This window comes from Cynocephalus volans, chromosome 8 (assembly GCF_027409185.1).
Source record: "Cynocephalus volans isolate mCynVol1 chromosome 8, mCynVol1.pri, whole genome shotgun sequence".
Taxonomy (NCBI): Eukaryota; Metazoa; Chordata; class Mammalia; order Dermoptera; family Cynocephalidae; genus Cynocephalus; species Cynocephalus volans.
Window position 1 is genome coordinate 60,462,076 of NC_084467.1, and position 112,125 is coordinate 60,574,200.

General features: G+C 34.1%; 2 protein-coding genes across 6 annotated transcripts; one reads left to right on the top strand and one right to left on the bottom strand.

Annotated features, from left to right (window-relative positions):
* Positions 1-8,128: 8,128 nt before the first annotated feature.
* Positions 8,129-64,837, bottom strand: LRRC40 (leucine rich repeat containing 40). 3 transcript variants are annotated; one of them, XM_063104877.1, is made up of 16 exons: positions 64,660-64,837; positions 56,979-57,160; positions 56,085-56,158; positions 54,013-54,142; positions 50,423-50,546; positions 46,884-47,026; positions 44,665-44,837; positions 41,048-41,135; positions 40,884-40,929; positions 29,031-29,139; positions 26,079-26,186; positions 24,231-24,341; positions 21,929-22,006; positions 19,708-19,893; positions 17,336-17,441; positions 8,129-8,454 (listed from the first exon to the last, which is right to left on the bottom strand). In XM_063104877.1, exons 1-15 carry the CDS (start codon positions 64,808-64,810, stop codon positions 17,336-17,338), a joined length of 1,809 nt encoding a protein of 602 aa, XP_062960947.1. In that variant the 5' UTR covers positions 64,811-64,837; the 3' UTR covers positions 8,129-8,454. The 3 variants fall into 3 exon arrangements, with proteins under 3 accessions (XP_062960947.1, XP_062960948.1, XP_062960949.1); XM_063104878.1 differs by lacking the exon at positions 8,129-8,454 and having other exon boundaries at positions 16,223-17,441; positions 19,708-19,833; XM_063104879.1 differs by lacking the exons at positions 8,129-8,454; positions 24,231-24,341; positions 26,079-26,186 and having other exon boundaries at positions 16,223-17,441.
* A 121-nt stretch (positions 64,838-64,958) lies between these two features.
* Positions 64,959-106,061, top strand: SRSF11 (serine and arginine rich splicing factor 11). 3 transcript variants are annotated; one of them, XM_063105239.1, is made up of 13 exons: positions 64,959-65,048; positions 75,435-75,656; positions 82,305-82,438; positions 86,179-86,288; positions 88,449-88,541; positions 89,244-89,293; positions 90,978-91,105; positions 92,956-93,037; positions 98,723-98,854; positions 101,185-101,274; positions 103,911-104,006; positions 104,426-104,564; positions 104,670-106,061. In XM_063105239.1, exons 2-13 carry the CDS (start codon positions 75,457-75,459, stop codon positions 104,865-104,867), a joined length of 1,452 nt encoding a protein of 483 aa, XP_062961309.1. In that variant the 5' UTR covers positions 64,959-65,048; positions 75,435-75,456; the 3' UTR covers positions 104,868-106,061. The 3 variants fall into 3 exon arrangements, with proteins under 3 accessions (XP_062961309.1, XP_062961312.1, XP_062961311.1); XM_063105242.1 differs by having other exon boundaries at positions 104,673-106,061; XM_063105241.1 differs by having other exon boundaries at positions 64,999-65,048; positions 75,432-75,656.
* The last annotated feature ends 6,064 nt before the right edge of the window (positions 106,062-112,125 follow it).

Genomic DNA, 112,125 nt, shown 5'->3' on the forward strand with positions numbered 1-112,125 from the left:
GCTTCCTTTTAGCTCTATTTTGATCTAAACTTTACAGAGGCTGTATTTTCTGAGACACCCCACTGTACAAAATCAAGGTAGATGCAATCAAGTGTTCCAATTCTATCCAAAGCCTTCTGGGGACATTTGTTTCTAGCATGTAAAACTGACTTCTCTTCATTGCTACTGTCACTGCTATAGATCTGTCCTTACAGTTCCCCATGCTGTCCCAAAGGCAGTGGATGTCCTTCTATCCTGCCAAGACAAGGATAAGAGGCCCCCTTAGAGTTCTAGCTGTATGGAGACCCTTGAATATCAACTGATGGTTCCATCTTCCAGTTTGGGAAAAACTTTCTTAGGTGATCAAGGAACCTGGGGCAGTAGCATTAACCAAGGCCCAAAGATGGAGTGCTAATTGTATTACTAACAACAGCAGGCAAAGCTTGTGTGCAAGGGTGAGGGTGGCAATGCGTTAATAGAACTGTGTTTTCCTTTTTTTTGAGATTTTGAATTTTGCCATGTTAAGAGACTTACTCTGAGCCTTCCAGCTAATTGTTATTGGGACAGGTTCCAATATTCTTTGCCTCTAATACTGTCTGCAAGAGAATGATTTAGAAACACTCTCCTGTGAGGGTCTAAATTGCACAGCTTCTACTCTGGAGAATTCAGAGACTTTTGAAAAACTGAGGGGAAAATACACTCTAAAACATATTTTAAAACACACAGTGAAAATACAGAAATATTGAATCCCCTGGATTTTTAACTATGTGATTATCTTAATCTTCCCTGAGAGCAGTTCTATGGGAAGTAAAGAGAGAAAACCTGAGAGAGGGGAAATAATTTACTGGTTCCAACTTTAGAGGTATTTCTTAAGCTGGTAGGGTTTCCCCAGTTGGATTCTGTGTAGGATGGTCAGCTCATGCTCTTTGTAACAGCACTTTGAGCACTGAACAAGGTAAGAAATAGGCCTGGATTAAGGCATGCACAGATGAGAAAGAAGGCTGTCTCTGCAGCTGTCAATACCTCCCCAAGTTGTCTACAAAACGTGTGTGTGTGTGTGTGTGTGTGTGTGTGTTGTGTGTGTGTGTGTGTGTGTATATACACACTCACTTTTTTTTTTTTTTTGCCTAATTTTTTTAATGGCAGCACTTCAAAGAGTGGAAGGTTGTAAAATTCAGGTAGTATTTATTTAGAAAGTACTGAAATCCTGGTGTTGGAACCAGTATAGGCCTTACCTAAAGAAAAAGTCATGGGTCACATTTCCACAGGTAAGATTTTCAAACCTAGCAAAATTTTCTTTTCTTCTTTAAAAAAATGGCTGTTTTTTTCATTCCTTAAGCTAGAATAATTTTCAATGGATGTGGGAATTGGCGTTGAGAACAAAAGTCAAATGAACCATCTAATCTTTCTCCGGGTTTTAAAAGTATATTTTTTTCATCACTGTTACACAGGTATATTATTTTTGTTGATTTTTTCCTTCTTTTTCTTATTCCTTTTTTCGGATCAGTAAGCAGCCTAATAAGCAGCCAGGCATCTCTACACCTAGAGTAAAATATCTTAGTACAGGGACTTTTACTTTCATCAGCAAACTCCTGTATTTCCTCTACAGGAAACATTTACTGTAGCTGAATCTCAGATGCCTAAGGTATGCCATTCATAAATTCAAAACACTTGGAGACATTTCATTGAAAAACATAACAAAAACATTAAATGCAATAATAAATGTTAAAATAAATATTTGTTGAGCATAAACTACATATCAGGCTCTGCAAGGGATAAAATGTAGTCTCCTGTGCACAGAATCTCACAATCAAGTGGAAAGATGAGAGAAGTTCCAGATCAAAGACAGTATGAGGCAATGTGGTGAGTCCCCCTGTCCCTGCCCTCACTCCCTACTGCAAAAGGAAATAGCATCTTTATCTAGACAAATCTGTTTGGAATTGAACATGGTTGTTCCATTTGTTGCTGCAGATAGATCTCCCCACGGGGTCCTATGGCCTTTGGGAAGCCATTATGAATGTTTGCCAGGATTTAGGGCAACTTTTGATAGGCTAAACATGGTAAGAGTGGGTACCTTACTGGACATAAGAAATAGCATCTAGAATCCCTTGAATTGGGAAGAGGAGCCAGAATGTTGCCAACTTGTTCTAAAGAGGAAAGGCAATCTAATGAAGAATGGTGCCCCTCCACCTGGTCCAGCATTGTGTCTACATGCCCCTGACATGATGGATGAAAGAGTCAGAAGTCAACACTTTAAAAGACATGGGGGTTTGATTCAAAAGATTCTTCTATGTTGAGTGTCCCCAAAAGTCCCTCCTGTGACCACTGCCTCTTGTAGACTATCAGGGAGAATGGGAGTCCATGTGGCCTAATATTAGAATGACCCACTCAGAAATGCAATGAGCTGAACAGTCATTCAGCTGGCTGCATTTCATATTTACTGACTTCACTTGTGGGGTAAAGAACATTTTCACTGCAAGTTGTTCAACGGATCCCATGAAAATGCTGTTTGAATGAGGTTAGATCATACATATCCACATATCATAAACATATATTTATTCTTGCAAGGAAAGTTCGATCCTCTAAATCTAGCAATTGTTTTTTTCTTCACCCTATACATACTCAGTCTTTTAGGCATATAGAAATCCTTACCTTCCTGAGTACTCCCTGTGCTTTTGTATCTGAGTTTTTGCCCATACTGGTCCCTCTACTAGAATGCTTTCCTCTCCCCATTCCCTTTCTAAATTATCAAAATTATACGCAATCTTCAGAGTCCTGCTCAAACAGCAATACAACCATGAAACCTTATATAATTTTAATGAGAAATTTATCTTCCTCAGTAACATAGTATTGTTTATATATTTTTCAGTATCTTTCACATTCTGCCTGAGGTCATTTGGTATTTGTTCTTTCTCTGTCAACTGTAAGCTCCTTGAGAGAGAAGATCAGACAATACTTGACAGAAGAGCTTCTGTAGGGCACATCTGGTTTTGTTTACCGTATATCCTCAGTGTCTGTCACAGTGTCAGAAGCATAGTAGGTGCTCAGTAAATACCTGTGCAATGATTAAATGGATGACAGACCTGGTGCATTTATTATACTTAATAAATGGTGTTTATTAAGTGTTAATGCACTTAATAAATATTTAATTAAACAGGAAGTTGATGTTCAATTTGCATGACCTTAAACCACATACTTTCACCTTCTCAGTTCATGCACCATTTCCAGTTTTTTAAAAAAATTCTCCCTTTTAACCCAATATTCCTCCTCTCTTCAGCATTTCTTCTAAGACTTTTTATGCTATTTGTGCTGTGTTTCAGCAGTTATGTTTAATTTCCATTTTATGGGTTCTAAGGACCTTAACACTGTCCAAATGTTTAAGAAATGGCTTTTGTTCATTTAATTAGAGTACATCATATCTATCCTTTTGACATGTGTAGGTTTTATTTCTCTCTGGGAAGAAGTCATGCATATAGTTGCTAGAAATATCTCAAAGAAAATCAGTTTATGAAGGTGAACTCACAGAGCCATGGCTTTTCATCTTAGAGATAATTAAGCCCAGGTCTCTCATTTTACCAGAGGCCCATGAGGCCTGGTGAGGCAAAGTGACTCTGTGAACTAAGGAAACAACAGTGCATGGTTGAGTCTGACTTTAGACCCTTTTAAAAGATTCTCCCACCTATACCTTGTGACTTGGTAGACTACTTCGTTGAAGCTATTTTTACAATTTGGAGGTGGGGGAAAGAATAAAGAGTATCGTGCTAGAGATGGGGCTAGGGAAGGGTAGTTGGGAGGAGGAAGTCCCCATACCTATTTTACCTCTAAAATGGAATTAGACTGCTGCTTCATGCTGCCTATTCCAAAGGAAAGAATAATCTGTCCACAGGCCTTTGGCCACAGGTCACCATGACAATGTTCACACATTGCATTTTGGCATCATTTTATGGGTAGATCCTACCCCCTCTGTCTCTGAAGTGAATATGTCAGATAGTCCAGCCCAAATTCTCAGGCCACTGAAAAAGCTATAAATTGATATGATTAACTATTTAGATAGACCACGGAAAAGCAGGGTTACCTTCATAAAACCACATTCCCCCTCCCAGAGTTATATAGAGTTCAGAATCTATTCTGTCAATCTCAAGGTAGAAAGGGAACGTGCTATTTATACTGCTGTGCGCATTGGCTTCATTAGGTTCTTCCCTTGTAGGGACAAAAATGGAATCCAGCCCCTGAAAATAAAAATATCTAAGTGGGGAGAGGCCCAAGTGGGTAAGTTCCTTGTCACAGTACCTTTATTACCTCAAGGGACCTTGATTTTCCTGCAAGTAAAACATTTCTGTCTTAGCTTTCTGTCAAAAATATTTCCCATATTTATCTCCTTTGGTTTATAGCAAATTGACTGCAGAATTGAGTAGAATATTCCCAAACATTAAATCCTTTTGTTATCTACTGTTTTGCTTATATGACTAATTATCCCAATCCTGCCTCTGCTTATTAATTTCTTTGTATAAGGAGAACTTGCTAACTACGTCTTCTTTTCATGAAATTTTTTATTTAGAAAGATTTAGAAGTCATAAGTCCATCTTGAAGTACATTTCAGTCATTGTTTTCTTTGATAGTATGTGCCTGAAACTCTCTGGAGGCTCACTATTTGGTCTTATAGCCCAGTATCTACATATTTACATGATGAAAAGAATGCCAATGTCTGTTTGAACAAAAATTAAATGAAAAATGAAATGTAAAAGTGAAATATTAATTGAGAGTGAGATTATCTTAGGATAGTAAGTGAGTAAGAATATTTTAGAATAGTGAGCAAGAGTAAGAGCAGACTAGGGCTGGGGAAGAAGAGAAATTAATAAGTTATTGAGGGAATAAAAATGAGAAAGGGAAAAGAAGGGAGATAAAGGAATAATAAAGAGGAACACAGAGAAACTGGATGAAAGAAATCAGATCCAGGAATATCTTCCAGTCTTTAGACTCTGGTGACCATATCCCTCCTTTAGACATCCCTAGAATTCCCTTTCTCTCCTCTTCCTCTCTCCTGGCCTTTCAGCTCTTCTTAGTTACTGGCCTTCCTCTTGCTCTTCCACATGTCAAAAGAAAAATTCAGGGCTGGCCAGTCAGCTCACTTGGGAGAGCATGCTGATAACACCAAGGTCAGTGTTAGGATCCCCACATTGGACAGTTGCCAAAAAAAAAAAAAAAAAAAAAAATCAAAATGAAAATGAAAAATAAGGCATATATTAGATGTATACTTAGTTTAATTGCTATTCATTTTGAGATGACTATCAATTCTGTTTTTGTATTATAGTAGGTAATTTTTTAGTCATGCAACTTCTCAGAACAAGGAAATTCACTAAAAGGTATCACATTAGAAAAATTACCAGAGCGCTTTTTGGAAATAAAGGCCAATATTAAACAATATAGCCACAGGTAAAAGTTCTGCAGAAAACTGAGGAAAATTATTGTTCTATCATAAGACAGAAAAGGACTTTGAGAGGTTCATCCGTCTACCTTTGGGGAAGAATTACTGTGTTATTTTTAATTCCTCCAGAGAATGGGCTGCCACTTCCCTCTGTAACCTACCCTCATAAAGTACTGAATTGTATTTCATCCCAATAAAACTTTAAACTACTGGTAATAAGCCCCATTTTAAACCACTGGGTACAAGTCTGACGTGTACTAGTCTCATGTATAATTGGACACGTCGACGTATTTTTAAGGAACATGTCTGCAGTGATGAGGAGCCACCACTAGATGGAGACTTTATATCGGTATTTTATACCCAAGCCCTGGCAATTCTCTAGCTTGAGTGACCAGCTCTGCAGTCCTTTTTTCTGCTGGTTGTGCTGATATAACTGTTAATAACACCACTTTCCATACTCTTTTGAGAGAATTAATTTCAAACAATACTCTAAATTTAAACAATATTTTAAAAAAACTTAAAAACTTGAGCTTATTTTAAACAGTTTCTATATTTTTGGCTAAACCTCTCAGGTTGTATCAACCCCCAAGAACCCAATCATAGAATAGAGACAGACTTCTCTCTATCTAAACTTAGGTGAGAGTGTGCTTTAACATTTGGATGTTCCTTAATTGTTCAGTTTAATTATTACATCCACCAGCTTAATAGTTCTTTCTCTAATTTGCTTGTGTTTTGCAAATATTTTGTGTCTATCTCCCATTATTTAAACACACTTCCTTCTGGTATGCTCATCCCAAGAATGTGGAAATATATTTGCTACAAATTAGTCAAAACTTATTTTTTAAATGAGCTCTCCAAAACTTAAACATCAGGAACTAAGTTTGCTCAGCATAGCCTTCTTTATATAATTCTAAAACTAGTCCAATCTGAATATGTATATATCTGTATATAGCTTTATTTCCAGCTGGCATCTGGCAGTAACTAGGCATCTGCAATAATCTCATTTTTCATTTTCTCTGTGTGTACAAGTAATCAGCATGATATTATAATCAGATTTTATTTTATTATGAAGTGAATAGGGAATTATTTTAAAAACATATCTCATAAAGTAATAATTGGATTCCAGGGGTAGTTTACAATCTCCCCTAGCTTCACTTCTTTCGGTCAGAATGTCTGGGTGTTGAAGGCACAGAGCCCCTGCAGCCTTGGTGACACATGTACTCAAGCTATTTTGGTTCTCATATATTCAGAATTTCAGATCCTCTGATGGCTGGATCATTCCTAAAAAGCCAAATGTTTCTGTTTACTTCTTCTAAGCTAATTATATCCTCACCCTTGCACCTTCGCCAGCATGCTTGTCTGGGCTTCTCCTTTGCTAATTCCGTCAAAGCCCTACTTATTTGTGGGTTCCTGGTGTTTCTCTGCTACTTAATCTTTTATAATTCCAACCCAGAGCAAAAGTAGAGGGAAAACAAGGTGTTCTTTCCCAAAGTTTATGTAAAACTATTTAAATCCTCCGGTGTTTTCCTCCAAAGAAAATAGTTTCCTTCTAGCCACATGATCACCAGCTACTAGAACACTGTGCTCTTTCTTAGCAAATTTGGTTTAACCACCCTTGGGGGTTGTTGTCATATAACTTCTTTATGAACTCAGCTCACCGATTTTGGTGCACCATCTTTGGTTTGGTTACCAAGTGTGCTTTCTCTCTTTTCAGAGAAGTTAAATATCTCATGAACAAATTTAAATGGTAATTGTGACACAGCCACACACTTTAAAGTAAATACAGCTGGTGTCCACCATTGTTTTATTCTTTTGGATACAGCTTTTGGCTTTATTTGTCTTGTTTCCTATTTCATCATCTTTTTCATCCCTTCTCGGATTTCCATAAGCTTTTCATGATGGGCTTAGATATAGAATCCAGAATTAGATATTCAAATGCAAACTAGGAAGAATTTCAATGAGACTGATGAGAAAACTGCTTAAAAATGTCTGTTTATTGTACTTCAACAGTACTTTTTTTGTTTGTTTTTTTTTGTTAATGCTGGTGCTGCACTATCTAGGTTTTTGGTATCAACTATTACCTATTTTTTTCTTTTTATCCCCCCATTGTCATCTAAGAGGGTATTTGAAAAAGTTCATGGAAAAAAATGTAATTAAAATATAATATGAATCTTTCCATGAATTTTTTGAAGATGCCTCGTATGGATAACCTTAATTTTTTATTCCTGGGAGCAATCTCTAGGTCGGCATTTCCTACCCAGCAGCCAGCATAGTTCCCTCTTGTGCTGAGATACTGATCCCCTCAGAGCACGGAGGCTTGTGGCTTATTGCTTTCCTTTTCTACCCACCTGTATTTCACAATGCAGAACAAACATGATCATTTTCTATTTGTGCCATGATATAAAGAGGTTGGGAAGCTCTGCTTTTAGGTACAACAAATGGAAATGTCACAGAGGTTGGGTGGGAGTGTGGGACCCTCAGCAACTGAGGGGAAGAGAAGAAAGCAGGAGAAGCTGTTACTTAAAATGCACTGCATCCCTTTGAAACATTCCTTGCACTTCTCCTCTCCCCCACCCCCAAGGTGCTGATTGTCCAATTGTGTCACCTCCCAGAGAAATAAGTGAATGATCATCATACTCAAGACTTTACTTTTATTAGTGTTCATTAAGCCAGAATTCTGTAAAAGAAAAGGTGGTTAGGTATTTCCTCTATGTAATCGTTTCTCTATTCCGTTAGGAAGGGAGGCTCCTGCGCCTCATATATATTTTTTTCCAAAAAGGACAAGTCTCAGTTACAGTGGGGACACAAATAACTGCAGTATCATCCTGAATGAATCATATCAGAGAGTGATAGTCACAGACTAGCTAAGCTCTAGCTTTCTACTTTCCTTTGACTTTGTCCTTCCAAGGGCTTGCCTCTTAGGGGTCAAAGTCAGAGGTCCTGCAGGAATCAAGAGCAGCTCCTCCTCTCTGGAGAAAGGGCACTGAAGACCCTGCAGGCATCTCAAGGCTTGATAACAAAAGCCTACTTTTCCACTTGAAGAAATCAATCTGAGGGAAAGAGAGAACAGAAGTTAACCTTTAGAGTCCCTTGAAATCTTTGCTTTAAAATAATTCATTTGTGTTTTAAATGCCTGAAAAATATGTATACTTTTGGTAGACTTGTGTATTCTAAACACTTATCTTGCACCTACATACAAGGAAAAAATTACTCTTTACCATTAACAAACACCCCACGATTAGGAGATGCTTTAATAGATCCTATTAGAATTCAGATAGAAATGCAACTTGAGCAGCACCTAAGATAAAATTTTCTAGGAAGCAAAAAACTAAAGAGTGCCTGGAACTATGCAGACACAGATCAAATCTCACACATGGCTTTAGACAGACAGCTGAAAAGCCAACATGGCCTGTCCCACCAGACCCTTCTCTAAGTGTTCTCCAATGCTGACACTTTCAGCTACCCTGGCAACATCTCCAAGCACTAAGAAATGGTAGTCACCTAAATTCCCACAAGTTATTCTAAGGAAAGAATCTCATCAGAGATTATATTATATTGGCAAGAGGAATAGCAGATGTGGTTTTATTTCCAACAAAATCCCAGAGTTTTTGTTTGCTCTTTGATGTTAAAATCAAGGATTTTTTACTCAGGTTAGAATTAGCCTAGAGATGGAACAGCACTGTATAATAAAGATGGGTTCAAAAAGTGTATGAATTCAGCCACGGTCTGGAAAATCAGCTGCCATTTCATGATGAAGGGTGGGTTTTACCTTGTAGCAACTCAGTGTCTTTGTGCATCAACTTAAAAAATGTGTTTATCAAAAACATGCAACCAATTGTGCCGCATGCTTACATTTAAAAATGAGATTGTGCTTTTTAAATACTTAATCAAAGGACTCCTGACCTTCAAGTACTACTTTGGGCATATTGTTGGAGATCCAGTTTGAAAGGTATGGGAAAAAAGCCCTGTATCTATGTATATTCTTTCAATGTCCAACCTGGAAAAGCCATCTTTTTAAAAAATCAGTTCTGTAAGTACAAGGCCTATAATGCAGACATCATCATTCCACTCATAAGTGAGTTTTTCTAATTTCCAAATACTTGTGGTAGTTGAAAGAAATAAATATCCTAATATTAGGGAGATGAGGTTTTTTGTGAACTATATACTGAGTTATATGAGAGGTCTTCAAAAAGTTCATGGAAGGATTTGTATTATCTTTTAATCCAATTTTTCCACAAACTTGTTTAAGTACCCTCATATAATAAAGTACAGAAAACTATGTATACTTTATGTCTATAATTCTGTAAGGCACATGATATAGCAGAGAATTACTTATATGACCTCATTGAAAATTGAAAGGATGAATCAAATTGTTTAAAAAATTTGAAGGAGCCAAATTTAAATTCTTAACACCTTATGAGATTTATTATAACAGTTTTAAATTCTTGTCTGAGGAATGAATGGATGTGGTAAAACTATTAAATACAGTAGTGTCAGGTGCCCTTTCAGCCTGGAAGAGCTCAAGTTTGGCCAGAGTATGATCTACCAGTAAGAGGATCAGTGCAAAGTCACACCAAAGCTAATCATTCTTTAGTTTAATCCTGACCAGCTAGTCTTCCTCCAAGCATCAGCTGCTTGATTTAATTTAATGAGTTATTTATTTAACAACTATTTGTACATATTTATGGTGTACAATATGTTGTTTCAATACATGCATACACTGCATAATGATTCACTTAGGTTAGATAGCATAGTGTTATACCTGCCAGCTGCTTGATTTTAAAGAGACCATATCAGAAGGGCTGGCTAGTTAGATCACTTGGTTAGAGCATGGTGCTGACCACACCAAGGTCAAGGGATCCCTTTAATAAAAAGCAGCAGTCTTATTTGTCATATGTCAAACTCAAAGGCATAGCTGCTTATGAAAACCCTGTTTTATTTGCCTGTCTCAGAAAGAGATCTGCTTACTTGTCTTTAGCAAAAAGCTATGCTTGGTGTAGCTGTAAATATTAGTCTTGTACTAGGTTATTCTAATGCTTCCTACCTGCAAAAACCAAGCACAGATCTCTCTAATCCTGAAATTCACTGGAATACTGATATAAGAAATTCTGTTAGCATAAGCAAGATCACTGTACTCAAACCTCTGTTGAGGGTCCTGCATGTATTACCCTGTTTGCTTCCAAACTGCAAATGGTAGAAAATTCAGGTTATTTTATTGGGTTTCAGAACACTGTTAAGTACTCTTAGGAGAAGAGAAATTAATGAGCTTTCGACATTTCAAGCATTCCTTGCTGAGACTGTCAAAGACTTCAGTGTGGAACTCTAACAAATAGATCAGGAAGTCATTAATGAGAAAGAAAGCATTTCCAGTGAAATCTATGTCCAGCGTATTTACCGCAAAAGAGCATATTTTATTCAGGACAATTTGCAGATCTGCAGTGAGATGTACCATAAAGATAACTACCCAGTAATAGCTTGTCTCCTATTCCTGGCCTCCATCCCTCCTCATTGCCTAAGTGGATGAGAGAAGAGGAAGATGTCAAGTGAAGTATGTCACTACTACTTGAAAACTAGCTCTACAAGAAGGGTAAAATAAAGTCAATTACAGTGTGACCTTCCCCCATCTCATCAGGGCAATTGCATTTCATTATAGGCCAGGGCTGAAATCATAGGAATGGGGCATAAATTGTAGGATTTCAGTCTTGGGGAAAGCTTGGGGGACAGGATAGGTACAGTCTCCTGGGAGCCTCTGAAAGTACAACATGTAGGTCTGTCTTTCTCAGATTAGGCTGAAACTCCAAGTCCTTATTAAAGATTTCCCTGGAATCCTACAATCTGGTTTGAGCAGTTTATTATAAAGTCCAGAATGACACATGAGGGTACACAGGGACGACTTGTATCAGCAGAAGTAAAATAATTCTTAATGAGAAACTGAATTCTAGGTTACTTAACAACAGCTGCCTTATTGGGGAGGCGAGCCATAGATTTGCAAATTGTGGTGTGTTTTTGTTTTTGAATATTTGGAAAGATGCTTCAAGCAATAATATACCAGGTGTGCAATAATCTTATCAGGTAGAGTGTGCTGGCTTTGGAAAGGTGAGAAGAGGACTGTTATAGCAGGCTGTTTTTGTTTATCAGCCTAAGCATGGACATGCCTTTCCAAAGGGCACATTTGATCATATGGCTAATTTAACATTTGGGCTGAAGAGCTCAATCTCATCAGGGATGGAACTAGATTTTACAGAGTTCCCTTATCCAAATGACATCAATTTTACTACTTTCTCTGTGCATTCCCCACATCTCAGCCTCCCAGGACCAGCTACTGGCAAGTCATTTTGTTCATTTTCATTGATCTGGCCACAGGAAGAACATCCTGTTTCTTTAAATCCCAAATGCTCAAATTGCCATGTAGAAACCAACTCTCTACCAATTTTTTCCACATTTAATCCTTAGCTTCTTGTCATATTTTTATTTTGCTGCATTGGTTCCCATGGCAACAAGTCTGTTGGCAGAGAAAGTGTGACTCTGCTTTTAGCCTTCCGCACAATAAAAAATACCTCTAGTGATCCTTGGGCAAGTATCATATAAAAAGGCAAGAAGAGACTACAGTTCCCTTGACTGATGCCTCTAATTCATTACCTTCCTGCATGCATTCCCCACCCTATCCCCAAACCAGGATCTCTGGCCCAAGAAAAAAAGACAGCATTCAAGGACAGCATTCAAGGGCACTGCCCAGAATCCTTTCAAGTATTCAAGAGCCCTCCTATCCAAACACAAATGCAAGGACTGAACCTTTTGGTTCAGATGGCTTCCATTCTCCCTAAGTGTCAGTGACTTAACTGACATGAATGCATAATTAATGACAACAAACAACTGCTTAGGGCAGCATAGAGAAGCAACTTCTATTCATTTTTCTATAAAATTTTCTCAGTATGCGTCTGAGATGTAGCACAGGGAATATGTATGTCCTGAATTGAGTCTTAAATCAGTGTCTAGTTTTAAGACAGTGGGGAAACTGAAGCAGATTTTCTCCTAATGAGTAGTTAAGTGGCACAGAAGGGGAGGCCAAGGAGTCATCCCAGAGTACGGAGCTCCTTAAGAAGAGGAAGAGATAATAACAAAGATATACATAAGGAAAGAGGACACTGTAACTGGTGGCTGCATGTGAGTAAGGAAGCTTCAGCTGGAACAATTCAGTGTTCAAGTATGAAAAAGGTAAGAAACCTAATGAAAGCTAAGGAAATGGAGCATGGAGAAAGAACGGATTTTTTAAAGAGTTAATTAACACTACAGAAAAGGAGCTTGCAAATAAGAGATACCTTCATGTAGATTTTGGCCTGACTGTCTACAAAATATTTTTGCAAGTAATGGTTCTCTTAATAATAGACTATATATTTTGTTTTGAACTTTAGAATTCCATTGTGGCATGGCACTAAGTTATATGCCTACCACCCCCAAATCTCCTATGTCCTCAATATTTAGAAACAAGCAGAAACTCTTTGTCAGAAACTAAACAGGACGTACGTGTGTGTGTGTGTGTGTGTGTGTGTGTGTGTGTGTGTGTGTGTGTGTGTGTGTGTGTGTGTGTGTTTAGAAGAATTAATGAATTCAAGGGAATGGAAATAGATGTTAGAAATAAAAATGTGGTTATCTCAGCTACAGTTAAGAAAATTATCAAATGATCCCTTTTTGCTGGGTCTTATAAAATATGTAATACTTAAGCACACTGAAGTTTTAAAGTTAGCTGCTTATATTGTACAAAGGTATTTTTGGCTTTTTAAAGGTTATTTTCCTACATTAAGAAAAGTTTTCTTACATTAAAAACTTTTATTATGACTCAGGTTTTGTGTCTATGTATAGACACACATACACAGGAGGTGTTTTTCTTTGCACATTTGTTTTGCACAGCTAAAGTAATGAAGTTAAATAATGCCCAGGTATGCAGGTCAATTGACCTTTACAATAGCTAGATTAAAGAAAGCATTTGACAAATGGTCAAAAGAAATCACATTGTATTTCTTTGTACCTCTCTGTCCCTCTCACCTTTCCCCAGCCGTCTACTACAGAATCTCCCTTATTTAGTCAGGAAATCTTATGTAATTTTTTGGAAAGTCCATAGACAAACCATGATGAAACTCTCAGGAACTCTAAAGCACTTCCCATATTTGCTAGAAAGGTAAATTATTTTCAGAACGTACTGTTGAAATAAATTTTATTTTCAGTACTTATAGGGTCTTTCCAGTCACTCTTATTGGTCTTGAATGTGGAAAAGGCAACTGATTCAGGTCAGTAAGGGGTGCTGTATATTAAGTTTTACTTGAGCAAATTTGGCTTTAGCTTTGATGACACCTAGTGTCTATGGAATGCAATAAATGCTTAATACTTCTGCTTTATGATATTTTAGCATTTCTCTTTAATATCCTCAACTACATTTTCCTCCTTGAAAATTCTACCCTTATTATTATGTTTTAAATGAACAGAAGAGAAAGATAAATGATAGGCAGATACACTAGATATTTTTTGTTTGAAGAGCCAATCAAGTTTCTCTTCGTACTTAGTGTATAGAGGACTAAAGAAAGCTTAAGGATAATGACATTGTCTTCATACGAAGGAGGAATTTTTTCCAAGTTTAGTGGAAAATCAGAGGTAAATCTAATGAATTCTGTTTGTAAATTTTAAAGACCATCACATATGATCTTGAAAAATTAAGGTTATTGCAAGGTGACTGTACATTATTGCAAGTACTATAGTTTTATTTTTGCCACTTTATAACCACCTAAGAGCACCCCAACCCAAGTAAACAATAATATGAACTATGGTCCCCTATTCAGAGAGGAAATATTAAAGTAACAGAAGCAATTCAAAAAAAAGACAGTAGTAGGTTTTCAATTGGTTGGTTAAGAATTGTAAGTAAAAAGATACTAGATACTATGTCTTTAGGGTTTTTTTTAAGTACCCATGAAAATTACTTTTTCATTTTGTAGACCATTTGATAACTGATTACTTTTGACGTCAGTTATTTTGGGGCATAATCCTTTTATTACTCTATAAAGAAGTTCTAATTCCACCTACATAAATTAATATTTTCCCATATGCCAATCACATACACACACAAATTTTCCATTTTCCATTTGAGTGTTATAATTCGGTTAGTGAAATATTTCACTCTTCTGTAAGTTTAAGAAAAATTCCTAAGCAGTAATGCAAATTTGGGTCATTACTTTAGCAAAATGAAGACAGTTTCTAGACTTTATGATATCTGACTTCACTACCATATGTGCAGCACAACAGTGACATCTTAAGGCCAAGTAACCAGAGCTCGTTTGGCCAGAGAAAAAAACCTTGAATTGGGATCTGATTTCAAAGAAATTCCATTATATTATCAAGCAGTTTTCAGGTTTGCAATATGCAATTGGTAGATAAAGTTCTTCTTCATTTATAAATTCTTTTGCAGGTCTGTGAACATTTTAATGTGCATTAGTAAACACTGACATTTTACATAGACATGTTGTATATTAATGCATGCATTTCACTGCATAGTTTATTGACACTCCCCTTGTAAAGCTTTTATGAAAGAACCAACAAGCCACAGCAGTATAGCAAAAGAGGCTTAATCTTTATAAATTGGGGCCTTTTCTGTCTCTTTGCTAGCCTAGGTGGTTGTATACAAATTTGGGTGGGAGGGGGCAGGAAACACCTGTTAACATTTAAGGTTTTCTACTTGTACTCTAGCCAACTCGAAACAAATTGCTTACTTTAATAAAAAAAATTTTACCATTTTTTAAAAAAATTAAATCATAACATGTTTAATTGAAATGGCTGTATTGTAATTAATATTTTGAGATAATTGTGATTTTGAGCTTAAATTATATATAAAAATTGTTTTTTTATGTGTTAAAAAGGAATACTGTATCACAATTAACAGTACTTTTTAGTTGAACTACATATTGATGTAAATAAAACAGAATGAAGACATATTTACTACTTTATTAACATAGATTGTGAATGTACTTAATGGGTTTTTTTGCAGTATGAGACCATAACAACCTTGAAAGCTGCTTCATTTTACGTGTAAAAAAGTCCTATGAATCTATATTTTAAATTTACTGAATCTGTGAAATTAATTACTTTGTCAGTTAATTTGCAAATGCAAGCTATATTCTCCAGTTTTATGTATTGACACAAATCGGTAAAGGTGTACAATGTGATTAGAATGCATTTTGAAGATGCTTTCTGTACAGATTACAAAATACAGGGACTAAAATAATGCTGTGCAGTGTATAGCAGAGCCATTTTTCGGCTTTGATGTACTCAACTTTTTCAGTATTTAAAAAAAGTGTTTTGAATAACATAAAAGTCTCTTTATTGTATAAACAATAAAATGTCACCTATTGTAAAGTGTCTTTTGTTCACTATCAAAGCATTACTCAGTGACAGAGTTGTGATATAAGAAGGACATGTTTCTTTTAAAACAAAAAGTCTAGTCCGTATTTGAAAATGTAACTTTTATTATAAACATGTAGTATATATCTTTATTAGAAATGATTTTTTTTCATAATATAAGCATGCCTCAATTATCCAAAAAACTATCTACCTACCTATCTATATAAATTGATATACATGCCACTGAATGGGCTACCTACTAGAATCATATGCTAAATGTTATAATGACTGATAAACCTACTTCTGATAATTCTGGTGTAAACAAAAACATTTATATTTGGTTTTTATTAAATGAAGTTTTTCTTCATCAAATTTCCTTTTAGAAAATTACTACATGACTGCAAGTTTAGAAGCAAATTTTAAAATTAAGGTGCTGGAAATAAAAAGATGCACGAGGTTGGATTAAAACACACGCAAAGAGTAGATTAGGTATACAAATATCTGCTTAATAAGTGTATATGCAAAGTACATTTTAATATTTCTATATGGTATATGTTATTAGTTGTTTTCTGTTGCTGTTATCTATAGAATTAATAAGATAAGGGTTTCAATACTTATTTTAAGGAACAAAAGGCATTTTTAAATACAAACACTCAGTAAGGGGAAAATATGCAGATTCAATATCTTTAATTCTCTTGAATCTAAAAGTAGTAGATTATCATATGGAAACAATACCAAGACATCATTTAAAAAAAATTTTCAAGTTTGAAATTCAAAATTGTGAGAGCAGTTATAACAACACTTTCACTATTTTCTCCAACAATTATATCTAGAATAGTATTTCTGTGCCATAGCAACCCTAAAGAAATGATTTTATAAAATGGAGGAAAAAACCCACCTAATAGAAAAGAAATATTTCAACTAGATTTAAACAAAAGCAAAACAGTGAATGTTAATTTAAAGCATGTACTGAGAGCAACCACATTACAAAAGTCCTATCGTGGGTAATGAAAAGTCTTATTTTTTTAAAATGCCAAAGAGTAGTATTCAACAACATTCAATTCAATTTTATATCCAATAAAAAGATAGAAATTGAATAGTCATAGACCAGTCAATTGATCACATTGTATGGAATACAAAAAGAAACAAGGGGAAACAGAAAACCCAGTTCTACAAAAGGGCTCTGTTATTATGAAAATATTAAAGTACATTAAATAAAAATTTACTTTTAAAGAAATTGTTTGCTATGTTAGAAGTGAATCAAAGTGAGTGGAATAAATCCTCTGCAAAACATTCAAAACAAATGTATGAACATTATATGTGGTTATCACCATTATAAATGTACCCAATGCCTTGAAAAATGTTAAATAGTTGTCAATGTAGAAATATTTGGTGGTAGTGATGATGGCCCAGGCCAATTATATCAATGGCTCGATGATACTGGGAAGCTATAAGATCAATTATAGCAACCATCTTTAGGATGATACTAAAACAATATGTTATATCCTTCTAAGAATTAACAAGACCAGGAATATAAAACAACTCAACTTAAGTAGGAATTCGGTCTCTCAAATATTCCAGTATAGCAGCTGTTCCTTTCACTAATATGGCTGCTCGAGGGACACGGAATGGATTTCCATCTAGTAGTAACGTTCTAAACAAAAGAGAGAAATTGAGAACTTAAACATTTTTCATTAGCAAAGCTTTTCTTCTAACTTCATTTGCAATTTTATAAATAAAACTTGTGTATTTTTTTTATTTGTCCCATTTCAAATCTGAGCATTTAAACAGTGGAATTGTATAACTGTAATAATAACCAAAACAACATTAGTTGAACATTTATTATGTGAAAGATACTGTGCTAAGTAATCTACATTCACTGACTCGATTCTCTTAACAATCTTATGAGGTACGTATTATTCATATTCCTGTTTTATAGATGAGGAAACATAAGTTTAGGGAGGTAAAAAAGCCTTCCTTGTCTGATCAAACAGCTACTAAATGGTGGAGCTGTGATTTGAACTACCATTCTATCTAGCCTCACCTCAATCTTATAATGACCATATACTAAATAGCCAAATTAGATTCAGACAAATACTATATGCAAACTGACAGGTACCCAAGCCAAGAACTATAATGTGATCAATATATCACCCGTCTTGCTCCCCCCCAAAACATTAACACATATCTGCCCTCCCTCTCCCTTGACCAAATACACATATGTATATATACATATATATATGTTTATGTGTTCTGAAATAAAGTTCAATTTAAGATTTAAGGGCTGTTGTTTTGTTTCCGTATATAGTTAAGAAAATATCTTCAATTAAAAGTGACTTTTATATTAATTTTTAATAGCTTAAGTATTTATGTAAACAGAAGTCAAAGAACTCACACCACATTATACAGTTGATTTAAATTATATCTTCAAATATTTCTCTATTTCTTGGAAATTCTTTTAAAGACTTATTTTCTTGATTTCTAGAAAAAGGAGTTTATTATAGTCGATTCTCATTATTCGAGGATTCCATATTGTGAACTTGCCTATTCACTAAAACTAATTTGTAACCCCAAAATTACTACGTGTGGCACTTCCAAAGTATTTGTGGACATGTACAGGACAGCAAAAAGCTTGAGTTGCCTGATGGGTATGTTTCTGGGTGAGGTAGAACAAGGTGATGCTCTGCCTTCTCGTTTCAGCTCTCGTACTGTAAACAAATACCCTTTTTGTGGTCCATTTGCTGCCATGTTTTTCGAGTTTTCATAGTTTTTGTTGGTGATTTCACTGTTTAAAATGGCACCCATTAAAGAATAGTGCTGATGTGCTATCCAGTTTTCCTAAGCACAAATTTGTCTTATGGAGAAAATACATTTGTTAGGTAAGCTTTGTTCAGGCATGAATTATAGTGCTCTGGGCCATGATTTCAATGTTGATGAATCAACAATAATATTAAATGAGGTGTTTTTATACAAAAGCACACATAAAACAAGGTTATGTATTGATTGGTTGATGAAAATGTTACAGGCTCTTCTGCAGGAACTTAACCCTGTACTTCCCCTAGGCGCGATGGCTCATTTTTCACTAATTCAGTGTTCACAGCAACGTTATAGAACATAACTACTGTAAATAATGAGAATCAACTGTATTTGTCTCCAAGAGTTTACTAATATGAGGTACCAGAGCAGATGCCAGTGCTGTTGCAGTAAAATATGCCAAACCATTAATATGCAGTTTTCAATAATTAAATTACTTCTGACACATTCTGCTTAATTAGTTGGCTTTCCCTTGACATCTCAAACTCCCTTTATATTCACTTAACAAGCACTTACTGGGTGTTTACTATGTTCTAGGCACTGGGACAACTCTTTTCTAAAGAAGGAAAAAAAAAAAAAAACTGGTAAAATGAGTCCAAAAATGCATGATGGGAAATCAGAGTAGGGATTAATTCTGTTTAGAGAACAGGGAAAATTTTCAAAGGTATATTTAAGTTGATTACTGCTGAAAGCACGGTAAAGACATCTGAGGTTGAGGGAAAAACAAACGTAAAGACTGAGAAAAAGGCTTGAAATAGAATGGTGGTAGTCTATAATCAGATTTTGAAAAAATTCTATATGCAAAGCTAAGGAGTTTATATTTCCCTCACATTTTAATGCAACAGAGTTTCAGGTCATAAACACACACAATGATGAGAAAAGTACCACTATATTTGTACATATATTATACCATATAAGCAAAGATAAACAATATATTTGGTAAAATTTAAAAAACAGAATTGAGATTCTTGATTCATTACCTGTTATTTTTAACAATATTAAATCTGTTTTTCAACTTCCTGCAATATTATCTCAACAAGAAAAAATAATCACTTCAACAAATCCATCAAATAAATTTTAAAAATTCAACTGAATAGTGTAGTTACCTTAAGTTCACACAATTGCCAAGCTCTGGTGGAATTTGTAGGAGGTCATTATTTTGAAGGTCCAATGTGGTCAGATTTTCCATTGTCTTCATTTTCAGAGGGTCCACAGATCCAACCTGATTGTTACTAATCAGAATTGTTTCAAGTGTGGGGATATGATACAGAACTTCAGGTAGCATTTTGAACCTATTAATACACGAGTAGAACACCTAAATATACTAGAACCTGAGGTCAAATTCATTTCTTAAAATAGATGACTTTAAGTTTGATCATGAAATGTTTTCTTTAGTGTATGCTACTTTATATTTGGTATAAGTCCTATATCTGAATTTTCCAGAAAATGAAGAAAATGGATTAATTTTGGAAACTTTGAAATACACTTTAAGTGAACAGATTTGTAACAGTTACTATTCATTGTATAAAATCAAACAGAAGTTCAGAATAAATTCTCCCATTTTTTCTGTTCACATGCAGGAGACAAGGAAATCCTCCTGACACTCTCTGTATAATGTCTCCATGTTGGTATTCTTCCTTAATTCACTTTCACTTCTTATGAACAGAATCACTGCAGTACATTAAGCTAAATTAGGGATTTATATCTTGCTTTGACAGAGGCTTCCAAAATGCATGCACTTTGGGTAAAAAGATGACAAACTAGCATAGACTGCTAGCGTCCTTGTCCAAACCAACTCTGAAGAGCCAGAAGAGAGATGGGAAAGGCTGATGGCTCTCAGAGCAATATTCCCAGTAAATACAAAATCCTTACCCCAAAGGGGACAGAGGCTGGCACAGTTTTAGTGTGAGGTAAACTACAGCCCAGACTAGAAAAGACAAGGATGGGCTGGCTGAAGGAGAGCCTTATGGCTGTGGCCTTTTCATTTCCCCACAATGCCCTTCCTTTGCTGCCTTGGTGTAAAAAAGCAATAGTGAAGGTAAATTCAAGGTAGCTCTGAAGTTCCAGTGGGACTGGAGAGCCAATAACGAGGAACACAGATGGACCCAATGTCCCCTAAGTAGCCTCTCTTCTTCTCTCACCCCAACTCATGAATGAAGTAATTATAAAAGGTGTAGCTCACCTGTTAACACAGACATTAGGGCTAGCTTTTGCCACCTCCCCAAAGACATTACTCACAATGCAACTGATAGCTCAATAGACAACTCAATAGATACCTGATAGGTCAATTCACAAATAAAAATTAGGAGAGATCTGAGAAGTACATATATTTTTAAATAATGACAATAATGACATAACCTATACACGAGAAAGCACAAATAAAGGAGCAGACAGAACAAAAATTAAAATAAGTATTTTAACATCAGTCTGCATTAGCTTCCTCATCTGTAAATGAGGAAAAATAATATTACTAAGTGTATACACTTGAATAAGGGTTGAATGAATATATTCAAAGATCTTAAGACATTATCTGGGTTACCAGAATCAATTTTCATCACAGGAAACAATACGACATAGTTAAGGGCCCAACTTTTGGAGTCAAACCCCTGGCCTCAATCCCAGCTCTATATATTTACTATCTATGCACACCTTAGGTGAGTTTTTTAACTTCTAATCCTTAATTTTTAAGTGGACATAATAACAGAACCTACCATATAGGATTTCTGTAAGGAGGAGATAATACAAGCAAAAATATCTTAATAGTAGCTGCAGAATAAAATCTAAGTTTCATTTAGCATAAAAAGCTCTTAAAGGGCTAACTACCGCTTACATGCCGAACTCATCTGTTACTTCTCCTCCCCTACCTCCTCACTTTATGGTCCAAGGAATATTGAACTCCTTGATGTTTCCCAAACATGCCATGTTCTCACATCTCTGTACCTTAACACACTCTATTTGCTCTAATTGGAATGAACTCTCCTCGTGTGCCTGGCAAATGTCTGTCTATTTTTCAAGCCTTAGTTTCAATGCTATCTCCTCTACCTTCAGGTAATCTCAGAAGACACCTTTTCCTATGCACAATGCTTCCATTATATCAATTACAATTATTTACATATTTGTTTTCCTTCTAGACTAGACTTCTCAAAACAGCAAAAAAGAACAAATAATCTGCTAGACCTCAACAGTGAGAATTCCAAGAAAGCAATATCACTTTCAATTCTAAATAGAACTAAGTGAAAATAAAATCTGTATATTGTTTTCTCTAGTAAGAAACACCTACATATTTTCCACAGAATAACCGTTAGAATTAACTGTTCTCTTTCTTACCTATTAAAAGAAAGATTGATCATTTGTAGTCTTATCAATGATTCCATTTCTTCAGGCAAGGAATTTAAAAAATTGTTCCTAAATTAGAAATAAAAATAGATGACTTACAAAGTTTGAAAATTTTTACAAGTTAATTGATAGTTAAAATGTTGAGCAGAAAAAATAAATTATGAACATCAGTTTATCAGTCCTTGATCTGATCTCATTAAGGCTGAGTCTTGAGAATTCTGAATCAGTCAGCTGCCTCAAGTATTTGGTTATGTGCCAAATCCTAATAATACTAATATGCAACCAACTGATAAAACAGCCAACTCTTTAATAACAGATTGAACAGGGTAATAAACACTAAACTAATTCCTCAACTCCTTCAAACTGGGTTCAGCAATACTTCCCAATCAGGGCCCTTTAGATCATGTCTGTGATACCACATGAAATAAATATTCTATTGGTGTTAAAACATATGTCTTGCATGCAGACATGTAATTCTACTTCAAGAAGTGAAAAATTATAGGAAAAAATGAAACAGGAAGTTAAAGGGATTCTATGTTTAGAAACTTGGAGCTTTCTATTCCATAAATACTATGCAAGTCCATTTCTACTCTAAGTTGAGAATTTCAATTCATATCATGCATATTTTTTTAGATCTTACAATGAAACACGGCAGTAAAGAGAATCTTGTTTACTGTTGGAAGATTCTGGGAGCAATCTTAGAGGAAAGGTTATCAAGAAGGTAGAAGAATTCGAGAGGCAGTGTAACTACTAATAATAGAAAATATTTGTGAGAAAATTATTCTCAACTAGATGGCTACCTAGTATAACCAAATAACTTTCTCCAGTCTATTTCTCTGGGTTCATAAGTCAAGCCTGATATGTAAGAGTCATATTTTATACAGTGCAACCTATATTCTTTTTTCTTTTCTTTCTACTTTTCTCCAGTTATTGTCTGTATTAAGTTGTGTTCAATAACCCACTGCTGACTTCTATTCTTTTTCTAGAGAGTCTCACACTTACTGATAGCAGACATGAAAGCAGATTTTGGTCACTTTAATTAGAAACTTCCAGGTGTGGTTACAGACAGAGGCGCACACACACACACAAACACACACAAACACACACACATACACACACACACACACACACACACAAAACGAGAACAAAAAAAAGTAGAGACAGAAGCAATGGGGATATGGATTCATTCTCTCTGCTCTGTTAATAGTGAATTAAAATGTGGTTTTACAGTTTTGCCAGTGTAATTGTTCCTCAAAATAGAAGCAATTCCACATCTAATAGGAGCAGAATATTAGTAGATTTACTTTAGCCCATAAGTAAAAAATTTTCATCTCTACAGGAAGAACAACTCCTCAAAGAGAAATAACTTAGTTTACTGCTATTTGACTATTGTTTGAGCAACACAAGAGGAGATACGCTTTAAATAAACTAAAAACACACCTAGTAACATTATAAAAGCACAAAAAAGCCTAGGCAATAGAGATGTAGTTTTCAAATAAAATTTTAAAGCCCAAGCAAATAAATGCCTTTCTACCCCTGAGACATAATATTACCATTAAAGAAATGTGACACTTCTGATCCTGTCACTTCAACTTGAACATATTTAAAGTTCCTATTACCTCTGCAGAGCCTTAAACAGTGTCTTTTCTTTTTGTTGCTACTCATAGTGGTCTTTCTCTTAATTTCTGGCCTTGAATGTTTAACATAACATCTTGAAACCAAGAAGGTTCTTTTTTTTTTTTTTTTTTTTTAAAAGATGACCGGTAAGGGGATCTCAACCCTTGGCTTGGTGTTGTCAGCACCACGCTCAGCCAGTGAGCAAACCGGCCATCCCTATATAGGATCCGAACCCGTGGCCTTGGTGTTATCAGCACCGCACTCTACCGAGTGAGCCACGGGCCGGTCTCCAAGAAGGTTCTTTAAAGAGAAGCCATGCAAGCTGCTGTACCAGCACAGAATTGTTGCCAGTTTTACACTATTTAATTTCAAGAACGGAACAATGTGAAGGAAATACTTTTGATGTGTTATTTGCAATTTTGCCTAGGCATGAATCTAAATGTGTTAATTTCTAATATTTTAAATAGTTTTGTCTTATCACTTAACTTATAAAGTGTTTACAAATGATAGATGTCTCATTAAAATATTTTCTGAATTCTTAATTTTAAATTGCTAATAAACTAAAGACCAGTTTCCATACTTACCTACAAAAATATGAGGTAAAGGGCAAAAGTTAGACAAAACTCAAAGACAAATTATATTTTTTTAAAAGTCAAGCAATAATATCAATAAATACCTGAGATCTAAAAAAGTCAATTTTTGAAGCATACATAACTCCAAGGATATAAAAGAAAGCTTATTAAAACTGAGATTGACATCAGAAACCATTTCCTTCAGTTCTGCAATCCTGAAACAAAAATAGTTTTTAAATGTTAGCACTACAAGCAGATCCTAAGGGGAAAAAATCCTGTATTAATTCTGTTAATTATTATTTTCTGTAGTTTTCACTTTTTCACAAAAATTTCAATGGGTTTGGATGTGTAACTAACAACAAAAAACTTTTTTTTAAGCCTTACTATTATCTAAGAGTTTCTATTTGACCTTAAATGTATGTTGAAGTTTAATTTACAAATACATTTATTTTGCATCTAAACCAATTATGGCATAAAGGAGAAAAATCAAATGTAGGCAATGTTTTTACACTTCAGTCGTTAATAATTTGAATCCATAAAATAAATTGTTAGATACATATCCTGCAACATAAAACAATACCATCTGTACCTGGGTACTTCACAATGTTTTTTTAAACATGATATGGCAACTTTTTAAATAGTATTTGTTATCCAGATTATCATTACGTTTAATTATGATTATAAGAAAACATTAAGTCAGTATCTCGGTTTGGCAAGTGTCACCACTAATCAGCTTAAATTCAAGACTTAAAGATGAAGATTTAAAACGTTTCTAAATAAGCCTAATCAAGCACAGTAGTTTTAATTATGTTATTAATTTGATTTGCCAAGAAATGAAAGTTAAAATAACAAATTATCTTTAGTCTATCATATTAGCAAAGAAAAAATATCAAATGCTGTGCTGAAGAAGATGAAGTGAAAGAGAAAATGAATTAGTACGTGTAACTGATAAAAAGTAATACTCTTTGACTTGGTAATTTTTCTGGAAATCTGGCCTTAAAAGATTTAAAAAGTATCACTTACAATGTACAATTACTTACAACAAATAAACCAGTCAAGATACAAATTGTATGTATAATTCCAAATGGGAATGAGCTTAAAATAAAATATGTCATGCAATTAACAGAATAAATCATTGATGGGACTGTAACTGATATGGCCGTTCATTCAACCCAAAATTTTATGAATACATATTATTTTTATAACGAGAAAATATGGTGAAAAGTATGAATTGTGAATTAAAAATTTAAGAATGAGGGAAAGTAGTTTAGAAACTTTCTAGAGAGCTGGCTGGTTAGCTCAGCTGGTTGGAGTGCAGTGTTATAACCCCAAGGTCAAGAGTTCAGATTCTTGTTCTGGCCAGCCACCAAAAAAAAAAAAAAAAAGAAAAGAAAAAAGAAAACTCTAGAGCAAAGGTATGTCTTTACTATGTTTCCTCTTTGTCTTTCTAAGTTGCTAAAAATGTGAGACAACAGTGTGGTAACAGAATAACATACTGTTTTGCATAAGAAGGGCCAGGTTGTGGGATAAAATGAGAAGGTAAATAATGTGATGTCTCTTAAATCACTCGATCTTTATTTGCAATTAACTAGTTTGATCCAGGACTCCCCAATAGTTAAATATTTTATGTGAATTATGTCATTTAACTCTTATAAATGAATACTATTATTCCTTAATAATTCTAATACCTCTTTTCCAAGTTTAAAATGTAAAAGAAAAAGAAACAAAGTCTTAAAAAAGCCTATATACCTCTCAGAACAAAGGATAAAAGTGTCTCAGGAAATACTTAACAACATTTCTCTAAACCCCTCTAATGTTAATAATGCAAGAAATTTTTTATATACTTTCATATTAAAAAACCATGAATAACAATTTTTGTTGCAACTAAAAACGCGAATACAACTGAGAATGAGTCCCAGCTTAGTCAAAATGGCATCGTGAACAGTTCTTACCTTTTCGGAATTTCACACAGCTGATTCTTACTGAAGTTAATAGAAGTGATGATGTTGCTTTTTACAGCATCAAACACTTCATCAGGAATCAAAGTTGTTTGTTTATCACTAAATGAAAAATGGTTTAAAAAACGAATCATTCTTAGCAGTCCAAAAAGATATGATTATTACTCTTTGTTTTCAAAGGCTTTTAAAGATTTTATAAAATTTTTCAAGGCAGTTTTAAGTTTGTCAAGAATGCCACAAAAATCTGCCAATCCACAAAACATTCACTGTTAGGAGTTCAAACAACATACCGTCTTACAACACACTGTGCCATACATTCTGGGCATTCATATACACAATGTGAATAAAAACAGAGATGTATCTTCAGAGTCTAAGATATCTAGAAGTCATACAGTAAATGGATAGCACATTCCTCTACCTTTGAGTAGAACTAAATTTATAATTTTAAAAGCTAGCTGTTGTCTTTTTTCTTAAAAAATCTATAAAAGGGATTATCTGTCAACTTACTTTGGGTATACAGTTTACTACAAGATAATAATCATTTTTAAAAGTTCAACATTATACTAAACTAATTTTAGTTTAGTAATTAAACTAAAATTTTAGTTACTAGTTTTAGTTTACTAACCCAGACCAATTTCTCTCTACTTTAGCATGTGACAAGGTTGACAGAATAGTAGTCTGAGACTAAACTATTCCTTGTTCTACCATTTTTGTAATTTTGAGATTTGTAATTTACTTTCCCTGAACCTCAGTTCTGTAAAATTAGAATCTGAAGCGCTATTCACTGTTATTTATGCCACATCTTTTGCAAACGTAGATACAAATAAGTTTCCTTTTTATTAAAATTTTCAGTAAGATTTTCAATAAAATATAAACTTATTCTTAAATGAAAGTATAGAACTCGACATTTGCAAATTTAACACTCTGTTGATGTCATAATCAGCCATTATCCCAGGCTGGCCAGTTAGGTCAATTGGTTAGAGTGTGGTGCTAATAACACCAAGGTCCAGGGTTTGATCCCTGTACTGGCCAGCCACAAAAAAAAAAAAAAAAAAAAGCCATTATCCTTACATTCTTTTTCTTACAATTATTAATGCCTAACACAAAGTTACCAACTTAAAAGAAACTTCCATGAAATGCCAAATGAATGACTGTACAAACAAGAAAACAACATTACATATGATGTGTACTTTGGGAGAATTGTGTTAAGAAAGAATTAAGAGAAGTAAAAAGATTGACTAAGTTTCAGCTATTACGCCTTCTACTTCTGCTTTAGGGCCCCATTTTTTTCTGTGCAGATACAGCATTTTCAACTTTTCGATCAGAAATGCTCAAGTCATGGGGAACTGATTTATGCTAATCAAAGTTGGAAGATCCACGGTATTTCAAAAACTTTAGTTGAAAGCATTTTTGCCTTGAGATTGAGAATTAATTTATATTTTAAATAGGACACTCTTTTCCAATTAAAGTCTCTGAGAAAAAACAAATTACAGTAAATTTAGAATCAAAGCAACCTAAGTATATCTTTATTATGCTTTTGTGATATCTGCACTTTAAAAAAGTGGGAATTGTTATCCCAAGTAAAACTGGATCAACACTACTTTACAGATTGTCTGCATGATTAAAAACAACAGCATATGTAAAGTACCTACTACACTGCCCAGCCTAGAATAGGGACTCAATAAATTGTCTCCATTTAGGGTGGAAAGAATGGAAGCTAGAAAAAAGAAATTCTAAGCTGAGAAATTCTAAGGCAGGAATAAAACCCGTCTTATCAATCAGCATATTTATGACACCTAGTATAGAATCTGACATGAGACATACTTAGTAGACTTCCCAAATATCTACTGAATAAATAGGTAAATTATATGGAAGATAAGAAATGCTAAGTTGCCATGCTCTGCAAGAAGAGGGACAAAAATATAAGTACAGAGAAGTACTACCTGTGTTAGTGTGGCAAAAGGAACTTGGTCTAGAGTAGTGATTTCTACATACAACAAGGAGTAGCAGGCAAGAGTTGAGAACAATGTGAATAAAACACAATAAATGTGAAATGTAGACTGTATCCTGACTGCTGAGAAGGTGGTTCCTATTGACACATTAAGGATAAGAGGACAGACATTGTGATGATGGCTGTGTAGATTCTTTTTTTTTTAAGCCATATAAATTATTTACTGTAGATTCTTGAATAAATCTAATCACCTATCTGACTTGAGTCTGTATTCTTTTGTATTTTCACCACAATACCTATAAATGAACCAATCACTGCAAGATCTTTGACAGTAGCATGTATTTTTATTATTGTTGCCTTCGACAACACGGAAAAAAATATTTGACAACCACCCTCAAACTTTGCATAGATATTTTCTTTCTCCAGTTTAATTTTAGGCCTTTGTCTCAATTTATATTCTAACATTGCAAATTGTTTCAGTTTTAATATATGGGCTACCAGAGCACATTATTATTATGATATATCATTTGACTTGTATTCAGATAAATTAGCAGGGTACAACCTCTCAAGCTTTGCCTGCTAGTCAAGGTTTTTATTAACTAAATGATACTGGTTTCTTATTTACTAACATAGACAGTCTCCCCTACCACCAATATAAAATTCTTTCTAGCTGCTGCTTACTGAGTCAGAGAACTTTACTACCAATACTGTCATTGTTTTATTTTTTGTGATAAAATATTCTTATTCTAAACATATTACTATTAAGAAAACCATCTATCTATCTCTCAACCATAATAAACACAAATCACATAAGGAATGGGCATTTAATTTCATTATACATTTAATAGGTTTTTATTTCATCATTGTTTTTACAGTTGCTGTTATTCTAAGTCAAGTATGCTGATGAATTCTTCCTAATTGTCCTTTTTCTGAAGGGTTTTTTCCTACAAAGTTTTCTATGTATTTGGCAATGTTTAAAAAAATAAATTACATACCTATAGTCTAATATTTTTAATGTGATGATGGCATGCATATTGACTCTGGATTCACTTGGTAGTGTCATGGCAGTCTCAGTTACAGAGTCACTAGGGCTAGGTTCATCATCTGCCAAAAGAAAAGTTATATGAAACAAATAGTTATACTACAAAGTCATTTTTAAAATTCTTGATAATATGTAAAAATGGTATACATGATTTCTATATATTACTGGTGAGGATGCCTTTAGTCATATTCTTTATTTCCAATAACTCATATCTCAATGTAGAATTTAATATTTAATTAATAGAAAATAAAGTTACTATAGTATTGCTTCAAAACCTTTTAATAAATCCTACTATAAGGAAATTTAATAGTAAGAAAGAGCCTTCATAGAATAACTACAATGTCTAAGAAAAAACAATGATAAACAATCCTTCCTCTTAAGCAAAATAATATGGTCCATTAGAAGGAATTTGTTAACAAAAGAAAAATATTATTTCCCTCCAGTGTCTACCAAATAATCATACGCCTATATTTTCAGTTTAGGAAACAATGAAGCTGATTATCCCATGTCACTTAAAATCTGGCAATCTGTATAATCAAGTAAATTTTTGGTACATTATATCTACTATTTTTTCTTAGCAAATGCAAGACTTTATATTCAATAGATATTTTCCTAACATGCATGCATACTTATGTTACACGTACACACCATCAACCACCTTACTAACCTTCAGAGATTAGTAACACTGTCTAACACTGCCATCGTATGGTATAAAAAAACAACAAAAAATACACATTTAAAAGAAACGGCTTTGTGGTTTTTGCAAAATGATGCTTAAGTAATCTAGAGATAAGTTAAAGAAGACTATTAATTTTCAACAATCTGAAAAAGATGAAACAGTCCCAGAATTCATACACAAGAGTGAAAGGCACGCCAAAAGAAAACAAATAATTAGTAGTGTCATTAATCTTGTTTCAGCCCTGCAGGCATTCAGTAAACATTTGCTGAATATTACTAAGTATACTTCTTTTGAGTTGAGCTCATCAGTTATTCATTAATCAATAACTAAACCATTATTTCCCATGCAAATACCATATGAATACTTTATTCACAGAAGCAGCACAGAATAAATGACAAAATGTCAAAAAGAAATAAAAGACACTAAGGGAAATACTAACACCAAGTGAATGCTGTAGTATGTAGAAGTTCCCTAGTTTGGTTATATTACTTTAAAGAATACGTAATATATTGCCAAAATTACATAAGCGGAGACAATATTAATCCAGCAACAAAACCCAGTATTATTATTTAAATATGTATGCATATTACTATAATTATATATTAGGATAGTCTCAACAATTTCCAAAAAGCTACTTTTAATAATTTGCACCAAGGAGAATGTAAAGAGAGAGGCTATTGTCTCTGGGGACAGGACTGGTGTGAGAAATAGATTTATTTTTCATTATATATCTTCGCATATTGGTTGATATTTTTTAACCATGTGCATTTACTACCTTTTTAATTAAAAAACCTAAATAATAAAAAAAACAAAATTTCAAATTGAAAGGGCACACTAAGTGCCAAACCCAGCGAACAAAAGTAGAACCACACCAAAGTATATGATCATAAAATTTCAGAACAATACCAACAAAGAGAAGATCTTATAAATTTTCAGAGAGAAAAAACAGCTTGTTAATTGTCTAAGTGACTGACAGAAACACAGCTGAATAAAGGGCCAATCACATAAAGCAGGAAAAGAGAAACCCTTTTAAGATAATCTCAAATGTATCAATTTGGTGAGTTAGGAGGGCATGGTGGGTGACTTAACTGAATTAGTGTTACCCAATCAGGAAGTCTTCACAGCTTCAATTTATCCCTATGAAGCAAACAGATGCTCTGCCTTTCCAGTAGTTTTACAAGGGATTAGAAAATCTGATGAGCCCCACTGTCTCTCAGAAATAAAAGCAAAGGGTTGGAGACCATTTGCTTTATATTCAGTCTATAACATTATCTAACACATTGACTCATGGGTACTATTATGGTTAAGAGGTGAAGACAGAAGATGAACTCAGTCTAGTGGACAAGATAAACAGAAAAAACAAAACAGCATGATAAACACAATGATAAAAGTATGTCTAAGGTATTTTTATGGGAGCAGTGTGCATTGAGGATGGTTAGGAAAGCCTATACAATCTAGGAGTGCCAGGTAAAGCTCTCAAGAAAGTAACTACCTCCAAAGGGAATCAGACACTATAGGTTCTTGTCAACATTAGAACTTAAAAGAATTTGCCACTTTAACTTCTCCATTTTAATTTTTTTCATGTTTGACTTTATTATCCTCTATTATTCTTAAAACAAAAGGAACTAAGTGAATACTTGGTTTCTGAGCCAACAAGGCTAGGGGTTGGGAGAAAGGAGCAAACCTTAGGGAAACTATTAGCCAGGCTTGTGGTCCTAAGGACAGAATGGATGACTACAGAGAGAAAAGCAGGCCGAGTTCTTGAAGAACATGTGGAGCTAGTTTGGCCCCTTAGAGGGCATCTGAGAGGGGCCAAGGAGTAAAATGGCCCAAAGTGTGGACCCCAGAACAGCAACATCAGCCTCACCTGGGAACTGGTTAAAAATGCAGATTCTCAGGTTCCACCCCAAACCTACTGAATCAGAAACTCTGAGAGTGGGGCCCAGCACTCTGTGTTTTACTAAGCCCTCCAGGTGATCCCAATGGACACTGAAGTTTGAGAACCACCATCCTAACCTATTTCTCTAAAAAAAGCACCCCACTCAAAACACAGATATTAAATCAGGTGATGGAGCTTGAGTATAGACAGTTTTTGCAATCAAACAAAATAATTAAGCTTAAATGTCAAGATGACATAATTGGGGTAAGCACCTGTCATAGTACGTTTGTGTTACTATAACAAAATGCCACAGCCTGGGTAATTTATAAACAATAAAAATTTATTTCTCACAGTTCTGGAGGCTGGGAAGTCTAAGATTAAGTCCTGGCATTTAGTGTCTGGAAGGGCCGACTTCTTGCATCCTCACATTGCAGAAGGTAGACAAGTGCCTTTTATTTATTTATTTTTTTTTAATTTTATTTTGTCGATATACATTGTAGCTGATTATTGCTCCCCATCACCAAGACCTCCCTCCCTTCTCCGTCCCCCCTCCCCCCCCACCAATGTCCTTTCTGTTTGCTTGTCGTATCAACTTCAAATAATTGTGGTTGTTATATCTTCTCCCCCCCCCCCCCCGGTTTTTTTGTGTGTGTGTGTGTGTGTGTGTGTGTGTGTGTGTGTGTGTGTGTGTGTGTGTGTGTGTGTGTGTGTGTGTGTGTGTGTGTGTGTGTGTGTGTGTGTGTGTGTGTGTGTGTGTGTGTGAATTTATATATTAATTTTTAGCTCCCACCAATAAGTGAGAATATGTGGTATTTCTCTTTCTGTGCCTGACTTGTTTCACTTAATATAATTCTCTCAAGGTCCATCCATGTTGTTGCAAATGGCAGTATTTCATTCGTTTTTATAGCTGAGTAGTATTCCATTGTGTAGATGTACCACATTTTCCGTATCCACTCATCTGACAAGTGCCTTTTAATGACTTCCAAAAATTCAAAGATTATTTTTAAATGGTACATAACTTCATGCTTCTGGATTGTTTAGTATCCTCAAAATAAATAATTAGTTTCTACTGTCAAGTCCCCTCATTTCAGTAAAAAGTTTTTTTATCTCATTCTACCAATATCTCTTGAATCAAAGGATCATCACTGTTTTCAATCTTCACCAATTCAATTTTTGCCTCTAAAATTGAAAAAAGAGTAGTTAAGCCATGGAGAAGAGCTAAAAGAAAAAAAAAGTAGCAATGAAGTGAAAAAAAAAAAGCTACTTCAACTTTTTCCTCAAAGAGCTCTAGGAGATTTAGAGGCACTTAAATCCAATTCCACTCTATAACTGTTGGTTAAAAGGCTTAAACCCCATTATCCCCAAATTCTGATTTAATTGGGCTAAAATCTAGCATGGCCATGGTATTTTTTAAAAGCTCCACAAGTGATTCTTATGTGCCTCTAGAGATATATGTAGATTTCTCTTTCAATAAGCATCTTTTCACTGAGAAAATGCTTATTGCTTATAGAAAATAAAGTTATACTTTAATAGGGAAAAAGTATTGGGCCCTTTACTTGTATGTAAGTACAAAGTTGAGGACTAATTCAAAATAAATATTTCAATTCTCATTATATGAAATTCCCCTTAGATTATGCGCACACACATAACTGTTCTTCATATAATTATTTTGTAATTTTAAGATCCTTGCCATTATATGCTTTGAACAATTCGACCAAACTATCTCAAAGTCCAAAGGAACTTTCTAAGTATGTATTTTCAAAGTAAAGTCATTTGCAGAGGACTGGTTCCATGACCCTTGACAGATATCAAAAGACAGATGCTCAAGTCTCTTATATAAAATGACACTGTATTTGTATATAATCTATGCATATCTTCCCTTATACTTTAAATCATCTCTAGATTATTTACAATACCTAATACAATGTAAATGCTATTTAAGTACTTGTTATACTGTATTTTGATTTGTATTATTTTTATTGTGATATTGTTGTTATTTATTTATTTATTTATTTTAAAATACTTTTGACTTGTGGTTGATTGAATCTGTGGATGCAGAATCCATGGATGCGAATCCCACAGTTAGGAAAGGCAGGCTGTATGTATACCTTCAAATACACCAAGAAAAATGGAAGAGATGAGAACTAAGCCCTGCCAAGTACAAATATCAGGAGATCCCCAGGGATTATTAAAATGTGATTAGGCAACTAGGGAGAGAAGGAAGAGTAATATGTCAATAAAATTACCAATCAGAGGCAAGAAGTACAGCAACAAAATGAAAGGTTATAAATAAAAAGTAAATAACTTTCTCTCAGGCTCTGGATGTATATTTCTCTATTATTATTATTTTTTAAAGCAGCTAACCTGGACATTTTCTAATTCTGAACTTCTTAAAAATTGAAATAAACCTACTCCTTATATGCATTTGGCCTCTGCTTGGTTTTCCTTTGGTCTACTGTACTGTTTTAAATAAAATTTCCCAATTTCAAATATAAGAAAGGAGAATAGAAAAGAAAGAAAGAGGAAAAGAAATAGGGAAAGAGATAACATAAAAGGCTGAAAGATAAAAGGGTTATAAAAAAGTGAGGTGAATGCAAAGGGACTTCTATCTTTGTTTGTGGAAAAAAGGAATTAAAAATAAAAAATATAACTTTATTTCTCAATATAAGCTTCATCAAATTCAAGACACTTTTGTAAGTGATGATACTAGGGTACTTCAAAAGTTCATGGAAAAATAGATTTAAAAGATATGCAAATCTTCCCATGAACTTTTTGAAGTACTACCAGTCATTTAGACCATCCCTAAAAAACTAAGGGTCCTGGGGATTTAACCATGTCAATGCAGCCTTTTTAACATTATTAACTGAAGAAAAATGGGTGCCTTTTAAAGATTTTTTTTAAATTAGAAAACAAAAAGAAATCAGAAGGAGTTAAATCAGAACTGTAAGGTGAATGCCTAATGTTTTTTCCATTGAGACTCTTGCAAAATTGCCCTTTTTTGCGGAATAAGCACTGTCATGGTGGAAAAGGACTCTGGTGAAACTTTCCCAGCCGTCTTTTCTCAGAACACTCTCATAATAAGCAGATGTTATTGTTCTTTGGCCCTCCAGAAAGTCAACAAGCAAAATGCATCCCAAAAAACTGTTGCCATGACCTTTGCTCTTGACCTGTCTGCTTTTGCTTTGACTTGACCACTTCCACCTCTTAGTAGCCATTGCTTTGATTGTGCTTTGTTTTCAGGATCATACTGGTAAAGCCATTTTCATCTCTTGTTACAATTCTTTAAAGAAATGCTCCAGGATCTTGATCCCACTTGTTTAAAATTTCCAATGAAAGCTTTGCTCTTGTCTGCAGCTGATCTGAGCACAACAGTTTTGTCACCCATCAAGTGGGAAGTTTGCTCAATTGTAATTTTTCAGACAGAATTGTATAAACTGAACCAATTGAGATAGCTATGGTGTTGGCTATTGTTTCTACGTTTAATGGTTGGTTCTCTTCTATTATGGCACAAACAAGATTAATTTTTTCCTCACAAATTGATGTGGTTGGTCTGCAGGCTTTATCTTCAACATCATCAACATCGTCTTGTCCCCTCTTGAAATGAGTTGACCATTTGTAAATTCCTGATTTCCTTGGGGCATTGTCCCCATAAGCTTTTCATAAAGCATCATTGATTTCACCATTCTTCCACCCAAGCTTCACCATAAATTTGATGTTTGTTCTTGCTTCAATTTTAGCAGAATTTATGTTGCTCTGATAGGGACTCTTTTCAAATTGATGTCTTATCCTTCTCAGTGTCTCAAACTAGATCCTGTTCAGACATGTTATAACAGTACAAGTTTATTTTGGTACAAAAAAGCAGCTCTGCTAAACCTCAGAAAAACTGATAAAAACCGTAAAAACAAGCAAACAAAAAAACAACCATTTAAAGCCTCTGGAAATGATCCTAAGACCAAACAGCAAATAAAAAAATCGGTTCAAGAAAATTTATGAAAATTCAATAGGAGGTGAGTCTGTGGTATTTGAACCAAGACTTCCTCTCTCCACTCTCCTGGCTCAGAGAGGTAGAGACTCCACTCCAGATGGCTGCAGACAAGAATACAGGGCTCCCTCTCTCCCCACAGCTCACAGACCTGAGAACTTTCTTCCTCGGAAGAACATCAGCATTTCTCATCCCGAGCCTAGCTACCTATTGCTAAGGCTAAATCTCTGGTGAGCAGGGTCAGAGGTGAGGGTTCCCTTCTGCCACTCAACTCCCACTTGTGGAAAAGAGGCTCTACTTTGGGCTTGGCACACTGAGAATACTGGGGTCCTCACTGCCCTTCGCCTGGCTCTCAAGCTGGTGGTTCAAAGAAAGAAAAGGCAAACCAAGAGAACCTCAGGCTACTTCCCTTCCCACCCCCCTCCACCCACCCTTCCAATAAGTGCTCAGTTCCCAGAATGGAGTATCACTCAGAGAGAAGCTTGCCATTGTCCCCATCCCCAGCTCCACAGCCCTGGCTCAGAGATTTTGCTTAAGAGAGAAACAGGCCATAAAATGGGTAGCTCCTAATCTCTTCCCAAGGCAACTGACTTTTTTTGAAGGCTCTCAAAAACAATGGAGATTGTAGTAAAAGGCAATTGAGAGGAGATTCATGGATCTACCAAAGATACAGCCTAGACTGAAGGCAAGCTAGCTCACAGAAGAAAATCATGGAATAAGTCAACTATAGGAAAGCCATAGGTAGCAACTATACTAATATCAGACAAAATAGACTTTAAAAGAAAATATGCTTTATGTCAGGGATACATTATAAAGGAAATTAAACAACACACTATTATACAACCAAATGGGTCAATGAGACATCAAAAAAGAAATAAGAAAATACTTTGAGATAAATGAAAATGACAAAACGTACCAAAACTTATGAGCTGCAGCTAAAGCCATCTTAAAAGGAAACTTATAGGTATAAATGCCTATATCAAGAAAGTTCTCAATAACCTAACCTTACACCTTAAGACACTAGAAAAAGAAGAGCAAACTAAACCTAAAGCAAGCAGAAGGAAATGTAGAAATTAGTGAAATAGAGAACAGAAAAACAGTAGAGAAAATCTATAAACTCAAAATCTGGTTCATTGGTAAAAAAACAACAAAATTGACAAATCTTTAGCTAGTGTGACCAAGAAAAAAAAGAGAGAAGATTCACACTACTAGAATCAGAAATGAAAGAGGGGACATTATTACTGAACTTACAAAAATAAAATGGATGAACTATGAACAACTATATGCCAACAATAGGTAACTTAGATGAAGTAGACAAATTCCTACAAAGATACAAACTACCAAAACCAACTTAAGAAGAAATAGACAATTTGAGTATATCTGTAACAAGTGAAGAAATTGAATTAGTAATCAAAAAACTAGCACAAAGAAAAGCCCAGGCTTAGATGGCTTCACTGCTAAATTCTACCAAACATTCAAGAATTAATACCAATTCTTCACTAACTCTTCCAAAAACAGAAGAGGATGGAACATTTCCCAATTCAGTTTAGGAGGCCAGTACTACCCTAATATGCTCAAACCAGACAAAAATATCACAAGAAAAAAAAAACAGATCAATAACTCTTATGCATGTGGACATAAAAATCCTCAACTAGCAAAAAGTAGCCAAAAATTCAGCAACATATAAAAAGAATTATACAACATGACCAAGGCTTGGATGCAAGGTCGGTTTACCATCTGAAAATCAATTTACGTAATATAGCATATTAAATGAATTAAAATAAATCAGATAATCACCTCAATAGATGCAGAAGAAGCATCTGATAAAACCAAACACTCTTTTATGATAACACACTCATGATAAATAGAAGGGAACTTCCTTAACATCATAAAGGGCATCTACAAAACCCACAGCTAACATGATATTCAATGATGAAAGATTGGATGCTTTCCCCAAAAGATGTCCAATCTCACCCCTTCTATTCAACATTATTCTGGAGGTTCTAGCCAGGGCAATAAGGCAAGAAAAAAAGAAATAAAAGCATCCAGATCGGAAAGGTAGAAGCAAAATTATCTCTATTTACATATGACATAATCTTGTATATAGAAAATCCAGAGGAATACATTAAAAAACTATTAAAACTAATAGTTTCAGCAGGTTGCAAGATACAAGATTAGTATACAAAAATCATTATATTCCTGCACAGTTGCAATGAATACAAAAATGAAATTAAGAAAACAATTCTATTCTTAATAACATCAAAAAGAATAAAATGCCTAGGAATAAATTTAAGAGAAGTGTAAAACATATTCTGAAAACTACAAAACATTGTTGAAAGAAATTAAAGATCTAAATACATGGAAAAGCATCTCATGTTCATGAACTGGAATACTTAATATTGTTAGGATAGCAACAGATAAATCCCAAACTGATCTACAGACATGCAATCCCTATTTTGGCAGAAATTAACAAGCTGATTCTAAAATTTAAATGGAACTTCAAGAAAGTGAGAATAACCAAAACAATCCTGAGAAAGAAAAATAATGGAGGAGGATTCAAACTTCCCAATTTCAAAACTTACCTACAAAGCAATGGTAATGAAGACAGTATGGAACTAGCACAGGACAGACATACAGATCAACAGAATAAAAGTGAGAGTCCACATATAAACACATTGACAGTCAACTGATTTTCAACAAGAATGCCAAGAACATTCAGTAAAGAAGGAATAGTCTTTTCAACAGGTGGTGCTGGGAAACTGGACAGCCACATACAAAATAATGAAACTATTATTATACCTTTACCTCAAACTGTATATAAAAACTAATTCAAAATGGATTAAAGACTAAATTTAAGAGCAAAAGCATAAAACTCTTAGAAGAGAGGTCAAACCTTCATAACCTAGCATTTTTCAAAGTATTCTTAGATATGAAACAAAAAGCATGAGCAAAAAAAAGACAGAAACATTGGACTTCCTCAAAATTAAAATTTTTGTGCTTCAAAGGACACCATCAACAACGAAAAGACAACCACACAGAGAGCTATAGAATATTTGTAAATTATATATCTGACAAGGGACTTGTATCTATAGTATATAAAGAACTCTTACAGCTCAATAATAAAAAAGATAAATAACCCAATAAAAAATAAAGACACACATAAAAATTTTAAAAATGGACAAAGAATCTGAATGGATATTTCTTCAAAGATGTACGAATGGCCAAATAAACACATGAAAAGATGCTCAACATCATTACTCATCAGGGAAATGCAAATCAAAGCTACAATGAGATACCACTTAACACCCATCAGCATGGCTAGAGTCAGAAAGTCAGATAAGAAGAGTTGCTGAGGACATGAAGGAATAAGAACCTTCATGTACTACTGATGAGAATACAACTTGGTGCAGCCACTTTGGAAAACAATCTGGCAGTTCCTCAGTGGTAAAACATACAGTCATCATACCACCCAGAAATTCCATTCCTAGTTATATACCCAAGAGAAATAAAAACATGCTCACACAAAAACTTGTACATGAATGTTTATTGCAGCATTATCTATAACAGCCAAAAAGCCTTTCTGATCTACTAACTCAGTAACCACTTGTCTACCTTTGCTATGGTTTGAATGTATGTGTCCCCCCAAAATTTATATGTTGAAATCTAACCCCCAAGGTGATAATATTAAGAGGTGGGACCTTGGAAAGAGATTAGGTCATGAGGATAGAACCCTTATAAATGAAATTAGTGCAATTATAAAAGAAGCCTGATGGAGCTTGTTAACCCCTTTTGCCCTTCTGCCATGTAAGGGCACATAGAAGGTGCCACCTATGAGGAACATGCCCTCACTAGACACTGAATATGCTGGTGCCCTGATCTTAGACTTTGAGCCGCCAGAACATTGAGCAATAAATTTCTATTGTTTGTAAATTACCCAGTCTAAGGTATTTTGTTATAGTAACACAAATGGACTAAGATGATATGCTTTCCAAGCTTTTTATAATCATTTTTTTCACCATTCTCCCTATCTTTATGAATATATACCCTAAAAACATTTCCCTTAAAAAATTTTTCTTGCTGAGTTTCTACAGAGAATGAAATCTTATGCATGGATTCACTCTCCCATCTTTGCATAGAGAGTGCTTATCAAACATGTCTGTACATAAATATAACTTACATGAAGTTCATCCTGACTTTTTGTATCCATAAAAATTTGAATATTCTAACATGACATGTAACTGATTCACATCAGAATAATCAATTTTTTCTGGAGGAGAAAGCATTATCTGAGGAAGAAAGGAAACTCTTTCATTAACAGGAAATAAGGGTCTTAGAAAATTATTTTAATAATTTATCTGAAGGACAGATGAAAACAGAAATTGCTGAAGTATGCAATTATCTTATTCACTTAGCATATGCTAACTGGCAATACACTACTAAGCTAGGCTATAATAACCACAGAGTTGTGAGCTAAATTAGTAGTTGCTGTATTTAGCTACTAAGTTTTGGAATGGTTTGTTACACAGCAATGTACTAGCACAACTAATTTTTTTCATAATGCTCTAGTCTATGCTACAATGACAGACATGAAATAAAAAGTGGGATACATGACACCTTTAGTGAAGTATTAAAAATTAAGTTTATAAGTATTATTTTCACTTTTGGTATATGTTCATGCTAAATTATCATATCCTAAAAAATGTTTTGTTTTTACTTTTGTCAGAACTTAGCAAAGCTGTGCCTGGATAGAAGATACTCAAACATCTGTCAATATACATACTAATCAATAGAACCCAGATATTATACCCTGAAAGTTAAGTTTTGCTCCTTTTTCAAAGTTAAGTAGTAGGTGCTTACTGAATCTTTGTTATGGTATTTTCTTTCTTTCTTTTTTTTTTTTTTTTTTTTTTTGTCTTTTTCGTGACCGGTACTCAGCCAGTGAGTGCACCGGCCATTCCTATATAGGATCCGAACCTGCGGCGGGAGCGTCGCTGCGCCCCACGGGCTCGGCCCATGATATTTTCTAATTGGCAGGCTTTAACACAAGTAAAGAAATTACAAATAGAACATTATTATTTTGAGTTTAAGGATGTTTTTATAACCTCAGCACACTTAAGGCCTGTAAGGAGTCATAGTTAAGAGTTACACGTGTCAGGACTATTTCCTTTAAATATTTATATCCAGAGTACATTTAAATTTATGTACTGATAACATTTCACCACTTTTCATATAATCCTTCAAAATACAGGTGAAAATAGAAAAGTACCTTTGATCTTGCTTCGTAGATATTTTAGGACTTCTTGGGTTCCTTTCTGAAAGAGTGGAGACAAAGGCACACATTTACCAAGACATACCTTTCAGTTTTATAGATCAACATGTATGTCTAAATTTCAATTTAAAAACAAAGAGCTGAATTCTAAATATACTTACATTTATAACTTCTCTTCGAATGGTTCTCAAAGGATTTCCTTCCAGTGCCAGGAATTTCAAATGAAGGTTTCCCAATGAATAGGGTAGACTACAAAAGATTTCATTGATTTTTGGGAAAACATTGTGACAAACAATATTTCATATAATAGTCTCAAAGAAGGCCCAAGTAATGCAGGTCTAAATATTTCCCCTCAAGATAAATGCTGAACAAATAAAAGAAAATCTAAATTTGTTTTCAAAAGTATCATACTGAGATTGCTAAAAAAGAATGTGACCTATAAAGCATTTGCTAAATTGTAGCACTAAAAAGTAAGTGTTAAAAATATAACTTAAGTAAATGTTAAAAATATAAATTTGATATCTTAAATCAGTGATTCAAGAGCCATCCTCACTGACACTAAATGTTTTGATTTTGCACAACCAGGAAGCAAAAAAAATTCTTTCTAAGTGAAAAAATATGATAAACAGTCTTTAAAGTAATTTCAGAGCACTCAATTCATGTTTTCAATCAGTAAAGACATTTTTACCTTCGGCACACAAAAAGATAATCCATTTATAATATAAATATTCAATCTCAATACTAGACATCTACAAAATACTAGGCATTGGTGTAGGGATATCAAGATTCTTGCCTTTAAGTTCTCAGTTGAACAATAGAAAAATTAACATATATGTGTAACTAAAATATAATAAATAAGAATTATCTTACATTGCTGGTAAGAATAAAAATAGTACTGCCACTTTGGAAAGCAGTCTTTTAAAGTTAAACATACACTTATCATGCAACTAAGCAATCCCACTACTACATATTTACTTAAGAGAAATGAAAATAATGTCCACACAGAGACTTGCACATAAATGTCCACAATAGTGAAAAAAAAAAATGAAAACAACCCAAACGTCTACCAACTAACTAGTGAAGAGAAATAAATTATGGTATATCTGTACAATGGAATAACACTCAGCCATAAAAATGAATGAACTATTGATAAACACAACCACATGAATGAATCTCGAAAGCTTTATGCTACACGAAAGAAGCCAGAGACAAAACCTACATTCTCTGTGATTCCATTTATATATTCTAAAAAGGCAAAAAACTACAGTAACAGACCATATCAGTGGTTAATAGAAGTTGGGGGTATGGAAAGAGAATTGACTGCAAAAGGTATGAGGACACAAAATGTTCTACATGACTGTAACGAAGATTTCATTTTATGTAAGACAGCAAATAGAAATGATATAAAAAAGTAAGACAAATGCTAAACAAACTTGCTATGAGCAGAGGTATAGAAATTAGCAGGGGGTTAAGGGAGAGAAGGGAGTAGCAAAACCTGGATTTAGGTTTAAAAAGAAGAACAAGTTTCTATTAGGCAGTGAGGCAGGAAAAAGGCATTCTAGGGTAAGGGAACAGAATGAAGAAGGAGTTGATATATTTACAGTTCTGTGTAGTTAGGTAGCAAGATATCGGTAAGAGTGAAAAATGATAGAGAATGAATGAAGTCTGATTGTAAGACACCCTTGAATGTTATGCTAAGAAGTCTAAACTTTATCTTACAAGACAGTGGTTCCCAATTGCTGACTGGAAGACTAGATGTAGCAAAACCTCCTAGGAATTGTTTTTTAAAAAACAGGCCAGCTGCCAAAAAAAAAAAAAAAATTCTAGTGCCTCAGAATCTTTTTTTTCTTAATGTTTCTCAAATGATTGATACATAGCCATATTTAGGAGAACCACTAAAACTTTTTAAGTAGAAGAATGATCTAATAATTTGTATTTTATAGAAAACTACTCTAGGAGCAGTGTGGGATCGATATTTTAGTTAGAGGAGATTCTGGAGGTGTGCAAAATGAATAGAATTGTCTAATATCTCAGAAATATTGGGTTAGGGGAAAAGAAAAAACTAATATTTACTAAATACCAGTATGGTCTAGGCCCTTTATATCCAGAGTTCTGAAAAAAGGAACATATATATATCAGAAATATGTGTACTAAGTACATTATTATTTATCTAATTTTGGGTTTGGTTTTTGTTTTAAATGTTTGGCTTCCACTGCTTTCATACAGTTGACTTAACAAAACTGCCATGGAAAAAAATTCGTATGTCAATATTTATAACAGACAAAAGTATTTCGTTCATTCCTTGTAGGATAAAACACTTTTAGAGATATCCAGGTCACTTATTAATTTTGTCATATATGAGTGAAAAGGTGGTTACTATCCAAGTATTCAAATTTATGTTCAGGACATACCATATCCCATATGTACACTGTGGGAACAATTCTGATCCTTAAAAATATTTATTAAAATATACACATAGAAGAAAATAACCCTTGCCTAACTATTCTCCTTCTGTGAATAGCATGCCATCTTTATGGTATCCAAGCTCAAAATCTCAGATGTCTCATTAGTGTATAATCGTAGGTAAGTCTGCATCTTATTTTTTGTTATCTATAAAATAATTACATTTCTAAATATCATGGAGCTATAATTTTTTATGATACTTTGCCCATCACCCTTCTCTTTCCTATCTCCAACACAGCCAATCAGCTGCTAAATACCTCTTATTTTAACTCATCATGCCTCTCACATCTGTCCTCTTCTTTCCATTCTCACTGCCACCACAGTTCAGGTCCTCTTTACATAAGAGAGAAATCTACACAGCTGTCAATACAATGAACTGGATATAGCAAGTGCTCTTTAGTGATAAATAGTATTAGATTAATCTAATAGAGTTTTATTTAGATTTCTCATCTACAGAACACTCCTATCCAATGTATCCAAACTGCTACCGTCAGTTTATTTTTTACAATGAGACTATAATCAAATTGTTTCTTCTCATAATCTGTCACTAGCTCTCTATCACTTAACTAGTAAAAACTGACTCTTCACAGGCCTTTCAAGGGCCTCTTCCACATGGCTTCAAATTACTTTTCAAGTCCTAAATTCTCACAACCTCCCTATTTGGACCCAATTTAGTATTCCCAAAGCCATATTTGTGCTGCTTACTCCTGCCACCTTACATGTACACTTAAAAATCCCAGTCATCCTTTAAAGATCATATGATGAGACTAGTTGTATGACCCTGAAAGTAAGTTCTTAAATTTTGTGCTCTAGGCAATTAACTTGCCTCATCCTAATCCCAATCTTGAAGATCATCTAAAAGTGACTTCTATAAAGTGTTCCCAATTCCTCCCAATAAATTGTGATTCTTGTAAATCCTTTAAGCCTCAAAAACATTTTAAATCTCTTATGTTTTTACATTATTTAACAAATTCAACAAACATTTACCAGGCACTTTTTATGTGCTAAGGCACTGATCTAGGAGTTGGAGATATAGCAGTGAAATACAAGAGATAAAAATCCAGCCTTCCTAGAGTTTAGTTCTATTGGGTTAGAGTAACTTATAAATACACCTGCTTCTATTAGCATATCAAGCTCACTGCCAAGGATAAAATCTAATTAATTTTTTTTTTGTCTGCACATAATACCTGCTCAATAAATATTTAGTGAATTCAATTTTAAAGAAAGGACCACTCATGCTTTTCACAAGTATTTTAACTTATGAATTATAACCAAATACAGACATGATTTTTATTCATTTGATCTTTAAACTTACCTACTAATATCATTGTTGCTTAGGTCAAGCCTTTCCAAAGACTGTAGTAGTATAATCTCATCTGGAACAGATTTCAACTTGTTATCCCTCAGGTCTAGCACAAGGATAGAATTCAGATGCTTAAGATGTTCTGCCCCTAAAATTTCAATCTGGTTTTCACTTACGTGCAATTCCTACAAAACCAAAGATCAATTATATATATTTCTGTATTCGGTTTTATATTAGATAATAAAAATTAAATTGTGGGTACTCTCAATTTCAAATAATTGAAAAAACACATAGAGAAAACACAACACTAATTACTAAGTTGCTTAAATTTTCAATTACATTTAAGCTATCTTACAGCTAAAGAAAAATTTTCTGGCAATTTAAAAATAAAGATTAAAACTGGCAGAAACATAAAGTTTACAAAAACAAAGCAGGGAAATGATTTAATAGTTACTCCTATAGAGTTAATAAAAATGCAAATCCAAAAACTATACTGTTAGTCCATTTCTGTTGCTTATAATAGAAATATCTGAACTGGGTAATTTGTACAAAAAATGAATTTTTATACTTGCAGTTTCAGAGGCTGGGAAGTCCAATGTCCAGGGAACACATCTGATGAGAGCTCTTTGGTGGTGATTTCAGTGACGCAGGGTATCACGGAGCAAAATGGCGGAGCTGAGAGAAAGATTCTCATATGCTCTCCTTTTAAAGCATTCAGAACCATGCCCATGACCACCATTATTAATCCATTTGCTAGGCATGGTCCTCAGAATCTAATCACCTCTTCAAGGCCCCACCATTCAATTACCATAACAGGATTTCCCATCCTCAACAGTTACAATGGGGATTAAGCATCAATGACTTAAAACTTGGAGGACACAATTCAATCTGTATCATACACTGATAAATAAAGTTTCAAGACAAAGTAACATCAGTTCAAAAAGTTATTTAATATTATTTTTTGTTGGGTTTTTTTTCTGTTGTTTTTTTTTTTTGTCTTTTTCGTGACCGGCGCTCAGCCAGTGAGCGCAATGGATCCGAACCCGCCGCCGGAGCGTCCCTGCGCTCCCAGCGCCGCACTCTCCCGAGCGTGCCACGGGCTCGGCCTAAAAAGTTATTTAATATTATAATCAGTATGTTATTTAACATTTTCACTAGTGATTATTGTATATACTGATTTCCCATTAACAGAATCTACAATTATTAGATGTTAAATTAGTTAACCTTATTAAATGAAAACTTTTTCAATTCTCTTTATCACGGTCACCATTCTGTTTAAAAGAGACTCTTTTAACACTGATGCATAAAAGTATTAAGTAAAGAAAACACAGTAAATTTAGAAGACAGTATTAATGCTATATACTTGCTATGGGTTGAATGTGTCCTCTAAAGGTTCATGTGTTGGAGACTTGATCTCCATTGTAACAATGTTAAGAGGGTGTGAAATCCTATTATGATAATTGAAAGGTGGGGTCTTTAGGAAGTGATTAGATTATGAGGACTTTATCCTCTTGAATGGATTAATCCATTGATAGTTTAAGGGGTGGTAGTGGGTGCTAATGGGCATGGTTCTGCTGGCTTTAAAAGGAGAGCAAATGAGGAGGTTAGCTCTCTTTTGTTCAGGCCATTCACCATGTAATACCCTACATTGCTATGAAGAATCATCACCAAGAATAAGGCCCTCATCAAATGTGTTCCTTGGACTTTGGACTTCCTAGCCTTCAAACCATAAGAAATAAATTTCATTTCTTTATAAATTACACAGTTTCAGGTATTTCATTATAAGCAACAGAAACAAACTAATACAATACATAAAGACAAAAAAAGTAATTAATTTTAAACAGACCTGATTATGATCAGGTAAATGTGAGAAGTGACAACTTATAGAATTAGGTATGTCTTCATTATTGGTATTCCAGGTCTCCTACAATATGTATGGTATGGCCCTAATTTATCATTGTATCCTCATTATCTACTACTTCTCCAGTTAGAAAGTACTTATCAGATGAAACAGACAAATCCCTATTTTTTAAAATTAATAATTATTTTACTAACAATACCACTAATGTTAATAGTCATATTAAAATTCTGAAGAATATTAAGAAAGGAAAAACATATTTACAGCTAATACATATTCCCAATGTAAAACCAGATTAGCTCCTTTTAAAAAAGTTCATTTTCAAAATTAACTTTTAGAACATAAAGTTATTTAAAAATTAACTAAATAGTACCTTCAATAGTCTACAAGAAGGAAATTCTGGTAGAAAATGTAATTTATTTCTCCGCAAATAAAGCAATTCTAGTGATTCCATGTCAGCCAATTCAGGAGGTATAGTTTCCAAGAGATTTGAATTACAATCCAAGTGTTTTAATCCTGTAATGTATATTCAGTGAAAAACAAAAATACTTTAATAAGGAAAAAAAAATTAGTCTATGATTGTATGCAACTTCAAAGAATGTATGAGAAATCACCATGAGGACTTAAACCAGTACCATTGTATACCATTATAATAATCAAGAATACTAGAATGCCAATAAACTAAATAAATGTAAATTAGGTTCTTTTACATTTAGTTATAATTAAAGAGAAACGATATTAAAATTAATATTTAATAATAGTCCAGTTCATCTTTGTAATACATTTAAAAAATAAAGGCCTCTAGTACTCTAAAACACATACAGTATACATTTATTATTTACCTCAATTATTACCCACTTTTAAAAAGAAAAAGTTTAATGTAATTAAAGACATATAGACACATATACATACTGGTTGAATGAATGGATGTCAAGTAACCCTAGCTAGTAATGGCTTAGATACATCTGTATTTTAGGCAAGTTAACTTTTCGCCAAACAGCCTTGAATTTCTATGTATTCCTTCCCATTCTTCTATCTATCCATACTATCTTCCTCTCTCTTTCCCTGACCCTCTTTCCTTCCTTTCTTCTTTTTTTTTTAATTACTTGCTTTTCCTAATGTCTTAGATAATATGCCTGACAAGAATGTATACTATAGCTCAGGAAGAATGTCCTTACTTACAGCACTTCTCTCTTAACCTCCTGATCTTTCTTAAAAGGCAGAACAGAAAACAAAAATGGAGAAAGGTAAAGGGTCTTCCTTCCCTTCAAACTTCAATAAGCAGTTTTCTCCCTAATGCATATTAAAGATTATTCCATTTATCATGATCACCATACGTTCTCCAAAAACTCACTCTCAACTCTCTAATTTGAATAGGCAATATGCATTTTACAACTAATTTTCCTGTGCTTTAAGCCTGTCAATTTTGACATAATTCAAGACTGGGCTGATATGAAAGAAAAGGCTACTTTAGAAGTATATGAAGAAGCTAACTGCTTTTCAAGACAAATACAGTAGGACTACTTTCAATTAATAATGTAATAATTTATATATTATTTGACTAGAGTACTGAGGAAAAAAATGTCATAATCTGATCCATCCCAAATCCAGTAAATTCTATAAAGAAAAGTTTGTTTTAAAGTTACAGACTATAACAAATGTTTACATCTAAGAGCACTGATTTAGTATGCAGTATGCAGTGGTAGGAGCAACGTAGATGAATAACAGGATTTAAGCACTGGCTCTGCAATTTCTAGGTTTGTGTATCTTTAAAATTTAAAACATACACATTCCAGCTATACTACAAAACTGTTGTGATGGTAAAATGATATATACAAAAGGATGTGAGTTATACAGGACCATATGAATATAAGATATTGTTTTAGGGATCCAGTCATTAGTAGTGAAATAAATAAATGTCGTACTGGTGATAGCTTAAAAGTATCGCTGTCATGGCTGAGGAACAGAAAGTTCCTGATCATTAATTACACAGCATATTAGAATAACTGCTATAAACTCAAAGTATTTTTCTACTGATTTCTCTATATGTTACTATTTCTCAAGATACTTCCACTCAGTTTTTGAAAAAAAAATTCATGCTTCTTATATCTTCATTCCAGATGTCATATTTTACGCTTAGCTTTATAATACCTTTGTTGAAAAATGGCAAAGACAAGTAGAATCTTAACTACTGAGATCACAGGCAGAGGCTCCCCAAAAATGTCAATTTGTTAATGGCAGATTTAACTTATGCACTCCTATTATATGAATATATGAGAAATAACCATTAATCTAAAGTGAAATAACACAATTTTATAAATTCACCTCAAAATAATCTGTATTCAGTGGTAGGAAATCACTTCGATGACTTCCTCCACAAAAAGGAGGTTGTAAAAAATGAAGAGGGTTTACATATGACTAGCAAAAAAAGAGTGTATAAGGTAAATAGTCTACAGCTGACAAACAGTGTAGTTATCAACCAAGAAATAGTAATAGTTTGCCTTTACATTTTTTAAATTATTTTTTTAATTGACACACATTAATTATACATATTTATGGGATACAGAGTTATATTTCAATACAAGCCTAAATATGTGATGATCAAATCAGGGTAATTAGCATATTTGTTATTGCAAAAATTTATCATTTCTTTCTTATGAGAGCATTTGAGCTCCTCTCTTCTAGCCACTTGAAAACATACAATAAATTATTGTTATAGATACTTAGCAGTATTGTAGACCACTAGAACTCATTTTTCTTATCTAACTGTAAATTTGGATCTGTTAACTGACTTCTCATCTCCCTTCCCCCCTTCCCTTCCCAGCCTCTAGTAACCACAATTCTGCTTTCTATATCTGTATCCCTATGTTTATTGTGAGAGTATTCACAATAGCCAAGATGTGGAATCAACCTAGGCGTCCACTGACAGATGAATGGATAAAGAAAATGTGGTATATATGCACAGCAAAATACTACTCAGCCGTAAAAAAGAATGAAATCATGTCATTTGAGGCAACATGGATGAACCTGGAAGACATTATGTTAAGTGAAATAAGTCAGGCACAGAAAGATAAACACCACATGTTCTCACTCAAATGTGGGATTTAAATATACGTAAATTAATTAATTAAATTTTTAAAATTTTTAATTTTAATTTTAGAAAAAGTTGAGCTTATAGAAATAGTTAGCCTTTAAACAAAAATATCACTATAATGATTCTGTACTCTAAGTATTCTAATATGATGAAGTACACTTATTTAAAAGGTGCTCAAATGTACCTTAATTTTTTTATCCCTTAATATTAGTTCTACAGTATTTTAAATATGAGAGTTCAACAGTTAACTTCAATAGAACCACTAAACTTTGGCTGTTTTTTTTAAAAAAAAAGGATTGATGACCTGGGCCCTCTGGCAAAACAGGATTATCTTGTGGGGCTGGCTGGTTAGCTCAGCTGGTTAGAGCATGGTGCTGATAACACCAAAGTCCAGGGTTCGATCTCTGTGCCAGAGAGCTGCCAAAACAACAAACAAAAAGACTATCTCTTGACATTATTACTTACAGACCACGAGGAGGCTACAGCTCTAATATAACTACATGTCACAGGTGGATTCACCTCTTAACAGCACAGCTCAAAACCTTAATTTCTCAGGAATATAATTTTACTACAATTCATAATCATATTTTCTTTTCCTCCTTTCGATATGTCTAAGTATCTTTTTGATAGTACTTCTTTAGGCAGTTGCTAGACAATAATAGTCTGGAGAAAATCTGACTAATTGCTATTGTTTGCATTTACCACCATAAAAATGTACTACTTTATTTGTCTGCTGCTATGTTAAAAATTATTTTTCTAAATGCAAAGTTGCATCAACTTCAAATTTATGTATTTTTTTTAAAATAAAGAAGATTTACTTTTCATTCTACTTATTTCTCCTGGCAAACTCTTCAGCTGATTACTGGAAAGATTGAGTCGCACCAGACTGGATAGAGAAGAAAAACTAGCAGGAACAGTTGTAAGACGATTGTTCGAAAGATCCTTTAAAAAGAAAAAGAAAGAATGAATGAATGAATAAATTTTAAAAAAAAAAAGATCCCTAAAGGGATTTCAGAATTTTGAGGGAACTACAACATAAAAGAAACTACTTCAGAGGTGAGTTTTGTAACCCTCATTCACTGACAATTTCACAGATTATCATTCATTTTAACATTCTTTTTCAAGATCTGCAAGCCATCTGTGTCCATCAATGCGGTAGACAAGAATCAGAATGAATTCTGACTTCAAAAACATTTTATGAGGCCGACCTGTGGCTCACTTGGGAGAGTGTGGTACTGATGACACCAAGGCCATGGTTTCAGATCCCTGTATGGGGATGGCCGGTTGGCTCACTTAGGAGAGTGTGGTGCTGACAACACCAAGTCAAGGGTTAAGATACCCTTACCCCTCATCTTTAAAAAAAAAATTTTACAAAAAGGTTTCTGTTAAAAGTCATGCTATATCATGCATAATGTTTTCAATGCATAAATCCATTTGTTCATCTAATATTTATTGAGTACCTATGAATTAGGCATATTATTGGTAAACCATAATATAAAGTGAAAACCATCTTTGTAAGAAAGAAAAATTCCTGAAAGAAAGAAAAATAAAGCTAATAAAATGGTCATTTGAATTTTTGAGGAAAAAATATTCTCTCTTGGTTCTTCTGCTAACCTCAGCAAGTCTGCTTTGACTAAGACCACAAGTCTACTCTCTACTTTTAACTCATTCAAGCTTTCATAATTAATCTCTATACCTTGATGTTTCTTAAAATCTTTACGTTTCTGTTTTTTCTTTAAAGTTATGAGAGGACTTTTTTTTTAAACTCCCTTTGAAAGACAATGTTACATTTCATACCTGTTGTGGATACTAAAAAAATTTAAAAATAAAAATAAATAAATAAAAGACAATGTTATGAATCAATTCTTTTTTTTTTTTTCTTTTTTAAAGTTGTTTGAGCACAAGGTAATTCTTTTAACACTTGAATTAGGTGTAAACTTCTCTACAAAGTGTAGGAAGAGCCCATGGCAACAAAAAATAAGAAAAAAAATGACTTAAAGGAACTATATTCTGAAAGCTTTTATTTAGTCCAACATTAAACAATTGCATTCTGTTACTCTGAATAAATACAGAAGATAAAAAGAAGGTAAAAATGCTGGATCAGCTCATTTTTTAAAAAACATACCATTATTACAACAATATTATCACAATATTGTCTGTAACGCTAAACATAACATAATTTACAACTCCAATACTACAAATGCTAAGAATCAAGAGACTGCTAATAAATAAATGTTTTGTGATATCAAAAGTTACTGAGAATCAGCCAAGCCCGTGGCGCACTCGGGAGAGTGTGGCGCTGGGAGCGCAGCGATGCTCCCACCGCGGGTTCGGATCCTATATACGAATGAACGGTGCACTCACTGGCTGAGTGCCTGTCACGAAAAAGACCAAAAAAAAAAAAAGTTACTGAGAATAAATGCAATGTCATATCCTGGATTTGATCCTGGAACAAAAAAAAGGACAAGAGTAGAATAACTGGGGAAATCTGTATAAAATCCAGTTTAGTTACTAGCATTGTACCGATGTGAATTTCTGATTTTTTGCAAATGTCCCATGGTTATATAAAATGGTAACATTAGGGGAACCTGGGTGAAGGATATATGGGAACTCTCTTTACTATACTTACAACTTTTCTATAAATCTAAAATTATTCCAAAATAGAAAGCTTAAAAAGTTACTGGAAAAGAAACTAATTCAGAAATTCTCGAAGCATTTTAAAGAACCCAGTCATTCTAATAAACTCCCCTCTAGTCAACAGAACTACTAATAAAGTTAAATATTTAATTATTGCGGTTAATAATTAAGTTAGATGTAAAACATAAGTATACTGTATTTAAATTAATCTATATTTATGCCAAGTCATTCCTTAAATATTTATTTAGTACCATTATGCTAAGCAGTTTTTATATAACTTTAAGAAATATTACTATTTTAAATGATTACACGTGATTTTATACTTTTGATCTGTTCTAATATATTGCTGCCTACATTTATGACCTATCTGATACTAAGTCCTTAAGAACACAATCTCAAATGAAATATCCTCTCATTATGCAAATGACTTTGGGAACCCATAAGGGAGAAACTGGAAACTTCATTTATTATAAGGTTTCCTTTCAGCTTTCAACTCTAATGGACACTTTCTTTTTTTGAATTAATTGCTCTTTTACCACCCATTTTTATAAGAAAATCTGATGGCTCCTTCCACTGCCATTCATTTTATCTACCATGGCCTTTATTTTCCAAACCTTATTTCCAGTCTGATCAGACTGAAAAGCAAAGAGACACTAAAGGAATAGTTAAGATGTATATATATTTTGATTTCAAACACTACAGCAGATGACAAATAGATGTACATAAAGAAAAAAACAGAATTGTATAAGGAGTAATTTTTCTTTAATGATAAATAAAATTTAAGGTTAAAATGACATAAGTTTTCCAAAGTTTTTTCTCATGTAAAAGAGGAAAAAACAAGAATGTAATATGAAATAACTTTGTGGAGTAGATATTATATATTATATATTAGAAAGCTCTGATCGAATATAGCTAAAGTCTTCCAGATGGTATTTTAAAGGTGAATTTTATTTCTTTGGTGGTAAAGTGGAAAAAAAAGATGCTCTTAGGAGTCAAATTGTCTTATATTCAAATCCTGATTTTGTTACTTATTAGTCAAGTGACCTTTGATAAATTTCCTCTTTTTATAAGCCTTAGCTTCTTACTGTGTTAGGGGATAAAACTATCTACTTCTCCATATGTAAAGTACAAAGCAAAGTGCCACTGTTTTTATTATTCTTAACAATATGATTAAAATGTTTATATTACACTTGGTTAGAGCAAGGCCTTAGTAATACCAAGGTCAAGGGTATGATTCCCCAAACTGGACAGCTGCCAAAAAAAAAAAAAAAAAATGGCATTGCTTTATGGTTATCTGTACATTAGATAAGTGAAACAAAGGGAATAAAAATTTTGCCAGCAAGTATGGCAATTTTGAAAAATAGGGAAGAAAAGGTGGGCCCCAAAGGGATTATCTGGACACTCAGAGGGCAGGAGGGCCATATGTAATATAAAGGAAGAAATGGGAATGGGTATAGAAAAGAGAATTTGTTTGTGCTAGAGACAACTTCTTTCTATTTTGCTAAGCTGTAGAAGCCTCTAATTGCAAAGTCATCCTCATTGCCCCTTTCCCAAACTCTGTTCCTAAATTAAAACTTAAAAGTTGATTTTGTAGCAGGAAAAACAAATTTGTGATTAGTAATTTAGCAATCTAATTGAAATGCACAGTTTCTGATAATCACAAAATCAGCTGTCCATGTTCCCATAATTTCAATCATATATCTAATTTCTTAGCCTGATGAACAATCCCATCAGCCCCAAATTATACAAAAATCAGAAAAGTACAACTTACTAAATCTTCTAAACTGAAAAGTCGTTCAAATCCCTCTGGTATGCAAGTTAGTTCATTATGCTGGAGATAAAGGCCCTTCAGGTTTCTTAGATTTGTAATTTCTTCAGGGAGTATTTTCAGTTTGTTATGGCTATTGATTGATAAAATAAATGCTTAATAATTTGATAACAACACAATATTTATCAAAGGCATTTTTGCTAACCAACTACATATATTCATTACAAAAATGAAATATGGTTACTAAATTTAAGTACTTATCAAAATTCACATCCCAAAAGTTTACACTCATTAAAGTAACAGTAATCTAAAGTAACCAAATTGGAGTTTCAAAGAAAAATAACAGAGAAATAAAGGTTTTTAATCAAACACAAATAATTTGTGAACTTTGATCGCTTGATTTTACACATCATGTAAAGAACATACTGGACTCTTAATTTTTTATACCATATTTGACTTTCAGAATTTTAACAAAAATATGTGCACACACACACTACAGTGAATTACATCTTATACGGAAATTAGGCTTTAAATTTAGCAAAAAATAGCTATTTCTGTTTGAGTGCCTGGCATGTCAAGTTGAATGTAAAATGCAATTCCACCCTACTTTGTACTTGGTCCTAAGTTTTCAGTTTAGCCCTTCTGTAGAGATATTCAGCTTACCGGTTTAGGAGAAGTTCCCAATCACTGAAGATGATATACTCTCTGATGATCAAGAGATGACTGAAACAGTCCCCAGGTTTATTACAACTTAACTATGCACTTATGAATTTTACTCTACTTTAATAGAGTAATGGCCACATAAAGTTAACTTCACAAACAACAGGAAAAAAATGAATAAAGGGGCTTATAATAACCTAGAGTTACATTAAAATAAAATTAGTTGGAACAAAAAGATTTCTTCTAAAATAAGAACCAAAAAAATTGCTAAAAGGTAGTTACTATTGTTGGTTACTTAGCTAAAATCTTTGTATATTTGATAGGGATCTAGTTGGGCAGAGATGTACTTTTAGCTATATATTCCCTCCATCTCCTTTTCTTACCTGACTGCTCCATCCTAAGATTCACACTCTTAAGTTTTGGAATCTAAAGCTCAAGCCCCACCCAATTCATACTTAACTTCCTCTCTCCTTCCTCTCAGCTCTCCCACTCTTGTCTTTGCAGGCCATATCTACGGCTTTGTCTTCTAAGAGTAAGAGGCTCTGATGTAGTTCTAAACAATTAACACCTTTGTATGTATAGATATTTTTACTGATTTATGGTAATTTTAAGTTTGTCACTAAATGAGGACTCTTATTTGAGGGACTGTTTTCTCTCAAACCAGCTAACTTACCTCCAGAAAACAGACTTGACTATATGTGTTAGATAGATCTGTGACCCTATCTACTTTATAAGCCACAGTTTTTTAAACTGTTCTTATAGTACTTAAACCTTATGTTTCTCTTCCTACATGAAATCTCTCCTAATCTCCTTTCCTCTAATCAATGTCTGTATAACTCAGATAACACAAAATTATTCTTTCTTAAGAGTCTGGATGTATATTGGGGAGAAAACAGAGTTAGCTAGAGCCGTAGCTGCCTAGCCTCCCATGTACCTATCCATGATAGTACTAGAAACATAATCATGAAAACCCAGGAGTCATTGAAAAATTTTAAGAACTACTAATATTAAAAACCATAAAATTGTTCATCATTAATGAAAGAACTATTTTATATTTCTTCCTTATTGTTTAACAACTAGATATTTTTCAGAATATCAAACTACCTTAAAACTTGAGATGTTAACAAAATTGTTTTCTAAAATAAGAACCACTAAAAATTGTTTTGTAAAAATAAAACAAAAAGCATTAAAAAAAACCCCAACTAGCCTTAAATTCATAAAATCAGAAAATATATAGGAAATTCTAAAACTAAAAAGAAAAACAATCTAACAATTAAAACTTAAAATTCTTATTCTGCTTTAACCTATTTCTGAGATAATACAAAGATATTTTCTAAGGTTAGAAAAAAATTAAAGAATATTAGATTTACACCATTATAATAGCAATATTAGAAATAAATAAGCTTAAATTTTACCTGACATTAAGTTTCTGAAGATTTTCTAGTTCTCTTATAGCTGAAGGAAGAGATGTCAGCTGATTATCATGTATCTAAAAGTTATTAAAAGACAAAGTCAATATTCTTAATTTTATAATTATACAGAAATGATATGACAAGGGAGAGGGAGACTTCTCTCATTCTCTTACAGAATCATTGTTTTTAAGGAAGAAGGAAACTTAGAGTAGGCCAATCCATTTGTTTTACAAAACAGTAAATAAAAACTTCTTTAGAAATTTGACTATTTAGATCCAACTTTTTCACACATTATTGGAGGATTTTTGATGTAGCTAAGAAAAGCATGCCAAAAGTCTGTAGATTCTGAAATAAACTACTCATGCTTTATTTTACCACATGACATAGCAACTAGAGCATAAAAGGAAAGTACCTGAATTAAAAAATAAAAATAAAAAATTAGATTCAATAAAGTCAATAAGGTTGAAGCCAAGTTTCAAAAAAACAAACAAAAAACTATCCTAAGTACTTGCTTTAATGTCTAAAATAATGATGATAAAAATAACAACAATAAGAAAAAAGATGAGCAGAAGCAACCACTTGTTAAATACTAATTCTGTCTGTTACCATTAAGTCATTTAATTCTAAGAAAAATTTTTTAAAATAAGTAGTATCAGTTTAGGATTATAGATGTGAAGACTAAGGCATAAAGAGGTAACTCTCCTTCGGCAGTCAAAATTAGAAATGTGGTATTCTGACTCTACACTCTTAACCATTATTCTGTGTCTAACGTAATGATGTGTTACTTGTTCTTGTATTCTACCAACTCAACATAAAAGTTTTTCTGCTTAAAAAAAACTGAATTTAGTTTTGGAATCTGTTCAACTAATAACTCATATTTACAGTCGGTCAACTTACATCAAGAACAGTCAGTGCAGGCAGGAGTCGGAGGTCCTCTGTAAGTGACTGAAGTTTATTGTTTGATATGATTAGTTTGGTTAAATCCGTCTGTTCCCACCATCTTTCAGTAGCACTGAATGAAAGAGTCTGATTAGCTTCCTCTGGGATATCCACATTTATTCTCCAGACACACTGGGGCACTGTTTCCATCACCACCACAAAGAAAGGAAGGAGGGAAAGAAAGATGGAAGGAAGGAAGGAAAGAAGTAGACACTAAGTGACATACTATTGTAACAGCTATTCAGTTTATCTACTGAAAAACAATTTCTGAAACAAAAAATTTCAAATAAGCCAAACAGCAACAAATTGCAACAAAAGTTGATTTTATTCAAAAGCAGACAATATAATATGTATTTTACATATTAAATCTCACTTTTAAATTCATTCAGTTGTATTTACTAGATGCATACTCTGCACAGCACATTCTGGTATATATAAAAGGCAAATAAATAACACACTCTACCATGATCACAATAGAACAACAGAGAAGGCATAAAAATCAACATTTATATGTAATGTTATAACTTTTATAACAGAAGCATAAACTGTACTAAGGCTCAGAAAGGGCTAGTAACAATAACAACACAAATACCAGGCAATCTTCTAATATACTAACTCATCTAAACCTCATAACAACTCTGTGAGGTAGATGCTACTACTATTTCCATCTCATAGACAAGAAAATGTGGCACAGAGAGAATGTATAATTTACTCATGGTTAGAAGCTAGAAAACACCAGAGATATGATTCAAACTCTGGAAGGGCTATCCTGTCTTGGCTTTCTGTTAATATTTGGGAGGAATATCTGACTTTAGTAGCTACTCTCTATTTTACCTGACATACAATTTAATGTTTTGTTCGACCACACAACATTGTGTTATTCTATTGCAGCAAATGACAATTCCTGCAATATAGCAAATAAGACTGTAAAAAATGAATAGGCAGTGTCCACATTGTCATTACAAAACTTGAAGCTCCAGAAAATAGCTTGCTGTAGTGCTGTAACAAAACTATTTTAAATGGAGTCCTTCATTACTTTACAAAAGTAGTACCACATATACAGATAATGTAGAACCATGAGCTGATATAAATCAAGGCAATCATTGGTTATGCCTTACTGTCACTGACTATCATTTCAAAACCATCAGAAATTAAATGGAAAGGTACAGTCAAAGCTTCAAGTTCAGGACAAAGAAGTACAATTTAGAATGATTTTTCTGATATCATGGCTAGAGAAGCAAAGCATAGCCCCTGAAATCCATGAGACTTATACTCACTCAAAAAAATAAGGTACCTACATTCATACGGGAATAAATAATAAGATCTCTCTCTTAATCCTTCTCTCTGATTAGTCATTCTTTACTTCTCTACTATGCTACCACAGGATCTCCAAAAACTGTGAGTAACACAGAATATGAGCCCAACGTGTTTCTGTTTCTGGATGGACATTTATTTTTAAAGTGAAGCAAAACTAAAAACTTCACTCTTCTCAACTGTTTTGACAGCAAAAGCATCATAAAATTTATCATTATTATTATGGTGTGTAGGTATAGATGGTTGAGGAGGAATGAGAAACATAGATCAGTCAGCAATTGGCATATGAATTTACTGACACCAAAGGAGTCAACAGTAATTGGGATACCTATGTATTTGACTAAAATTAAATATTGCTATGGGGGGGGGGGGGAGACTTCCAATGTGCTATTTAGTGTGAGTCATCAACAAAAAGCTCCAGAACAAAAATCAAAGCAAGACAAAACAAAACACTCAAAAAGAAGATATATAGAAGAAGCTATGTGATAAGCACAATTCTACTCTCAATGACAACAAAGGCAAAATTTTTAAAAAGTATCTGAAATAATAATGACAAAATATTAACACTCATTTAGTGCAGCTGATGTGTATCCATCAAGGGATTGATAATTGTTGATATTATACTATTACTGAACACATACCAATTTGCTTTTATATAAACAATGACTTATTGCTCATTCCTTTCCCCATTAATTGTTTGTGGGGTATCCCAATTTCTTCCAGAGCTTATAGAATCCAGATTCACGTTACTATTGTCCCCCTCCCCCCAATATGAAGAACTAGTAAAAGGTATACATGTAGTCCTAACTATTGAGGAATTCTGTGGAGGCATCCTAAAAGTACATCTAAGCTACAATTTTAAGAAGTTAGAAGAAAAAGCAAATTAAACCCAAAGAATTCAGAAGCAAGAAAATAAAAAGTGGAAATCAATTAAACAGAAAACAATAGAGAAAATAATATAAAACCAATTCTTTAGAAAAGATCAATAAAATTACCTAGACAGATGAAGGGAAAAAAAAGACAAAACAAATTACCAAGATCAAGAATCAAAGTGAGAACAACATTACAGATCCTACAGATGTTAAAAGGATAAGGGTATATTATGACCAACTTTATGCCACTAAATTCAACCACTTAGATAAAATGAATAAATTCCTCGACAGGGAAAAAAGTGCATGACAGAGATAGAAAACCTGAGTAGCCTCGTATCTATTAAAGAAATTAAATTTGCTACTTAAAACATCCCCACTAGGGCTGGCTGGTTAGCTCAGTCGGTTAGAGCATGGTGCTGATAACACCAAGGTCCAGGGATCGATCCCTGTATGAACCAGCCACCCACCGCCACCCTCCATGCCAAAATAAAAATCCACACAAAGAAAACTCCAGGCAGATGGCTTTACTGTGGAATTCTATCAGACATTTAGAGTAAAGATTATACTAATTCTACATAAACTCTTTCAAAAAATAGAGAAAAGAATGATTCCCAATTCATTTTACATGGCCAGCATTATCCCAATATCAAAACAAAACACAAACAAAAAACTTACAGGCCAATGTCCTTAATGTTTATAGACCATAAATTCCTTCACAAATTTAGCAGCTTTATATAAAAAGGATAATACATTATGACCAAGTGGGAGTTATCTTAGGAATACAAATCTGGGTTTAACATTCAAAAATCAAGCAATACAATCTACCATATTAATAGAAAAAAGAGAAACACTATGTGATTGTCAAGAAATGCAAAAAAGCGTCTGACAAAATACAACAATAAAAACTCTCAGAAAACTAGGAACAGAAGGGAACTCCTTCAACCTGATAAAAGGCATTTATGAAAAATCTACAGATAACATCACACTTAATGGTATAAGATTCAATGCTTTCTCTCTAACACAGTATACAAGGCAAGAATGCCCATTGTCACTACTTCAGTATTTTTCTAGAGGTCCTGACCAATGCAGTAGGACAAGAAATAGAAATAAAGGGCATTCAGATAGTAAGGGAAGCAGTATAACTGTCCCTATTAAAAGATAACATGATTGTCTATGTAGAAAATGCTAAGGAATCTGCAAAAAAATTTATATGTAATCAGTGAGTTCATAAAGGTCACAAGATTCAAACTCAATATGCAAAAATCAATTGTGCATATTAGCAACCAACAGGAATTTTTTAAAATGTTTAACGATTTACAATGTAAGACATCCAAAACCATGAAAAAGTGTAAAATTTACAAAATATGTATAAGACACATAGTATGAAAATATGAAACATTGCTGTGAGACTTTAAAGAAGGCCTAGAAAAGTAGAGATATATACCATATAACAACAAGGAAGACTCAATACTGCAAAGATGTCACTTCTCCCCAAAGTGACTTAGAGATTCAGCACAATCCTAATCAAATCCTAATCAAAATTCCAGAAGGCTCTTCTGAAGAAATTAACAAACTGATTCTAAAATGTATGTTGAAATGCAAAAGAACTAAATTAGGTCAAACAATTTTGAAATAGAAGAACAAAATTGTAGGACTTACATTACTTGATTTCAAGTCTTATACAGCTACAGTTATCAAGATGGTGTGGTATTACCATAAGAAAAGACATGCAGGTCAATGGAAAAGAAGAGTTCAGAAAAAATTCCACGTAATAAAATATTGTCAATTGATTTTCAATAATGGTGCCAATATTATTTAATAAAAAATGAACAGTGTTTTCAACAAATGGTACTGGAACAACTGTAAAATCATATTAGTAAAAAATGAACCTAAACCTTTACTTTGTGACACACTCAAAAAATAACTCCAAATAGATCAAAGACTTAAATGGAAAAGATAAAACTAAAAAAATTCTAAAACAAAGCAGAGGAGAAAATCTTCACAGGGTTGGGATTGGCAAAAATTTCTTAAGACTGAAACAGACCTTAGGACAAATCATTAAAGAAAAAAGTGATAAATTGGACTTCATCAAAATTAAAAACTTAGGTTTTTCTAAAGATACCATTAAGAAAATAAGTCAAGGCTGGCCAGTTAGCTCGGCCAGTTAAAGCATGGTATTATAACACCAAGGTCAAGGATTTGTATCCCTGTACTGGCCAACCACAAAAAAAGAGAAAGAAAATCAATCAAGCCACAGATTGGGAGAATATGAGATAAATCTGAGAAGGACTTGTATCCCAAATACGTACAAAGTCTTGAAACTCAATAAGAAGACAAATAGCCCATTTAAAAAAATTGACCAAAAAATTTGAACACTTAACAGAAGATACACAAAAGGCTAACAACAGTGGAAAAGATGCTCAACATCATTAGTTTTTAAGAAAATGCAAATTAAAACCATAAGAGATACTCCAACACGGCCACAAGAATAGCTAATACTAATGACTGGCATACAATATATCTCACAGGGTTGCACTGTTCAATATAACTTTCTACAATAATGGATGTCCTACATCAGCACTACTCAATATGGTACCCACTTGACACATATGGCTACTGGGCACTTGAAATGTGGCTTAAATGACTGAAGAACTTGATTTTTAATTTTATTTCATTTTGACTGATTAAAATTTAAATAGCCACATGTGACTACAGGCTTCCACAATGGACAAAATGGACCTTAACAAATTCTGAAAAAAAGATTTCTTTGCATTTTGGGGGACATATTACTCTTTTTCTACTGACAACTGTTAATTATAGAAATGAGGACTCACAAATGGGTTGATGGGAGAGAACTGTCTAATTTAGGGAAGATACTTAGAAGTAGGTGGGTGAAGAGCCAAAGAAATGAAAAATATGTTTAAAATGGTGTTTACACACAAGGGTAAAAGAATGTGTAGCCAGTAAACTATAGGGACAACAAACCATGAGATTTAAAAATCTTTTTAGACTTTTTTGGGCTATTTCATAGATCACCCACAGTATACAATACTGTTTCCTTAAGGCAGAAAATCATGCTCAGTTCCTCCTAAGGTCTATATCCTAGCCTATGTCAATTCCTATCTTCTAAAAAACTGTAAATACAAGTGTACTTCAAAAAGTTCAGGAAAAATTACAATTAAAAAATAGTAAGAATCTTTCCATGAACTTTTAAAATACCTACATATATTAAACTATGATACATAGTATAACATCATGAACAGACCATTGACCTAAGAGTTAGGGATCTAAGGCTTTTGTTTAAACTGTGCAACTAATCACAATAATCTAACATCTCTGGACCCCAATCTCTTTGTTGATTAATTGAGAGGGCTCCATTGACACTTAGATGATAGGATCTAATAAAAATAGTAAAAAAAAAAAAAGGGTTTTGCTGGGTTTGGGGTAATATTTTGATTATAGATTATCCTACAAATGTCACTCGCTGAACTGTCTACCCAATTATAAGTACTTTAAAAGAATAAATCAAGAAATCAAACCATACATAAAAAATCAGGAAAAGCTCACTGATAAACATTCCAATTTTCTCCACAGTAGTTTATTCATGGCCACCCACAAATGGCCTCATTACATTAAACAAAGCATCCTGTATTGACAAGCCACAATACTGCACTGTCATTTTCAAATTGTCTTTAAAGTTTATTGAGAAAAAAATACACACATACACACACTCCCCAAAGTTAAAGAGTTATATGGAAAGTATTAACTGAGTTGCAGCTTGAGGTTGATTCAAAGGCATACATCTTTGTGGTTTAGACCACCTGAGCCACTGTTAAATTAGAATGCAGGACAGAAACGGTTCTGTCTTGAAGACAGAACCGGTTCTGTCCCCTCCTATTAAATACTGTATATTCACTCATTTAACATCATTTGGTGTGCCAGACATTGTGTTAGGCTCTGTTTACACAATAACAACCTCATTTGATGTGCCAAATATTGTGATCACAGTCCTGATCCATATCATCACAGACCTAAAAGTCAAAATTCACTTGCTCCCTAAAAGTTTAACAGACTAAACCACCCAGGTCCAATCAATAAATACATTCCAGCTCTCCACTTAACATTTGAGAATACTCATTCATTTACTTATTCCTTCCACAAATATTGTACATAGTACATAGTAAGAGTCTACTATGTATTAAGCACTATTTTGAGTGCTAGGGATACAACAGTAAACAAAACAAAGCTCCATGGCCTCATGGAATTAACACTGTAGCTGGAGGGCAGAGAAGACAATAAACAAATAAATGATATAAATTCTGACAGTGATCAATGTTATTAAAAAATTAAACAGGTAAGAGAACAGAATGTTAGCATTTGTACCTAGATCAAGTAGTTAGAAAGGGCCACCCTGAGGTATGACCTCTGAGCAGAGTCCTAAGGGAAGCAAAAGAGAGTCCTATGTAGGTATAGAGGAAAATATTCCAGGTTTTGGGAAAGGCAAGTATACAAATATGCACATCTGTAGTTTGAAAATGCTTATGTTCCCATTGATTAAAAAGTATTCCAGATAAACCAGAGAATTCATGCCACATATCCTTTCCTTCATTCAGCAAGTATTTGTGTGATCTATTCATACATGGCACAATAAGAAAGCATTCATTAGAAGGAAAACGGAAGGTTTTAATCACAGATAGTCTAAAAACTTGAATATAAGTAGAGGAAAACATTGCAAGAAAAATGCTACGTTGCTCCATTTCTCTCTCTCTCTCTCTCTCTCTCTCTCTCTCTCTCTCTCTCTCTCTCACACACACACACACACACACACACACACACACACACTCACAAAAAGATAATCAGAAGAGCATCTGGCCATTCATTCATTGGTGATATCCAGTTTGTGCTTGTTGGTCTTTATCAGGTTTCTCGCATCTGTCTTGATCTTCGGTTTAGAAAATATGCTCATTATTTCTTGTGATTAGCACTCTGCCCAGTTGCATACAGGAGTGTCTCGGAAGGGAACAGTGGCATTCAATGTAAGCTCACAAAGGGGCTGATAACATATTATAGAATTTTAGCATTGGTAGATGCCCTTAGAGATCAAATTAAGAGGAAGAAAATGAGGCCCAAAGAAACTAAATATTTGCCCACCATCTGACAGCTAATTTAGTCACGCATTACGTGCTTATCCTATAGAATATGGGAATCCCAAAAACAGCGACCCGTTTAAACTATGGGCAGATTCCCAGCAGGATGCCTTCACTAGAGATTGTTGGAGGTCAGAAGGAAACGAACTGGGCTGACTAACTGAGTCGAAATGTAACACTTGCCTGGATTAGAGCACCGGGATCCTGAGGCAAATGGGGCCACAGCCAGGCCAGAGGAAAGGGAGAATGCCTGGGCCAAGGGCTCTCTAACAGTACGCACAATCTGGTCGTGCCTCTAGGTCTTACCTTCAGTGAGGTTCCTACCCGATAGATTTAACTGGCCGCTCTTTCTCGCCGCCTTTATCAGCCCCTGGGGTACGGAGGTACCTTGGTCTCTCCTCTCAGCTCTGAAACCCGCCCGGGGATCCCTCCCGGCTACTTCCTTCAGGCGCGACATAGTCAAAACCCCTGGTCTAGAAGAAGCAGCCCCGCCCGTGACGTTTAAAGATGGCGCCGCTGGGCCGCCCCGCCCCTTTCGCGAGCGCGCGCCGTGCGCTGGGCTCGTGGCCTAGCGCTGGGCCTTCGCTCCATGCGGCGCGGCCCAGATGTCATCACTAGCAGCGCCTGGGGCTGAGGACGGAGGAGCCCTTTCTGTTGCCGGTGTTGGCGTAGAGTCCTGGAATTACTTCGCTCAAGTAAGTGCGTTTAACTGGCTTGAGAAGGGCTTTCGAGGTTATTGTTTGCCTTCTTACTGCCATTCCAATCTTCTCTGTGTTTTCGCCGTGGCGAAGGTGTCTGGAAAGGGTAGTCAGTCCTCTCTTCTCACCTCTCTTGGTCTGGACTTAGGCCTTGACTAAAACTTGAGACCTGGGCGCGGTCTGCAAGCCTCTCTGGACCCTAGCGTGTGTGTCGCTTGTGGTGGTGGCGCCAGACCTCCGATTTTTTTACTTTTACGCAGTAAAACAGATTTCCTGTTCTTTGGGCAGTCTGTCGGACAGTGTAGGGGGACAAGTGGACGGTTTAGGTAGACAAGTAGTGGTACAAGCTTTAGTGTAGAACAAACAGCTTGGGCTTTGGAGCCCTTGGAAATGCGAGTTCGAATCCTAGTTCCCTTCGTACATTACAAACTATGTGACTTGAGGCAGTTGACTGCTTTTAAGGCTCATTCCTTAAATTTAGGGATAATAATTCCTACTTCCTAAGGTTTTTGAAATAAGTAAAGGTAAAATTTAAATCTGGAGCTCTTGGTGAGGGAAGGGACTCGAGATCAGAATGGAAAATAAAAATTTTGTTCAATAAATAGGTTTCCTGGGAAATTATAGTTTCTATTTGAAATGTACAGTTTATTGATTCATTCAGCAAGTAATTAAGAACTCATCCTGCATCGGACTACAAGACTTTTCTTTTGCCTGAAGTGATTTCGTTTTAAAAACGTGTGCCAGGAAATATCTTCCTAACCCCTAACGAGTCTGCATAATTGAAAGGTAGGATGGCGGCCTTCCAACAAATTCTGCATCACACACAGTTTTACCTGAGTCCAGTTTCTTGCTACCTGTAAATTCGGTTTTTAACTACCTACCCCTTTTTTTCTTCTTCGTTCTGTGGAGTCATTTACACTAAAAGCGAACAGTAAAAAGGTACCAGTAGTTACCTTACTAAGCAAGGAAAGAGTGGGTTTTAAAAGCAAAAAGACCATAGCAGCTTTTGCAAGGTCATTAAATGAGCCCCACTATCTTGGTAATAATTATATTAGCTACCTTACTGAGAGCCCTTACTAAGTGCCAAGCTCAGTGCTAATAATGCTTCTATTTGCTCTTTCTTACTTAACACAATGACCACTTTTGAGGCTATAGGGGGTTAAAAAAAAAAACATACTCAAGGTCACAAGTTTCTTTAAGTAGCATGGTCGGAGATTTGAACCTAGATCTTTTTCCAAAACCTCTCTTGTTAACCACAATGACTTGCCTAGCGGCTTCTCATAATTTCCAACTTGCATTTATCCTGGAATCATTTTAAGGCACATTTAAATTGTTTTAAAAGAGATTTGTTTATTAGAGAATAACTTTTTTCTCTTTTGTAGGAAGTAACAGCCTGTCTTTAGAGAATAAATTGCTCAAGTATAAAATTTTGCAGTAACCACAGCTCCCCCTACAACAGATTTTTCTTTAGTTTTTAAAGAATAAAGGCAGGGTGTGATTTTTTTCATTTATTGTTCTACCTGAAGTTAAGTATTTCATTACTGGTGTTTACTTATATTATGTTGAAACATTGTTTTATTTTGCATAAGAGAAGCATATCCTGTTTAATGGCAAAGTAATTCTGAAAAATCTAAGTGGCCATATACTTGTGGTAAACTTAAATAGATATAAATTGATATGTGTAAGGTTTTTACTTGTATATATCTAGAAATATATGTGTATTGTATTTCTGCAGTTAGTGCAGAGTTGAGTGAATGACAGTGAAAATTATTGCCTTATGCAATCGGAAAGATTACATGTTTTATCTCAAGTTGACGGAAACTGAAAGCTAATCAACTTGTATTGAGCTTCTTTATGAAAGAGTAATTATAGTTATATATAGCTATATTAGTGGGAATTAGCTCATTATATTAGCTCATTGTATTAGCTTAAGAAAAATGCATTAAAACCAACAAAAATCCTAACCCTTTTTTGCTTTTTTTAAAAAATGGACTTTATATATACATTATTAAAATAATATGAAATGGGTTTTTCCAGTGTGTGGGCTGGAGACTACTGCACAACTACCTTTTGTTAACAGAATTGTCTAGCTACAATTTATTATATTCATTTTATTTAAGTAACGGAAAGTTTCACTCTTCAAGCTTCTTTGCTAGATGAAAAAAGAAAGTGAAGAAATCAAATATATGTTAAGCCTAAGAATTATATCAGCCAAAGAATGTTCTGTTTCATAACAGAAGGTGAGACTATTATCAAAGTAAGATGAAAGACATTTTTACGATGTGGCTGTGTTACTCTCAGGAACATTGCTACATGTTAGATTTTTTTAAAAGGTAAAAGTACAATTGATAAAATAGATTTATTGAAGCAGTTAAAATTGTAGTAAGGGAAAATGGTATTAATTTATACAGCTTTTTCAAGCACATTCGTTCAAAAACTGGAATCAAGTAGAAGCAAAGTGAATTTGCTTTACTTCTAGGAAGTTTCTTTTTGTGTAAACTAACACGTTTTGCCTGTTTTGAATCAGTATTTTGTTTATCTTTCAGAATATTGCTTTGTCTATGAGAGATGCTGTCTCAGAGTAAAAGTTATTTATTGAGAGAACATTTTAGTTTTCTCTAAAAATTTCAATTTGCAATTTCACATTTGTTTTCCCTTCAGGCCTACAATTGCCAACTTTTAAAAGTAGTAGAAAACATTTTTTGCTGTTTCTTTGAAGGCAGTACATATTTTGCATTTTTAATCATAGTCTCAGATATGGCTTTGAATTGTATTTTGATGTTACTGGAGTTCTGTATGGTAATTTTTTATGATGGAGAGAGTTCATTTTCTTTGTGACTTATGCATTTGTATTTTCTTTGTATGTTACCTCTGCTTCTCTTCATATTTTGAACTGTGAAGCAGTTAGCTTGCTCTAAGAGGATTAGTATTTGATTCTAATGTTGGGTCTTATATTTCTCTTTACTTCTAATACCAAAGAATTTTAGTCTCGCAGCTTTAGGAAAATATCACTTTCATTTTCCTCTTATGCAAAGGCTTTTTACATGTTAGTGTTTTCCACTTGAAGTGGAGGAACCAGTAAAAAAGAATTATCTGAAGTGTTTTTAGTTTGTTTTATTTTTTGGTTTATTTTTCTTCCTATTGAAAAAAAAGAAACTTAAACAAGGATGGTGATAAGCCAATCTTTCTTATGTCATTTAAAAAAGCACTATGGTATTGAGATTTATTGGTTGTTCTAAAAACAGCTGGAAATGCTTTCTGTTATTCCCGGTGATTATTACTCCTAACTTTTAATAGCTAGTGCAGTATTCTTGCTCTTTTTTTCTAAGATTAATATGTTCCGTGACTTAGAGTCTCGATTGTAATATTAATGTATGGATTTTATGATTTTTTTCTTTTAAATTTGTAAAGTAATACAGAGGTGAAATTAGGACAACAAACCCTAGAACATCCCTCCCAATATCATTCTTTGTGTTAACACATGCAAGACCGCTATCGAGTAAGTCTGTTTAAAAATCAGTTTTAGTCAAAATTCACTGTTTAAATTAGACTTTATATCACCCCTGCAAATATTTTTGTTTAATTGGATTCAACTTGTAACTTCATTTACTTTATAAAGAGACAATAAAAGTTTATAAATGGCAAATATTTTTTTATAAGAGCAAAGCTCTCCTATAGTTTCAATAAGACATGATATGGTCCCTGAGATGACATGGTTTCCTTAGTGTCAACCTAAGTTGATAAAGGGGGTGAGAGGGGGAATGTGGATAATTTGGTAGTTTGTTGACACTCACAGTCAGTAGATTGTTTGTTTCAAATTTGATACCCAGATATATAGGTGACATATTTATACTCACAATTGCAATTTGAGTAATGCTAGTTTAACCTTCAGAATACCTTCAAGACTGCCCACAGTTTTTTTTCTACTTGAGTTTTTTCCCATCCTTTAAAATATCACATTTACCATACCAACCAGCCACAAAATAATAAAATAAAAACAAATAAATTATATATCACAGTTACATATACTTAAAGAATTGGAAGGTGTCCATCATTGGGGTGTTGAAATACTAGTGAACATTTAAATACTTGGTACCTACAATGCAAATCTGTGAACCCAGCCTTGCTCTTTGTTCTGGAGGTACATGTTTTTCACTCAACACTAAATTTATGTACCATTATTATAGCTTTATTTTCCATCTTAGAGTTGCTGTCTTTTTTTGCTCTTCATTTTAGCTCATTTCCTAGAAATGTTACCTCTCCATCTCTTCCCTCTCTCAACGTAATAACTTGATCTACATCTCCAAGTGCTTTAGACTTCAACCTGAGCTAATTGATGCTTGAAACTAACTATAATTCAGTTACAAGTAACTAGGATGGCAGTTGTGGGGGGAAAGTGTCACAGCCTGTAAAGTGTACTTACCATGTTTTATCCATTGTCAGGAGTTCAGGTTGTTTCCTGTACTTAATGAATAATATTTTCCATTTTTTTTAAATTTGTGCTTTTGTCATTTGATAGTCTGTTTGTCTGACCCATGTCACAGTACTTTTAATTTAATATTAACCAAGGATTTATGCAGTTGTGTATTTTGCAATATAAGAATAATACTCTTGCTCTAAAAATGTGGAAAAATAATTGAAGCCTTCCTGCAGAGTTTTCCATGGAAACATTTGTTTTATCAAAAAAGGAATGTTCTATTTAGCTGTCATCTACCTGAGCATGCTATTGGCATGTACTGTTTTAGGGTCAAAGTGATTATGAAACTTTGAAATCTGCTCATTTTGGTGTCATGTTTGCATTGCAGCAGACTCTTAAAGGAGAGAGGGCATCTAATAAGAGTATAATGCACATCTTTACTATCACTAAATAGTTTACTAAGTATTTTCATATCGATTTAATTTGGATAAAAATGCTGTGAGGTAAGACAAAAGTATTACTGTTATTATTCATATTCATGAGGAAATGGAGAGTTGAAAACTGACTTTTCTTTAACATTTTTTGAGTGCCTGTGTGCTGGGCACTCTGCTAGATGCTTTATATTCATAATATTTCTAATCTTAGAAACTTCAAATGGTATTATTATCACCATTTTTCATGTAAAGGTACTGGGCTCGTGGTTAATTAGAGGCAGCATCTATTAGTACTTGCAAACATGCATAGGGGAGTGGAATGGGGAAGTATAATGGAGAATTTAAGCAGTAAGCATTTACTTTATAATAATTTTTTTAAATGCCACAAAAAGGTATGTTAAAATGTGAAATCTCAAATAAGAAACTAAATACATGACTTCTGATTCATATCTTTCATGTGAGTGAAGTAGAATAAGTTTAGGGTATAGCCTAATAGAGAATGATGGTTGCCATTCATTTTTCAAAATGGAAGTTTTTTATCAGATAATAGAGAATCTGAAATTAATCATTATCATTCCCATTTTACAAGTTTAATTTTTTTTTCCTCTGGGTTTATTATACAATAATAAATACAATACAGCATAGTGTATATAATAAATGTCTATATAATAAAGACAGTACAGCATACTAGAAATATAGATTTTGGAGTGAGATACCTTGTTTGGTCTTGCTTTTTAATCCCAGCCCACTGCACTATTATTTGGTTAAACAAGTTGCTTAACTTTTCTTTTCCTTAGTTTCTTTATTTGTAGAGTAGAAATTATAGTAGTAGTTAATCTCTTCTAAGCATTTGTATTAGTATTCTCATCCTCACAACAACTCCAGTGAGGTGGGCATTATTATTGTTATCCCCATAATTCAATAAGGAGACTGAAGTATAGAGTAATGAGCCAAATGGCACACAGACCCACTCTTGGGTCTGCATAATTAATCACTCTAGCACCTTTTAAGTGTTACTAGGATTAAAGGCCATTTTAGAAGCATTCAGTCAGTGTAATTCAGTCTTATTACTGAGTTGAGTACACTTTGATTTTTTTTCAGTTTTATTATTCTTTAAAAATAATTTTTCTTCATGATGAGAAAGTCAGCTTTGCAGCATACAGAAACAAAGTTAAAGGTCAAATGGTACAAATGTCTAGTTCCTTGATTAAGCAAAGCTAATATTAAAATGCTTGAAACTAAAAAAAAAAAAAATCCAGTAGCGTTGAATGTATCTTTAATAAAGATTGTGACGCATTCCCTGAAATGGTTTTTTCTCAGTGGAGACTCCAAGAGAATCTTGTATAACATTGAAGATAGTATTGAGTAATCAGTGTCTGGAGCTCCTCTAGCCAAGTGTTTCTTTTAACCCAATTCAATCCAAGAAGCCAAACAAATCTGTGCAAGTAAATTGACATGATTTTCCAATCAATGCATATGCACTATAGCTGAGAATACTACGCATATGGATGTAAGCAACAGTATCTTAATGTTCAGACTACTTTTTCTATGTTAATCATAAAAACAAAGCTGTGGAAAATAGGCACATACAGATTTTTGCCTACAATTTCAGGGTGTTCACAGACCCTGCTGTGTCAATTTAAAAACTTGAATATAGAAACCTTGCTATTGGTAGACAATATAGATTAAACAATACAGAAGATGTATTTGGAAATAAACTAAGGTAGACTTTTTTTATGTCCTGCTGTGTTGTGTGTGTGTCCAGGTATCTGTTCCTCTGTCAGTCCCCTACTGCTAACTCATCCTTTAGTCACTCCCCTTCATCTAGATGGGGAAGAAGAAAGGAGGGCATGGGGATTTACAATCCTGATTTTAAAATAGATATTAATATTTATGGAATTATCTAAATTTATAGTTAGAAATAAAAAATAAATATAATTATTTAAAGAATTAGAAATAGAATTTTAAAAGATCTCCAGATGAGTTTTTTTTAATTTAGGGATTTGTAAGCAGCGATTTATTTCATGGATTTCTCTTACTGCTTTCTATACGTATGGGGGGAAAATTACAGCCAAATACTCCGAGAGTTTACCTCAACCAGATTTCCCTGTAAATCTAATGGATTTACGTTGCTGTCTTCATTCACCAAGCCTTTGTTGCATATGTACCCTTTTGTATACCTTAGTGATAAGCTACCTGCTATACAGGGTTGAGCAGATTACTGAGGCATTTGTAATTTCTAGCACATAGATGATACACAGTGTTTTTGTCAAATGCCGGCTTTGTTCCAGTATAATATTATTGGCCATCAGGAACACAAAGATTAGTACATTGCCTTCCCTGTCCTCAAAAAAGTTTATTTGCGGTGGGGGGCAGGGGGAGCAGGGGAGCTGCTGAACAACTAATTTGATAAAAGACCTGTTACTTGTGCAGATTGTGAAGTTGTGTCAGTTGGGAGGACTCCACCATCTTTTCCATTAGTGTTAACAAAGGTGGCTAACCAAAACAGAAGTGACTTGCCTTATCTGACTGGAAACATGGTGTCCAGCAGGTAGAGTGATTGTACATACATGTGTCTATTCTCTTTTATCCAAGAACTTCCATATAAATACACATCTTTTAGAAGCTTGAGACTGCAAAGAACTAAAATGAAAGTCTGTTCATTATGACTAAAATGATTGGTATTGTTTTGAGGACTTGCGTAATGCATTATTCTCTAATATTCTTTGACATTTTTTCTGCCAATATCAAGCACCAGTTTAAATTTTCTTATCAGTGTGGTAGTGGTAATTACCTACCAATGAGGAGGACCCTGTGGATCTTCAAAATATTATGGGAAACCTCTAAGTTATTTTCTGTTTCAAAAGCCTATCAGAAATCATGAACTTTCCCATAATATGAAAATACAGACCAAAATGACAGGTTATTATTAAAAATAACATTATTCCTTACATCTTTGCATTTGTTTATTGAGAGTTGGCCATACTAGACCTGAAGTTTCATCAGATCAGTTCAGGGATGTTGATTATCTTTTCCCTGATGTATTTCTAGTGGCTAGGAAAATCCCTGTAACATATTAGGTACTTAGTATTTGAAGAAATTTGTGAGTTTTTTTGACTGCCTCATAAGATACTGGGGATATAGTGAATAAGACAGACATTATGCCGCTTTCCAAATTCTGTACTTCTTATAGTCTTGTTTAATTGGGGACCTAAGCAAATCTGAGGTGATTTAACACTAGTATAGATTGGATATATTTATTATTTGTTTCAATATATTTGTTTTTTGCCTTTGGCTGTATATTTTATTTCTATGTGAAAGAGATAATAATAATGCAAAGTAGTTAACTATTCTATCTTTTTATTACACCTGCAAGGATCTTCAAAATTATTATTCAACTTCTCATTTGGACTGATCGGGAAAGTGAGGTAGATTCTAAGAAGTGAAGTCTTCAAATCACATGCTTAATGACAGGGCTCATATTTTAAGTGGGTTTTCTGGCTTTAAGTTCAGTTATGTGTTTGTTGTTTGGTTTTTTTGTTTTTTTGTTTGTTTTTTGGTTTTTGGTTTTTTGTAGTCCTAGATGATTTGAAAATATTTTAAAATTCTTTTTTTTTTTTTTTTTGCCACTCTGTTTCTCCATATCAAAGCACCATCTATTTGTATATTCAGTAAGTTGTTATGCATACATTGGCTTCTGATGGTTTATAGGATTTTATCTTACCACAGAAGTATCTTATTCTTTGGCTTGAATTTGTAATTTTAATTATGAAATATGTCAAATATGTAGAAAAGTATAGAATAAATAAAAGATTTCTGTGTACTCACCACAGAGAATAAATACATGTTAGCATTTACATGAACCCTGCCCTTGTGTTAGTTGTCCTTTTATTATTGGACATTGTAGCATGCTTGGCACTCAAAGTGTTGAACTGTTAAAAATCTGTAATTGGCAGTTACATATGTCTGATTCAAAATGAGAAAATAAACTACCTGGCATTCTTTACATGCACGGATACACATTTTTGAGTGACGTACAATTAACTTGTCATTTTGCTGAGGCTCACATTGTCTACCCACCCCTTTTCTGTATGAGAACTAGTGAGTGAGTCTCTTACCTAGTAAGTAAAGCTAGCCAGTTGGCTCTACATCCAAATCTCAATAACCTTGTGCTCTACTCTCTCACAAACTGCACTCTTGACTGCATTATGCCAAGAGGTATTCAGTAATGTAGATATTCTGTAAGGCCTCAGGTTTTAGCTTCCAGAAATATTCAGGGTCAAGTAAATTAGTAAATTGTCTTAGAATAAATGACACTTACCATTAAGGCATATTTGTGCTGTGTTCAGCACATTTATTGGGCACTGACTTTGTGACAGAAATTGTAATAGGTGCAATAGGTGTAAAACGTGCAGCTTTGGGAGAATACATGACAATAATAACTATAATAATACATATATATCCTGTTAATGAGCAGAGGAGAGGAAGCCCTAACTCTCCTTGCAGAAGTTGTAGCAATGGGGGAGTATGACAGATAAAATTAGGGAGGTCATTAATAACTTGTATAAAGACTCAGAGAAATGAGATTTTTGTCATGTTTGGGGAGTTCCAGGTCACTGGATAACAGTGTATGCAGTTGAGAAAATAGTTCAGATGAGATTGAAAACTAAGGCAAGGCTTTAATAGTCAAAAGCTTCAACATTATTTTAAGCAAGAATAATATGCATGTGAAATGTTTTTCTCTCGAAATTGCAGATCATATACTTGAATATATGCATACATAACTATTGTAAAATGTGCTTTTAAAAATTCAGCTATTAAATTAATTTAACTTAAAGCACTAGTAAGTGTAACATTAAAATACATCTGTTCCGAAGGTTTTAGTGACAGAGCAAATTGGTTACAAATTTAATGTTAGTAAAATTTATGTACAGTAAAGATTTCAGGAAATTTTATAGTGATGGAGAGAAAATCTTCGTAACTAGGATGGAAATATAAGTAACTGGACAGTCCTTAGATGATTCTCAGTGTACAAAGATATAAATATCGTGGGCACTAATAAAAATACTTGTTAAAGTATGCAATATTTTGCAGGGGAATGAACAATTGCTTTTTAAAAAAATGTTAATACCTTCCAGTTCTCTCTTCTAAAAAAAAAAAAAAATGCTAAACAAAAACCAGGACGGGGCTAAGGGCGATGACTCCTCGCGTTTCTCTGGCTGCGGGCGAGGCCTGCCGGTCCTGAGCAGGGCGGAGCCGACGGTGACGCGCCCGTGCCCCGCAAGGCATTGTGGGGAGCTCGGGCCCGCGAGGGAGGAGGTTGGAGGCGCGGTGGGGGCGGCTGTTTGTTTTCTCGCGGTCTCGAACCCGCGCGCTCTCTTCTCCTCCCTGCAGCGTACAGCGGGGCGGAGAAACGGCGGCGGCGGCAGCAGCGGCTGTAGCATCGGATACCCTCCTCTCTCCTCTCCCGCGAACCGGTTCTTCTTCCCCCTCCCTTTCACTGTTTGTTGTGTGTTTGATGTGTTAAAGCAGGAGCGAGAACTCGAGCAGCGCCATGAGCAACACTACCGTCGTCCCCAGCACTGCGGGCCCGGGCCCCAGCGGCGGGCCTGGTGGCGGAGGCGGTGGCAGCGGAGGCGGCGGCACCGAGGTAATCCAGGTGACTAATGTCTCCCCGAGCGCTAGCTCTGAGCAGATGCGGACTCTCTTCGGTTTCCTAGGCAAGATCGACGAACTGCGCCTCTTCCCGCCGGAGTGAGTATCGTCCACCATCAGCGTTTTTGGTAACGCCGCCCCAGCCTGGGCCTAACCCACACCATTTTCTTAGGCCCTGTCGCTGCTTCCGTTGGCGAGGCTGCTTTAGTTGATGGTGGCTGTTGCATTTACTTATGAAAGAATCTGCGTTTTAGGCCTGCAAAAAAATGTAGAGAAGCAGGGGCAGGGCTTTTTCGGGTTAGGAGACTGGTTCTTAACCTCGGGAATTTTTTCCCCTTAAATTGTGTCAACGTGGTCGTTTTGCTTTGGGCACTTAAAACAGGACAAACTTGCACTTTATGTATTTCGTATGTAGGTTAAATCCTTTTTTAAAAAAAACTTAGTGTTGGATTCTTTGCATTCTTTGGGATAAAGATATATTATTCGTGCCTATGTTAATTTGGTGTTGAACTTTGTCGGTTGTTTTTCACTTATTAAGTATTGCTGTTCAGTGATTCTGGTCCAGCGAATATAATTTAAAGGTAGTACCCTCTTTGACAGGCGGGTAATTCAGTGAGCCCAAATACTTATTTTTATAACATCAAAAATGGATTATAGCTGAAACTTGGGTTTTACTTTTTTACAATAATGTACAAATTTATGATATTTTGCAGTTCTTGAGAAAGAATTTTATGAGTGTTGGCATTTTGAATTGGAATGTATGGTTTGTCTTATTTCACATTCATTTTGAAAATTTTATCGTAGAAGTATGAAATGAGTGGATTAATTGTAAGAAAAAATAAGGAAGCTGTGAAGATAAGGTGTAATAAATATTATAACAAATATTTGGAATGATAGTTGTGTGCTCTTTGGAAGACATTGGTGAAAAAGTGAAAATTGAAAGGTTATTGTTAGTAAACACTCAGTACCCTCCATATGTTGAGAGTTTATGGTGTAACTTAAGTACCAGACAGGAAATTGGAATCCTCAAGGAATCTCCTGTTATGCTGCATGTAATAAATCATTAAACTTTGTACATTTCTGTTCAATGAAAAATTGATATTGAGGTTTATAAATATTAAATATTACCATATTTCATCACTTCCTACCTACAGTATTTTTACGATTGTTGGTGTTTTCAAATTGGTAGGTTGTTTTTAATTTTTATGGAAATATGAATACTGAAAATAGAATTAAAAGATAATACGAATCTTTCCATAAACGTTTGGAAGTACTTATACATGTGAAGAGAGATTCAGTAGCAATTTGCATGATTTTTGGAGTTGCTTTAACAAACACTTGTATGTTTTTATTGTAGTTATTTTGAACAGAAACTTGACTGACTTTGGTAATGAAGGACAAATAGCTTTCATGATATGAATGTATAGATGTTTTGCTGTTAACAGGTACTCAGTTTTTTCACAACTAACCATTTGGTTAGTTTTTAGTAAAATGGCAGGGAGAGATACATTTGATGATTGTGATCATTTTATTACTGGAGTGTTTGATGTACTTGATTTATTTATGATAAAATTCTGTCCAGTCCCATAAGTTAGGAATTTTATTGCACTCGCTGACTTTAAAATGCTTTGTTTATTCTCTGAGGATACTCTTTTTAATGATGCATTTGTAAAAAGATAAAGAGGTATAGGCATTTTACTGGTTCATCTTTTACCTACTGCATGAGAAGTATCTTAGAGGAAGTCATGATGGACTAGAGTCTGGCTTTTTGTTTTGTAGTCAAATGAATAGATCCATCACAGCCCATAGCTGATGTACACTCTACAGTTGTTCAGCTACTTGATCTGGGGTAGTGTATTAACAGGACTCTTTTGCCTGTATTGGGAGGAGATGTAGATTGACACATTTGTGATCTTTGGCTCCTTCCTTTATGTTCCCACAAAGAGATCATTTTGTCTGTAGTGAATGTTATATTACCGTTAGTGGCATTCTAGATTTAAATAGTCCTGCAGATGGCTACTTTTATTTATTTAAGGATTTTTTGTTGTTGTTTTAAACTAGTTAAAGTCTCAGTAGCAGTCTGACCTGCAAATTGGGAATGCTTTCTTGACAGTTTCTGTAAACTCACTAGAATTTTCAGTGGTAACTTGCCAGGGATAATGTGCTGTGGACTCCCAGTGGTCCAAAAGGTTCAGCATTACGAACGTGTTTACTCTCCTACTCATAGAAAAGATTGAATGGCCCAGATTATGTAAAATTCTGTCTATTGTGAACACATTTGCCACCTGAATTTTAGTAACAATTTTGTTTGTATGTTTTTAATTTCCCTCAAGAAGGCATTCATATTCACCTAGAACTCTCCCCCTGCCCCAGATAGGCCCATGTCATGCTTACTTTCTCTTGTTCCTCAAATGTCACTTTAGAGAAGCCTTCCCTGACCATCCTTTGTAAAATATGGCACCCCTGCTCCCTGTCTTCTCCTACTTAATACTACTTGGTATCTCTCTGTAACATCTGTCACCAATGACAGGGTTAAGTTTAACTTTCTCCTTCTTGTAGAATATGAGGTTCTTGAATTCATTAATATCACCTAAAAGGTAATTTTAAAGCACGTAAAGGAGTATGACTGAGTCCCCCCCACACCTACTGAAACTCTAAATTCCTATTTGGGGGGAAAATCTGTGACATTATGCCAAACATTTCAGTGACAACCTGTTCAGTAAGATTTCCTAAAATGTTTTATGATTGAATCCATCTGTTTCTTGATTCTTATAAGCCAAAAACTACTGGCCTATAATTTCCCACAAAAACTAAAAATTCTGTCTTTGCAGTAGATAATATTCTAACTCTCTCTTCAGTATGACAGCCCTGCAGCTACTGGAGAGCATCTATCAGTATCCCCCACACTTATTCTCTCTTTTGTTTGTTTGTTTATTATTTTTTAATGTTATTTTGTTCCTAAAATGAATATTGGAAATTCAACATTGTCTGTTGTGAGATTCTTTCCAAATTTATTGTACAATCATTTCTTACAATCACAATGGAAGAATGTTTTTGAAAACGTTTTACAAATGAGTGAGCTGAAATCCACATAGGTGGTTTTGTATGCCCAAGTCACACTACCAGTGTCAGAGTGATTGAACCCCAGTGATGTGACTCTCCTTTACCACTTGATCAGGAGTTTGTTAATTTAGCTAAGCAGTTTGTGAGTTCTGTTATTCTTTATACTTAGTACATTTTCAAATGATTGGGTTTAGCAGGATTTCATAGTGGAGATTACAACTGGAATGCACATCAAGTAGTGATCCCAGTGAAACATGTCAAAGTTACTGAAAGCTACTTTAACACTGTCAGTAAATTTAAATTCATTGGTAACTTTTATATGTCCGAAAATGGATACTTTAATGGTCATATTCATGTACAAAACTTGGTGTAGTTAGGTAAGGGAAAGAATTTAGTTCATCTTTAAAGAAAAAATTGTTTTAATAAATGCAACATTTTACTGTGTGTTTATGTAATGAGGGAGAAGATGTGTGAGGTCAACACAATCAAGCTTTAAGGTGATTGTGGCTTTTCTCATATACCCACCACCTTTGGGGGCTTACATGTATATATATTTATGAGCTCAAAATTCTTTGCTTGAATGGTTAGGAAAGTATTAAGGTGGGAATTGTAAGACGCTATCAATGGCCTAAACCAGAGATTCTCATACCTTAATGGGCATGAATATCAACTGGAGATTTGTTAAGAAAGAGGGCCCTCCTGTAAAAAAGGTTCTCTGATCCATTGGGCTTTAAATGAACAACAGAAATCTGATTTTTCTGTGTGCATCCTAGAAGATTCTGAAACAATCCTTGGAAGACAGTTTAAGAACCACTGGAAACTATACCACCACTCCTAGGTGGAGGACAAAAACCTCCTACAGAATTCACTTTTCTCTGTCTTTCTTCTTAGTTCTCCCTGCCTCATCTATATTCTTAAAGGTAGGGAATAAAGACGTTCACATATTTATAAGTGGTACTTGCAGAAAATTCTAGGGTATTAAAATTAATTTCAGACATGAATTCTCTTATATTAATGTGTCTTTTAAAAATGAATTTTGAGGAAGTGTAAGAATGTAATTGTGGGGCCAAATAGCAACAGAAACTTCTTGTTTTAAAATCTATTTAAGGAAACCAATTGAAGTGGGAAATTTGAATTATTTTCCCTTATGGGTTACTACTGTCTTTTACAGTATTCAAATTATTCATATTTGATCATTACCTCACCACTACTTACAGGTTTTGATATAGTCAAAATAATAATTGTAGCATTCCTATGACATTAGTGGGTAGGAAAAATGAATCATTTTTAAGATTGCCAAGTACATGGAAATACATTGTGAGCCTGTGGGTGGTGCTGATTTTTTTTTCTAAGGAACTGTTCATTCTATTTATATTCTTTAAGAAGCTTATATTTTATCAGTAGACATTGTTAAAGAAATAGAGATTACTTTCTAAGAAACACAAGTACCTGCTATTTCCCAAGGCATTGTGTTAGGTTTTGAGAACATAAGATGCTTAAAAGAGCTTTTTAATTTAGTGGTAAAAACACGGATGTCAGAAAAGTACAAAGTTCTGTGTGTTTAAGTACTAGAATGGCTAAGGCATTCTTTTCATTGCTCCGGTTGCAACATTGTTAGTGGTGCTTTACATTTTTAAAAAAAAATCTCATTGTATCCTTTCAAAATCACAATGTTACATGGTAAAATTCCTAAAGAAGGTGGCTTAAATTCCTGTGGATATATTGTCAGTTTTTCCTTGAGCCTGGATTAGGGTTTGTGCTTAGTACAGGAGATACCTTTAGGGAAATTTGTATTAAAATTTCTAACAAGTTTCAGTTCTCGGGCCATATATACCCTGGTGTTAGTCTTCAAGTTATGATAAAAAAAAATTTTTTTTTAATGCCCAAATTAAGAGAAAATTTTTTCTTTTCGACAATGACTATGTATCTGAAATGCCTAGTGTAACCAAATCTGATGTAACTACATTTTTACGTACACATGAGCATGTCTCATTTGTTAGAAAAGTTAACAGTGAAGCCCTATCCTAATACCATTAAAATATATTACAGAACTTCCCTTTTTACTAGTGAGTCTTGAGATGTAATTGGCTTGTTATAATAAAGAGGTGGTTCTCTATTTGGGGTGCATATTAATTGTCAGGGAGAATTAGAGGAGGAGAAGGTTTGAACTCAGTACTTCGTCTGGCAGAGATCTTGATTTAATTGATGTGGATTGGAAAGCCTGTATATTTTCCCCCCACAGATGATTGTAACCAGGGATGATGTGATTACTACTGCCTTAGGGCATTGATTTTTTAAGTAACTTTTAGTATGGGGTCGGAAAGCGACCCCTGCCTTTCTTTAATCTTTTCCTTTTACAGTGTTTCATGGCAGAAATTTGAACTATCTTAAAAAAAAAAAAAAAAAAAAAGAAATTTGAACTATCTTTATATGTGTATAATATATGTATTATATATAAATGTAAAAATATTTTTTAAGCAAATCCTCCCTGCGTATTTATCTTACTTATACTGTGTATTAGTCTGTTTCTCTTGCTTATAACAAAATACACAGAACTGGGTGATTTATAAAGAAAACAAAATTTATCGCTTACAGTAGTTTCTGAGGATGGGTAGTCCAAAGTCCAGGAAACACATTTGGTGAAGGCTTTAGTGATGGTGACAGTGATGACAGGGTATCACATTGTGAAAATGGCAGAGGAGAGACTGAGTAACCTCCTCATTCAGTCTCTTTTAAAAACACTCAAAACCATGTCCCTGGCCACCATTATTAATCCATTCATTACTGCACGGTCCTAAGATCCAATCACTTCTTCAAGGCTCCACCTTTCAATTACCATAACAGGATTTCCCACCCTCTTAAAAGTCACAGTGGGGGGCTAAGTTTCTAATACATAAAACTTGGGGGACACAATTCAAGCTTCAGTGAGTTTGGCGGGGACATAATTCAATCCACTACATACTGCCATAGCTTATACTTTAGCATTTGTTTCTATTTTACCAAAGGAGACAATTTGCTGAGAGAAGTGGTTCTTTTGCTTATTGAAATTATGCATAATAGCACTTGTGTGGTGAGATACTATACACACATGTGCTTAAAATTTTTCTTTTTTCTAATGTGCTCCAAGCCAGAAAGCCTTAATTATTTACAGTGCTTAGGAGTTCTTATAATGGTGTAGGTGAAAGAGCGCAGGGCATAGAACCAGTTTATTATGCAAGTCAAGAACACTCTTTATCAAATAGACACACTTTCTTGGGATATTCTTTTGTCCCTGAAGTGCAAAATTCTTCATCTTTTTTAGTCTGAGAAATTAACCATAATGAAAAGTTTCAAAGCCAAAACTAATTATTTGTTACCTGTATTTAAAATAGCTGGTGTTGGTATTATGGAAGAAATGTTGACAATTTTGTGGTCTCCTTAAACTCTGAGACTTCAGTTTCAAACTGTTTTTAATCTGATAACACTGTAAATTTAAATAGTTTGTATAGGTTTTTATCTACACTGCAATTTGCTACGTTCATTTAGTGGGAAGTACATTATTTGAAAAATTTTCTTTTGAACTAGTTAACTAAATATATATGCTATTATCTATTTTTATCTACCTATTTTACTTTTGGAGTGCAAGTGCTGGTTTGTGTTTCAGCTGACTTTTTCTCTCTTTTATGTTATTTGTGTATTTTTCAGTGATTCACCTTTACCAGTCTCATCTCGGGTCTGCTTTGTTAAGTTCCATGATCCAGACTCAGCAGTTGTGGCACAGCATCTGACAAACACTGTATTCGTTGACAGAGCTTTGATAGTCGTACCGTATGCAGAAGGTTTGTACTTTGCTTAATTAACTACCTATGTGGGCATCCTAAGATGACCATCTACCTCAGTATAGTTGTAGAGTCAGCATTAGTAGCATGTTCAAATCTAAGCTATTAACATTTTGAAACCCTTGTTATACTGCAGTCCATAATTTTTACTTGCAGATTTTTTAATTCTAAAAATTAGAAATCAGGTCTGTTTTTGTAAGATATTTAACCTTTTGCTTTCTTTTAAAACATTTTTAAGTTTATTAAAACCATGTCCCTAATTGTAACTCCCTGAGAGACATCTACTGGTTAATTTAATGGTGAGTTTTATGAAAAAGTCCTGAAAGTGAATGGTTCACTCCGTGTACACTTACACAGAAACCTTCCAATAAATGCATGATGTTAAATTTGTTTTGAATAAATGGCTAGGTTAGTTTTATTTCCTTAATGCTTTTTCTCACTGAAAACCTGAAAAAAAAAGCCCACATTGTATTCCAGTATACCAAGGGTTGCAATGATTTTAGATTTTGAAAGTTCAGTATTTCCTATAGCTTAGGTGCCAGATGGGCACTGGGTGTTTAGTTTTTATGCCAGATTTTCTTGTTCATTCTTGCTATATTTTCTAGAATATCTCTAAATAATAAATTCTTCTCTCTGTTATTTGTGTGTGTGATTTTTGTAGTGGAGAAGGCAAATGCAAACCCTTCCAGATGACTGAAAAACAGTGGGTCCTCTGCAGCTACAGGGGATTCTAGACATTAACTAAAGGCCAGCAAGCACTCAAGTCCCCCAAGTGTTTTCCTGGTGTAACCATTTGTTAACTACATTTTCTCTCTTTTTACATTTTAGGCTGTTAAAGTAATTTGACAGAAAAAAAATGCAGGTTTTTTGGATCTAAAAAAGCCACTGTGACAAGACAGCACTATTATTAATGCCATTTTGTACAATTTTCTAAGGCATATTTTATAATTAGTTTGTTCCCAATGTACTGCTAATTGATTTGCTTTTGGTAACTGTAAATTTTGATTTAAAAAAATACTGAAATATAAAATTACTGGATTTTACGTTGATAATTTAATAACTATGCTGACCAGGATTTAAGTGCTTTCCCCTTTTCTCAATAAACCGGTCAGTGGAAGCAGAATCTTGATATTGTTGGTTTTAGATGCTATCTTAAATCTTTGAATACAAATGTGAACATAACACCATAGTTTGTAAAAGTTGTGAAATGTCTAGTCCTTAAAACTTAGAGAAATTGCCTCTGGTTTTCTAAATAAATTCATAGATGGGTTAAGAAATGCTATATAATAACAGTACAGATATCTTCATGATATTAAAGTGTGTGAGTTCAGTTTTAAGTTTTTCAGATAGAGAAACTTTTGAGTTAATGTATTTTGGTTAAGCAATTTCTTTTATGTCAGTGTGCCTATTGTAGGATAAGACTTACCACCAGTAGAAAATTTACAGAATTCAAATTCAGGTTGAGTAAAATATAGATGATAGGTCTTGGAACAAGGGTCAAATCATGTGAATAATGTGCAAAACTTTTTAGTTAATCTTTAAATTTGAAGAATTCGTATTAGCTAAGTATTATAGTTTCCAAGCCCTGAGCATAATACAGTATATCATATAACTGACTTTCATAAGTATTTATAGACCGTAGTAATTTTTCTAGACCTGTGTTTGAAAGTAAGTCATTTAGGAGTATATGTGGAATTATAGAAATATTAAGTTCAGAGATCTATTTTTGGTGTATCTAATTCCTGGTATGATATGCTGTATTAATGTTAGCTCAACTAAATAACTTGATATGTTCAATCCTTTTGTCACCATTCATTCTGGACTTAGCTCTTACACTTTGGTGTTGTCTCTTGGTCATTGTTTTAGTACAATAGGCAAAAAGTCTACGGTAAGGAATAGTCTTAATTGGTAAAACCGAGATAGCTGGATTTGGAAGGAACTCTTAATAGTAATGGATTTGGGGATTATTTAGGCTCCTTGGTTAATGTTTGTTTCTTTTGTCTGTTTCTTTTTCTTTCATTTCTACACATTCATGCAGTATTTCATGGTTCTATCAAAGCAGCAGTAAAAAAAATACTCTTGACGCATGAAAATTAACTGGTGAGGGGCCTCATTGCTATTTTTAAATTGTAGTTTTATTTTTAAATAGTCTTTTTTTAATCCAAGGATCAGATGCATGACTTTTTTTTTAATGGATGCAGATCTTCTATCAGGTGTCTCACAATAAATTCAAGAGGATTTTAGTTTGCCAGAAATGTTGCAAATGCACTAATTTGAGTAAGATGTTGACTTAATATATCCTCTTGAAACATAATTTTGCATGCAAAATTACCCCATAATCTTTGTAGGTTTGTTAATAGTGATGCATTAATGCCCTATATCTAAATGATCTTTTCCCCCCTCCCCTCCATAATTCTTGGTATCTAAATTGATGACAGCTCTGACACAAGCAAGATAACAGTGCTGTGTAGTATACATTTGTTTGTATTATCGGCACTTCTCAGTATAGGTGGAAGGAACCATTACCTTTATTTAACAGTGGTTTTTCTTTTTTGTTGTTGTGTTTTACAGTTCTTTTCCCTGGTTCAGCCTGAACTATATACCAGGCCCTGCTGAAAATACCACCCAACAGTTTTCTTCTGCAGCTTATCCAGTTTCTCTTAAGTGCCCTGTACATATTGTATGTTTTATGATGAGATGCAGTTTCTTAATATGTATTACAGAAATACGACTGGTATTTGCAAATATGTAGTTTAATTGTATTATTGAACTCTCATTTTGGGGGCTTGGGCACATTAACAGATTAATCCATCTGTATAGGGCTTTTGCTGTTGGATAGAATTTATACTGTCTACATAAATATTTGTCTTAGGACCCTTAGATTTTATCTGAATACACAGATTAGGCTTTAAAAACAGACATACATGTCATTTCTGGCTTAAGGAGTTTGGCTAAGTTAGCTTTTGAACTGACACTATATAGCAGCATTTTTTGGTATGGTTACCATGGCACATGTTGGAACATAAAGCATTTTACTGTACAGGTAAGGAATGTGCCATGTTGTTTTACCTATTCTCTCTTTCTCACTCCCACACACATCCCGTGTGTATTCAGAAACCTTCAGAAACACATGTTCATTTTCATGAGTCAGCAAAAGCCCTACGCTTGATTTCAACAGAATATTTCCTTTACATACTTTTCTTCTCTTAATTTTTACAAAATTTATATGGTAGGTGTAAGAGAAAATCATAGTAACTGTACCATATTATTAACCCCTAAATCAAACTTTTTTTGTCTTGTGTATCTTGATTTTTCTGTGTGCTTTATAGTGAAGCAGCCGACACGAGTCGTTGTTCATAAAACAGCTTTTGAAAGTTGAGAGCACACCCCTGGAGAACCGACTGTGCTTGCTTACGTTTGGTTCATGACTTAAAAATCGAGTACAGGTGATGAAATCTTGGCAGTGTTAACAAAAAAGTAGTGTGTATTGTGCTATTTTTTTTTTACTCTAGAAACTTAACCATTTGTAGAGAAAAAGGAAACAAATTTTCACACATTGAAGTTTCTTTCTGACATAAAATTAATGATAAATAATCATAGAAATCAAGCTTTATATTTTAGCGAACATAAGTACTTTCAACAAACTCAGGTGGTGTATCAGGGAGACATTTTCTGGGTGTTTTTGTGTGTTTTCTGTCTTAGAAAAGAATGTATTCTAATGCAAGTATGTTTCTCTGCAGGAGTTATTCCTGATGAGACTAAGGCTTTGTCTCTGTTGGCACCAGCTAATGCAGTGGCAGGTCTTCTGCCTGGTGGTGGACTCCTGCCTACCCCCAACCCACTTACCCAGGTACTGTTGAGTTCTTAAAGGATGGAAAGGAACACAGGATTGTGAATAAAACTAAACATATTTGAGCTTTTTAAGTGCTGTTGAGATTCTAGTTCATAGGGTGATAAGTCATGTGTGAATAGTATTGGAAGAGACTAAATTATAATTATAAGTAGTACAGAGAATCTCCCAGAAGTTTACACTTTAAAAACTATGAAAATCATAAAATACCTGTTATATCAGTTTCGCCGTTGGCTCTCAAAATAACCCATAAGTAATTATAAAAAAGTCATAACAGCTCTGAACATGCTGTTAAAAACATACTCATTTGGACCAGGAAAGAAAATAAAGCCCAAGTTCAAACTTCTTAAGTGAACCCTCCTTTTCTTCATTTTATTTTTTTTTCCCTTTGCTCTTTTGCTATTATTTTGGGGTTTAAGTGGGTGGTTTGAAAATAAAGATAGATTCTTAGTGGGGCTGCTGTTTGTTATGGGGAAGATGAAGTAAAGTTGGTTAATGTCTAGTATTGATAATGCTATAAAAAGCATATCATTTTAGAACTAATAGGCACTTTGAATACCGTGTATTCTAACTACTCAGAGAGATTGTAACTGGTCAGTGGTTTCATAGGTAATAGTGAATAATAAGCCTCACTAGAAATTTATAGAAGCCTTCTTTCTGTTAGATCATGCTGCCTGTAGTTTACAGTATGGAATGATCAGGAGTTCTCAGGCATTTGGGTATGACTTTGATTATCACTTAACCACTTCTAGTTTTTTACCTATAAAATGAGGGTGTGGGTAATTTCTGGATTCCTTTAATGTATAAAATTATGTAATAACTATTAGACAGCAATTTGAAGTAGTATTGACAGCAATTTACCTGTACTCAGTAAACAGTTAAATTACAGAAAGTTTGGTACTTTGTGTTCACTAAATATTAATTGAAAGTAGAGGAACTTTTAGCATAGTGCTTGTGGAGAAAGGTCAGACTGATTCTAATGCCATAGCATTTTACATGGGTTGTTTCTATTAAATCATGGATTAATCAGAATTGTGTCAGACAAGAAACAGAGCCACACAGTAAATAGAACAGGGAACATTTAAATAAGGAATTATTAACTAGTACGAGGAGATTACTAGGGGAACTCTAATTAATACAGGAATCACAGGTATGAGAAACAACCTTACCTCTAAGGCTGAGGCAGAAAGAACACAGGAAATACATTTAGATCAGGGAACTCCTCTTCTTGTCTGTGCTGAGATTTAGACCTCCTTTGAAAAGGTGGATAAGAGATAAGTTATCCTTGGATGCCCACAGAACTTGCTGGAAAGCTGTCTAAGGAAATGGTACTGAAACTCACTGAGAAGTGCAGGCCACTGGGTGTCCCATGTGGCACTGCAGGAGCAATCAGTAAGGAGTCACAGGAACCAGGAAGAGAAGCCACTTCCCTAGTCAGCGTCCTTCCAGCACTCTACAGATAAAGCTTAGCATCATGGCAGCTGTCAAAGAAGAGATGCTTTATAAAAAGGGTTCTGCCTCCAGTAATCACAAAGCAGGGCAAAAAATGGTAGATTTGGAACTGAGCAGCAATAAATATTTATAATTGGCACTAGAAATAATCATGTGTCACTTAGTATGGGGATATGTTCGGAGAGATGTGTTGTTAGGTGATTTCATCATTGTGCAAACATAAGAATGTACTTAACACAAACCTACATGGTATAGCCTGCTACACACCAGGTCTATATGGTATAGCCTGTTGCTCTGACCACCGTCATAGGTCTGTTCACTGTTGTATGCAGTACATGACTATTAAAATATTTTGTATTTTTCTCTAAATCCTGATTTTAGAAGGGAAATGCTCTGTAATAAGTGAAAAATGGAGCCGTCATATAGAGCAAGGGTTGGCAAACTACAGCCTTTGGGCCAGACCCCTGCTTTACATTTTTCTTGGTACACAGCCATGCTTATTTGTTTATGTGTTGTGTATAGCAGCTTTCAAGCCGCAATGGATGATTGATTGTGTAGATTTGTGTAGAGATGAGTAGTTGCAATGGAGACCACATGACCTGCAAACTTAAACTAGTTACTTTCTGACCCTTTACAGAAAAAAAGCTTGACCCCTGGTATAAGGAACAGAAATGAACTTTTAAATAAACAAAATTTGAAATTTCACAGATTGGTGCTGTTCCATTGGCTGCTTTGGGAGCTCCTACTCTTGATCCTGCCCTTGCTGCACTTGGGCTTCCTGGAGCAAACTTGAACTCTCAGGTACAATTTATTACCATTCAACTTTTGAACCTATTTTTATAGAGAATTTTTTGCATTAACTGTTAGAACAAGAGTTAACTACTATGGTGTAGTAAAAATTTTTTCTTATGTAACCTTTTAAAAAGAGATATAAATGATCACTGAGTCATTAGCCACTTAATGTGTTCATCATCAGTATGTCATGGGATTAGTAAATAGTCATAAAAGGATGAGAGCATGGGGTCATAATTTGTTTTTCTATCATGGAAATTTTTGTTTTCTTTTATTGTAATATGGCTAAACTTTTTTCCTAAGTCACAACTTTGTGTAGATGTTTTGATGTTATACTGGCTAAACAGTTTTGAGTTATATTTTACATGTTTCTTTAAAATGTTTTCCCTCAGAAAGTCTCAAAATAAACAAGAGATAAATTATTCTGTAAAATCTAGACTGTTAAGCCTTATCTTCAGATAACTTGCTACAGCTGCTCTCTACAATCCTGTGGCCACCAAATGTCACCTGTTTCTTCTTTTTTTTTTTAAAGGGGCTGCTAAAAACTTTACTATGACGTGTAGCTTGCAATATTTCTATTCAGTATTGTACGTAGAGCATGTTTGTTTATGTAGGTTTGGCAGATTGTCCCAGGACATTTCAACATGAGAAAATAAAATAGCAATCATTTGTTTTATGTATTCTCATTGTTTTTATATGTTGTTTTTGCAGTCTCTTGCCGCAGATCAGTTGCTGAAGCTTATGAGTACTGTTGATCCCAAGTAAGGGTTTTTTCTTTGTTTCCATCAGTGATATGATATGTGAATGTCTAAGAGAACAGTTATTTTTTGATAGCTAAAAAGAGAGTTATCTGTTCTCGAAGCAAGCAATGTATATTGTTTCCCAGAAACAAGGAGAAAAATCCAGAACTAAACTCGTCTATAAAGGATTTTGTTTAAGTGTAATTTGTGAATGGTTTATACCAGGATGATAGCAAGAGAGCTAAATGTTATCTTCAGTTGATTCATTTAAAAAGATACATGCTCCAATCAGGAGGAAAGGTATTAAACATCTAAATATAGTAATACTTGTACATTCAACAGGAGAATGTACAGAGGTGCTATGGGAACTTATTTGTGAGGGGAGAACTTAGTTTGAAGATCAGAGGATGAGCCCTAAGCGTAATTAGAGTTAAAGAGGAGAAGCAGAGCTGAGGGAAACATTATCCCAGAGCAAAGTATTACATGTTGTGTAATTAGTAGCCAACATCATCTTTTAGGTGCTTTGATAAGTATTCTTTATGCTGTAATTGAAATTGTTTCCTACTTGATATGTGACAAATTCATGAGATTTTTTAAAATTGGTAATTTTTTGAACTTTATGACTTTTTATTTTAGCTTGAGAAAAGTCAGTATCAGTGAGTTGGTGAGCATGGGGGTGGGAGAACAAAATCATTTGGCTTTAGTAGTTAGTGACATTTTTTTCTTAAAAATTATCAGAGCTAAAATCCAAGCACCCAGGTTATAAAATCAGATATCACCAATACATTTGAAGCTTCCTGTGTACTCTTTCTTGATTACATTTCCCGCTTTTCCCACAAATAACTACTATACTAAATTTGGTGTTTATAATTTTTTCTTACATGTGTAAACCCTTAAGGGGCATCTTTAGCCTTTCCAGTCAGGATTTCATGTGTAACTTTGGTGGGCCATTGGCCTCTGCCTCAGTTTCTCCCCATCTGCAAACTAAAAGGTAACGCTCTTCCCCAACAAAATTATTCTGTTATAGAAAGTTCTTAAATCATATGAAGGATAGTTTGATTAAGTTTTGAGCATTAGCATATTCCCTTGTACTACCATTACTCAAAATGTGTTTGTTTATGGAAAGTTAATGGATTTTCAGCAAATTTAAATAGGTCTACATGGTCTCTGACTTACAGTGGTTCTATTTAAGATTTTTTTGACTTTATGATGGTGCAAAAGCAATATGCTTTCAGTAGAAACTGTATGAGCTGTACTCATACACTATTCTGTTTTTCACTTACAGTATTTGATAAATTACATGAGATATTCAACACATATGAAATAGCCTTTGTGTTAGATGATCTTGCCCAATGAAAGTGTTCTGAGCACATTTAAAGTACATTAGGCTAATCTGTGATGTTTGAGTGATTAACCTGTACTGCATTTTCAACTTAGTATATTTTCAACTTACAATGGGTCTATCAGGATGTAACCACATAGCAAGTTGTGGAGCATCTATTATTCTTATTGCCGATAATCTCTAAATCATTAAAATGTAGATATCCATTGTAAATATTCAGAATGATATTATCATGGAGTTCTTCCCCTTTTCTGGAAGGAGTATTTTACTAAAATGATGTTATATGAAGCATTTATATATTTATTTGAAATGCTGGTGTACATTTCAAAATACTTTAGATCTCAATTCTTGGTTCTGTTTCAGGTTGAATCATGTAGCTGCTGGCCTTGTTTCACCAAGTCTGAAATCAGATACCTCTAGTAAAGAAATAGAGGAAGCTATGAAAAGAGTACGAGAAGCACAGTCCCTAATTTCTGCTGCTATAGAACCAGGTAAAATATATTGAGGCAACTTTTTTGAATAGTAAACTATATGATTCTTGTCAAAAATAATTATGCTGCTAGTTTGGAAGTGTGTTGAATAGTACTGTAGTTGTTTTTTTTTTAATTTTCTACATTCTGATAAAAGATTATGTAGTGGATTGCCACCCAGACATATATGAAAATATCTGAAGACACTTCTGGTTGTCACACTGGTACCAACTGCTTCTAGTGAGTAGAGGACTGGGATTTTGCTAGATATCCTGCAGTGAACAGGACTGCCCTCCACAACAGTGATTGATTTCGGTCCAAAATGTCAGTAATACCTAGGATAATTTAATATGTGGTATGATCTTTTGGTTATATTTAATTATTTATGTTTGTCTAAGTTGGGATAGCCTAATTTTCATCTCTTACTTGGTCAAGAGAACCTAGTAAAAGTGCTTCTGTTTATGTTACTTAAAGAAAATCAAATACTTTTTTTTTTGGCAAATTCTCTTTGAGATTGAGTGGTTAACCCCTTGACTGCCCATATGTATTTACATCTGTGGTCCTGGATTTCTTTTCCCCCATTAAAAGACTAACAGCTAATTTGTCAACCTCAACAATAGGAGAGGGAGAGGGGATAACATTAGACCCCAAGATTCTTTTAGTGTTTTATTCATTTTTTATTCTTATTTCTTAATAAATGGGAAAGTTTTTAGTATGCACAGTATTAGGAAAATAATTTTAAGGTTTAATACTGGGTAAACTGATACCAAATGCTTAATGTGTATTATATTACTCAGTCAATAAATTGTCAAATAATTAGCCATGGTTACATAGCAGGCAGAAGTAGTTTAGGATACACAGCTGGATCTGTGTTACTCAAAAGCTAGGACACAACATGCTGTAAATGCTTCTGTATTCATTGAAAACTCAAGACCAGAGTGACTAAAAGTGGATTCTCTATGAACTGGTTTTCTTTCCAAGGTTTTTGTGAATTTATTTTTGATAGTGACACTCACAATAAGTGAACCTTATTAATGAAACCACCTAAATGAAACAGGTAGAGGAACTCAGTCTCACTTTGATGATAGTTCATGTATGAAGAATGCAATGGCTTTATTTCTTTTGTTGGGTCCTAAGTTAAAGGAAATTCTTATGTGTTATTTAAAAATTAGAAAGTAGAACAGTTCAGTTCTAGATCTGTTACCTACACTTACACAATAGAAAATTTGTGGGAAGAGGAGGGACAGGCAGGCATCAGGAAGAGATCTGGCTTACGAAATTTAATTCTGTCACTGAAGTAGTGAATTAATCATGACTTTCTGGATTTGGGAGCCAGATATTGAATCTGTTTTTATTTATTTATTATAAACCTGTGTATTAAATATATTTGTTTATAATTAAGGGATGATTGGGAAGATATCAATACATAAGTAAAAATTGAAGCTTTATTCTGGCTGAATTATAGCTATGTTTGTGAAAGAACCTAGGAAAGGAAAAGAGACCCCATCATTTAGAACTCTGTAGAATAAATTAAAGAGCTGAAGAATGGGAAAGATACCTTTTTCATAGACTGCTTTATGGAAAACACTTTACAGACTACTAAGTATGGCAAGTGAAATAATCAAAGGAACCTTTAGCTACCTGAGAATTAGGAGTCTAATTTGTATCTACCAAAAAAGCCTAGATAATTTGTATCACTTGAGTAATAAGCTTCAATATTGTGATTGTAAAATGATCACTTATAACATTTAAGCATATATGTAAAAGCTGAAAATTAAGATATTTAAAGAAATTCTAGAGTACAGCTGAAAGAGAATAATCTTTCCTATTTGATGATTTCTAAATACCAATTTTTTATCTTTTAAATCTAGATAAGAAAGAAGAAAAAAGAAGGCATTCAAGATCAAGATCACGTTCTAGGAGAAGGAGGACTCCCTCATCTTCTAGGCACAGGTTACAGATTGCTTTTTTTAATTGGTTATATCTTAGACGAAGATATTTTCTGTATGTCATATCTTTCTTAATTTGTTGTTAGCCCACTAACTCCTGGTTAAAGTGTGTTTCAGTAACCACTGCTATTAGCAGAATGTGTAAATGAGTGTTATGCATTGTATAAAGAGAGAAAAGGGAGAAAAGTATGTATAAATAGATGATTCATACTTAAAACCCCAAAATCTGAGGTGCTAGGTCGGAAAACATTGGGACTTGAGCACCAGAATGAGTTAGTACTATGGAAAGAACACTGGACTTGAAATTTTTGACTTGAATTTTAAATAAGACTTTTTCACAAGACTTCTGAGATTTTAAATTAGAAGGTTGTCTGTGCAACTGCACAGTATCCATCTGATGCGTGAATATTTGCAAATGACAGCTTGCTGTTCTTTTTGAGATTGTTCTTTGTATTACTCGATAAACTAATTGATACTAATCATTCATTTACTTACCTGGTAAGAAGCAGTCAGGTCTCTTCTCTGCGACGTCCGATTATGAAATGCAAGGTTTTTTCTAGGCGAGTGGTTCTTAAACTCCAGGTCTTAGAACCCCTTCACACTCATAGGAAATATATGAGAACCCCAAAGAGCTGAGCTTTTGTTTATGTGGGTTATTATCTATCAACATTGACTATATTAAAAATTTAAACTGCCATCTTTTTTTATTTGTTAATTATTTATTTATCAAGAGAAATTATTCCTTAGCCCACATATTCACGTTTCATAGTTCAGGAACACAGGTCAGTTACAAACTTTATGAAACTCAATCCAAAGAAATTCTTTGCATTCCAAAATCACTTTGCACTCTGAAGGATACCAGCTTTCCTCATCTCCTCAAAATCTTTCATGGAATCATAATCTCTGTAGACATCTGCATATGCCTTCTTTCTTGGTTCAGCCATAGCAAACTTACAGAAAGCTGCAACCCCCAGGGATACAACGAATTCTCCAACAATATGAAATTGCAGACACCTGGCCAGAAGGCCACACATCTGAAGTTTCATCAGAGCGCCGGAAACCATCATAGTTATCGTCCCTCAACAGCAATGTCTTTCCTGGCTGATGGAGAAATGAAAACTGTCATTTGAAATGACAGTAATAAACTCATTCATGTTAACGTAACTTTGAAACAAAACCTTTCAGAAAAGTTGTTGAGGAAAGTGGCTTTGTTTCTTTGCAAATCTCTTTAATGTTTAACTTCATAGACGACAACAGGATTCTGCATTGAACTTATTGCAATATATTTTGTTAGTGTATTTAGAAAATCTGGCTTCATACAAATATGTAGCTAGAAAAGGGAAAGGTAATTTTATAATCTTTTCAGGTGATTGTGATTAGCATTTGATATAATGCCAAAATTTGACAAGTGCTAGTTTCAGAAAAGGTAGTTGCAACATGGAATCTGAAACCATAATAATTAACTTTTCATATTCTGTTACATTAAAATCTATTGATCTTTCTTAGACTTTGATTGGCTCTTTTTCTGAGACATGATTTTGTAAAAGCAAGCATAGGTCATTTGAAAAATAATTGATTCATTGTGCTATGCACATTCCCAAATATTTACATATATTTGTTATACAATATCAAAAAGTGACATTTGGTATTATTTATTCAGGTCTCATCTCAAAAACCAAAATATTAGGAAGCTGTCAAGCTTACAGCGGTGGATTCAAGTTTCCCAAAATGTAATTTTCTCTTAAAAGCTCAGATTTTTGTCTTTGGAAACAAATTCATTTGTTTTCCTTGAAGTAATTGACTTCATTCATTTTTCAAGAAAATGTCTGCCAAATATCCAAGTCTGAATTACAGTAGTTTGTTGGTTCTTTTTTTGTTTTTAATAATGTAGAATTTATTAAATTAAAAATATTCACTGTTTATTTTTTTACAGGATTTATTTTTTTAATATTATTTATTATAAGCATATTATTATTACAAATCATGATTTTTCTTTATGTCCTTTACCCAACCTATCCATCCCCAAATGTTGGTTCTTTAAAAGGTAATGTTTTACGGAAAAGACATCTAGTTCAACTTACAGCTCAATCCCACAGTTGTCTCTCTTGATATAGCCATTGTAATTTAATAAGCATCAAAAGTGATTTATGTATACTTCCCATTTCATCACACAAAGTATTACTCAAGGGACTAGATTTTGAGGAAACAGTAAAAATTATTAATTTTATTAAATCTGGTCCCTTAGTAAATCTAATCCTTAGTGAAAGTGGCATTATTTTTATCTTTTACTGGAGATGTGCACAGAAATGCCAGTGAAGGTTATGGTGACTACTAGGGCAAAGCAATTTAATAGCCACTACCTTGATTTGTGCTGAGAAGAAGCCAGCACTTTACCCACAATTGCCTTTGCACCATTAGTGCAAATGTCAACACAGTAAAAGGAGCAATAATGTTATTATTTTGAAAATGTTGACCTTATAGACCCCATAAGAAGGTCTTGGAGTACCCAGTGTTCCACAAACCATACTGTGAAAACCATTGCTCTGAGTTATTTCTCACCAACTATTTCAGCCACTCTTCATTTTACTTAATTTCTAAATTCTACCCTGGTGGCATTCTAGTTCTAGTCAGAGCCTTTTAAGGGTGGCGTTCAGAACTATAGTATTCCAGTTGTGGTCAGTTATTTCAGGTAGTTTCAGCTTCACCTTACATATCCCTCCATCATCTGACTCTTACATGTTACTCACTGGCAGCCTTCACCACTGAGTCCATCTCTTCTGGAACCAGAAGATCCATCAGTTGTCTGCCTTTTCTGAAAACTTCTGTTACTCCTTAGTTTTTATTAAGGGTTACACAAAATCATTTCTTCTCTTCAGTATCAGGATTGTCAAAAGAACAGTGTATACTTGAATCCTAGACTTTCTCTCATTTCTATTAAACACACTCATAGCATAGCAAATATTTAACTAGTCATATTTGTTCTCAGATGGCCTTTTCTCTTTATTTCCATTACCATTATCTAACCTCTAGTGTCATTGTCTTAAGTCATTTTTTGAACTCTTACAGGGTTGTCCTATATGGTATGTCCATTTTATTCCCTGTCACCCACCTTCTCCTGGCCTATCATTCTTAGAAATGTCTTTCAGAAACCCAAATCTGTATTATGTCACAGCTCTATTAAACCTTGAGAAGCTCCCTATTAGGCAATAAGGTGATAATAAAACCTTAGAATGACTTTCAGGGTTTTTTTATTATTTGGTCTGGTTTATCTTTCCATACTTGTCATTTACTACTCCAAAACAGTTATAGAACTACTTGTCTGAACATACCATTTTTTTATGCCTCAGTGTTTTTACTCATGATCCTTTCTGCCTGATGTTCTTTCCCACATCTTCACTTGCACCTGAGGAATTTCTTTTTCTTTCTTCAATATACAGCTCAAAGCTTACTCTTATGTGAAGTGTTGGTACTGTTTACAATTCTTATGTTCCAGGATAATTTAATTTAATCTCTACAATAGGATGTATCTTACAAGACTACCATAGTTTATATGTGTTTCCCTCTCCTGAACTCTTGAAAAGGTATGCCTATGTGTTTTTCTTTACATACTAAGTACTTATTAGGACTCTCAAATTTTAATATAAATTACTCTGCTATAAGCAATGAAAAATAAGTGAAACATTTCTCTGAATTCAGACACTTGTAACGCATCATAACCGATAATTATTGTGGATTGTAATAGCCCAAGTTTGTTATTATGTAAAATGACCAAGACTTCCAGCAAGCTTTTTGACTTAATTAGATATATGATATCACTAATATCTATTTTGCTGATTTTTAAAAGCTCAGATAAACTAGTAAGTGTAATAAAAGTGGCTCTGCAAAACATGCCTTTTGAAAAATGACTAAGATTGAAACGGTACCTCTGCTTATTAGATTTTTTTAAGGCTATTTTATATTATTATTCTCTTTGTTTAGAAAGAAACCTGTAAGAATGCTCTTGTGATTTGTTTGCTATATCTGTGTTTTATCTGTATACATTAAAGGTAGGAAAAATGTGTAACTTGGTTATCAAAAATGTTTTTAACTTAAATTTTTTTAAAGCCAGAATCCTCAGAAGGTGAACAATGAGAATTTTTTAATCTCATAAGATGAAAGTGATAATTCTGACACTGATAGGCTCATTATTTTCACTCAAAGTATATTATTGGTACCTTTGGTCAAGCACTATAGTAATTGCTCAAGAGTATGGTTCTGAAATAAGATAGGCATATTTCACCTGTCCTCATAGAATAGCTTACAGAAACGTAGATAAGCAGTACAAAAATATTTCTTAGGCTGTAGAGATGTTATTACATGGAATTGTTTAGTAAATAGTTTCAAATATGGCTGAAAATAAGAGATGATTAAAAGTTTATTGAGTCCAATATGGCACTGTTTATGGATTTTGAGGCTATTGTTTTAGAGAGTTATGGCAACAGAAGCTGTATTAGCACGTCAGTACGAGGAAAGTCATTATTTAATGTATAAGGCACTTAGCTGGATTCTACATAACTTCATTTAATCTTTACAACTATCTTGTGAGGCAGGTGCTGTTATCTTTCTTTGACTGCTAAAGTAACAGGGTCAAAGAGGTTAGATAATGCTCTGAGTTACCTAATTTATAAGTGAGAGTTAAACACAAGGCTTTCCCATTTCTAAAATGTCCATCCTCTGGTACCTTGAAAAGAAAGCAGGTAGAGAGTTTAGACTGTTTGAAATGTTCACAGAAAGGGGCTGTATGTCAATAAAAGTGCAGTGATCAAAACTAAGCAAAGGATTGCAACTTATTTTTAATTCTTAAAATGGAGAAGAATGAGCGTTTTAAGGAAGGAGGAAGGAGGATTGGTGACATCTGAATGGTTAAGTGTACTAATGTCCTTCTTAAGTCTAGGAAGAGAAGGCTAGGGACTGGGGTAGAGGGCGGGGGATGTTTTTGTCATGTGACTGGAAAGAGAGTATCATGTAGAGACAGTGATGTGTTGAGAAAAATGAGAGTAAAAGAGAAAGTTTGTACTGACCAGTATTTATCTACATATGGTCTGCATAGCTTGGAGTTCCTGAAATTGTGAATTAAAGAAGTGGAATATATTTTAGAGAACAGCAGATGTCCATACAACGAGTGGTTTCTATTTCTGAAATAGGAATAATAATGGTACCTACATTATAGGCTTATTGTAAGGCCTATTTGCTGAGATTGTAATAAGCATAATATAACTATTTAATAATTGGTAAATAAGTTTAACCTGCAGTAGTGAGGAATCAAATAAGAAATTACATGTTAAAATGCTATATAATTGTATATGAGGATGCAAATGAAGCAGGTATTTGTTATTTTCCTTCATTATCTAATAGCATTTTTAACCTTGGCGATGTGGTACAGTGGTGGGCATAGAAGGTCAGGTTGAGCAAAACATTAAAAGGTAAGAAATTCCAAGTGTTAAAGGGTGTTACTAATTTCTAAGATATTAAAGATGTTTACTGTGTGGACTAAATAAATAACGGCAGCAAGTGAACTAGAAGGGAATTATCCCCACTTAGTTGGTGGTTAGTTTGTATGTCTGAATCTTTTGTTGAATACTAAGTGAAATACAAACAGCTAGTCTTTTTACATTTATATATGTGCACTGGCTTCCTTTTACATTATTAGGCGATCAAGAAGCAGATCCAGGAGGCGATCACATTCTAAGTCAAGGAGTAGGCGACGATCCAAAAGTCCAAGACGGAGAAGATCTCATTCCAGAGAGAGAGGTAGAAGGTCAAGGAGCACATCAAAAACCAGGTATAACAGACTGTCAACACTGGGTGGAAAGACAAGTTTTAGAGTTCCTAAGACCCCAAATACTGTGCTACATAATAACAAAAGGTGGAGTGGAGGGAGATACAGGGCTAGACAGGGGAAGAAACTGTTCAGAGTTTGAGGATGCTGACATTTGTTTTCTTGTGCTCTCTCGTAAACTGAAACTTGAGCTTACCGTAGAAGGCCTGGGCAAAATTTCGTAGTAATAAAATTTCTTAGCAGTCTTACTACCTTACGTTTCCTCCTTCACTCAAGCACTGCTAAGTATTTAGGTCTTTCAGTCATTCTTTGTGGTATGCCAAAGAATTTAAAGAAGACAGCCATGCCTCATTTTTCTTTTTTTGGCTGCTGGCTGGTATGGGGATACAAATCATTTATCTTTATATATCACATTATCAATAACTTGAGCAAACATTTATTAAAGATTATGCCAGATACTGAACCGTGCTAAAGGGTCTCATCCCATGATTTGAAACCAGTAAAAAGTTAAAGTGAGAATTCATAAAAAAAAAAATACCCCCAGCTTAAGGTATCATTTTCACTTAAGCATACATTCAATAACCAGTCTTATCTTGTAGAGCAATTTCAAATTAGTACACCTAATCTTGAGTAACACATACCAAATCACTGTTTTTCATTTCATAATGGCATTTGAAAGTGCAGAGATTTTTATTTTCCCCCAGTCATTCATAGTAGTCAGACACATACAATTTCACAGCACTTAATTTGTATTTAGCAACTGTCCTTTGTCTCTTTCAAAATATTTACCTTAGCTTTGTAGAAGCAGCCCTATATTTACATTCTTTATCCATTTATATACTTGATTAAATCACATAATAAGTATAGCTGGGGGCCAACAAAATTTATTCTTAGTTATTAGCTGTAACTCAACTGATAGGAGAAGAGGAGCTGCTATCTGTGTTCAACCCGTGGTAAAGGGGCTTTCAGTTGTTATGTGTTGTAGAGTGAATCATCTGTTAATCTAGTTAGTCAAACAAAGTTACTTAATGGAACAGTTATCATACAAAGAGGAATTAGGCATTCCTTCCCTCAAGGGCTTTCTGGTTTCTAGGAGAGTGATGAATATAATTACAAGGGAAGGGTCCTTGGTCGATGTGGTTGCCTCTTGGTAGTGTTGGAAGAGGCTTAATTGAGAAGTGACTGTTACTTAAATTCTGATAGATTTGACTGGACTAAGTGGGTGGCATGGTTTCAGGTAGGAAATGGTGTTTACAAAGTTAGCATAAGTTCTTGAAATAGCAAGATATTGGTGTAGGAGGACCAGGAAAAAAGGCAGAAAAGTATAAGGAGACAACAGATCATGGAAGCTTTTGTTGCTTACACTGTTTGCACTTGATTCAAGAGGTAACTGGAGTGGATTAAAAAGTGATTAATAAGGAATTGATGTTTTCATGTTTGTTCTTTGAAAGATTTCTGATAGAGGGTGCAGGGTCAATTTGTGGAAGGCATGACTGGCACCCACTAGGTAACTGTTGTAGTAATGTAGGAATTAGATTTTAAAGAATGAAGAGAGGGGATGGAGCAGAAGGAATGAAATAGAGAATATAGGGTAGAGAAATATTAGCTTAGAATAATAGAAGAGGTACTTTGGTCCCTAAGATTACAAAATAGTTGAGGATAGGTGTGTATGTTTATAGAATTTATCATTCAACAAACATATGTTGATTATCCTTTTCTTTGCTCAGGATGTTGGGGAGAATGGTGACCTTGGGAAAAAATGCCATGGGGAATAAAAATAAATTTATCCAAGTCTATAAAAAGATTTTGGGTTGAGGTATGGTTATAATACGAGTCCATTATGTTGGGATATTTTTCTAATAGCACTGAATAGCCCAGAGTATGTAGGTTCATATGGGATGGGTGCTTCGGAAGAATATTGAGTGATTTTGATAGTGTATTATGGGTTTTGGCCTGATAGTAGAAGTGGGTTGGGAAACTGGTGATCAGCTGAGAGTAAAAAAAGAGCGTTGAAGAGTCTAGAGAGAATTGTTAAAACTGTTAGTGTTTACCAACAAACATACCAGGAAACTGGCCAGCATCTTAATTATTTACTAACCACATAATCTACTGAAAAGAAGTTTTGTGAAATACTAGCAAAATGGGATTTTTAAAAAAGTCATTGTGCCACAAATATGCCACATGGGCTGTTATTTCTAAAACAGTTTCTGTCAGAGTAACAATCATACTTTTAAGAATGGGATTAAATCTGGTTATACTTTTTTTATTTTTACCACTATACAAATCGGCATTAGCTCAGTCTTCGGCATTCATAAATTGTGTTCATTTACTAGAGACAAAAAGAAAGAAGACAAAGAAAAGAAACGTTCCAAAACACCACCAAAAAGCTATAGCACAGCCAGACGTTCTAGAAGTGCAAGCAGGTAAGATAGCATTATGAACTCTTGGCCTCTTTTTTTTTTTTTTTTTTAAACTTTGTAAGATTATCAATAGGCTGTGAACATGAAGTGCTGCTTTCCAGGACATAAATAAGTACTTTAGTGTTGAAAAAAGTTAGGCCATGCCATTATTGAAACTTATTAAAATCAATTTGTGAAGAATAAGCTGAAGTTTACCTTTCTTTTTACTTAATATTTTACAGAATAGAGTATATTTGAAATAACATGGAATTCAACAGTAGTATTTCTGTCTTAAAGGTTGAGTTTTAACAGCTAAAGCATACTGAATTGTTACATTAAATTTCATTATAGTGAGTTATATTTGTCATATCCACGTTTTGTTTTTCCATATAGTGGTTTACTGATAAATTCATGGGAAGCGATGTAAGTTCTTATTTGTGTCATTCTCATACTAATTCTGTCTTTAAACTGTCATAGTGAAAACTGAAACAGTGTTGTAAACTTTATAGTTTACAACTTTATAGAAAATATGTTTTTCATGCTTAACTTGAAATTTATACATTAATGAGGGCTGGCCATACTTCATTCCATTTCTTCAGATCTCGTTTACACGTTTTACTGCAGTGTTTTATTCATCTACCTTATTTAAATTCATTAGGAGGCTCATGTCATATAAAAAGATTTAATTCAAAATGGATGAAAGACCTACAAGTAAGAGCTAAAACTATAATCAGAAAAAAACAAGTAAATCTTCATGACCTTGAATTTGGCATTGGTTTCCTAAATGTAACACCAAAAGCACAAGCAACAGAAGAAAAAAGATAAATTGGAGATCACCAAAATTAAAACTTCCATGTTTCGAAGGGTACTGTCAAGTAAGAAAACCCACAGAATGCTAGAAAATATTTGCAAATTATATATCTGATAAGGGACTTATATCTAGAACGTATAAAGAACTCTTACAACTCAGTAATAGAAAGGCAAATAACCCAATTTAAAAATAGGCAAATCAAAATAAATAAGTAAAATAGGCAAATCAGGACTGGCCGGTTAGCTCACTTGGTTAAAGAGTGTGGTGCTGATAACACCAGGGTCAAGGATTTGGATCTCAGTACTGGCCAGCCACCAAAAAGGGGGAAGGGGGGCAAGTCACAGTCACAATGAGATATCACTTTACACCTACTATCATTTATCAAAAAGACATGATAATAAGTGTTGGTGAGAATATGAAGAAGTAATAGCCAAAAAGTCAGCCCAAATGTCCATTAACTAACAAAAGGATAAACAAAGTGGTATATCCATATAATGGAATATTATTTAGCAATAAATAAGAATGATACATGCTACAATATGGATAAACCTTGGAAACGTTGTGCCAAATGAAAGCAAGTTACAAAAGGCCACATATTGTGTGATTCTATTTATATGAAATGTCCAGAATCTATACAGAAAGGAGATTAGTGATTGCTGGGGAGACAAGGAGGATTGGGGTGATAGCTAAAGGTATGGATTTCTTTTGGATATCTTTTAAATGTTCTTGAAAAGTAAGTTTATAAGAAAGAAAGTAAAACAGAAGAAAATGATAAACCAGGTCTTAAGGATAGATGGCAAAAAGGCATAAAATATGGAAAGTGCACTATGTCTTTTCTTACCTTAAAAACCGGGGAGGCATCCTTTACCTGTTTATTTAATGTACTTATTTGTGATCATTTTATCCTGATGAATTTTAAATGCCTACTATATGTTTGCAATTGTGCTACAATCTATTGAAGGGCACAGAAATATAAAATGTCTCTTCCCTGTAGAGAATTTGGCGGATCAGTTACACAAAACAGTAGCAAAAAGTATAAGGTTATAAAGTCCTGGCAGACTTAGTAAATGTTTGATGAATGAATGTTAAGTTGTATGTAATGTACCCAGGATGGGAACAAAAAAAGTATCATTTGGAAAATGGACAACTGAAAACACAGGGTTTAATTTTTTTGACTGCTTTATTTGTGCCTAAATTTTGTAATAGTCATCTTGCAAATCTGACAGCTTTCAAGAATCAGGAACAGAAATTATTTTAAAAACCACAATAAAAAGGAGGGGAAAGCTGTATATCTTAAAAATAATAGTTCAAAGCAAGGTGATGAGATTTTTCTGGGGTATAGGAAGTTGATTCAATTTCTACCTTTTCACTAACTTTAGTTCTCTGAATTTTAATCTAATGACTTTAAAGTTAATTTGGGGGGTATTTTATTAGTGATTGTCTTCTATATCACAAAGTTATTGAATTATCTGATACCTGTTCTGGCCACTGGATGTTTGAATCTTAAATCAGTAATAGTTTACTTTAGACTTTTTCCCTCTTCCGTTAGAACATTTTTAAAATCAGTCTTTTCTCAAGCTTAATATTTCTAATACCTTGCTTGCCTTGAAGAAGAATTGGTAGAAACTAGAGATTTCAGTGAGGGCGGTAAAGGAAAGGTACGTGGTTTGCAGATGTTTATTATTTATTCGATTGTTCAGCTCAAAACAGTATTGTGATACGTCTTCATTATTAGAATCATGCTATAGCAGTTCCTAGTGGAGCTCCAGCGTAGACACATCTGTGATGTGTCTGCACTTTTTAGGTCATAATGTATTTTAAAGCCTAGTTTAAACATTTGGTATTCTAGAGAGAGACGACGACGACGAAGCAGGAGTGGAACAAGATCTCCTAAAAAGCCTAGGTCTCCTAAAAGAAAATTGTCTCGCTCTCCATCCCCTAGGAGGTAAGAATGTTATCATTTAGATCTGCCCTGTATATTTTTTAGAAGTTGTTAGTTTTTTTAAATGTTCTGTGTTTTTAAAACTTCTACAGTTTTTCTTCCTTTTCAGAAATTAAAAGTGCTTAAGAATATATTGATACATTTTCTTTATGGCTTGGGACATATGATAAATGCTGTAGGATTGGGCATTTTAGACTTGTAACCAAGTTATGGTCTTCTCCCCTATATTGCTTGTGCACAGTTTGTACCTTTATAGTCTAGTGTTTTGAAATTGGATCTTTGCTATCCTTTTATATCTTGTGAACTTCGGTCAAGTTCACCATCTAACACGCTAAAAAATGTTGCTACTCAAGGTGAAATTGAAATGTCTTGAAAGGTTCTTTTAAAGCATCTTTTTTGAGCACTTTTTACTGTCATTCTAGACATAAAAAAGAGAAGAAGAAAGATAAAGACAAAGAAAGAGGCAGAGATGAAAGAGAACGATCAACAAGCAAGAAGAAGAGGAGTAAAGATAAGGAAAAGGACCGGGAAAGAAAATCAGAGAGTGATAAAGATGTAAAAGTATGTTTACAAACTAATATATTTTGGTAGTTTGAGTGTTGTTGGTTCTTTCAAGAAGTGATGTTTCTTTGAAGAAGTTTACTTTTATTATTATTCTTGGCAAAGCAGGTTACACGGGATTATGATGAAGAGGAACAGGGGTATGACAGCGAGAAAGAGAAAAAAGAGGAGAAGAAAACAACAGAAGCAGGTTCCCCTAAAACAAAGGAATGTTCTTTGGAAAAGGGAACTGGTGATTCACTAAGAGAATCCAAAGTGAATGGGGATGATCATCATGAAGAAGACATGGATATGAGTGACTGAACATTGCCTCAGTGGGAATCCACCTGTATACATGCATCAGTGTCATTCCTTTGTGTGATTTTTTAATGCTGTATTTGTTCATCTCAAACCTAGATGTATACAGCTCTCAGTTATAAATGGTTATAAAGCTCCTGGTATTGATATTAGTTATTTACATCAAAAAGCTTTTAGAAAATGGTACATGGGTAACCAGTTTTTCTTGTGGTGAAATCTGATTGAGTAACCAAGCAGTTTTACTATTCTGGTGCTGCTTCATAACAAATGAAAAGCTGCATGCATCTACAGCAGGCATGGATTGTTTATGTTGTATGATCTCCTTTATTAAGTAAGTTCACTTATAGTATTTCTAGAATTTGATTCTTTGCCGTAATAGAGCCATGTAGGGAATGCACTGATTGCATGTTATTGTGGCAGGCAAGAATATCCTAAATGTCATTAAAATCCTCCAACAACGTGATGGATCTACTTATGGTCTTGTTTGTTGACATGACAAATTAACATTCTTGTAGTTACATCTGGAAATGAGCATTTGAATTAGATAATCTTATAAGCCTTGTGGCTAAATTTTTGTGGCTTTTGTTTAACTTTGAAAGGTTATATATGCACTAACCTTTTTTTGATGGCTAATTAGGCTTTAATTACAGAAACAAGGTTTCAAATAAAACTGTCTTTGGCAGTGAGTAAAAAGCAAGATATTTTGAAGTAGAGTTGTATACTTTTTCGTAAGGCGTTTGGGAATTTTTTTTCCTGAAATGATAATTTATTCCACATTTACATCAGTGAAAACTATCTGCCTATTCTGAGTCCATCTGTAAAAAAGTTATCTATTGTCCTGATTTTCAATTTTCCACTCTTGTTTTAAGCTCAATGTTGGAAAAAGGGGGTAGTGCATTTTAAATTGACCTTCATATGCTTTTAAAATAAGACAAATCTACTTGATAATGTACCTTTTATTTGATCTCAAGTTGTATAAAACCAATAAATTTGTGTTACTATTACCGCAGTAGTAATCTTATGCACACAGTGATTCCATGTTATATGCAAAGTAGTTAGGCAACTGTTTTCTTAGTTACAGGAGTTTCAAGCTTCACTTTTGTGCAGTAAAAACAAAAGTAGGCTACAGTCTGTGCCATGTTGATGTACAGTTTCTGAAATTGTTTTACAAGACTTTGATAATAAAAACCCTTAAACTTATGTTTCATGTTCCTATAAAACTATTTGTATTTATTTACACTATTGAATGTATGACATTTACCTCATTCATTTCACAAATTAAGTTCTTTCCCTTTCTAGCCATATGTTTAAATACAGCAACAAGATGAAATCCATCACTGTAGTGATAGTTTTCAGAATTGTCAAACATGATTTAATTTCTTTCTAAACAATCTTTTTATTAGCTTAGTATGATTTTATTTCTCGTGTTTTGGGAGTGGGAATGGGGTTGGATAAAGCAATGGACTTTAGGATAAACAAATGATCCCACCTATATCTAGTAAATTTATATTTTCAGTGAAATACAAATATTTGCCTTTTCTGAAGTAGTACAGAAGCTGTCAATGATATGTATCTACTGTATAATACTAAATAGTATATTTATTCATTTATGAAACAAGTAGTATTTGTGTGTCTGGGACTAAGGGAAAATGAGACTTGGAATTGTAGCTTTTATCCAGGTTTTGAGTATAAATTGTTTTGTTTTTTTTTTTAAACACTGTTCTAAAATTGAAATGCCATATAGAAAAGCAACATCATTTTTACAGTTTGTAGTAGGTAACTTTTTAAAGATTTTATCAAAAGGAATTTTGTCTATAGTGAGTAAAAGAAGTTCTAGTAATGGTCCTAATAATCACTGCATTTTTAAAAACAAAGTTGATAGCAACTGATTTGTTTAAACTTTTTTTTTAGCAAAGGTTGAACCATGTGATATGGCCAGTTTTTTTTTAAGTCAAAAACAAGTGAAATATTGGCAGTTTCATTCACATGGTAAACCTAACATTCAGAGTCTATTCCCTCACTTGTAATCTGAGTACAAAAATATTAACTTTTCTAAAATAATTAAAAATTTTTGGTTTTAAAATAGTGCCACTGACTTCAGATGCTGCAGTGAAGGGAATCCATACTTAAGGATGTTTACTTTCAGTGGACATTCTCTACACAAACATAATGTTGCACTGGGTCACAAGCCTTTTTAAGAGATAACCATTTGAAATCAAGTGAACACTGCCTCCACACTTGAGTTTTGTTCTGTATTTGGTAGTAAAAATGATTAAAAAATAAAAGTGGTTTTCTTAGAAAAATGTTTGTTCTTATTTATTTGCTTAAATTCTTCAGGAGTGAATGAGAGGGTAGTGGCTATGTGATGAGCCTTTTCAAATTGAAAGATTTAACTGAGAGTCTGATCATGACTTCGGGCTTTATTTGGTTGAATTGGAGAGGACCTGTGTTTCTTCAGTTTTCCATGAAATTGATAGCTACCTTGCAAAGTACAGATGCTCCTCGACTTACAATGGGGTTTATTTGGACATGGGACATAGCCCCATCTTAAGACAAGGAGAGTTATGAATGCTTATTGCTTTTGCACCACCTTAAAGTGGAAAAATTAAGTTGAACCATTGTTATTTCGGGGACCGTCTGTAGTTGGCTAAAAAAGTCCTGGGTCAGTAAATGGTAGCTGCTGTTTGATAATGGGAATCTTAAAAACATTAATTTACATAGGGGATAATGTTAAAGCAAAAAGCCTTACCCTTTACATTTTTGTGAAGATGGATTTTTGATGTTTCCTGGTGGTACTCCTATGTATATATAGGATCTAGAAAAGTGCATATAGGCAGTTGGGGATGGGGGGAAATAAAGGGCTTCTAACTAACTGAAACAAAATAATTTTACTTTAACCTTGGAGTTGCATGTTAACAACTGGGTCAGGTTCTGGAGTGTGTACCATACGGCTTACACAGTATTGTCACTCAGTAAGCCAGCTTTATCTCACAAAGCTATCACATTCAGTTTGGTACCAGATGAAGGGTTTAGGGGCCATACTGTGAAGATAGATACACTTTTAAACTGGAATGGAGATTTCTGTTCCTCAGTCTGTGTTAAAACTAGCTAATTAATGCATTTCATCCCTGTGCTGCTGAAAATATTTTTCTAGTGAAGTGTATGTGTTTTGGTTAAATTATGCATACAACGGAATCGCTACTGGTACTTTTAAAAGCACCCAGAATATGTCTATTACTAAGGCTTTATTAGCAGAAGTAGTAATTATGCTTTTGTAAATAAGACTAATTCTGGAGTCGCAGGTATTTGAGTCTGTTTTACTCAGTTTTATTTTTGTCCCATTTTCATTTTATGTCAAAGTATATGTGAAATTCATTCAGACATTGTTAGAAAATACTTTACATGGACCATGCTAATTCTTTTATCAGTGGAATATACAGTGTTATCAGCAATCTAAGAAAATTCACAGAGAAAGGTTCTAATATTTTTTAAGTGACCAATAAAGTAATGTCCTTGCAAAAATAACAGAAGTGACAAATTCGCATCCTTTTCAAAAGTCTCGATTTATTAAAGGTTATTTTTGCAGTGCACTGTCACTAAAATTACTACCATGATGCCCTTTTTATAAAAAAGCTAGTTGGCTAAAGTATGAATTGTGTATGAGAAATTTAAGGTCTGGGGTTACAAATTAAAGAATGGAATGTTCCAAGTCATGTTTAATGTTACTGTTCAGTTATCCCAAGATGTAATTTTAAAGAATTTTTCTGCCAAATATACTAGATATAAATGGGTTGAACTTTCTGCAGATACATTAAGTGTAATTTTAACAGTATACTAAATGTAAAAACTTGCCATTTTTCCTTCACTAAGTTGACAGTTAAATTCTGCTAAGTGCCAAGTTTGGGAAGACAGGTATCAAGTAGATCAAGAATGTTTTTCTTTCCACAAAATTAATGTTTCAGTTGGGATTCGATCAAGAAACGGGACCACCATTTTATAACAGGGATTTGACCTTAACAATTGTGGGAGCTTGTTAAGCAGTCTTTTTAAGGCTTTTGTCTTTGCATCTGATGCTGGAGACTGAAGTCCACAAGCAGTTGTTAGGAAGGCAAGATGGATGATTGTGTGGGCCGGTGTGGGGGAGGAGTGGGAAGGGTAGATGGGATTGGTGGGAGCAGGTGACAGAATATGTTGGTACCAAGCACAAGCTGGAATCCACAAGGATGTACTGAAACTGGTCAGGTCTTGCTTCTAACCTTGGTGGCATGGTTGTCTTGAAGAAGCCACGGCACTTTAGCATGGAGCTAAACACATACACCTGGCCCAAAAATCTGAAAAGCTGAAGGAGGATCCAAGGGGAAGGTGGAGCGATCATCCCAAAGGGGCATCAGATAAGCCACAATGTCCGTGAGCTACAAAATTTCACTTCTCTCCAAAACTCCTACACCACTCATTCATTACTTAAAACATCCTGGCCAGTCACTGTCAGACTTCTTTAATGACCAAGAACTTCTACATATGGTAGGTACGGTAAATAAGTGGTGAGTTTTTTTGTTTTTATATTACAAAATGTTTCCACTTGAAGCCAGTTAAAGTCAAATTCACCTGAAAAACATGTTTAAAAGCTGGAATGAATAACCTGTACCTGTCTTAGAAACTTTAGATTTTGCTTCAATATTTTTAGGTGTGTAGCAAAAGTGAAATTGTAATTCTCTGTGCCATAGATAGCATTATGGCTAAAAATACTATTCCAAAATAAGCTATAACTATTAAAAAGATCAACACAAGGCAGTCCTATAAGGATGGTCACATGATTATCTAAATCACTAAAAATGTGATTATGCTTGACACAAAACTTTTAAATGGCAACTAAAGATACTATTGCCACAGATTTCTGACAAAACGCTTTCAAAAGTAGTTTTGGCTAATTTATAGTATACAAACAAATCATGGGCTTTTACCAGGTTTAACTTTGCTAAACTAAAGTGATTTAATATCTCCTATCTATTTCTCTCTGGGGCAAGTTTCACTGTCAGTTGTCTGAAAATTTCCAATTTCCAAATATAGGAACTTGGCTAAGGATGCATGTTGTTAATTTTAGGAAACATGATTAAGAAAGACACATTTTGCTAGTTAGCAGAGGCATATTGTGTCCCCCATACTAATCTGAGATCAATGATTCTTCCACTAAATTTTAAGGGCTAGCATACTACAAACAGGACTTCGAATTCAGTTTTCTATTCCAACTTTTTCTCTAGCATGTTGTTCGCAAATAAAAGTAACAAAAATGAGCAAAAGGAAACACTCCTTTTTTCTAAGAGTATTTACTCCAGCACTTTCATGGCCTTAAAACAGGACCTTTGCTGTAGACTTACTGAAAACTAGGTAGAAGGCTCACTAAACAATTCACCACCTCTTCCCTAGGTGTGAATAATAAACTGTAAGTACCACTATGAGAACCCATTTTTATTAGTTTTTTAAGTTCTGCGCAGGAGAAGGAAACTAGTTTTTCTGCTTCTATCGCCTATCAGCTGACAGACATGTAACTTCCAAATCATCGCAGGTACATCTCATGATAATCAGGGTGTCTGCTTTATACTTCCCTTTTAAGAAGTCTGACAATTCTCTTTGTATGAATGTCTACAGAAGGCTAATTGTCTCATTAGAGAATAATTTTCTTGAAGACAGGAACTGTATCTTCTTTAGATATCATAGTGGGGGCAGGAATATTTAACATTTCCAAATGGCCATTTAAAATGACTATCTTAAAGTCTCCCTCCCCCACCCCCACCTGAGTCTAAACAGTTTCTAAAATCTCAAATAGAGGGCATATAGAATATTATGCACCCATATTACAAAATCTTGATTTTGCATGTGAGACTGTCAAAATATTTGTTATGAACTATTCATATGAAACATATGAAACATATACCTTCATTCACTGGATTAAAAGGCACATTTTGAAAAATCTAATATTGTGAAAATTTTATTTGCATTAACTCCTTTTTTCCACCATCATAAAAGATACCAATATTTCTTATTTGTGATCAGAGAAAAGACATTTTGGAATGGATAATCTGTTCCTACTATTCTTTAAAGAAAAAGATAAATCTTAAAAACAAGATCCAAGTGCAAAAGTTTTCAGTAGTCCTTCTACCTCCAGTGTACACCTGCAAAATATTCACAGCTGTTGGGAAACTGATAAATCCCAAGCTGCAATTTACCATGTTTTTTCCTCTCTAAGGTGTCTGCAATTGTGAAAAAATCTGCAGTATATTCCTCAAAGTATACCATATTCCTACAAAGGAAGGGCACTTAAAAGCAACAATGATCACAGCCTTTCAGTGTCTCAAACCTCCTACGACCACTGACAGCATAATTCAGTCTCTAAGTCACATGATCTACAACTATTCCCTAAATAACAGGGAACAACTTCTATTCAACAAGGCTAGTCTGGGTTTATCAACTCTTTCCTCAAAATTCAAAAGACCCACATAAGGTAGTAATTAGGTCTTTGAATTTTTAACTATGATTATTTTTCTTCATTAGAAAATGTACTTAATAAAATGTCCACATATGCAATGTATGTATCAGTATGGAAGATGCAGCTTTAAAGATGTTATCATAAAATTTTTCTTATGGTTGACTGCTTTGGGTTTTTAAATAAATCATCTCTTCAATAAAGGTCTCTAAAACTCATTTCTAATTATCTAAAATCCTGGGAAAAGTTTAAACTACCAGTCACTCTAAAATACTTGACAGATGCATTCTTGACACATTCATCAGGATATATTTAAAACACATTTAGCTAAGCTCTTTAATAGAACATGACACTTTATGACTGTTATACATTATTCTCCCTCATTTATTTTCATTCTTGGACCTTCAAACCATCTTGGAATAAATATGAAAAATTTTAAGTGCAGAAATGAGTAATGCATGATTTTAACACTTTGGAGACAATTAAAATCAATAAATATTTTCCTGTGACTTAAAAAAAAATAGGAACTGTCGATCTTGCTCCTGGTCTTTAACTTGTAACAAATATATTCTGTTAGCATATAAAATATTTTTACCTTATTTTGAAAGCATTAAATACGTAGGGTTGTCCAAAATACATGAGTTGTTTTTTAAAAGTGACACTAATGCATCCATATTCCACTAAGAACAAACAAAATAATCAAACTGATGTGCACTTATTAGGAAGCAAGTTAAAAAATTTGGAATATTTTTTAAAGTGCTGAAATTTGGAAGAGAAATATCT

What these genes read in the sequence shown, in the direction of transcription:
- SRSF11 (XM_063105239.1), top strand. Translation starts at nt 75,457, where the DNA reads ATGAGCAACACTACCGTCGTCCCCAGCACTGCGGGCCCGGGCCCCAGC. An exon ending in CCCTCATCTTCTAGGCACAG is followed by an intron (nt 93,038 to 98,722) that starts GTTACAGATTGC and finishes TTACATTATTAG; the next exon opens with GCGATCAAGAAGCAGATCCA. An exon ending in AGAGTGATAAAGATGTAAAA is followed by an intron (nt 104,565 to 104,669) that starts GTATGTTTACAA and finishes TTCTTGGCAAAG; the next exon opens with CAGGTTACACGGGATTATGA.
- LRRC40 (XM_063104877.1), bottom strand. Translation starts at nt 64,810, where the DNA reads ATGTCGCGCCTGAAGGAAGTAGCCGGGAGGGATCCCCGGGCGGGTTTC. An exon ending in GGGTAGGAACCTCACTGAAG is followed by an intron (nt 57,161 to 64,659) that starts GTAAGACCTAGA and finishes TGATGGAAACAG; the next exon opens with TGCCCCAGTGTGTCTGGAGA. An exon ending in CTGTGTGAAATTCCGAAAAG is followed by an intron (nt 24,342 to 26,078) that starts GTAAGAACTGTT and finishes TTTTTGTTTCAG; the next exon opens with GATTGCAGAACTGAAGGAAA.